Genomic DNA, 144,179 nt, shown 5'->3' on the forward strand with positions numbered 1-144,179 from the left:
TAACTACATGGAAGAAGAAGAAATCTACACTACATGTTTCATAACCATGCATATCTACAGCTTATGAGGATACTACGAAAGCTTGCACTATTGCATTCTTTTCAAAATTCCAAATATTATTAACATGATAGTTTATCACATATTGATTGTTCCGGAAGAAAATTATGCAATACAACTCGCCCCAGTTATTAATACAGACACCTAATCCCATATGCTAGTGTTCTTATCCCTGTAATAGTACAAAGGTCAAGTACTTAGAAACAAAATCATTTTGCTTTGATATATTCTATGAATCATTTTGCTTTGATTTATTCAACTGGAAAGAGACCATATGGATAGGTTAAAATAGAACGAAAGCACATTCTTAAATGCAAAAGACACAATAAGAAGTGATTGCCCATGGATTTTTTCTTTATTATTATATAATTAAATATTCATTAAAGAGCAAAGGTGCAACCCATGCAAAAAATACACCAACAATTATTAATGATAATTACAACAATCAAGCATCTTAAGTAAATTAGAAATGGAAAATTGTCCTGAAGTTGATATCCACTCATATAAGGATCTAAGAAATGGAAAAATGCTTGGAATTTTGAAGGACAAAACCTTATCTATATTTGATGAATCCACTTTATGTTGTATGTCTATATTTTGTTATTCCAGGTTAAACTTAGTTAACAAGCTTTTGTGTCCCTTAAAATTCCTAAATGGTAAGTCTATCCAAGATCACATCTAATCTCCAAACATACCTTCAGAAGTTCACCCAGTGCATCGGTTCATTTTGGTTATCAAGACAACCATACAATTTTTCTCATAATTCCTCTTTTTCTCTCAAAATCAAATCTTCTATGAATCAGCTACATAAACCACATACGAATTGTACTTATACCTTTGACCCATTTTCAACCAAATAATTCTCCACTGTATAACTGATCTCTTAATGAATTATCACCTTGACACTATCATCTAAAAATATGTTACAAACATCCATAGACAGTAAACTATCTCATTTTGATTCCGACATGAAATTTCTAATCATTTCTTACCAATAGGCATCTACCATCTCTTATTTTCCAACAAGAAACTAGAAGAAACAATATCATTATGGATAAAAATTAACCACAATCAAAGGTAATAAATATAGTCACCATATAGGAGCCATCCAATCCCAACCCTGAACGTATTGCATGGCAACATTGTTTCCAATCTACCATGAAAACAAATTATTATTACATTGCATGTCTTCCAAGCATATCAAAATTTAGGTTTTTACTCCACCATTCCACTTGCATAGGATCCAAAATCATATATGTAATTCTAAAATAAAATAATATATAAATTGAATAGGTTTTGGATTTAGCTATAAACCTCATGGTCACCACCTTAACCCCCCTTAGGAGGAAATTTCCCACAATGATCTTGTGAGTGAACGAGAATATCAGTGACAGTGAGAGAATGTCTTTGAAACATCCCGTTTTTGGCATGACCGTTTTGTGCCCATTTAAACATACTTCTGCAAGATAATTGATTCCACGAAAATTCAGATCCATGTGCTGATTTCTTGACTGCAAAAGAATAAGCAATTTGATACTAAGAAGTAGAAAGGCTTAGGAACTGCTAGCTTCAAGACAAGTTTGATAAATTCCAACTCAATTTGAAATGTCGAAACATAGATAACAATTTCTAGAATTTGTTATTATTAAAATTATGATTAAGTGATTAAACTCATCATTTCCTAATAGTTTAAGCTTTTGAAATAATTAGTAATTTAACATGGTATCAAAGCAGGAGATCTCGAGTTCGATCCCTGTCTTCAATATACCTCTTATTTAAAATGTTAAATTCTCACTTGTTGGGCTCCCACTTATTAAGGGGAAGTTTAGGCCTACAAGTGAGGGGAAGTGTTAGAATTATGATTAAGTGATTAAACTCACTATTTCCTGATAGCTTAAGATTTTAGGACAATAAGTAATTTAACAGTTATTTTTTAATTTCTATTACTATTTTTTTTTCTTGGTAAGTTACTCACGCACCCAAGGGGAATTGAACCCCCATCCTCACCAACCAACCATACTTACATGGGTGTTGGAGGTGCCATTTGGCCCAAAGACCATTGGCAATTTCCAGAAAAATCAAAATTATCAAACCATCTTTTGGTTAAAATCTGACCCTGACTGATTTAAAAAATACAACTTTCATTTTCTTCTTCCGCCCCAAAAGTCCCCAAACAGCTAACATAAACCATGAGTATATACAGATACAACACTTGCCAAAACTTTGTTTCTATGAAAGATAGTGAATGTTAGAAGCTCAACCAACTTTTAAATCACCAACCAGCTAATAATCCAACCATCCAATTACATAGACATTATTAGACTGAACACAGAATATTAGAAATATTTGAGTGGTATCAAACCAATGGCTCTCCCTTCCCATCTTGATCCAAGTAATAGAGAATGAACCTCTTATCTGGAGCATATCCTTCAGCTGTCATGTGTCTAAACAACTCAGCCAAAACCCCATATATGTTTCCAGATTGTGCATGCATTTTGTCACCAACAACAAAGCTTTGGACTTTCTTTTCAATCTCAATCCAACTCATACCTATTTCCTTTGACACCCCCATCTCCCTCATTCTCTTAATAGTCCTTGCTCTCTCTTTCCATCTCCCTTCAGAAGAATATATATTGGACAATAAAACATATGGTGCTGGGCTTTCAGGTGCTGCCAAAAACAACTGATCTGCAGCATACTTTCCCATCTCTGAATTGCCATGAATGCTACAAGCACCAAGCAATGCTTGCCAAACCTCTATACCAGGATTCTCAGGTAATCTGGCAATAAACTGTTTTGCTTCAGTAAGAAGTCCAGCCCGACCCAACAAGTCAATAACAGAAGCATAGTGTTCTGATCTTGGACTCAACCCATGATCTTTAGCCATGGATTCCAGCAACTCCATTCCCCTTTCAACTAAGCCAACATGGCTGCAAGCATGGAGCAAAGACAGAAATGTAACATCCGTTGGCTGTATGCCTTCCAACCTCATCTCATCATACATTTCTAGTGCCTTGGAGCCATCCCCATGACGAGCAAAAGCTGCAATTAAAGAGTTCCATGAGACTGAGTTCCTTTGAGACATCCGATGGAAGACTTTGATTGAATCCTCCAAATCCCCGCACTTGGAGTACATGTTTATAAGTCCATTGATGACAAAAGTATTATCACTGAAGTTCTTCTTGATAACTACAGCGTGAATTTGTGTACCAAGACCCAAAGAAGCATCAACTCCAAATGCCCCAAGGACAGCAGAAACCATGTCTGGGTCAACCTCAATACCTGACTTAATAATTTTAACAAATATCTGAATAGCTTCTTCCTCAAATCCATTCTGTGCAAAACCCACAAGGATAACAGTCATGGAAACCTCATCAAGTTCTTCCGCAGACTCGAAGATTTTCCATGCATCTTCTACGCTTCCACACTTTGAATACATGTCCATTAGTGCACTCTCAATGCACAAATCTGATTGAATTCCCAATTTCCAAAGGAGCCCATGAATTTGACGCCCTTCACTTGATGCCTGCAAACCTGAACATGCAATGAGTGAGCTCAAATATGTCAATAAATTTGGATCCACTGATCCACACCGCATCTTTACAAAAAGTTTCAAACTCTCCTCGTAGCACTCATTCTGTGCAAGGCCCGAGATCACAGCCGTCCAAGTAATAACATTCCTTTCAAGCATTTCATCAAAAACCTGCATTCCTGAACAAATACACCCACATTTAAAGTATGATGTTATCAAAGCATTTCCCACCGTTAGTTCCTGCTCATTCCCATTTAAAATTACTAAAGCATGTATCATTTTACTCACATAACAAAACTCTGGTCCCTCACAAGCTGATAAAATTGTAGTCAAAGTAGCTTTATCAAATTGATATAAGCCGGAATCACGCATTCGTTTAAATAACCCAAAACCTATATCAAACTCCCCATTCCTTAAAAAGCCAGACATAACCGTATTCCACGAAACAGTATCTTTCACAGGCATATGATCAAACAGCTTAACTGCATTTGACAGTTCACCGCATTTTGAGTACATGAACAGAAGAGAATTCCAAACAACAAGTGCACTTCGAGTACTAACCCGGTTCTCAAGGTCTAAGAATTCAGATTTTTTTACGATGGAGGCATGGATGGAAGAACCCAAACGGAGAAGACATTCTTTTCCACAAATGGATAAGAGGAGGCTTAAGTCTGCATGGTTGAGGACAAATTTGGAGGATTCTGAAAGTGGGTTTTGGTGGGTTTGGGTTTTGAATGGAGAGAGGAGATTGGAAACCCAAGAGGGAAGTTGGGAGCTGAGATTGTGGAAGATCCATCTGGATTTCATCCATGAAAATGGGACAGTAACACTGACTGTTTTTGTGTAATAGGGCCAACGGTCATAAACGTTTGGCTTAAAATTAGTGCCCGCCTGAAAGAGAACCTATCAAAGAATCTGTCATCAACCGTCGCTTTGGCCGAGTGGTTAAGGCGTGTGCCTGCTAAGTACATGGGGTTTCCCCGCGAGAGTTCGAATCTCTCAGGCGACGAAATATATTTTTGCTGCGGGCTTGACTCAACTGGTAAGACTGCATCAAAAAATGATGGGCCTAAATTAACTCTTATTTTTGTTAATCCAAAAAAAAAATCTGTATAAAAGGGTCATATTTGGGCTTCACAAGAATGGGTTCAGGACTTAAGGTTCCTTTTTTTTTTTTTTTACTTATTATATTTTTGGGTAAACTATGTCCTTATCTTATACACCATATTTTAATTTGGTCTCTAGTATTTCAATTGTGTCAATTTTATCCTTAACTTTTCAGTATCGTATCAATTTAATTTCTGCCATTATTTTTTAGATGAAAATTGATGATGCGTCTAATGACCAAAATAAAAAATTAGCTTTCGTTAACGTGACAATAAACTAAAATTTTATTTTGGCCATTTGCCATGTCATCAATTTTCATTTGAGATATAATGACAGAGATTAAATTGACACGACACTGAAAAGTTAATAATCAAATTGACACAGTTGAAAGGTTAGGGACCAAATTGAAATATGGTGTAAATGATAGAGATCAAATATGTAGTTTACCCTTTATTTTTTTCATTTTTTTAATTGGCCTCTCTTTCAAAACCTAAAACCCCCCATCCTCTCCAATTTTCTAGCCAGCCTAGCCCAACTAGCAACTATCCAATCCAAAAACTTAACAAAAATAATAAAAGCCTTCACAATGATAATTGTATTTTAACAAAAAAAGCTATTTTACCACCAAAAAACTATGTGTTATTTGAGAAGTTACAACTAAATTTTTTGCAACTACAGTAAACTAAGCTTTAACTCGAGCACCCTGCCCAGGGGCTGACGTAACTTAGCTAACCCCTATTTTTGTTAACAAAAACAAAAAAAAAAAAACAAAAAATTTGTGTAAAAGGGTCATATTTGGGCTTCACAAGAATGGGTTCTGGTCCAATTTTTTTTTCTTATTTTATTTTTGGGTAAACTGCATCCCTATCCTATACATCATATTTTAATATGGTCTCTAATATTTCAATTGTGTTAATTTTGTCTCTAACTTTTTAGTATCGTGTCAGTTTAGTCTTTGCCATTATTTTTTGGATGAAAATTGATAATGCGTCTAATGGCCAAAATAAAAAATTAGCTTTCGTTAATATGACAATATACTAAAATTTTATTTTGGCAATTTGTCATGTCATCAATTTTCATCTAAGATATAATGACAGAAACTAAATTGACATGGCACTGAATGGTTAATAACCAAATGGACACAATTGAAAGGTTAGGAACCAAATTGAAATATAGTGTAAATGATAGAAATCAAATATGTAGTTTACCCTATATTTTTTCATTTTTTTAGTTGGCCTCTCTTTCAAAACCTAAGACCCCCCTCCTCTCCAATTTTCTAGCCAACCTAGCCCAACTAGTAACTATCCAACCCAAAAACTTAACAAAAATATTAAAAGCCTTCACAATGATGATTGTATTTTAGCAAAAAAGTTATTTTATCACCAAAAAATTATGTGTTATTTGAGAAGTTAAAACTAATTTTTTTGCAACTATACTAAACTAGGCTTTATCTCCAGCACCCTACCCAGGGGCTGACGTAACCTAGTTAACCCCTATTTTTGTTAACCAAAAAAAAAAAAAACAAAAAACAAAAAATTGATGTAAAATGGTCATATTTTGGCTTCACAAGGATGGGTTCTGGTCCAATTTTTTTTTAATTATTATATTTTTGGGTAAACTACGTCCCTACCTTATATACCATATTTTAATTTGGTCTCTAAGTTTTCAATTGTGTTAATTTTGTCCATAACTTTTCAGTGTCATGTTAATTTAGTCTCTACCATTATTTTTTGGATGAAAATTAATGATGCAGCTAATGGCCAAAATAAAAAATTAGCTTTCGTTAATGTGACAATAATCTAAAATTTTATTTTGGTCATTTGCCATGTCATCAATTTTCATCTAAAATATAGTGACAGAGACTAAATTGACATGGTACTGAAAGGTTAATAACCAAATTGACACAATTGAAAGGTTGGGATCAAATATGTAGTTTACCCTATATTTTTTCATTTTTTTAGTTGGCCCCTCTTTCAAAACCTAAGACCCCCCTCCTCTCCAATTTTCTAGCTAGCCTAGCCCAATTAGCAACTATCCAACCCAAAAATTTAACAAAAATATTAAAAGCCTTCACAATGATGATTGTATTTTAGCAAAAAAAAAACTATTTTACCACCAAAAAACTATGTGTTATTTGAGAAGTTAAAACTAAATTTATTGCAACTACACTAAACTGGGCTTCAACTCGAGCAGTGAGCACCCTTCCCAGGGGCTGGCGTAACCTAGCTAACCCTTATTTTTGTTAACCAAAAAAAAATCTGTGTAAAATGGTCATATTTGGGCTTCACAAGAATGGGTTCTGGTCCTTTTTTTTTTTTTTTTTTTTTTACTTATTATATTTTTGGGTAAATTACGTCCCTATCCTATACACCATATTTTAATTTGATCTCTAACATTTCAATTGTGTCAATTTTGTCCATAACTTTTCAGTATCGTGTCAATTTAGTCTCTGCCATTATTTTTTGGATGAAAATTGATGACGCGTCTAACGGCCAAAATAAAATAAAAAAAATTAGTTTTCGTTAATGTGACAATACACTAAAATTTTATTTTGGCCATTTGCTATGTCATCAATTTTCATCTAAGATGTAATGACAAAAACTAAATTGACACGGCACTGAAAGGTTAATAATCAAATTGACACAATTGAAAGGTTAGGGACCAAATTGAAATATGGTGTAAATGATAGGGATCAAATATGTAGTTTACCCTATGTTTTTTTTCATTTTTTTAGTTGGCCTCTCTTTCAAAACCTAAGACCCCCCTCCTCTTCAACTTTCTAGCCAGCCTAGCCCAACTAGCAACTATCCAAACCCAAGAACTTAACAAAAATAATAAAAGCCTTCACAATGATGATTGTATTTTACCAAAAAAGCTATTTTACTACCAAAAAATTAAGTGTTATTTGAGAAGTCAAAACTTAATTTTTTGCAACTATAGTAAACCGGTATAAATACCAATTGACTGTAGCAAGTTGTTAAAAATAAAATAAAATATTTTATTGAGATTATCTTTCTTCCTTCAATTAAAAAACATATAAAATAGAATATTTGGTGTTTGGTGTATTGTAATGTGAGGTTGCAAAATAGATAAAATAGTTTTTTGAAGTGCTAAAAGCTAAATTTTTTAACACCACTACTATGAATGCTCTAACTTAAAAAAACAAAAAATAAAAAATAAATAAAAATAATCTTAGCCAGCCTAGTATTAAAAAACAACATTATTATTATTATTATTTTATCTTTGTTGGTAGATGATTGCATTTTAATGTATTAAGCAATAATTTTGTTTATTTATAATTTGTTAATACTATATGAATGCTTATTTGGAGTATTTTTTATTTTTATTTTGTTGCTTATACTCTGATCCCCTCTAACTTGAAATCTTGGATCTGTCCCTGCTAACATGGGCCAAGTTATCCATGAACCTATTTTTTATTTTGAGAATGTTCATCTTTTTTTTTTTTTTCTAGGGCAATATGTTAATAATGCTTTTCTGACACATCAATTTTAAACAGGTGGGAATGTTCATCAATTTTAACACATCAGTTTTTTGTTAATAATTTCTCTTATCAATGAGCTCTTTTATTGAAGTATTACACAAAAGATTAGCACACTTGTTCGCCTTGCAGTAAATGTACTTACTTGTTACCTGCCATGATTTTCCCAGCATGTAACAGTCCTAATCTTGTACATTGTAAAAAGATTGTTAAAGTTTGCTTCAATTTGGTTTTAGGGCCATTTTTTTAACACATTTTTTTAAAACATTGTAACAGTCCCTCGATTCATCTTCTTCTTCACCTTTTTTTTTTTTTGCTATCAACCCAATCGCATCTCTCTTACCCACTTATTCTCTTCCTTGTCAAATGTCCATCATACTTACCACAACAATTAACTTTACAGGAAACCTCAAATGCTTCTCTATTATAAAGGTTAAGATCTTCTTAGTTTCAAATGCAAGCCCAAGGGCTCTATTGGTTGGTACAAAGTTAGGCTTTTGTAAAGGGATTTCATCAACAACCTTGCCTTGATTATTCTAACACGTTCAACCTTGTGGTTCAGTTGTTCACATTGTGCTATCCATTTTCTATCTCAAATAGTTGGGTCATCAAACAACTTGATGTTAATATTGCTTTTCTGTATAGACATTTGATAAAATCAGTTTACATGACTCTAAACTCCTAGCTTCATTGATACTGACACTTATTGAATCTTTTGCATAAACTGCTTACTAATCGTTTTTTGAGAAATTTATTGAGACTAATACCCAATTGATATGCTTAACTAAAATCAGTCATTTTGAGTGTCTTTTAATTGCTAATGTGGCACTTGATAGTAATACTAGTGATATTGTATCATTCAGCTACTAACTCTATTGTTTAGTACACTAATCCATTATGTGTTTCTTAATTCGTAGGATGGTGATGGTGATTCTGCAGTGGATATCCAATCTCTCGGTGCTCAACACTTATCATTTGATGATACGCAGTAGGAAATACTTTGGGCACCTATTTTGGAGTAGTTACTATGATATTTTGATATTTATAATAAAGTTTCAAACTTTGATACATATGTACACATCATAGTTGGAAACTTTATTAAAACATTCTAGACAATTATAATGTATTCGTTTGTGCAAGACATTCTATATAGTTAGAGTGTATTCTTTTGTGTAGGACATTGTACATAGTTGTTTAAAATGTATTATTTTGTTCATAACATTCTAAACACTGGATGTAATATTTTGTGTATAAAATTCTAGACATTTGGGATGTAATTATTGATATGGTGTAATTAAATATATATATTTAGTTTCTTGGTTTAATGTGGTATGGTATTTGCTATTGAAAAATATGAATTATAGTTCATTACAATTGCTATAAAATAGGTATTGGAAAATATGTTTTTTTAGGTACATTACAGGTGCTAAATTTTTTTTTAAAAAAAAGGACCTATACCAGCGCTTTTGAAAGCGTTGGCATAAGTCCTTTTAAATTATATTGATTCAAGACCTATGCCAGCACTTTTGAAAGCACTGGCATAAGCCTTTTTAAATTATATTGATTCAAGACCTATACCAGCGCTGGTATAGGCCTTTTAAATTATATTGATTCAAGACCTATACCAGTGCTTTCAAAAGTACCGGTATAGGCCTTTTAAATTTTATTCATTCAAGACCTATGCCAGCGCTTTGAAAGCACTAGCATAGATAGTAGAAAGCCCTGGCATAGGTAATACCTATTCCAGCGCTTTCAAAAGTGCTAGTATAGGTTATATTCACATTTTCGTAAAGGCTGTCCCGAAACAAGTAAAAACGCTGGAACAGGGTCTAAAAAACGCCGAGACCTCCCGGCGCTTTTGAAAAGCACTGGTACAAGTTCGGCGACCCTATACCGACATTCAAACCACGGCGATTTGAAGCACCGGGAAAAAAAACGTCGGGATAGGAATTTTGACCCTATCCCAGCGCTTTCTGGGGCTATCCCAGTAGTTTTCAAAACGTTGGGATAGCCCCGTTTTTTTATAGTGCTAACACACTATCTTTATAATCTTGAGCAAACCTAAGAGCGTAGTTTAATTGCATATTTAGCTTCCTACTCCATCATCAGTTATGTGCTTCCAAATATGAGGCTGGCCTCTTTGTTTCTATATGATCGAGAAGATAGTATCTCATGCGCCTGACACAAACTATTTTTCCATGATCGAGATAGTGTTCACATTTTTATATTAGTGTATGTAGATGACATTATTGTGACCAACAGAAATTCTTATCATTTCTCACCCAATATCTCTACATTGCAATCGAAATTTGCCCTCAAGTATATTGGTGCATTACGCTACCTTTTGGGTGTTGAGGTCACTTGTTCTTTTGTGGCATTCACTTGTAACAATAGCAATATGTCTTTGACATTATTAAGTGTATTGGCATGACAAATTGTAAGCTTGTATTTTGTTCTTTGTTGCTAGCAAGCACTTATAGCATATTAGGTCAACTTTTTTCATTATCCCACTCTTTATTATCAAATTGTGGGTTCCCTCCAATATCTTTCAATGACTTGCCCTAACACTGCCTTTGTCATAAACAAGGCTTGTTAGTTCATGCATGCACCCACATATGATCACTGGACTGCTGTTAAGCGAATTCTCATACATCTTAAACCAGTGGCGGAGCTAAGACTTTAACCTTGGTGGGCCAACTAAAGAATAAATTGTATCTTTTTATTTTTATATATTATAACATATTATGTACATAATTAGTGTGAACTATTACTAGAAACACAATTTAATATACAATACAAGTTAAATAGTTTTTGTAGGGGTAAGGGCCCAAGATCGCATATTGGGCCTTGACCTTTATCCGAAGGGATAAATAGGTCCGAAGAGAAGCTATTAATGATGAGACATTCTCAGACCAAGTCCCATAAGTGGAGAGCAAATGAATGGCTGTCTGAGGAGTACATACTCCTCGGACTTAGTGAATATGGTTCAAAATATATAACCCAGCAATTAAAGTGACCTACCGAGTAGGTTCAGTGGTAGAGATGTGCTTCATGGGCATGAGAGTAGGAAAAGAACCTAAAAATATCTAAGAGAAGGCTAACACCACCACATTAAATGCACAACAGCTATTTTACTGGCCGCATTTATGTGGAGAAGACCTCTGAACAGTGCTACCTTGGCTACTGAAACTCACAGAGAGCTAGGGAAGGTGGCCGATGGAACAAGTACTCAAGTAGGGGTTCAAATAATCAACAAGTGAAGGATGAAGATGACACAAAAGAAGATATATAAGATAGAAGACTCTTCATGGAGAAGAGATCGGAAAACAGAAAGAGAGAACACTGTAACAATCTAAACTGTCTTAGTATCCAACTGTGATCAATATACAATAATTATGGCTTCCTCGGATTGAAAGTCCATTAATATCAACATCTCTTATTTGTGCTTGATTGTCATTTAGTCTAATACTAGCCGTTGTCCAATTCACTAGGACCTAGTTCTTTGACCCATTCTCTACAAATTCATTGTATTGGGCTCATTGGACCAAAACTCCATACATTTTGGGCTTGAGCCCCAAACCGTGACCCTACAGTTTTTAATTTGCCCATAGATTTAGATTTTTAAATTAAATTATAACTTATTAGGTATAATAATTATGATAAAAAATTACTAATAGGTTAAAGATTATTTAAAAATTAGACAATCAATCAAACATTACATTATTTAATTTATGTGATAGATTATATGGTTTTACAAAATTAATAATAGTCTATTATATTTATATGTTATGTAAAATTAGGGTGTAGTTTCGTGCATATGCACGAGTACAATTAAAAATAATTGCAATTATATAGTTCAAATTATACATTTTTTTTTAGAAGTTCAAATTATACATGATATTTGTGGGGGCCGTTTTTGTTGTGGAGTGGGAAACTCTTGTACTCCCACTTCACTTTTTTATGTGCGTCCCACATCGAAGAAATCTCCTTCCCCACTCTGCCTTATAAGTGTGAGTTGAAGAGAAAGGAGTACCATCAGTTATTAATTAACTGATGGTACATTACTCCTTCAACTTCACAGCTTATAAGGTAGCAAGTGGGGGGAGTTGTCTTCGATGTGGGATACTGCTCCAAAAATTGCAAAAGGCCAAAGGCCAAAAAGCATGTCATAGAGTACGTACCCACAATATTAACTACATTTTTTTTAAACCATACATTTCTAAAATATATAATGGTTTCTCATATTATATATATATATATATATAGATATAGATATAATTTAGAATTTAATTGATTTTAAACTCTTCAATTTTTGCACTTAATAATTCACTTGTCACAAAAATTAAAACCTTAGATGGACATATGGTGGAAAATTAGACTCCAATTGAAATCCAATTTTGAATCTAATTGGACTTGGATTCTTCGATTTTTACATTCAATAATTTACTTGGCACAAAATTAAAAATTAAATGGGACACATGGCGCAAAATTGAGAATCCAATTAAAGTCCAATTGAATTTTCTCTAAGCTTTGTGGACTCTTCGATTTTTACACTCAATAATTTATATGGCACAAAATTAAAAATTAAAAATTAAATTGGACGTGTGGCGCAAAATTGAGAATCCAATTAAAATCTAATTGGATTTTTTCTGAACTTTGGCTATTAATATATATATATATAGACTAACATGTAACCCATGCAAATTTATTGATGCATTTAAAATTAAACACAATTTTTATTATAAAATATAAATAATTAGTCAAATTATTAAAAAAATAGCACGTAGCACATGCATACGTATGGATACATTGAAAATTAAACACAATTTTTATTATAAAATATAAATAATTAGTCAAATTATTAAAAAAAAATAGCATATAACACATGCATACGTATGGATATATTTAAAATTAAACACAATTTTTCATAATTAAAATATAAATAATTAGTCAAATTATTATTTTTAAGTAAACGTAATTAGTCACGTATCAAAATTCTTATCTAAGTTTCATACTACTTATGATAATTTTTTTTTTTCTAATTTTTAATAAGATAAAACGTGTGGTGATCTTTGTTGTATGATGATTTTAATTGAGTATATGTGATTGGGTTTTTTTTTTTAATTTTATAGTTCATTAATATTAGAGTCTCAGTATTTTGCACTCATTAACTCACTTGGCACAAAGATTAAAAAAATTTAAGTGGACACATGACACAAACTTAAGTGAATAATTATAATGTGGTCCCCACATAAATTTAGATACATGACGCAAAATTTGATTCTAATTTCAAATTCTAATTAAACTTTTTCTGAGTTTTACCTATTAATATATATATATATATATAGATACAAATTTATGTTAAAATTAAATTAAGGAATATAAGAAGAAGAGTTCTTGGGAGTAGAGAAAAAAAGTAGGAGTAATGCTACATACACAAACTATTTCACAACATTTTTACAAACTGCTGATATGGTTTTAGCATTTTCTAATAATTATTTGTAAAATAAAAACGTGATATTAATGGTGGACTCAAATTAGAACTAGTAAAAATTTTCCACATCAATAGCTCATAAAAATGTTGTAATATACTTTGCATCTATAGCATTACTCAAAAAGTAATGGTTAACAACTTAGTGTCTATTTGAGAACAGTTTATTTAGTTGAAATTGAAAAATTTTCGCTAAAAGTACCGTAGATAAAGCTAACAGCTAACTGAAATAGTACAGTGAGATCCAAGAATAGTATCAAAAAGTGTAATAAGACTTATGAATAGTAGCAAAAATAAACTTAATAGTAGTTGTAGGGTCACGTCCCGCAACGAACCGCAGTAGTGTTGTGTTCGCGCATGAATGGGCCCATACAATATCATTTGTAGAGAGTGGGTTCGAAAGGCTAGGCCTTGGTTACCCAGCGGTGGGTTTTGGTGGTGTTCATATGTGATTAAAGTGTCTTCACCCTTGGAGTCTTTCTCCTGGAGGCGGACTGGAAGCCCTTCCTCTTTGGCCAGTCTTCCCCGCCCCCCTTCTAGATTACTTATTTTTTCTTTTATACTAGCCTGCATTCACTTTCCTTCGTCCACGTGTAGGGTCAACCTTTCCAACACTGATGCTTGTCCTGTCAGTCCAAGACAAAAATCGTAGGAAGTGGTTGATAAAGTTAAAGCATACGGCTCTGTTAGGTGCAAAGTTAGGTATGGGGCAGGTAGTAAGGGCAGCCTTTCCTAGATATTTTAGATTTTCTTTCAAGTTTGTCCCTATACCGTTTTTGCCCTTCTTCTTGGTGGAGCTTTGGGTCAGCCGAGGATTGCACTGTCCTCGGCTGCTTCTCTGGGCCAATTTGTGCTTCACGTTATTGAGTTTGGATTGTAACCCTCTTCGGCTTGGGCCTTAAGGCTCCCCATGAATAAATGGGCTTGGCCCATAAATTGCTGGGCCCCACAATAGCCCCTCAAAACCCTGTTGTCCGACTTCCTGGTTGGAGAGGGGGGTTTTGATAATACCGAGCCTTTATTATGGCTCATTTAATTCAGCCCTTGACTGACGCTGGCGACTCTTCACCTGCCCAGGGAATGTACTGGTTTACAAGATGTTCCCCTTGATTTGCGCACGATGCGTTTATGCCGTTTGGTTATCTGAAGCGCGTCATTAATATCTTCCCTTTACGAGACCTCCCAGGTTCAACGGTTTTTGATGGCGTGGGGGAATGAAACAGGCGTATTCATGTTTGCAGATTTCCTTGGAGATCTGAATTCATTAAGTACTCTTTTCTTCGTCCCCTATATAAAGAGAAGAAACAAGAGTTGTTTCTCCCACAGATGAATCCCTTTACTCCCCCCAAAATTTGAAACCCTTAGATTCCTTCCAGAGTTTACTTTTATTCCCCGGTTACACCTTAACCTGAAATACACTCACCGTAGTAATAAGCAATGAAAAAACTATTCCCTTCCCAGAAACACCATGTTCCAACGAAGCTCGAAATGGCTCGGTTAGGGCAAGGATGGCGAAGACTCAAGATTTGTCTCGCCTTTCTTTTAGCCAAAATCCGAAGCAGGGACTCGTCACGTCACATTTTTGGCGTGACTGAGCTGAGGACACACATCATCAGTACTACCCGTTCTCTCATGAGCATATCTAATATGGCACCAGTGTGTTAGGAGTCAGGACTAGGGCAGGGACTAAGTGCCCCTACTTCTTCCTCTCTTCGTTCACTGGCGCCTTCTTTTGCCTCTCTTTCTTCCTTCTCACATTTTTCTCAGGTATTTCGCGAGATGCCAAGCAGGAGGTTGTCCTCGGCAACGGCTATTTCTCGGCGTGGGCCATTGTCCCTGGGCCCCCATGTAGAACGGGCCTGGGCCGCGAATTCACTAGGCCCACAACTTATAGGGTATTTCTGTAGTTTTTGGTCACGCGGTACTTTTTGGCGTCCCAGTGTTCAAGGTGCACCTTCCCAAGACTCCTTTAATCCCATGGTTGCAGGTGGCGTTGGAGATTGAGCCAGAGCCATCTTGTCTGTAGCGTTCCTTGGGACGCTGCGTGAATTAAATGCCACCACCTTATCTCTTTAAATAAATAGGAGAGAAAGTTGCTTTACCTACGCACCAATTCTTCAGTTTCCTCCCAAATCACAACTTCCATATCCAGTCCTATCCCCCCTTAGCATAACATGTTTGAGGCGAGGGTTGGGGAGAAGAAACTCTCTCCGCCACAGAGGCGCCATGTCCTCCTGAGACTCAGAATAGTGAGGTACGGGCAAAGGAAGCATAAATTCAAAAGAATACTCCACTTCGACAGAGGGGAAAGGGTGTTTCTCCCTCTTCTAGTCAAAATCCGAAGCAGGTTCTGTTCATACCAGAATTTTGGTGTGTCAGAAGAAAGATTCTCCGCCATCATCGTCTTTGCCCTGTCGCAGGCAAATTTTTGGTGAAGGCTTCTCAACTTCCGGCTCCCTGCACCTTTCCTTCAGCGGTGTGAGGCTCAAGTTGGGTTTCTTTTACTGCCTGAGTTATGGGCATGTAAAAGCATTGAGGAAGAACAAGGTTTTGGAGCAGTAGCCAACCTCTCCTTTGATCCACTTCCTCGGCTTTATCTTATTCTCTTGTATCTTTCTTTCTTTTTAGTTATGTGGTTAGCTTTAGAAGCCAACCTCTCATCTGTACTGCCTCTTCTGCTTTGTCTTATTCTCTTGTATCTTCCTTTCCAATTATGTAGTGAGCTCTGACATAAGCTGATTCCAGCTTTTCATTGTACGCTGTACTGTTTCTTTGTTTTAGTAAAAATGGAAATTTACTTACTTGTTTTGAATACTGTTCTTTTGGCAACACCACTTTGTGAATGGGTGTGCTCCATGTATTTGCTTCTTCTCGGCGATATTTAAAGCAAGAACCCTTGAAACACAATCCAACTAATTCTAATTCGCCGACACTACCAGGCATAATAATAACAATTCATAGTAAGTTGAACTTAGGAAACTAACCGAGATAATGGTTGAACGTTCTGTAATAAGTGCGAGAATACTGTTTGAGAACGACAAATTCTAAATAATTCATCCGAGGGGGTGACCGAGCATTGAATGACTTTGCTTATGCTTTTGGAAACATGTTGCTCCATTCCGTACTAGTCCCTTTGGTGTTGAGGATCCGAGGGCAAACTAGAGAATCCATGCAATTCAGGAATTAACCCAATTGTTAATGGAGAGTTTTCCTCGGGGAGATTCTAAGGTCCACGTAACGTAGTTTTTCCTTTTAAGTAGTTGGTTTCCCCAGAGGCTTGGGTCCGAGGACCATACAAGGCCTTGGTTCTGTCCAAAACTTGTATTTTCTTTGTAAGTAGTTGGTTTCCCCAGAGGCTTGGGTCCGAGGACCATACAAGGCCTTGGTTCTGTCCAAAACTTGTATTTTCTTTGTAAGTAGTTGGTTTCCCCAGAGGCTTGGGTCCGAGGACCATACAAGGCTTTGGTTCTGCCCAAAACTTGTATTCTCCTTGTAAGTAGTTGGTTTCCCCAGAGGCTTGGGTCCGAGGACCATACAAGACCTTGGTTCTGTCCAAAACTTGTATTCTCTTTGTAAGTAGTTGGTTTCCCCAGAGGTTTGGGTCCGAGGACCATACAAGGCCTTGGTTCTGTCCAAAATTTGTATTCTCTTTGTAAGTAGTTGGTTTCCCCAGAGGTTTGGGTCCGAGGACCATACAAGGCCTTGGTTCTGTCCAAAACTTGTATTCTCTTTGTAAGTAGTTGGTTTCCCAGAGGCTTGGGTCCGAGGACCATACAAGGCCTTGGTTCTGCCCAAAACTTGTATTCTCCTTGTAAGTAGTTGGTTTCCCCAGAGGCTTGGGTCCGAGGACCATACAAGGCCTTGGTTCTGTCCAAAACTTGTATTCTCTTTGTAAGTAGTTGGTTTCCCCAGAGGCTTGGGTCCGAGGACCATACAAGGCCTTGGTTCTGTCCAAAATTTGTATTCTCTTTGTAAGTAGTTGGTTTCCCCAGAGGCTTGGGTCCGATGACCATACAAGGCCTTGGTTCTGTCCAAAACTTGTATTCTCTTTTCAAGTAGTTGGTTTCCCCAGAGGCATGGGTCCGAAGACCATACAAGGCCTTGGTTCTGTCCAAAACTTGTATTCTGTTTCTTAATTTATCTACTTCCTAAAGGTTAGCTCCTCGAACAAGGTGGGGGAAACTAGCTTGATGTTTAAAGCCCCTAGACTTGCCATGCCACTGGCATTACGAGGCGTAGCCCCTAGTAGGAAATTGTGTCGGAATAACAACAATGTGTCGCCGGTCGTAAAGGCATCGTCGTAGACCCTTGTTCGACAGAAACTCAACTCCACCGCCGCTTGAGCTAAGGCGCAAGCCTTTCCCACAGACGGTGCCAATTGTAGGGTCACGTCCCGCAACGAACCGCAGTAGTGTTGTGTTCGCGCATGAATGGGCCCATACAATATCATTTGTAGAGAGTGGGTTCGAAAGGCTAGGCCTTGGTTACCCAGCGGTGGGTTTTGGTGGTGTTCATATGTGATTAAAGTGTCTTCACCCTTGGAGTCTTTCTCCTGGAGGCGGATTGGAAGCCCTTCTTTTTTGGCCAGTCTTCCCCGCCCCCCTTCTAGATTACTTATTTTTTCTTTTATACTAGCCTGCATTCACTTTCCTTCGTCCACGTGTAGGGTCAACCTTTCCAACACTGATGCTTGTCCCGTCAGTCCAAGACAAAAATCTTAGGGAGTGGTTGATAAAGCTAAAGCATACGGCTCTGTTAGGTGCAGAGCTAGGTATGAGGCAGGTAGTAAGGGCAGCCTTTCCTAGATATTTTAGATTTTCTTTCAAGTTTGTCCCTATACCGTTTTTGCCCTTCTTCTTGGTGGAGCTTTGGGTCAGCCGAGGACTGCACTGTCCTCGGCTGCTTCTCCGGGCCAATTTGTGCTTCACGTTATTGAGTTTGGATTGTAACCCTCTTCGGCTTGGGCCTTAAGGCTCCCCATGAATAAATGGGCTCGGCCCATAAATTGCTGGGCCCCACAGTAGCAAAAATAGCTAAATAGTAATAAAATCTGCATTTTTCAACTAAAGTCAAATGCAACCTTGATATTAATGAATGATGCAAAGAGTAAGGCTTTTAGCCATACACATGTTCTTCTTGGAATTTATGCAATGAGTAAAATAATTTTGGACTTACAATATGAATTTTGTAAAGCACTAACCTTCAAAAACAACTGAAGTAAAGGAAAAAAAAAAAGAAAAAAAGAAAAGTAAATCAAATAGAGAAAATCTGAGAAGATATGGAAGAGAGAGAGAGAGATGCAAAGAAAATAGTCAATGACTCAGCCATGGGCACCATGTGGATTACCTATAAGTTCAGTTTGAAATGTTCAAGTGTGAGTTTGGGAAGTGCATTTTGCGCATTTCCCAATAGGTGTTTTTTTTAGCGGGTCCTGTGCACTGTTCATAGGACCCGCAAGTACTTTTTTTTAGCAAAAATAACTTTAAAACTAGGTCCCACGACATTATTCTCACATTTAAAAATTATTTTATTACAATATTTTCAGTTTTCAGTAATAAGCAGTATTTAAATAGACCCTTATTGGTGTGTAACTTGTTGAGGATGAAGAAGAACAGAAACGCAACTTCTCCATCATCAATGGCAAAGTAAGTAAGAGAAGGTCTTTTTTTTTTTTTTTAAAGTTTTTTTTTAATAAAAAAAAATTAACAAGGAAAGAGCAAAATGTTGAAATGTTTTCTAAGATTTTTTTTTTCAAATTAAAAATTTGAGGTAATTGTTAAAATAATTATATGATTGTCATAAGTTGATGAATATCCAATTAATCTTGGCTGTTTCAACTCCAAGTTGTCTCAAATGTGGATTGGGTTGGTTATGTTGATGACCATCGCTTAACTACTAGTTATTACATTTTCTTAGGTTATAATTTCATTTCATAGTTCTCCAAGAAACAATGCAACATTGCTCACTCTTCAAAAAAAAAAAAAAAATTGATACGAGATAAAAATTCTATTCTATTATAATCTAAGTGTATATATGTGTGAAATCTCCTTCAATTGAATTCATATATAAAACCTTATTTGAAACTAATGTTGAGATTACTTAACTTCGATCATTTCTCCACAAACTTGGTGTCACTCTTCTTTCTACTCTTATTATTTGGTGTGATACTATTGGCACCACTCATCTTGTTGCAAGCTCGGTGTTTCATGGGTCTTTTTTTTTTTTTTTTTGCAATTTAACACCAAAATGCTAACAATTTCGTTAGTTAGCATCGTTTCTAAACTATTTAGGAAACTAATATCTCGAGTCTCTTAGACTCGAGTTGATTGTAGCAACTTAAGTTCCATGTGCTGGCAGAGCTGAGGTGGATTAAAATCCACGTGGAAATTGAGTATTAGACACTCGATTTCTTGTATTGCACAATAATAATAATAATAATAATTTGAGTAAAACGAAACATTTGCCTAAGGAATAGGAAGAAGAAAACCTCTGCACAAATCTGATTCATGCAATACAAAGAAGAAGAAAAATGAAGGAATTAAAGGAAAATGAAACCTTTGCTTAGAGCCTTCGCTTTTGCCTTTATCGCCGCCACCATCACCTAGGTTCAGTTCGAGCCAAAGGGTTTGGGTTAGGGAGATTTGGGTGTGTGGGGATTTGGGTTAGGGAGGTCGGAGCTGAGGGTTTTTGGTTAGGGAAATTTGGGTTCGTGGGGTTGTTGCCTTCTTCTTTGTTGATTTGCCTTTCTTCTTCTTCTTTGTTGTTGATCTCTCTTCATTGTTTCTTTAGGGGTTGATCTATCTGCCTTTCTTCTTCTTCATTGTTGCTCTTTGTTGTTTCTTTAGGGAACTCGAGTTTCATGTGGAAAAATTTTCCACCTCAGCACTACCAGTACATAAAACTCGAGTATCCGAGACTCGAGTTGCTACAGTAAAATCAAGTCTATGAGACTAAAGATATTAGTTTCCTAAATAGTTTGAAAACAATGCTAACTAATAAAATTGTTAGTATTTTGTTGTTAAATTGAAAAAAAAAAATGTGTTTCATGCCCACGCTAAACATATAGGAATTCACTTTCATGTTGTTCACCAAAGGGGTCACAAATTGTGCTTTAGATGTTAAATTTATTTCAACCAAAGACCAATGATCTAACATCATGACCAAAATTATTATCTTCTACGCAGTTCATTTTTCTTTGTGACAAGTTAAAATATTCAACCTTAATGATCTTGCTCTTTACCCAATAGTGATTGAAAAAAATTATTTATTTACAATCCTCCTCAAAATTCAATTAAATTAGCTGAATAATTAGAACTAATTTAATTCACAAAATTTCACAATATCTTCCGTTAAATATCTAAATTTGTAAACTACAAAAAAAAAAAAAAAAACATTTATTACGTGGATATATATATAATTTTTTTTTCTCAATCAAATAGGGTAGATTTTTTCCGATTATGTTTTGAGTTATGTTAATCCAATTTGGATTAGGAGAATTCTAATTAAAATTGTGAGAACTAGTTGGAGTTGGAAGAGGAGTAAAGAGTGATGAAAGTAGAAGTAGTAGCAGGCTTTGCACGTGCCAAAACGCGCATGTCGGTGCGAAGCAAATACGAGTCCGACCCTTCATCCCTTCTCTTTCTTTTTTCTTCTGTAGCAAAATCCAAATACTATAAATTAAACCCATCCAAAGTCCAAAAACCCCTCACGCTCTCTCTCTAGCTCTCACTCTCTCTCTTTTTTATTAAAAAAGAAAAGAAAAATTGTTTCTGTCAATTAGGGTTTGACAAAATTGTGGTGGATTCGAGTTTTGGTCATCGAAACCAACGGTTGTGATTTTGTGTTCTTTGATTCGAAGAAGAAGAAGAGAAAGATGCCTCGTACATCAAAACGAAAAGCGGCCCCACCAAGTTCAGCATCCGTCAAATCTTCTGACTCCCTTTCTGTTCGTCCCGGTACTGAATCCCAACCCCCCAAATTTTTTCTCTCTGTTTGTTTCCCGAGAAAAAAAAAAAAAACCCATATAAAAATTTCAGCTTTAACTAATTTACTCATTATAAAAAAGAAAAAGAAAAAGAAAAAGGAACTAATTCAAGATGATTTCTTTAAATCCGTTAAATTTTACGTTGCTGGGTGTAAGCTGGTTTTGCTGTTTGGTTTTTCTTTTTTTGAAATTTAATTTATTGAAAGTAAATTATAGTCAATGGTATTGTAATGTAAATGTGATCAACTTTATTTGTTATCCTTTTAAAGTTTGTGTAAAAGAAAATTGATGGATTTGGTTGAAAAGTGTGGTTGAATTTATGATATATTGTTGAGAGATTCTGGGTTTGACAAAATTGTGGCTGATTGATTTTGGTGTGTTGAATTGAGAAGTAGAGAAGAAGCCTCGCACATCAAAACGAAAAGCGGCCGCACCAAGCTCAGAATCCGTCAAATCTTCTTCTGTTCGTTCCGGTACTCAATCCAATTCCCCCCCCCCCCCAAAATTCTCTTCTTGATTTTCCCCTCCTCCTGTTTGTTTCCCTAGAAAACGCAGGAAGATAATACCCATAAAAAAAAACATAGACATTAATGTGTATTTGGGGGGACTAATTTATGTATTATGAAAAGAAAAAAAAAAGTATTGACTAATTTTAGATGTTGGAGAAATCCTTGGCTGAGTTAAACTTACTTACCCAAATAAAAAATAAAAATTAAATAACTTGTAGTCAATTTGGTAAGTGGTTGGGTAGTATAATGTAAATAGATCAACTTCTATTGTTTTCCTTTTAAAATTTGTCTTCTTTTTTCTTTTTTTTGTTCCCATGAGATTATAATGTTGCCCTCTTGTTCTTGATATATATATGTAAGCATAAAAAAAGAACTGATATTAATCAAAATAAGTCAAAAGGGGACCAAAACCAAACTCCTTTTGCTGAATCAAAGCACTGGCACTCGTGACATGAGTGCACTGCACTACTGTCCTCACCTCCTGTAAATTACCTAACCTCTCACTTTATGCACAATTGTTGCTCTAGGCCAACCAAAATTTGCCACATGTACTTGCTGATCCTACTTGTTTTCCACACATGCATGAAAGAATTTACTTGTAGGATACTATTATGATCTTTTCCCTTTTTAAAGTTTTTATCAATTTTATGAAATTACTGTCTTACCCTTCATCTGTATTTGCCAAAGGGGTTTGGCTTGATACTCTAGTGGAGATGATATGTGGCTCTACGCTTAGGACATTCACATTAGCTCGTGTTAAAACTTTTATCTATTTTAGCGTAAGAACCTATTTTTTTATATTTTACCTAACCACTTTTCAAAACACCCACATCAAATTATCTATTCTAAGTTCTATTTCATTAAAATATCAATTTTCTTGATTTTTTTGATTGTTTTGCTTTCTTTACACATCATAACCACCATCCACTCTCTTCCTTCATCCTTGGGAAAATGGGAAACACAAAGAAAGAATAAAAGACTAAAATGCACAACAACAATGCTTGTGTATATTTGCATAAGTACTGCAGTTGTGGGTGTTTTTTTGGGTTGATTGGGCAAAATTTGGCCTTTATGCTATTTTACAACATCGGATGCAAATGCTCTTAGTATGTCTAATGGAATTCATCAAAGTGTCATTATGGAACACGTCAACTTATCAAAAAATAGGGGTCATGGAACATTTGGTTTTTTGTTGATCATGTTGGGGTAGAATGGGGGCCAAACACTTATATTTTGATATATATATATATATTCAATAATTTGATAATTAACCTTGTGACTATTCTATATTGACATCATCAATGTCATTAATTTATTAAAGGACTAACCTATGCTTCTAGATGATACTTGAATTATGAGTAGTGTTCATATTGATTACTGTCCTTGCATTATTTATGTAAATGTAAATAATACACCCTTGAACTGACTCATAGGTGAGGGGGAGCGTTAGAATAGTGGTTAAGTGATAAAACACACATTTCTTATCAGCTAAGTTTTTGGGAATAGTGGTACTTTATGAATGTGCATCTCTCTTTTAATCAAAATATAGTGCAAAAGCCTATGTTTTCAGATGCTTTATCGTTTGTTGGTATAAGCTTTGACTAATGAATATTTTTTAAGCAAAGTCTGCGTATCATTAAGAAAAATGAAGCAAATAATTTTGTTAAATGTTTCTAGTGGTTACTTGATAGATATTTGATTGTGAAGTGTATGGTTTTACTATCATTTGATTGAGCTCTTCATGTTTTATCTACATTATTAAGTATACTGTTCTTACTATCATTCTGTATCATGTTATTAATCCTCAGGTAAAGCTGGAGCAGTTAAAGCTGTAACAAAGGAGGTGGATCGGATAGATCAACTATTTGATTCATATGCAAATAAGGATTTAGGCTTGATTGAGTAAGTGATATATACAAATTTGTGTTTGTTGTCAGGCTACTGATATCTTCAGAGCTGATAATTTTAATGTAGTGATTTTATATTGGTATCCAACATGTTTGAGCAGTAACGTGATTTTCCCATTGTGTGGTTGTTAGTTGTTCAGCTTGTGGCTTGCACTGCATCCTGATACCATAACTGATCTTGTTTCATTTGTGGCCTTTATTGTGGGATCATGTCATCTAACTTCTGCTCATGCAACAATGTCAGCTCCCAGAAGGGTTTCTCTTACTATTTAAGTACCTGTAGACTGCAGGATGCTTGCTCTCATTATGAAATTTGAATTGCACACTTTAGATACTACATGATTGTAACTGGTAATGAGCTCCAATCAACTAATTGGAGTGACCAAAACTGGATATGGATTATGGATTCAACTTACTATTTACATAATTGAGTAAAAGAGTTTCTTGACATTCCCAAGGCAACTTTCTGTGTATCAAAAATTTCCTTTGTCCAGACTTTAATCTAATAGTCCATCATTGTTCATGAATTTTAACCACTAGGCTATGGATGCTTGACTTGTTACTATGTCTACTTTTAAGAATTATTCGTTTATATTGTATATCTACAATTAAGTGTGATATTGCTTTACATATAAAGAAATTATACATTTACATTAACACCATGGGCATGTGCTCTATTTGTGGATATCTTTGGAATGGGTGAGCTCTAGTCCATTAGGTTTGTCAACCCAGGTCAAAGATATCCTTACTGACCCCTCAAAACATCTTTTTTCATTCTTATTTATCATTTTATGGTTTCAAGCCCATCTGTGCCATGATTTTCTAAAGAAAATTGATTGCATTAAGGAAAACTCTGCTAATTTTAACCCAATTTCCTTTGTACTCAAGCATAATTATGTACTCAAACAAATGATTGAGAGGTCTGTTTTTGAGTGGATGACTATTTTGGCCAGTATCCAATCACCTTTTTTTATAAAAAAAATTCCTAGACCCTCTGAATTTGAGATTGTATTTTTTTGAGAAGTAGGCCAATGCGCATATTGCGTATCTGACATATCTCCTCTTTTATATAAAATTATTTGACTTATAAAAAAATTCCTTGATTTCCTGGCCAGCATGAATTGCTAAAGTTGATGTGACTGTAATTGATCAAATGTGCATCATTAAATGATTACTGATTTCCTTGTGCTGTTATATATGCTTGAACAGTCCAGAAGGAGTTGAAACACTTTGTTCTGGCATGGGAGTGCAGCATACTGATGTTAGGATATTGATGCTCGCTTGGTATGTTGTTTTTCGTGTACATGTTATTCTGTCCATACTTCATTCTGATTTATATCTTATGTTTATTATAAATTTGTCTTGTTTTCATTTAACAGGAAAATGAAAGCTAAAAAGCAGGGTTATTTTTCTAAGGTAAGCCTGAGAATTGCTGTGGCTATTAACTACTAGAACATATTGCCATTGGGCTTACATGTCTTCTTATATCCTGGTTGTCAACTCTTTGATGTGCATACTTCATATAAGGAATGTATAACTTTTCTGATGGGTAATGAAAGAATCCACACACGTGCACTTTTGTACCCACATACGTATAATATATGAGACATCCCAAGACTTTCTAGTAAAGGAGAAAGATAATGAAAACTGACCACCAAAGTTATGAAAAAGAGCCTTTTAACTGAAAAGAAAACACCCCCCAAACTTCATATATCACTCGTTCACAAACATCTCCTCCCTATGAAAACTTAAATTTTTATAAAACAGATGAGTTCTAGATTTTTGCAACAAATCAAGCATGCTTAAATCTCTCCCTTTAAAACTCTAAAGATGGTCTTCTAAGTTTTGAGATGCCCTAGTGAAAGGAGTGAATATTCAAAACTGTCATACCAATGTATGTGGTAAAAACCTATATGCCAACATTGAGGAAGATCACCCAGCGACATTGGGATCACCCATGACAGTCCAATCTGAGGGGAAAGAGTAAAGACGGGATAGAATGCAACCTAGCAATCATGGGCTACAAAGGACATAACTGAGAAGCACATCTTTGGACTTGGGAACAGTCGACTTTATCTTCTTATGTCCCACAGAGAGACTAGTAAGCAACTCCCAAGTGATCCAGGCTTGGTGAAAGCGCCTGTAAGAGCTTTAACGTGTTGCTTGTATTGTTCAAGCTTCTCTGGAATCTGGGGCTTACAAGCAATTATAAACCTGCCTTCTTCAGGCTAATGGTGGATATTAAACATGGATGACATTCTGTCCTGGACATGGTCTCATCGCACTATAACAGCGGTGTTATGGCTTATAATAGATGAGAGGAATCAGTTTGATCCCTTGTTTAAACCCCCCAAGTAGGGGTGGGTGCTAGCAGGCCATTGGTTGTTACTTATATTATCTTTAATACAACCTAAAATCGAGTTAACCATGACCTTGAAATATATATATCCCCTTTACTATTCTTTTAATCAATTGTTACAGCTTCTTGAATTTCCTTTGGTAATATTTTTTGATTTGTTCATCGAAATGTTATGATCAATATCCTCCATTTATTAGGATGAGTGGCGAACTGGACTAAAAGCTCTAAAGGTTGACAACCTTGAAAAATTAAAGAAAGCACTCCCAACCCTGGAGACCGAGGTACTTATGCTTTAAAGTCACATGGAATATTTAGTTCAGAAAGTAAACTGTTTGCTAATAAAAGACAGAAATGGAGGTTGGAACTGATCTTGATTTTTATGTGTAAAATAGGTGATGACGCCACCCAACTTTGAGGATTTCTATGCTTATGCATTTAAATACTGCCTAACTGGTGAGCTTGGCAGGCATCTGCCTTTTTTGAACATTTCATTGCACTCTGTTTTTCAAGACAATGTTCTTTTATCCTCTCTCTCTCTCTCTCTCACACACACACACACACACATATTTTTTTAGCCAATCTGACATTGATGAAATTTTCAGAAGAGATGCAAAAGTGTGTAGACGTTGAGACCATTTGTGAATTGCTGAATCTTGTTCTGGGTTCCCAATTCTGTGCCCAGGTTGATTCAATAACTGAGTATCTAAAGGTATTTTTCTTGTCTACGTGAATGTAGATTTTTTATGTTTTGTTATTTCGACATTTACCCCATGGTATGTTTTGTGACCCATGGAAGTGTTTTCTGGCAGTTCCAGAGTGATTACAGGGTGCTAACCATGGATCAGTGGGTTAACTTCTATCGTTTTTGCCATGAGGTAAGCAATTGTTTTTGCCATCATTCTGTCATCTTTTTTCTTGCACTGATCTCTGGGGAGTTGAATCACATAAAAAAGGAAGTAAATATAAATTTATGTTATAGTTAGTTTTTTTTTTTTTTTTTTTTTCTTTTTCAATACAATTATATCATCCTGATCAATGAAAATAAAGCGAAGAAGTGACATGTTCTTTTACTGTTTATGTCCAATACTGCTATAGAACAAGGAACACCGTGCAATGCTGTAAATGTCTTGTATTTGGATAGTTGTAATGTCATGTTTGAGTGGTTGCCTTTCCAAGATTATTTTTCAAATTATCATATTCTTGGGATTCATTTGGGGTAGTAGTAGGCATAATTATTTATTCTGTCTGTAAGAAATGCGTGACTATAACTTGATGCGGTAATTGATGGCAAGATATGATTAGCCCTTTTTATGCAGGTTCTTTCAATTAAATTACTCTTAAAAGTTTAAATCCTTCTCTTTATTGTTGGCAGATAAGTTTTCCTGATCTTCACAACTATGATTCCGACCAAGCTTGGCCTCTGATCCTTGATAGTTTTGTTGAATGGTTGAGAGAAAAGCGAAAGTAATTTCAGCACCTTTGGCCATCAGAAATCAATTCAGATAAATGGTAATCATATTTATATTTTCTCTTTCTTTTCGAAAATCAGTTGACATCTGACCAATTGGCTTTCAAACTAGAAGAATGAGGATTTATGGCTTTATATTAATATATACTTGGATCTGCAGGACTTTGCAAACTTTGAAGTAGGGATCATATCTAACAAACTATTTATACTGACAACATTGCTGAAGTTCGTTTCTCATTCAAAGCTGCAATTTTGTGATCTGGAGGTGCTTCAGGCATTCTTATTTTATTCTTGAGCATTGCAGTACTGTTTTTGTAACATCAAAATTTTTACTTAGGTTTCCCCTAGCCCCCGTTGACTGGTCAATAATAATTTTTTTAATTAGACATGAGTTATCAATGAATGCAGCATTTATTTATATTGGATTTTAAAAATGAATGCAGAAGATTTTTTTTTTTTTTTTTTGGAGAGATGAATGCAGAAGATTAATTCAACTAAAAATGGTTAACCTGCATTACTATCAAGATGCAGATGATTAATAATCCACATGATCATTTGCAGAATAACTAGACTCTAATTACAATTGACATACTTCTTTCGTAAATAGGTCAATTGTTAATCTTGTCATTTAGTATTTTACCAAAAGTACAAAAATGAGGTACAATATCTTAGATGCTGTTCTCTAAGTTTCCCTCTTAAGATTTGGTAATGTGGCTATTTAATTAAAAAATATACTTCATTCCATGAGAAAAAATCCAGATGGCAAAATCTTAAAAGAGAAACCTAAGGAATAACATCTAAGTACTGTACCTAGGTCTCACCCTTACCAAAATAAAGAATACCCTGTTTATGAAGCTAAAGGTTGCGTGTATTACACGTTGCAAGTTACAAGCTAAATGACTATAAGACTCTTCCACTTTCTATTGGCGATGCCACTCTCTTTCATTTGACACTTGAATTGATGCTGCTTTTTTTCAATTATCACTTAAATTGATGTCACTTTCTTTCAATTGTCACTTGAATTAGTTTGATGATAAAATGGGGTGAGCCACACAGGGTCTGTATCTTCGGTGCTATTCTTTAAGTTCTCCTCTTAAAATTCGGTCATGTAACTATTTAATTTAAAAATATACTTTAATCCCATGAGAAAAAATCTACATGGTAAAATTTTAAAAGAGAAATCTAAGGAATAACACCTAAGTACTGTACTTAATAGCCTTTTTGGATTGAGGGGGAAAGGAGGAGGAGTAGAGGGGAGTAGACTGAAAAAATGCTAATTTTAGGCTAAATTTACTCTACTCTACTCTACTTCCCCTCCCTTCCTCTCAATTCAAATGGACCATAAGTCTCACCCTTACCAAAATAAAGAATACCTTGTTTATAAAGCTGAAGATCGCGTGTATTGCAAGTTGCAAGCTACAAGCTAAATGACTATAAGATTCCTCCACTTTTTATAGGCGATGCCACTTTCTTTCAATTGTCACTTGAATTGATGCCACTTTCTTTCAACTGTCACTTGAATTAGTTTGATGATAAAATGGGGTGAGCCACAGGATTTGTTTGGGATTCATTTATTTTGTCGAAATTGAAATTTTTTTACTGAAAATACTATAGATAAAAGTAAAAATTAGTTAAAATAGTATAATAGGACTCATGAATAGTACCAAAAAGTGCATTGAGACTCATAAATAGTAGCAAAAATAAGCTGAATAATAAAATAAGTTGACTTTTTAATTTGGAGCCAAACGTACACGGAATTGAAATGACAAAATCCTATTGAAAATAAGAACCCATCTAATACTCATCAAATTATTCAAAAAAATAAAAATAAAAAATAAAAAACTAACACTCATCAAACAGTAGAGACATAGTAAATTTATGCGACCCAAACCTTATCAATGTAAATCCAAGAGAGCACTGTATATTGACGCAGCCAGAGCTTTCACACCTACCAGTATCATTAAGGTTATAATATATACTCCAATATATGATGCAATTGGCAAGGACCGAGACAAACCTTACTCTCCAGCCAAAGTCAACTTCGCCTTCACCATCGCCTATATCATGTTGAAACTTCCTGAAAGTACTTCACCATCTCCATCTACACCTCCTCGAGGTATCAAAGGTGGTTATTGGCCTTCGTGGCGAGCCGAAAAGTTTCCTCCCTCAGCAATCTCTACATCCTACTTCACTCACCTCTTTTATGCTTTTGTTGTGCCTGATGCCAATAGTTACCAATTTTTGATCACTCAGACTGATGACAAATGGATGAAAAACTTCACGGCCACCCTCCACGCCAAAACTCCTCGAGCAAACGCCTTCATATCCATTGGAGGTGGCACTGCAAGCCCACACACTTTCTCCAATATGGCAAGCAATCCAGATAGTCGTGCAGCCTTTATCAACTCCTCAGTCAGTGTGGCTAGGAAGTATGGCTTTGATGGGCTTGACCTCGATTGGGAATTTCCACATACTCCACAAGATATGTCAAATCTCTCATTACTCTTTAAAGAGTGGCATGAAGCTATTGAAAATGAGTCTTCTATCTCTGGAAAACCTCAGCTGTTTTTAAGTGCAGCAGTTTATTTTGCATCCAATTTTTTCCTATCCAACATAGCTAGAGCTTACCCTGTCGAAGCCATAAACAAATATGTTGATTTTGTTAGTCCCATGTGCTATGATTATCATGGAAGCTGGGACACTTCAGTCACTGCTGAACATGCTTTGCTTTATGACAAGGCCAGCAATATTAGCACTAGCTATGGCATTTCATCTTGGATCAAGGCTGGGATTCCGCCAAAGAAATTAGTCATGGGCCTGCCACTTTATGGAAGAACTTGGCAATTGAAAAGTCCAAGCGAGAATGGAATTGGAGCTCCTGCAGTTGGAACTGGGCCTGGCAATAATGGTGTTATGAAATTTATTGACATAGTGGAGTTCAATGTGACAAATGCTGAAGGTGTGGTGTTTGATGAGCAGACTGTATCGATGTACTCATATGCTGGAACCGATTGGATTGGGTACGATGGGCCAGCATCGATTGAGAAGAAGGTTGAATTTGCAAAGGCTCAAGGTCTTGGTGGGTATTTCTTCTGGGCCCTTGGGTATGACAAGGACTTCACACTTTCTAAAACAGGTAGATTTTTTTTTTTTTTACACCAATAAACACAAAATTTACAACCATTTCTACCACAGTTGAGGTGACTTTACGGTTAGTACTTAATTAAATACTAATAAAAGTGGTTTTAATGAAAGTGATTTTTTTTTTTTTAAATCACAATTTGCCATATCAATAATAGATGTGAAAAAGACTCTAAATTTTTTGTGTAAGTATATTTTATATTTTATTTTGTTGTGCTTGTGCGTTTACCAATTTGGAATGCCAATGACTATCATTTTAGCATTTTATTTGGACAAAAAAAAGCAGGAAAAATAAAAAATCTTTTACCCACCATCATATTTCATCAACAGGAATAGTTAAATTTCCATAGAATTGGAAATTCACTAATATATGAAGACTGAGGAGTATGATCCTCTTAATTAACTAGGATTCAAATACGTAGGCTGGTGGATTATTAATTTGTTAGCTATAATACTTTTAAAATGATTTTAGCCTTTAAGGAGCTAACTTTTACATGAGTTTTAGTTGCTACACTAATTCCATTGTGTTTGATATATGGCAGCTTCAGACACATGGGATGAAGAAATCTAATTTGTATGAATTGCTCTATGATCTTCATCTAATTTGTACGAATTGCTCTATGATGTATATGTACGTGCGTCACAAATAATTTGCAGTTGTATTATATACGTTTGTAAGACAGCTTTTTATTATTTATAAATAATGTTTCATATTTAGCTTCTTTGAGTGAAATGATAATTTTTATCCTTTCTAGAGCATATACAGATTTTGCACACCATAAGAGAGAAATTCACAAAATTATCTTTTTTTTTTTTTTTTTTTTTTTGAGGAAAAGGTAAGAAAGTTTTTTTTTAACTAAGAGAAAGGTCCGACTGGAATACATCAACCAAGTCATTGGGTAGTTCTTCTACCCACACATCAAAATCAGTAGTTATAACCGCTCTTCTAGCGAGGGCGTGGGCAAGCTTATTACCCCCCCTCTGTACATGCTTAAAGACTGATCTATGTAAATTAGAGCAAAGGCCCCGAATTTCCTCAATTACATGTCCAAAAAGAGTCAAATTTGCACCCGGATTGTTGATGGCCTGGATAATCCGCAAGGTGTCACCTTCAAATTCTACCTGGAAGAGGCTTAACTCTTGGGCAAACAGGGCTGCACGGCTGCACGCCAAAGCTTCAGCAAGGTGCACCGAGTGAGGTAGTTTGATCTTCTGGCTTAGTGCTACAATAATCTGTCCCAAATGGTCACGGATTGCCACCCCAATACCTGCTGACCCAGAACCATCAAAAACTGCAGCATCGAAGTTTGCTTTGAAGAAACCAGCCTGCGGAGGGCACCACTGCACCAGAACCGATCGTCTAGGAGGTGGCTGGGGTTCATGGATCTCAAAAAACTCCAGCACCAGCTCCTTTGCTCGCTTACAAATTTCATGAAAAGGCCATGTAGGTTGTTTCTCCCTCAATTTATTCTGTCTTTGCCATAAGCTCCAAGCCACCGTTGAAAACCAAGCCACATGAAAGACTGAACCTCTCTCAAGCACCGCTTCAAACAGGTCCATAAAGCTTCTAAAATGCTTCTTATAATACTCAGAAAAACCAACCTCAGATTTCCACACTGATTTAGCATGATCACATAGCCATAGTGCATGCAGATTTGTCTCTTGATACTCCTCACAGAGAGAACAAGACTCATCCAAGGGAATCTGGCGCTTGTGCAGATTTTCTTTAGTGGGCAAAGAGTCTTTTACTGCCCTCCACATGAAGTGTCTTATCTTATTTGGAGCCCGGATTCGCCATACACCTTTCCAAACCTTTGCCGAGTTGTCTGTAGAGGAAGAAGCTTGGACACTTGCCGTAACCTCCGAAACCAGCATTTTATAAGCACTTCTAACAGAGTAATCCCCATTTGAGGTGAGAGGCCAGACATAAGTATCGATTTGACAAAAGGGGCTAACATGAATCCTACTGATTTCCTCAGCTTCCCAAGGATAAAAGACAGTATTCAGCAGCTCCACATCCCAAGATTTTGAGTTTGGCAGAAAAAGGTCACTTACCCAGGTTACAGGCAAATTACTTCTCGATGATACAATCTTGCTAGTACTCAGATTTGGCACCCACCTTTGTTCCCAAATATTAATTGATCTTCCATCCCCTATCCGCCATACAGCCCCTTTCAAAATGACATCTCTGGCTTGGAGGATACTACGCCAGGCATAAGAGCATCTAGATGGAATGGCCGCATCAAAAATGGTCCCACCAGGAAAAAATTTAGCTTCAAACACCCTATAAGCTAAAGAATCCTTATGGTGAAACAATCTCCAAACCTGCTTAGCCAAAAGGGCATTATTGAACAATTGCAAGTCTCTAAACCCCATTCCTCCGACTGATTTTGAAGTGCATAGGGTACTCCATTTCACCCAATGGATTTTCCTAGCATCACCTTGCCCCCACCAAAATTTTCGGATCATGGCCTCAATATCCTTACATAAGCATCTTGGGAGCTTGAAAACATTCATGGAATAGGCCGGTATCGATTGAATGACTGCTTTGATCATTATTTCCTTGCCAGCTTGAGATAAGAGTTTTTCTTTCCAGCCTTGCATTCGTTTCCAAATGCGTTCCTTGATGTCTGTGAAGCATGCTTTCTTATTTCTCCCAACAAAGGAGGGGAGTCCTAGGTACTTCTCATAATGATGAATTGCTGGCACTCCAAGGGCTTGTTGTATGGCAGCCCATGCTGAGTCATCTGTGTTGTGGCTGAAAAATAAGGTGGTTTTATCCTTATTGATCATTTGACCCGACGCCACCTCATAAGTAGCCAGCAGCTCTTTAATCTTCTCACATTCTTCTAGAGTGGATCTACAGAATAATAAGCAGTCGTCTGCAAAGAAGAGATGTGTGAGCTTTGGACCACGTCTACAAATGGAAAAACCATGAATCTCCCCTGCATTTGCTGCTTGTTCAAGAATGGCATTTAGACCCTCAGCACAAAACAGAAATAGGAAGGGGGAAAGAGGATCCCCTTGTCTAATGCCCCTCGATGGGTGGATCATACCCTTAGGCTCACCATTCACTAGGATGGAGTAGGAGACTGTGGTGACACATTCCATGATCAGCGCAATCCAGGAAGTTGTGAAACCCATTTTAGTCATGATCTTCTCCAGAAAAGTCCATTCCACTCGATCGTATGCTTTGCTCATGTCGAGCTTAAGGGCCATAAAACTCTTTTTCCCAAGGCGACTAGTTGTCATGTGGTGTAAGGACTCAAAGGCTATCAACACATTATCTGTAATCATCCTGTTAGCAATAAAAGCACTTTGTGTTTCCGATATAATATTGTTCAGTAGAGGTTTAAGCCTATTAGCTATCACCTTACTAATTATCTTGTATATCACATTACACAGACTTATGGGTTGATATTCAGTTACTTTCTCAGGATTTTTAACCTTGGGAATTAAAGTAATAAAGGTGTGGTTGATGGATTTCAGAATAGAACCAGAATTTAAACTAGATAAGACTGCCTAAGTTATATCCATACCTATGTCCGGCCAATAGGTTTGGAAGAAAAGCGGCGGCATCCCATCTGGTCCAGGAGCTTTTAGGGGGACCATGTCCTTTATTGCAATTTCCACCTCCTCTGCTGTGTAAGTCTTGACCAGCTTCTCATTCATCTCCTCTGTCACCACTGCTTTAACCCCTTCCAGCACACGGTCTAAATGTTGTGGGTTTGAAGAGGTGAACAACTGAGTGTAATACTCTGTTAACAACTTGGAGACAACTCCCTCATCTCCCTGCCAAATCCCGGACTCATCCTTCAATCCCTTAATAAAATTCCTCCTTTTCCGTTGAGTTGCTGAACCATGGAAGAATTTCGTATTTCGATCACCACTTTGAATCCATTTAACATGTGCTCTCTGCCGCCACATTTGTTCCTCACGATCCAGTAAAAGATTCAATTCTGTTTTCAGCCGCCCCACCTCTTGAGGATTACCTCCGGTAAGAACATCTTCCTCTGCTTTCCATAGCAACTCCTTTGTGTTCTTTATCTCCTTTTTTGCATTCCCGAAATGGGATTTGCTCCACTTCTTAAGGCTCTTTTTGCACTTCTTTATTTTCCTTACAGCTTGATACATTGGCGAACCATCATGGTTTGAAGCCCACGCTCGAGCCACTGTATGGCCACACTTCGGATCAGTAAGCCAAATTGATTCGAACCTAAAGGGCTTTCGGCTCCACCGCTTCCTTTCTCCATCAGCATCAAGGCTCAGCAAGATGGGTCGATGATCAGAGGTGAAGCAGGATAAGTGTTTTACTCTGCCTGTAGGGAATTTGGCTAGCCAATCATAATTAGCGAAGCCCCGATCCAGCCACTCCCAAATCCATTCCCCTCCCCTTTTCCCATGCCAGGTGAATGCCGGACCTGAAAATCCCAAATCCACAAATTCACAAACATCCATAGCCTCACGGAAAGCCTGCATCAAGTTATGAGATCGTGGAGCGCCTCCTTTCTTCTCCCCAACTTGAAGTAACTCATTGAAATCGCCGATGCAGCACCACGGCAACCTCGGCTTTGAACTGAGCAACCTTAACATACTCCAACCTTCACATCGTCGACTAGTGTTGGGCTCACCATAGAACTCGGTCAACCTCCATGCCTCCTCTGTACCCCTGTTAACAATCGCATCTATGTGATAGTTTGAGAAACTATCCACCCAAATTGAAATCTCTGATCTCCACAACAGTGCCAAACCGCCTCCCCTATCTCTACTAGGGACAACGAACAAACCATCGAACTCCAACTCATACTTGATCTTCTTCATCTGTTCCAGATTAGACCACGTTTCAGATAAGAAGACGACCTTGGGACCTTGTGCTTGTACGATGTCGACAAGCTCTTGAACTGCTCGGCGGTTCCCAAGCCCCCGGCAGTTCCAGGCTAACGAACTCATTGAGCCCGGCGGGGCTAGTCTCCAGCCTCCGTCGATCTCTTTGTAATACCCACATCATACTTCTTCTTCCTCCCACCACTCTCTGCCTCATTCTCAAAAGCTACCTCAGCTCTTCTCTTTAAAGTCCCGTAGGATTTTTTTCCATTTGGGTCATCCAGTGGTTTCACCCAATTTGATTGACCCACAAAGGGATTTTGGGTCTCAAACTGGGCCTATTTATGCTCGTGACTAATCTGAGAACCTGCTTGAAAGGATGGGCCATCAGAGCATAAAGCAAGGCCCACTTGAGAAGTGTTGTATTGACCCAAGCCCCTGTTTGAAAGGCTTTTCAACCCTTCATTCTCCACGTCATCAAATTTTTTCAAATCTGCATCAATGTCCTCTAATTGCGCCTGAAATATATCCCCATAATTGATGATTCCCCGCTCCCTGTCCGTTACTGCATTCATGGAAAAATTTTCCGAAATTAATGAAGGTGCATTAACGTTGTCTTGGATTGGAGCATTTACCATAGAAGTTTGCCCCCGGTCAACTCTCCTCTCTGTCGGACCGTCATGGTGTGGTTGTTGCCGGTGGACCACTAGGATATGCTTTGGTATGGGACCCCTCTCCGATTCCATTTCCTTATCCTTCTCCCTGTTAGTTGACTCCTCCTCTACTCCTTCCCCTCTTCCAATTCCGGTCTCCTCAACGTCGTATCCCTCCACCCGAATCATCGTCTTACGAAAAGGATTAGGTGTGGTCGCTCATATCCAAGAACCGAACTGCTGGTCACCTTCTTTAAGCTTTCCTCTGCTTTTAGTCCATAGAGAACACTCCTTGTCACTGTGGGTAAGCCGTCCACACCAGTAACAAATGTTAGGTAGCCGTTCATATTTAAACCTTACCCAACCATCTTTTCCCCCGGCCAGAGATATCTTCCTTCCTCTACATAGTGGTTGAAGGATATTGATGTTGATCCTTAACCGGATGAAGTTAAAACCTCCTTGACTATCTTCATCAGATTCCGTCTCTTCAATGGTGCCCACCACTGATCCGATATCCTTGGCTATCCTGCGTGACATGCTACCCACCGGTAGGTCATGAATTTGAACCCAAAAGCTCGTGCGATCAAACACAGGAGAGCTGATGGATTCGCTTTTCTCCATCACTCGCAGGCCGATGAGATATTTGTCAAAAGACCAAGGTTCGCCCTGCAAAACCTTAACCACATCGGACTCATCTTCGAAAGTGAAGAGAACCAAATGATTACCCATGTCTCTCACTTCAAAGCTTTTTCTAGTCTTCCATACCATCTTGAAAGTTCTCGCTATGGCCTCCATACTTAAAGTTCGTTTTGTAAAGAACTTTGCAGCCAAAAAGAATTCCCCTGCCTCCTTTTCTTCAACCACTTCATACCTATCGCCTTCAGATTCCGTAAGGGAAAACTTTTCCCACAAAGCAGTGATACCTTCCATTGACGCCATCAAAATTCTACTCCTATCACTCGTTAACAGTGCAACTAAACGAATGAAGGAAAACAGCCCAACTCTAGAGTAGGCACCTCTTCTACTGACTATTAGGGTTTAGAGAGAAACCCTAGGCCAGAGAAACTCTTTATGAATTATGATTTTAATTCACAAAATTATCTAAGATTGCTACGTTGTGGAATCCTATATTAATTGTATCCAAGAGATTATTTTTGTTTGGAGCGTTATAGCAAACTTAATTGAGTGGAGGCAAATATCATCTTCAAGATAGAGAATTTATTTGTGTTTCTTCATTGATTTCCCCTAAAATCCCCAAATATAATCTTGTTATAATAAACAACCTCTCTCTCTCACACATGCACACAATCACACATGCCTATTCATGCATGTAATTTTCTTTCTTTTATTTATAAGGTAATAAAAAATATATCTAAAATCAAGCCTAGCCTTACGTGAATACTTGATCTCTCCAGCAGACGATTGAAATTTTCTAAGAGTTCACAATACAATAGATAAGGAAGCTCCAAAGGCTGACAATCTTGACAAATTAAAGAAAGCTCTCCCAGCCCTAAAGATAGATAAATACTTATGCTCTATTGAAGTCACATGGAATAGTTATTTCAGATTTGTAATTGTTTGCTAGCTAGTAAAAGGCAGAAAATGGAGGCTGGTACTGATCTTATTTGAAAAATAGGTGATGATGCCTTTTTTTTAGAACATTTCAATCATATGGATTTTTTTTCTTTAAATTTATTTTTTATTTTTTATTTTTATACAAGATAGAAATACTCTAACCTAATCTAAGTGTATATGTGTGTGAAACTCCCTCATGGAGACTTGAACCTTGACCCTTGCCCTCTACATCTCAAAAGTACTTATACTTGTAGAGTGATCATCGCATCAAGGTGCGTGGCGGTCAATCATATGGATTTAAATAGGTGATTCTGTGCTTATGCATTTAAATACTACCAAACAAGCGAGCTTGATAGGCATTTGCCTCTTTTAGTACATTTCATTCACATGGAAATTATTAAGTATATTTGGAGTTCAAGGAAATGATACTTCCTCCTCTCATATGAATGATGAATTCATATGAATCCCAACACCAGTATAATAAGTGAGACATACTTAGATGCTTCGAGACAAGATGACGCGGTGATCCATTCTCTCACATTCATTACGCATACATTTCAAGTTTCTCCTAATGGTGGCGGCTTTAGGAAATTTTTCTAGGGTAATCATTAAGAAAATTAAATTATATAAAATATGATAAAAAGAGAACCTGAATATATCAATATCACAAAAAATAATAATAACAAATAAATACACACACATACAAATACATGATATTTTACAATTTTCTTATACAATTTCCATGGTATCAACATTTTTTGTGTGCATAATTTGAGCTTTTTTTTTTCTTTGCATAACAAGTAGAATAACATGCACTTCTTTTCCTTTAGGTACCTAATTATTTTGAAAAAAAAGGAGAGTAGAGAGGAAGTGTATATGATTCTTGAGTGAAATGTTTTTAATGGAGAACAAAGTATGCATGTATATTCTTCTAAAAAAAAGTACGCATGTATATGACTTTTGAGTGAAATATTTTTAATGCACTCTTGATGCACACAAATTAAAAAGAAAATGTTAAAAAAATTTGCAATTTTTACTACATGAAACTTACAAACTAATGTGTCAATGAATATGATTGGTGAATTTCAACCACCTCATAACTGAATTTTGAATTGCACTTTAATTTGTAAGACCAATGTAGTAAAACTTATAGTTCCTATGAAATTAAAAATAAATTATTTGGAATTAAATAGTGAATGTACATATAAATAATACTCTCTTTATTCCACTTTGTTTGTCCTCTATTTTATTTTAAGATGTTCCAAAATATTGTTTTGTTTCTAAAAATAAAAGTCATTAATTTACTAATGTTCTTATTATATCCCTACTTTATTTTCAAAACTATTTAAAAAGGAAACTAATAAATATTTAAAAAATCAATCTAATTGAGGCATCTTTTTAGTTGTCTCATTAAAAATAACTATTTTTTTTTTAAAAAGCTAATAAATTTATTTAATAGTAGTTTTGTAAACTTATACATTTTTATAAAGTAAACATAACAATAAATGATGATCTCTTAAAAAGTTTGACTTTTTAAACAAAATAAAAAAATTGCGACGGAGGGAGTAATTAATAGATGATGGTGTAGTAGGGACTTTTAGCAATAGACGAATGAAGTAATTCTTATATACTCTCAAAGTACAGAGAATGATATTTTCTTTTCTTACATTTATGGTGGGATTTATTTATTAAATTAATGATAGGATTCACCATAAATAAAAAAAAAAAAAAAAAAAAAAAAAAAAAAAAAAAAAAAAAAACCATTTTTCTGTGTTATGAAAATACCTAAAAATTTTTCTAGTTAAAAAATAAAAAATAAAAATAAAAATCCATTAAAGAAGTGAGTTCCCACTTCCTAATTGAGATATCCTGTATTTTTTTTTTCCTCTTTGTCAAATCACACTCCCAAAACGAGGTCGTTTCACATATCTTTGAATTCCACGACAGCCAAAACTTGCTGCGGCAATCAAACACATTCCCATTCCCAAACTTGCTGATGCTCCTCACTCACCCAGCCCTCTTTGGTTCATCCTCTTCGGCCAGCTTCTTCTCGATCGCAAGAGGCGAATGAAGAATAATAGTATTATTATTATTGTGTTGGGGGTTTTCGTCGCCCTCGTGGCCGCTCTTCTCTTCAGATTGAAATTGTTCACCGTCGAAGAAGAAGAAGAAGATTTGAGATTGTTCACTGTCGAAGAATTGGCGTTATACAATGGCACTCATCCAGATTTACCCATACTTTTAGGAATTCTCGGGTACCTACTCTCTCTCTCTCTCTCTTCCTTTTGCTTCTTTCTTTCTATTAATTTTTAATTTTAATTTTTATTGTTCTTTCAGATCTGTGTTTGATGTGACTAAAGGAAAATCTCATTATGGCACTGGAGGGGGTTACAATCATTTTGCTGGAAGGTAAGCATTATTATTATTATTTCAATTTCAAAAATATGGTGTTGATCGGAAGAGCATTCATCGCCGATTGATGTTGATCGGTCAGGTGACGAGAGAGAGAGAGATTTGAGTCAACAACGAGAGGAGAGAGAGAAAAAAAGAAGAAGATTTTATTAGTAGTAGCGAGGAATAGTGTCTCGCTGGTTGTAGCCAGGTGAAATTGAATGTTAAATTTCTTTGTTAGTTTGTTGAGACTAATGCATGAGCTTTTTGTGGGTTTTTAGCTTTATTTTTAAGCGCACGCTAGTTTGTTGAGAGTGATGCGAATGCTTATATAACTAGTTGGAATTAAATTTAGCTCTAAGGAAGTGTTTGGTAGAGTAGTTTGAGTAATGTTGTTTGTAGTTTTTTGAAATATGTGTAGGTGAAAAAGTGTATAATGTTGTTTAAAATATGAAAATGTGAGTTTGAGTTTGTCTACCAAACAGACCCTTATCTCAAAAAGCTACTTTATCTATTTTATCATACCACTTAGCAATACACTTTACATCCCAATAAAATATTAAAAATTCATTTCCCTACATCCCATCCCAGCCAACCCAAAATCCTACACCCAGTAGCACCGGTTACCCTGCATTCCATCTTTGAACCAATGCAGAAAATACGCAGCCACAACAACTGCCAACAACCACCGGAAAAATCCGCCAAGCCCAAATATCAAAACTAATCCCATCGAACATCTAACAACACCTAACAACCACCACAAAAGCTTATCCCAAATTGACCACATCAGCAAAATACTCAATAACAACCTCCATAATCGCCACCATTATGCCGATTCAAACCCAAAACCTACCACAATGACCCATGACCACCACAACGACCACCGCCAACCCATGACAACAACAACAATCCACAATTGATGAAGGCGATGCCATAGAGAGATGAAGCTCTGACGATCTGCCGTTGATGATCGGAGGAGCTCAAGCTTAGGGTTAATGAGTTTGGGGGTTTTGTCTCAGAGAGAGAGAGAGAGAGAGAGAGCCAAGTAGCAATTGAGCTATGGTAATTGCTATTGCTAATTTTTTTTTTTAAGTTTAGCACATGGGATGTGGGGTGTTTTTAGTGTTTGAGATGATAAAATAGCATTTTAGCTATTTTAGCACCTCCAATGTGAATGCTCTTATGGAATATTTTCAACATTTTTTCGCACTATTATACTATGATAATTTTATCTAGGAAGTTTTTCATGCATAAGCTTATGTATAGTTTGTCACCCTTTGTGAATCTATGGCAACACTCATGTTTTGAAACTTTTTTTTATATAAGTAATAAGATTTATTGATATCAAAAAGGGACACCCTAGTACACATGAAGTGTACAAGGGTCAGCAAATCAAGTGCAAAAATTACATAAATCAAGAAAAGAAGAAATGATTGGTTTTGCAAAGCTGACAACCAATCCAATAAGGTTCTAAAGAAAAATAACATGAGGTCTGGCATAGATCTCTCATTATCTTTAGAGCACTTGCTATTTCTTTCCCTACGAAGACACCACATTAAACTGTGGGGAACAGTTAGCTATACATGTCCATTTTGATGATGACCAAACTGACCTTGCCAACAAGCTAGGAGCCCAACAACAAACTTTGGCATAACCCAACTTACTCCAAATAAACCCAAAACCATAGACCACAGATTCGTAGCAACCAGAAAATGAAGGAAAAGATGGTCAATTGATTCATAGATTCATAGCACCTGCTATTCACGTATTGAAACTTTGCTGCCTAAGACTTCTCATTTCTAGCCTATGAAGCATGCATACTCTAAAACCCTTGGTCAGACATGTTAGAGACACTCTTGCACGCTTGTCATCAGTGTGTTGGGAGGAATTGTATTTTAATTGTGAAATTTTAAATTCCTTTGGTTTTAAATATGTTTTTAAAGATTTTGATAGTTATTTTTTTCCTGAAAAGTTAAAATAACAAATAAAATATGCCTATAAATAAATAAAATGTCTCTAAAGATATATATTAATTAATTGCCGCATCTCTACCATGTTGTGTCCTAAACTTTCAAGAATTATCGTGTCACTATGCCCTGTGCTGTGTCTGTGTTCATGCTTCTTAGTTTCCAGCACAGCCCTTATTGACTTATATTTACTTATTTATGACTGTCATTGTTCTTTCTTTTAATATATGTTTAAGAACTGTAAACTGACATCTTTTGCCTTCTTATTGAATTTCAGAGATGCTTCTCGTGCATTTGTTTCAGGAAACTTCACAGGTAGCAACTGTCATTTATATTTTCTATTCATGTCCTATTGATTATTTCAACCAAAGTTCTATGTTCATACTCCATTGGGATATCTCTAAGGCTGATCAAAATTTTTATTCATGGTCATCCTCTAATTTTTTACAAGGAAACCTTCTTTTAGCTTTCTACTTTAAATTCAAGATCACTTTGGTAATCACTTACCCCCCAATTGCATCAGTTTCATTTTTAACTGAATCTGAGTGTGACTCTTGCCTCCATGCACTGGTTTTTTATTTCAGTCAAGTGCCTCCCTAAAGGCACCTTGCCTCAATACTTTGAGGCACCTTAGTGGTGCCTTGCACTGCTTTGATAGCCTAGGCGCTCGCTCGGATTGCCTTTAACCACCTTGGTTCTTTAAGCCGTCATTTCCAAAGGAGAGTTGAAATCTTGCTATAAATGGGTTGGAATGAGATGTATGGATAGTTGGATACATAGTGAGCATTGCGAAGAATAGGTTGAAGACCCCTAATCTAAGGCCAAGGTGAAATTCTTATAGATCATTGCTTTTTGACATCCAAAGTAGAAACTCAAATGCCTGAATTTGAGTGCTTTGGCTAAAATCTGGAAATACTATTTTTTATTTTTATTTTTTTGATAAGTAAAATCTAGAAACACACAATAATATTTTCCAAGCATCAATAATCTGTTATGATCCTAATGTCCTACATAGATTAAGTGTAAGCTTAACTATGTGTTTATAAGCTCTTGGGTACTCTCCCATTATAAGCCGATTTTCAAGGGTGAGTTCTACTTATGGGTTTGTAACATTTGGTATCAGAGCCAAGTAGCCAACCACCACGTTGAGTAATTGGTCGTAGCTTATTGAGTATGGGATCAAATCAATTATGGCTTTGAAGTTGGGTCTTGGAGGGGGCGACTTAGAGGCTAGACTAAAATAACTGATAGGTGAGTGGAGCCTCAAAAAAGAGAAAGGGCTACCATCAGTTTAGTGTCGATAGAATGAGTCGTCGTTGACGTCAGCTGCAGAGCGTGGTGGTATGTTATGATCTTAGTGTCCCACATGGATTAAGTATTTAAGTGTAAGCTTAACCATGTGTTTCCACTTTCCACCCACTCATTTCCATCAAGTCTACAACCCAAAAATTGTTCAACATTGGAGGATGCACTTGCTATACAAATAGCCTTTGAATATCAAAGGGTTAATGAAGTGGAAAAGATAGATCAAAGGGAGCTTCTTGTGATTTCGAATAAGCCTAGTCTAATTTCACACATTGAATTTGTCATTCCCAATGAGTTCAAGGATGTAAAAAAAACAAGGCTCTTCCTTTCAAAAAAATGATTAAAGAATTTGCAAGCATCCATGTTTCGAATTCTTATCTGACAACTCTTTAAGATTCGAGGTTGAGTTTTCTCCAATTGGGGAAGAAGAATATGGTGTAGTGTAGACAAGCATCTATTCCCATGTTTTGGAATATTGAGGACAATATTCATATTGAAGGGGAAGGGAATGTTATGACCTAGGTGCTAGATAAATTATTTGAATTTAGTTTAGTGATAGAATAAGACTTCCTAGATGGATTAGTATTATTACTTATTTGTAGTCAATTTAATTCCTATGTTTTAGGATATGATTAGTTCCAATGTTTTAGGATTTGTTAATGAGATTATCTCGTCCTTGGCTATTTATATTCGTTGAATGCATCAACGAGAATTAAGCAGAAAATTAACCAAAAATGTCTATTTCCTCTTTCAAGTTCAAGAGATTAGTCATCTCGAATTGATTTACTATCTTTTATATTCAGTAAATTATCTTGGTTTACAACATAATCTTAGAGCAGGAATTGGTTGGAGGTGGAGTTGGGGTTGAATTGTTTTTGCAATCATCATTGATGGGTTCTTCAAGGCACCAAGACTTTGTGCACTCTCTCTCTCTCTCATAATTTTGTAATTTGTAAAGCTTTTTTGGTTGTCATGCGCTTGAATCATTGGTCAGTTTCTGTTATTAATTTGCATTAGAGGCTAACAAAAGGGATTCTTTGTAAAGTTCACGGGTTCAATTGGTTAGTTCTAGGAGTGTTCTTGCAACCTGGTTCATGGGTATGTGTGCATTTTAGTCATTTTAAAAATGATGATAAATTATGATATCAAATAACCAAAATTCAAAAGATAACCATTGCAGTCTAATATATATATTGTAAAACTATTACGGCTCCAAATTTATTATGATGTATGTAAGCTTGTTTTTTTCCCCCTTTGTTTCTTTATACAGGAGATGGGCTCACAGACTCATTGCAGGGGTTATCTAGCAGTGAGGTAATTGATTTATTTGCTTTTTTATTTTTTGACAGTGGTCTGGGTCTGGGTCTGGGGCTGTGGTAATTCAATTTTCCGGCCTTTGCAAACAAGGCTGGAAATTTTTCAAGTTTGCATCTGAGATAACTGAACATGGGATTAGCCTCCTTACACTATATAAAAAAACTAGAGAGAGAGAGAGAGAGACAGACAGACAGACAACAGACTTACCAATTTGGCAGAGCAAATCTAAAATCTTTTCAATTTGGTGAGGCAGAGACGCAGAGCAAATCTGAAAAAAAAAAAAAAAAAAAAACCTTGAGATTTAATATAATTTGTGATATGCATGCACAAGATTATTCAACAAAAAAGAAAAAAAAAGAAAAAGAGAAAAGAAAATTGACTATGAGTGAACATACCAAGCAGAGAAGCGAAAAGAGTGAGAGTAAGCAGAGAAGCGAAGAGCATGAGAGAGTGAGCAGAAAAGCAAAGAATGTGAGAGAGTGAGAAGCAAAGAGTGAGCAGAGAATCAAAGTGAGAGAGAGAGAGAGAGAGAGAGAGTAGCGGCGAAAATGAGGGGATGGAAAGACGAAAGAGAGATAAAGAGGAATTAGGGTTTGAAAAAAAAAAAAAAAAACTAAAAAATGACGTCGTCTGGGTTTTAAAACCAAAATGACACCGTTTTGAACATACCCAAAGGGTGCAGTTTTGGCTTTTTGAACAAGCCGGCCTATAAGCTGTTCAACTGCAACAGTTACGGTTTTTTCCAGTTGGATTGTTGGTTCCTGGTTATTCCTGCTTTTTGCTTAAATTTCGGTTTTTAAAAGGAACTGGACTGGACTAGTGGGGGTTTAAGGCAGACTTGTCACCTCTCCCAGATCATGCACTAGGTAGTAAGTACAACCTTTTATTTTTTTGTAGAGGTTTTAAAGACTGGTTTAGACAAAATAAACTATTTGGCTTTCTTTGTTTTGGGCTTAGATGTTCATCAATACTAGTAACTTATAGGTAGATAAGAACCTCTGCAATAACACAGTTCCAAGAGAACTCTCAGAATTTATTTCGTTCACTAACTTTAAACTGATTTCAAATGAGAACCTGATCTGCTATTTGTACAATCTGCACTACACTAACAGCCATTAGATTGGTTCTAATCAAGATTAAATCTGATTGGTTAATGCTTATCCAATCAGCAAACAAATACAAGTGGATCTAATTGACTGCTGGTACAATAACTGCTTCAAGTTGGCTGTTTGGTTACTTGTCTAACTGATTTGAATTTATCTAACTAACTGTCACAGCAGAAAACTCCAGCCTTCCATTCTCCCTCCAGTTACAACTAACTAACTTGCCTTACAACTTAGTTAACCATCTGATCTTGACCCTGGTTGGCTGCTGGAACTGTTAGACCACACTAGAGTAGGCTGCTGCACAGCCGAACTCAGCTACTCAAGGATTGGCTGACTGTTGTTGCCTTATAACAAGGCTGCTAATGGAAACAACTAATTTGATGCTTCTGCATCACTCCACCTTGTGAGATTCTTACATTCTTCATTCTCTCTCTCTCTCTCTCTATTTTTATGAGTAAATCTTTACCAATAAAAGAGAGGAATCTCTCTAACTGTACTTAGTGAGGTTGTTAAAACAGATTCCTATCACTGCTTTCAAAATAGTACTATTTTCTTAAGATAAATAAGTGTGAAATAAAAAATAAAAAAAATAGAGTGAGCAAACAAGGGAACCCTTTTTTTTTTCTCCGACTGTATGGGATCTGTTGCAATTAATTTTGTTCCATGCCCCATAACCAATTTCAATGCAGCTTTAACAAGTTCCACATATAATTGAATTATATTACATTTGTAGGTGAAGAGTGTTGTTGAATGGCGGGATTTCTATTTCAGAAGCTACACGTGAGTTACATTGATCAGTTGTCTTTTTCATTCTAGTAAGTTCAAATTTGGAAATTCTCCATCATGTTATAACTCTTCCCTCATATAAAAAAAATCTTCCTACAGTGAATTTTGCTTTTTGTTAGTGGCCTGCATCTGAAACTTCAGGAAACCTCTCTAATTAAAGATTTATCATGCAGCTCTGAAACATTTTCTTTACATTTTATTAATGAATGTGATTAATGATATATATAAATCTTCGAACACCCAACTTTCACCTTTTCAAAAAGTGTCATACCTTGGTCATGTTATTGTAAAATTTTGGAAAATGGATTTTCAAGATGACCTCCTAAAATTGTGGAAACCATGTTACTTTCTCTCCATTGATACACATCACTGGAGCGTGTTTGTTGTGTGCAAGCCTGTCATGTGCTTCATCCTAAGTGAGATATTATTATGGCTCAAAGAAAATTTGAATGAATAAGAAATGGATTACACTTGTGGTTAGTTCAAGATCCAAAATTCATATAAAGGGTTATTGGAGAAGCTCTTTTTATATTTTTTTTTAGGGGAAATTACACTTTACCACCCTAAACTATCCATTAGATTACACTTTGCACCCTAAACTATCTGACTGCACACTTTGCACCCTAAACTATCACACTTATCACGCTTTACACCCCGATGTTATTTTTACTGTTATATTTAATAGAATCTTATTGCATGTGACAAGCACATGCTTCTTACTTAGATGGAACAAAATTAAAAGACTGAAACACCCTTCCTCAAAATTAATTAAAACAAAACCTAAATTTTTCCACATCTCCCTCTATCTCACGTGGGGCCATCCTCTTCGTTTGCACTGTTTCTAAAATAAATAAAAAAAAAACACGCAGCTTCATGCAGCTTTAGAGTTTCTCTTGTATCTTCCTTGGCCATTGACAAAGTTCAAATCTTCTATTAAAGGTTAGCAAAATCAAAATGCACGGATGTGATTTTGAGAAACACAAAGTCTCAAATTCACGGATGTAATTCTTGACTGATTTTTTTTTTTCTTTTTATCATTCTTTTTATCGTTCTCTTCTTGACTGATTTTGAGAAACACAAAGTCCTCGTACCTGCTTTAGCATAAGTCTCCCCCACAAGGGCCACCACCACCAAATAAATAATATAAAAAAACATAATAATAATAAAATAAAATGTAATATCTGATCACAACGCAGAAATGCTTTGAATTCCACAAATTGCAAATCAAATATCTGCAAATATCTGAGAATTTACCACTTGTCACAAATTGCTAAATTGTATGATACAATACCATGGCCTTAATAAGTGTACAAATAACATGCAAATCATTGCTGGAAAGCAAAATATTTTTGAACTCACAGGGTACCTGGTACTAAACCACCATGATAAAGTGCTTTGAGTTCCACATGATGATGACACAAAATAAAGTGCTTTTTTAATAGCTTTATTCTTTTTTTTTTTGAGGAAACAACTTTACTCATTGTTCACATATGACAATGACACAAAAAATAATCCAAATGTATGGATTACGTAGAACATAAAATTGTTAATGCCTAGTAAAAATCATTGTTCACAAATTAACAATGACAAAAAAAAAAAAAAAAAAAAAACCCAAATGTAAGGATTACATGTTGTTAATGCCTAATACAAAAAGTTTGCACAACCCAACACAAACTAATTATATTTGCTCAAACCCAAGGTTTTTCTTCTTCTTAGCCTGTCCTTTGAATGGCTTTTTCCAAAGTTGGCACCACCACACGCTCACTATTAGCACCACCACCATATATTGTTAATGGTGCCGTTGAAGTTCTTACACCGGTGGAACTTGCAACAACAGCCTTTGAACCTCCAGCCCTTGAATTTACAGCACTTACAGCAATAGTCTTTAAACCTTTAGCCCTTGAATCTACAGCACTTGCAGCAGTAGCCCTTGCACCTCCAGCTGCTTGCTTCTTGTTTGTTGTAGGTGTCTTCTTAGCATTGGTAGACATCGTACCCTACATTATAACACACAAAAAATATATAAATATCAAGAATTAACGATGGAAAACATAAAATAGAGCACACAAAACTAACCTTGTCTTTTTTGGATGGACATGTTCTGCTATTATGTCCCACCTTCTTACACTCAGAGCACTTGATGATTGTACCAGCCTTGCTTAGCTTATATGGGTTTTTGGGTTCTGAAGGATGCCTCTTTCTCTTTATCTTGGGTCTACCACGTTGTATCTTATCCTTGGGTGGTTCCAAAGGATCTATTGATGTCCTTCTCCACTGTTCCATGCTAGCCACAGGGTAAATTATTGGTTCATATGCCTTCATGTATGTCTCAATTGTGTAATAAGGATGCACATAATCTTCAGGTACACTTCCATCAAATAGTATGGCAGATATGGCATGTTGACATGGGATGCCAGTAAGATCCCACTTCCTACAACCACATGTCCTCTTGCTCAAGTTCACAACAAACCTTTGATGTTTGCACTCAACCTCAAATAAACCATTTCCAGCATATATTGACACACAATCAGAAGACTTCAAACTTTCATTGTCCAACTTCGCTTGAATTTTGGGACATATTTTCCCTGTCAATTTAGACATCCCTTCCCTCTTCAATTGGAACCTCCTCATCAGCTTTCTCCTAATCTTTTCAATCATGGTTACTATAGGCTTGTCCCTAGCATCTAAAATGTATGAGTTGAAACTCTCTGATAGATTATTCACAAGCAGGTCACTCTTTGAATGGTCTGTGAAATATGACCTAGACCACATGGATGGATCTACATTATCCAAATACTCATAAGCTTTTGGGCACAATCTCTTAAGCTCACCCATTTGTTCAAGAAACTCATGCTCTGTATATGCTGTAGCTGCAGCCCACAACTTGTCCTTAAGTGCTTTCCCTTTGTGGCCTTTATCTCTATAATTGGCATACAAATGCCTCACACATGACCTATGATCTGCCATAGGACATACCACGTCAAAGCTTTGGATCAAGCCCTACATACAAAAGACAAATACTTTAATAAAAATAATAAAATATATAAAGGTCAAATTTAATAAATGAAAATAATTAAAATTGCCCATGCCTTTTGTCTATCTGAAATAAATGCCCATCCATGTTGTTCAACTAGGCCAAGATCCTTCAATAAGCAACCAAGGAACCAAGACCAACTGTCCTTGCTCTCAGTTTCTACAATAGCCATAGCAATGGGGTACATGTTATCATTGGCATCTCTTCCCACAGCACTTAAGGTTTGTCCTTTTTGGTTGCCCTTCAAGAAACATCCATCTAGCCCAATTAAGGGTCTACATCCAGCCTTGAACCCTTCCTTTGTAGCTTGGAGACAAATGTATAACCTTTGAAATGTACCTGCCACATCAAGAGTAGGCCTATCCACCAACATCAATGTAGTGGTACCCACATTTGTAGCCTTTAATGTCTCACAATAGTCCCAAATTCTATTATATTGTTCATTATCGTCACCATCAATTAATTTTTCAGCACTTTTCCTTGCTCTATACACCTGCATCCTACCCACATCAACATGAAACTTATCCTTGATCTCTTTCTGCAATCCAGCAGTAGGGCAGTTTAAATCATATCTAAACACCTCTTAGAAATCCACCTTGATGTACATGCTGAATTTTTGTATGCCCTAGTGCAAGTGTGAGTGGGGTTCAATGTCTTAATTTGGAAGGTCATTTCATCTGTTACTTGAGAACCATAAACCCTATATTTGCATCCTTCAGCTTTACATCTCACAATCACCTTGTCTTTATTGTTCTTCACAAAACGTAAATCTTTGCCTTTAATCAAGTTGGCCTCTCTGACAGCTTCTCTAAAAGTGGCAACGTCACCAAACTGCAAACCTTTCACAAGTTCTGGACAGGCCATATCAATTTCATTAAATTCAAGATTTTTGTTGGTGTTACAGTTATCCTCTTCAGATGTGGGCTTAGGAGAAATCAGCTCATCACTTTTGGCAATATCAGAACCACAATCCTTACCCATTTGCTCTCCATGTGTCAAATACAATTCCTTCTTGGGGTCATTTTCCTTCCCAATTGGCTCAAATATGTCTTCATCACCACTTAGTACCTCACTCCAAAAACGATCTTTATAAGCTCTACTGTTTTCTACATCAAACTCCTCTTCTTCACTCTCATTCAAGCTTTCATATTCATCTTCAGCTATATTTTCATGCCAATCCACATCAAGGTCACCATCGGCATCATACCCTAGGGGGACAACATCATCACACACCTTCTCCTTCCCCTTCCTATTGCTACCAGTAGACTTATTTTTCCCACCCTTAATTTGCAATTTTGGTCTATTAAAACCAGTAGCATTAGCAACACACTTCTCTTTTCCCTTCCTTTTGCTACCACCAATAATATCACTTTCAGGTAGGTTATGAGTAAATGGTATGCAATCACTGTCGATCTCTTGACTAACAGTGTATAATACCACATTTTCTACACCTTTATGACAGTCAACCATCTTCAACACATCTGGATCTGTTTTTATCTGCACAAGCCCTTCATCCAAATTCATGCCAACTTGTTTGTAATAAACTAAATCCCCCCTTTTATATCCATATGACTTCAAAACACTCTCAACCTCAATAAAGGACATACAGTCCCTATCATATCCCTTACCATGAATTGTTATGTCAGCACCAACATAAATTAACCCATTCAAATTCTTGAGCCTTCCCCCGTGGTGAATCTCAAATATTAAATCACATTCTTCCATGTTTTGGCTGTATTTTTTTCTGCATTAAAATATTCTAGTCAAAAACATGCTTTCAATATTACGAGTGGGACAAAAATTATTTTATACAATGTGGGGACCAATTGAAGACACCACCTAAGTCAATACAAACACATAATAATATTCTATAACAGTAAAAAAAAAAAAAAAAAAAAAAAAAAAAAAAAAAAAAAAAACCCACACGCACATACCCATCCATAATTAAAAAAAATTCAAAAAGCTACCAAATAGTAAAAAACCACACGCACACACCCATCCACAAATCTGCTTAGACAGATGCTCAATCATATGAAACTTAACACAAAACATATATATATATATATATATATCATCCAAACCCAAAACAACATCACACATAAAATAAATCACCGATTTAAAGAGGTAGTTAGGAAGCGAAATTGAAATTTTAGAACAATAATCTCATAAACTGAATGCATTTAGATTTTGCTAACCTGTGATAGAAGATTTAAACTTTGCCAATGGCCAAGGAAGAAACTCTGAGATTTTGTGTTCTTTTAGAGAGAGGGAGAGTGCAGATGAAGCAGCGGGAAACCAAACGAATAAGAAAAAAATTAGGTTTTGTTTTAATTAATCTTGAGAAGGGTGTTTCAGTCTTTTAATTTTGTTTCACCTAAGTAAGAAGCATGTGCTTGTCACATGCAACAAGATTCTGTTAAATATAATAGAAAAATAACACCGGGGTGCAAAGCGTGATAAGTGTGATAGTTTAGGGTGCAAAGTGTGCAGTCAGATAGTTTAGGGTGCAAAGTGTAATCTAGTGGATAGTTTAGGGTGGTAAAGTGTAATTTTCCCTTTTTTTAATAATGATAATCAAGTGGATTTTATTAAGCAACAAGCTGGAAAACCAGCCACGACAGTTAAATGCTACAACAGGGCAAACAACTCCCAACAACTAGACAAACAATATCTAAACCACACAGCCAAGATTGACTACCCAAAGATGCAGATCAGGGACAAAATCCCAGCAACTAACAAACCAAAATACAAGTGCTTATAAAGGAAATAAAAATAAAATATAAAGGATTACATTTGAATAACACGTTACATAAGTGAGCATCTTAAATAAACAAAATTTGTTGCTCCCAAATTGAAAACTCAAAACTATCAGAACTTTAGAGCTTATAAAGGAAAACAAAGCCAAAAGTCCACCATAACATAACCCGTCAAGCTATAAGTATACATTGCATAGAGTATCTTAACTTGAAACAAAGACCTAAAGAGAAACTGAAACAAGTAGATATTCTGGGGACTATAACAAAAAGATGGCCTAATAATTCTTTTTTTAAAACAAGTATTTGGCAAAATAGCATGTTTAAAAGTTGTTCTGGGAAAGAGCTATTTTTGAATCTCATCTGTTGGAGAGAAGAGTTTAATGATTGAACTCGACTCTTCAAGAGACGAATTTCATGTTTTCAGTGGAAGTTGTCTCTTCAAGACACAGACGAGCTTCACTCAAAGCATGGAACTCGTATCTTACAAATACGAGATTTAAAAAGCCTATGTCCCCAAATACTTTTAGTCAATCCTTACTCCTAATTAATAAATAAATTTTAATATATGTATTACAAAGCACAAATGGCCCAAACAGACCTTTTATACTGATGAGGCTCTAATATCATTTTGGACCCATGGATATCTGGAAAAAGGCTACATTGCATAGAAGCAAAGAGAAACATGGAAAATTACTATAAAGTTTCTAATATTTACTTTTGGATTTTGACTTATGCCTAATTTATCCTTTCAAAGTCATTTTGCTAAATTAACTAGACACCTAATTTGCTGATGTTGACATAAATTTGATGCTGTTTTTTGTACTCACTGTCAGTTCCTATAATTGTTGCTGCGGACATCTGGTGACAAAACTTAATATGGCTCTCTTTTTCTTAAACTAATACGTCTTCATATTCCAGTTTTGAGTTTGACATGCTTCCATGGATCTCTTAAAAGAAAAAAATTTCAATGAACAAGCATATAATGCTTTCAGTGTTGACATGAAAATTTCAATGAACAAGCATAATGCTTTTAGTGTTACTCCTGATTGTCAGATTTGTTGGCAAGCTAGTAGGTCGTTACTATGATAGCCAAGGAAATTCCACAAAATATTTGAAAGGAGTTGAAGTGAAGGCTGCAAGAGGTGCACAGCTTTTGGAGAAACAAAAGAAAGAAGAAGCTAAACAACCCAGTTGCAATTCAAGGTGGAGCCAGGGAGATGGTGGAGAGGTATCTTTTCATTACTTGAAAACCATGTGTTAGTGCTATTCCCGCTGTTGGGATCTCCATCCCAGTTTCCATAACTTACTAGGGATTCAACTTCATGTGGTAGAAGCTTGTTTAAAGAAATGTCTGCCTGCGCATGAGTGCATGGCAGGTAGTGGACTTAGCATCCACCTTGTTACACACAAAGCTGTAGTTAAGGAAACTTGAGCACATAATAGAGAATGAGAATTGAATCAAATCTTTTATAATGATTAAACAGGCATTTTAATGTTCATGGAGCAATATCATACGTGTTGATTGTTTTGGTCAGGTTTGGTGTGATGTTGGCGTCCCAAGGTTGGTTCAGAGGCCTTTGGAAATTGCTTTGACTGGGAAGATGAGTAAGCGCTGTGCTTGTTTTGAAGAAGAGCAACTGGGCCAGCCAGGGTTGGAAGTCTATGACGGATGTGACTTCCTTGGCAAGAGTTGCCGAGTTTAATTAGATTGTACAAGTCATGTTTGTCGAACAAGTTTGTTTTATATAAAATTTTTTTTTTTTTTGATAATCTTGTTTTATATAATTTTTTAAGGAAAAAAAAAAATTGAAAAGAGTCTTGTTCTATTATTCGTTGTTCTTTACAAAAGAATGATACTCTACATATAATAAGAATGGAGTATAAGAAGATAACCAAAAAGGAATAACTTGTTAATGCCTAGGTGTCCTAAAGTACAATAATTCTTAAAGACTTATCCGACTTATTATCTTTGTTTGCTACATGGACAAAGTTAAGAAGAAAACTAAATAAGAATATGGATTTAAATGTCCGGACAATGGTACATGTGTCTATATACAACTGTTTCTTTACTGTTTGCATTGCATGTGCAAATCTTACCCCTTCATCTGGTTGATGAGTTTATGATATTTATGTTTATGGCAAAGTGATCAAAGTGATAGGGCTCTAATTTTCATCCATCTAACGTAGCACTTCGATGTCATCAGCCATAAGAGATAAATCGTATGGCCATGTTTTCTAGAAAATCTTATGTTGGCATGTTCTGCTGTCGGCATGAAGGCAATTGATACTAGTCTTTCCTTCTACTATTTGTCACCGTGAATTTTTTAAAGGTTTGTACCTTTAATTCTTTTGATCTATGACAAATGAACTAAACTTTGTGCTGCATAATTTGTTTCATCAACATAAGCAAATTCATATGAATTTATCAATTTGTCTTCAGTAATTTCTTCTTCCTTTGTTGATTTTAAGTACCAAATTTGATATGGTTGGAGAAATTTCTTTTTAGCTCTCCTTCCTACAATGTAGATTAAGTTACGTCTTGTGTAACTTTAAATAGTATTACACTACTTAATTATTAATAATTTTATATGAGATTAGTATTTTGAGAATTTCACTGTTAGATTACGGGTCCGTTTGGATACAATTTATTTTGCTGAAAACTGAAAACACTGTAACAAAATAATTTTTAAATGTGTGAATAGTGCTGTGGGACCTATTTTTAATATATTTTTTTTCTGAATAAAGTGGTTGTGGGTCCTGTGAACAGTATATGAACAGTGCTAGTTGTCCCCTAAAGCTGAAACATGTAAAAAAAAAAAAAAAAAAAAAGAAGAAGAAGAAGAAAACGCAAAACGCAAAACGTGAAACGCGCAAAACGTGAATCCAAACACATACTACATGTTTTTTTTTTTTGTTCTTAACATGCATGCTAAATTTCATAAGGATAGGGTGTTATTTATAATGTGATTTATAAACTTATTTTTCTATGCATAATTTTATAATACAAAAAACTTTGAATTTAAAAATTTATAAATAAAATGGTTAGTGATCTCAAATTATCTTTTGAAATTTTGCAAGCATTGAGATTATAAGAAGAAAATGTAACCTAACGGTTGGTTTGTCAAATTTCATATTCAATAAAAAAAAATAATGAGTGAAGTAACATTGCTTTAAATTACCTCAAGTGTAACTTAATCCTATCTCCATATATATATAAAAGCTAAATTAAAAAAAAAATTAACAAAATTATTAAATAAATTGTAATAATACATTATAAAATAAGTAAATGATTTTAATAAAAAAAAAATTGCTTTAAGTTCTAATTGTTTAGAGTTTGAAATTTAACTTATTGTTTTGCTTCTTTATAGAAAACTTCATTTGACATAATATCTTGCATGCAAATTTAAAAGTAAAGAACAATAAGTATCATGAATTTATTAAATTAAAATATAAGCGAAAGTTGCATATTGGGAAAAAAAGTATAAAAAAAAAAAAAATACAAAAACGTGGGGTGTGTCGTGCGGGATTTAATTATAGTGCTGACTTTAATGCTTAAAAAGATAATATTGAAAAGCCATGACTTAATATATAAATATGAAAATTTTAATAATAGAGTATTAGTTGGAGTAGAATTTAAATTTCTAAAACTTAAATGATAAAGTTTTATCTAAATTGAATTATTGTTAAATCTTATCCCTTAGTCAAGTGTCTTGTAGCTTAATATCCTAATAAAAAATTAATTTAATACTGGATGCAACTTGAGGAAAAAAACAAAAACAAAAAGTTGAGTTGTGTGGGATTTAAATTTAGAAAATTTTGATTATAGACTTTTAGTTTTATTTAAATTAAATAGTTGTTAGATGATATCCCTTAATTTAAAGAAATATATCATAACAAATAATATAAAATTAATTTACTAATTAGTTGTTCATAAAATGTTGATAATAGATTTTTAGTTGGAGTAGAAATCAAAATGTTTTTTTTTCTAAGAACAAAAACATGTGTTGTTGTCTGGGATTTAAGTTTAGATTTTTAGTTTGAATAGAATTTAAATTTGTTGAAATTTAAATGATAAAGTTTTATCTAAATTAAACAATTGTTAAATATTATCCCTTAATTTGATGAAATATATCATAACAAATAATATAAAATTAATTTACTAATTATTTTTTCTTAAAATATTGATTATAGACTTTTAAATGGAGTAAAAGTCAAAACGTGGGTTTTTTTTTTTTTTTTTTTTTTTTTTTTTTTAAGAAAAAAAAAAGTGGGTTGATGTTCGGGATTTAAGTTTAATTTTTATAATAGATTTTTAGTTTGAATAAAATTTAAATGTGTTGAAATTTAAATGGTAAAGTTTTACCTAAAATTAAACTATTGTTAAATAGTATCCCTTAATTTGAAAAAATATGTCATAACAAATAATATAAAATTCATTTGCTAATTAGTGAGAATAGCCACTTAGCGCAGCCACTTGCGCGAGATAATTATTTTATGGTGGTTTTATTAATTTTTTTTTTTTACAATTTAAACTAATTTAATAAAGAGTGATGTATTTCGTAATCATATTTTTATTTATTGTAGGAAAAATTATAAATGTAATATAGGAACAATCATAAATTATAAATATAAATTTTGTCGTACCAAAATGAATAAAATACAATTTTTCTCAAAAATTCAAAAGGCTAGTTAACAAAAATATTCATTTTTTAATAAAATTTATTTATAACATTTTGTGGATCATTAAACAGAATATAAAATTTGAAAATTATTCTTTTAGTTTTAAACAAATTTTCTCAAACCTTATTTTTTTTTGCCTACAATTTAAAACTCCAAAAAATGTAACTAAGAAAATCAATAATACTTAACAATGATTAATTAGACCAATTAATAAAAAAATTTGTTGTAATTTCATCCACCCAAAACATATTATCAAATAAACAATTATTAGCAAAATCTAAGACTTAAATTTCTATATATGCATTGTTATAAAATAATAATAAAAATAAAATTGCAAAAGTTAAAATTTGTCATCCATCTAATTATTTTCGTTTGATTAAGTTTTGTTTTTTTCTAAATAAATGACATTGTAATGTACTTATAGTAGAACTATTAAGAGTACTTTGTCCACCGCAAAGGATTAAAGAATAAACAAAAATTAGTAAAGTCTCATAGTTTAACATCTAAATTGAACACTATAAAAAATCATGCTATGTAATAGAAGAAATATCAATTTACAATAAATACCAAATTATCCAAATCATGCTATGTAATAGAATAATATTATATTTTTATATGCTATTGTGGGGCCCAATAATTTATGGGTCAGGTCCATTTGCTCGTGGGAAGTCCAAGGGCCCAAGCCAAAGACAGCTACGGCCCAAGCTCAATAACATAAAGCCCAAATGGCCCAGAGATGTTGCCGAGGACAGTTCGGTCCTCGGCAGACCCAAAATTCCACCCAAAAAGAGGGGCAAAAACGGTATAGGACCAGACTGGAAAGGAGATCTAAAATATCTCGGGAAAGCTGCCCTCATTACCCTTCCCAGATAAGACTCTACATCCAGCAGAGCCGGATTCTTCGGCTTTATCAACCATTCCCAACAATTCTGGGATTAGACTGACGGGACAAATATCAGTCTCGTAAAAGTTGACCCTACACGTGGACGAAAGATAGCAAACGTAGGCTAGTATAAAAGAGAAAGTAAGTAATCTGGATAAGGGGGGGAACATTGGTCGAAAAACCAAGGACTCCCATCCTACCTCGAGGAGAAAGACTCCATGGGCGTAAACCACTTAAAGAAGTGTGTATACCACCAAAAAATCACCGCCGGACAACCGGAGGAAGACCTTAATGATCCTCGGACTAAGTCCGAGGAGTCCAACACCTCCGGATGTAATGCTAGAGGGCTTAAATGTTCAAATCCAACTCTTATTTTTTACATGAATTCCTCTAAAAACAGGACCAGACCATCGCCCTGTGATCAAAGGCAAGCCTTTCAAGCCCACTCTCTACAAATCATATTATGAGGGATCTTTCATGTATGAGCCCAACATCATTATTGGGCCGTTAAAGAAATCGTGTCCCTACAGCTATATTTAATTCTTTATAACGCAATAGGATAACATTTAACAATTAAAGAGAACAAAAAAAAAAAAAAAAAAATTAAAACAAAACTAAATCGCATTAACCCAAAGTAGAGTTTTAAAGAATATAAAAAATTATCAACCTAAAGCTGATATGCAGGAAAAATAAAAAAATCCACCAAAAATTTGAGAGAGAGAACTTTTTGTTGTGAAAGAAAACTATGCATAGAATGGAAGAGATTGTGACAAATTTATAATAAAAGAGTGTGAATAAGAAAAGACATAAATGAAGGAAGATGAAGGGAAAGAGGAAGAATAATATTAATTTAGAGGGTAGTGGGGAGATGAAAAGGTAAGGAAGGGAGAAAGGTTGGAAATGTAGTGTGGAGATGAGAAGGTAAGGGAGGGAGAAAAACTAGAGAAGTGTAAATATTAAAAAAATAAATGTTAAAAACAATTATAGGAAAATTGGAAAAAAAAAATATATATATATATATATATAATGACGTAGACGCTGATGTGGCTCAACTAAAGTGTAGTAACAATAAATGTTACGTTTCAACTTTTAGATATATATAAATACAAATTATTATTATTATTATTATATATTTTTTTAAGAATACTAATTATTTTTAACGCGCATAAAAGGATCTTAAAGATTCTGTTTCTTTAAGGGTGTTTCTTTTCTATTTCTTTTCTTTTCCTTTTGAAGAACATCTTGCATTTTACTCCCTAGTCCCTTCATGATTGACGGACAAAGTTGTATCCAACCATAGTATATATACACCACCAGTATGAAGTTTACGAGGCAATTCAATTCCAGGACTCTATTCCTTTGTCCAAAATTTTGAGTATTATATTACAAACCGTCTTTTTTTTTTTTTTTTTCCTTTTTCTAATAATTTTCACGAAATAGAGGAGTGCCAGGGATGATGGAAAAAGCAACAGTTATGGAAACCTCTAATGGTAGCTTATCTCAAAAAACATACAGTTCAAGAGACGAGGATTTATCTGTGTGCTCTTATAATAGACCAGATGAAGCCGTTAATAGTGGCGACCATGCAGTTGATGGGTGCACAATAGTTGACGAAATTGGCATTTTCGATGCCCGTAAGTACTTCAATGAATCAAGTAACATAGAGGCTGAGAAAGTAAGCTACAATAGTAGAGTTTCCCCTGTGAAAAATGTCAATGCTATGAATCTGGAACGTAATTCGGAGCGATTTGATCTCTCTGCCGCTCCCAGCAGATTCTCTTCAGCTTCATCCTCTGTGGATGGCTATATTAATGCCAGAAACTACATGGCTCGTGCTGCGGCAACTCCAACAGCTTCATCCGAAGCTAGTTGGAACAGCAAGACTGGTCTCTTGTCCAATCCTCCCTGTGCAATTCCAGTTTCCATGCGCAATGCTCAGAAAAAAACTAGTTGTAGATGGCTTTTCTGCAGAAAATGCCCTTGTACAGGGAAAAAATCTGTTCAAGTCCAAGAAAAAGCCCATCTGCCAGCACCAACACCATCATCATCGCACAAACATTGTCACAGTAGTAGTACAAGTGCTATGAATCCCAAAAGGCAGACCCCCCATAAAACCAGGTCAGATAATATGTGGGTCAACACACCTAGTTTTTTTCCTTTACAAATGCAGGGGCAGCATAGTGTAGTAAGAGCCTCGGGAAAGCCCTTTATTAATACCGATCATAGTGCTAATAACTTCACCTTTCCCATACTAAATCCATCGTCATCATCATCGTCGTCACTAAAAGCAAGACTACCAGCTCGTCATGAATCATCATCTATCTCTACTATTCAGACAATTAGTAAGAGTTTTACATTGGCAACCAGTCCCAACAAATCATCAATTATGATAGATGATGAAGAAGTGGCAAGCGACGCAAGCTCCGACCTGTTTGAGATAGAGAGCTTCTCAACAACAAAAACAACGAAGCACAGAGATTCTCAAGACGAGATCGTCAATGCCAAGGGGTCTAATAATTACTTTTTGTATAGTACTAGGCGTGAGGAGCCAAATGAAATTGCAGTTGCACCTACAGATGTAGAGTGGTATGAGGCAAGTGAGGCTAGCATTGATTGGAGTGTTACAACAGCTGAAGGGATGTCAGTTGCCGCATCAGAATTAGCGGATGATGACACAACCATCATCAGGTGCAATCAAAAGAGCAGCAAACAAAGATCATCATCATCATCATCATCTAATATGAATGGGTTGTCGTTGAGTTCGAGTTGTCAATGCGAGAAGGCAGTGAGCGTGGGACCAAAACCAGTGAAGTGCTTGTCTTCTACTAGTAATAGTAATCGAAGGACACAGCAACAGCAAGGATGGTCTGCCTCTACCAGTAAAGTCTACATTTGAGGCATGTTAGTCTTGCAAATAAGGATGGTCTGTCTCTTCCTTTTGCAACATAAGAGAGACATTCAGATCCATCCCTAATTACACCAATATTCTCTCTCTCTCTCTCTCTCTCTCTCTCTCTCTCTCTCTCTCTCTCTCTCTCTCTCTCTCTCTCTCTCTCTCTCTCTCTGCGATTTGTGTGTCGTTATTACATTTCAATAATAGCGTGATCTGATTTTTTTATATTATCATTTCTTATCTTGTATGTCTGTTCTAATCATGTGCAGTTCTACTTCAGTAAGAAGCACTACTATCAAATCATGAATAATGGATTATTATATCATATCCTTCTCGTCTTTGCATTCTTTAAAAACAAGCACTTGTGCTGCCTTGGCTTGTTCGGTTCAGCTACCCCTTTACCTCCAAAGAAAATTTGCGACATTTTTTTTTTTTTTTTTGAAAGCAAATTTGCGACATTTTAAAGCTTTACTTTTATTTATTTATTTTTATATATATAACTAGTTGCAGATCTACACAATGTGTGAAAATAAATAATTATTTTATAATTGAGGTATAATGTATAAATTGTTCTTTAAATTTTGTGGAAGATAATTTGTTCTCTCTTTAAATTAAACAATTTCTAAAATTATTTTTCATCCATCCATTTTTACAAATATATCATTTTAATATTTGGTATGTTTGATTGATATTATTCTTCTTTTAAGTGATTCATATTTTTCTAAATTATGTTATGGTACGTTTATATATATATATATAGCCTCGTTTTTTGAACTCGACAATAGGCCCTATCCAAAAAAACACAGCTAAAACCACTTATAAATACGGCTATAGGTTAGCTATAATTGCGTTTTTTGTAAACGTGGCTAAAAATACGTGGTTATAGCCTGAGTTTTTTGTAGTTATATATATTTTAAGTTTCAAATATATTATTCAAATTTCTCATTCTTTTTAAAGGAGAGATTATCATGATAATAAAAACTTATCACAAAATTACACCTAATATTACTAAAATAGTTTACAGGCACATTCAAATACATAGCAAGATTGTATTTGGATATAAATTCAAATTCTAACTTTCAAAATAACTAAGTATTATGTCAAACAAAAAACAAACAAAAGCTATGAGAGAGAGAGAGAAGGCTTGTGATGGAGAACTCAAAACACACTACCAAATCGTATTTCAGAAACATCTGACCAATTTTTCCTTGATGCCCTCTCAATTTCGGCTTTCGTCTTTTCCTCTTCTCGACCCTATTTTTGGGATGCTGTTTGGAGGTCTTTGAGAGCTTGGATTTCTTCAAACTTGGTGTCCCTGGAAAGATATTGATGTCTAGTTTCCATAGGTTCTGACCTCATATGATTAGAAGCTACGGTCATCGAGATATCGCGTTTGAAAGTGAAGAGACAGAATGTAGGAAATTTAGTAGCACTATTTTTGAAAATTTCATTTCTCCCAATCCAAGGCAAATATTGTCGAGCCTTTTTTATGGAAGGTAGATAACTCATCATAATTTAATTTAGTCTAAGTGGATTGCACCAGTTATGGCTAGATTAGTACAACTTATTGTGTGAAAACGCCTCAAAAACAGCTTTTGACCTGAAAATAATACATTTATATAGGGTTTTGGTATTTTCTTGATATTTTATTTGTTTCAAATCCGATTTTGACCCAAGAGCTGTCATTTCAAAGAGAATTTAATGATCTTTAAGATGGTTTACAATTTACCTCAATCGAACGGTCGAATAAAAAAGTCAGCATTTTGACCACTCTCGGTTAGGTTTTGGTCAGAGTTAACAAACTTTGCCAAAAATGGCAAGTTTGGGATTTTGAAATCTTGGATGGTTTGTTGCAATGTCCAATCAAGAAAAACACAATTTTTCAATATATTTTCCTATTTTCTTAGTTTTAGAAACACATTTTTTGCTTTTAGGACTTAAACCAACATTTTGGCATGCTTGTCAAGACCGGACAAAATATGATATAAACAATGCTCATGAATCAACGAGAGTTTCTTGTATTAAACTTCAATTAATCACTTGTTTAGTAAATATCCAATCCAAATTTTCCTTTGGTTTGTATTTGCAGAACTAGTTCTAATCAAAGCCACAGGTATTGCATAGAATCAAGTTTGTTCAACAGTCATAACATTAAGGCAGAACCTAACAAACTCGTATCAGTGAATCACATAAAATAAAAGTGTTTTTAATAGTGCAATTGATCGACTAGAGATTTTTGAAAACCAGTAATAAATAATTTCTTTAAAACTATCTTTAAATAGTATCTCCAATCAACATTCACATGGTTCTAAAACTTAATAATGTGTCAGAAAAGTCTTTTTTCTGCATCCATCTTGAATGTTGTATGAAAATCATTGTATACTTTTGAAAAATATTAAAATTGTTTTGGCAATGCTGAAAGTATTGTAGTTAAACTAGTACTTTTTAGTATTTTCAACATAGACATTTAGGGTTTAAATTCTTCATCCCATCATTGTACCTATTAAATTATCAAAAACATAATGATTCAACAAAACCTTACCAAGAATGAGTTCACTTTCAATTAGCTTTTTGTATTGATGTGAATAATTTATAGGTTCATCTAATGTGTGATAAAGAATAGAGCACAATGTTCAATTGAACTAATACTTTTTTTATTTTTTATTTTTTATTTTTTTATGTTTTCAACAGAGACATTTAGTGTTTAAATCTCTTATCCCCGTCATTGTAACTATTAAATTATCAATACAAAGAATGATTCAACAACACCTCACCATGAATGAGTTCACTTTCCAATTAGCTTTTTGTACTGATGTGAATAATTTATAGGGTCATCTAATGTGTGATGAAGAATAGAGTATAACGTTTAGTTAAACTAGTGTTTTCAACAAAGACATCTATGGGTCCCTCATCCCCATCATTGTAAATTTGTACCTATTAAATTATCAACAGTAAGAATGATTCAACAACACCTCACCAAGAATGAGTTCACTTTCCAATTGGCTTTTTGTATTGATGTGAATAATTTATAGGGTCATCTAATGTGTGACAAAGAATAGAGTACAACGTTCATTCTAGCGGGTCAAAAATGAGATGACATAAATAATAGATAATTTTCATGTTTTAATACGTTGGAGTTCCTCTAATAGAAAACTTCAATTTAAAAATGAACATTGAATCATTTCAAACACAGTAAAATGAACATTGTACTCTTTTCTTCATCACACATTGGATGACCCTATGATTCATTGGTAAGGACCAAATGCATATCTCTAAATAAAATTCTTGGGACCAATTCAAATAAATTTGGAACTCATTTGAAAAATAATCACACACATTTCATGAAAAAACCAAATAATTTCCTGAAGGCATGTGTCACCAGACAACTCAAAGTTGATTATTGCCAAATTGGGAATAAGCTAATCACTAACCCAAGGAAAATTAGGTAAATACCTCATAAGAATCCATTATGCATTTCAAGGGTAAAAAATGCAGGTTTTGTGAAATAATGCACATTTTCTATGAAGTAAACATCAATTGGATAATTGTTATATTTCCACAAATGAACTAATTCCTTGTAATTTAATAATTTACTTTAAAATCTCGTCTCATATCATCATGTAAATTGTGGATTCTTGTTGATCCATGGAAAAGCGAACTTTTTGTATGATCTTAAAATGCTTACAGAAAAGTTCCCTTGAGCAAGAATAAGTTCACTCAAGTGAAAAGGTAGTTTGCTCAAGCAAAATCATGAGTTGAGAAATGAAGTGTGTGTTTAGCATAGATTATCTTTGCCAACTTATTTTATTATTCAGCTTATTTTTGATACTATTCATAGGTCTCACTGCACTTTTTAATACTATTTATGGGTTTTACTGAACTATTTTAATTAATTTTTACCGTTATTTACAGTATTTTTAGCAAAAAAATTTCAGTTTCAACAAAGTAAGAGAATTCTAAACGGACATGAAGTTATTTGTAGAATTTTGTGAAAAGAGAAAAAAGAGAGGGAAAGTGAACCTTTTATGCCCCTAGTGACTAGCAATGGTCAAAAATTCCTTTTCGTAAGTGAGTAGGGGTGTTCATCAAGGAGTTTGGAGAAGGGTTTTTTGTTCATGCTGAATTCGTCGTTCTCCAAAAAAATGCAAGCTGCCGCCACGTCTTTGGAACGGTTTTCCAGCAACATCAGTGGCGATTTCCATCGGCACGAAAGTCGGTTACCATTGGATTCTATCACATGAGAGAGAGAGAGAGAGAGAGATGAAAATCTAAGATCTAAATATCCCACAGATCAAAACAGCAAACCCACAAGCCACAACAAATCTTAGAGTTGAGACTCACCTTCAATCAATTGGAGTTTGAGGAGGAAAGAGGAAGGATGATCTCATATCTAGTTTGAAGTCTTGAAGATTTAGGTACACATTTAAATAAATTCAAAAGATTTTCTAGATTTACTATTTCTGGAATCTTCGCTTATTTGTATCCTAAAGACTATTTGCAAGTAACTCCTTAACAAACTTATTCAACTATGTTTATCAAAAAAAAAAAAAAAATTATTCAACTATGGGTAAATATTGTCTTAAAGAAAATAATTATTTCATGTCTCCTAAGTGTCCATTTAGGAATAGCTAATTTAGCTTTTTGCTTAAAACTTTTTATTGAAAATGAGCTAAAATATGCTTGTACCTTGAAAATTTTGAGAAAATGCGAGAAAAAATGAAGTATTAAAAATTTGTAAATAAAAGCTAAAAGCTGAGCTGATACTGAACTCAACACACACTTCTTTATTTCAATTTCTTGTTACATTGTTTCCCCTAAATTTCCCAATAGTAGTCACATATAAAGGCATCATAACTTTGAAGTCAACTCAATTGCAAGATAATCATTCTCAATAAGAAAACAATTCAAATAGAGTTGCACGGTACCCGCCTTGTAAAATCTACTGTACAACCAGGATAAGATACCATAAAAGGTAAAATTTAGGTATATTTCCTTAGGTGCAATACCTTAAACTCCTCAATCTCCAATTAAATTCAACCATGTGGTTGCATTGGCTAATAAGCATGTAAACATCAAAATTTTATGATGTATTCACAATCGTCCGATTGTTTATGATAAAATATTTGTGATCAAATTAATCTCCAGTTGATGATATAGACGATCAGCGAATGAAATCAAGCCACGTGACAACATCAAATGAAGAAAGCCATATGACAGCGTCAGAAGAAAATACCTATATGGAAAGTTCTTATTAAATGAAATACCAAATTAAATTCATAATTAACTCTCAATAAATGTTGAGAGAAAATTCCAAATCAAATGCTATTGAGTTGCCTGTAAATAGAGGCTTCTTATATGAGAAAATGGGGGACAAAAACTTAGAGAGAAAAACTCTATTGAGTCATTGACACTTTGCCAAAATAGAGAGTCATTCCTAAGTCCAAAAGAGCACCCTTACTCCCTCAAAAACCAAGCTCATTCCTACTTTTTAAAATCAAAGTAGAGATTTTCTTTCAATTTAAATTGAGATCAAACCAACGTCCCTCACATCAAATCAAGTACGTTCAACTACTCATTCAACTTGGAGAAATTAAGGCACGATTCAAGATCAAGCTTCACAACCTTTCGGATCGTAAAGTTTCTTAGAGATCGAATTAGAGGAGTTTATTGCATTCTTTCATTTGTAAAGAGTCACACAGAGAATTGTACTCACACATATACAAATCAATATAAATTGATAATTTGTTAGACCATTTCATAATCGTGTGATTTATCTTTTACGAAAATTGTGTGTACAAAGCAATATGGTTGCATTTATTTGGAGAACCTAAGATAGTGCACCTAAAGAATTGTAGATAAGTTTTTTCCTTAGAGAGAGAGAGAGAGAGAGAGAGGAATATACAAAAGATATGTAGAATTGACACACAGCACAAGGAAAATGAATCTATAACTTTCTTTCAACAAAACTGCTCAGTTCCACAACACAGATTTACACAGCTGAGCAACAATTGCAAATTAACCAATACATCTTTATAACCCCTAGTCACCACCCTAATCTCTCTGGAAATTTACCCATCTACTATCAAATTAACTCCTTTCCACTATTTTCTTTTATTGCCCAGAATAAGTTAAATAACACAACCTTTTCCATGTACCTTGATCATGGAAGAAAAAATACAGACAGAATCCAAAACAGCAAATTAAATTGGCAAAACCATCCCCACGCATGGGCGTAGATTTTGTTGTAGAAATTGGGGAGGGAAGGATGTATATATCATTAAAATTTCCCCTGATAGATATTTAAAACCTTTGACAGATGGAAGCCAGTCAAAGAATGGAGTCAAAGCTTTCAATGGGATCAGATTCTTCAAGCATGGAAGCTGCCTGGAAGCAATCTGCAGCATCAGCTTTTCGTCCATCATCCTTGTGAACCATCCCCAAGTAATACCAAGCCATACGGTTGGTTGGATCTATCCTTAATGCATCTGACAGTAAGCTTCTTGCCACAGGCAATGCCTTCAAGCCTCTCTTTGACAACAGAGCACTAATTAAGATCTTGCATGGAACATGACAAGGTTCTAGTAGAAGGGCATTATTATAAGCAGCAAAAGCTTCTTGGAATTGTCCACGACCTTCAAATATTACACCTGGGAGAAATTACAAAAGGAAATGACAATTTTTACATAGACAATTTCTAAACCGGATTAGGTAATGGCACAACATTCTTCTCATATATTCCAGCATGTAACAAGCTTTTCAACTAATTATTTCCACTGAAAATTGATTATGATGATAAATATTTTTACTTTTATAAGGAATTTCAATAATTAAATGAAAGCTCAATAAGAAGAGCTTCCTAAGGATAACAGTCAGAGATTCAAATGATCCATAAACTCAACTAAAGAGTTACAAACCACCCCCATCCATGTATAGCACCAATTAATTAGAACTTATTCCTTTTAATAAGGTTATCTATATTTGGAATTTTATCCAACGTTTGCAATTTATAACAACATGATTTTCTTCAATACTTTGCTATTCCAAATGCACTTCCATTGGAAGTGCCTTTTAGCATCTCCCAAAAATTCATAATACAAATGCACACTAAATTGACCATTGCTAATAAGTCTCCATCTCATACAGTCAGCACCACCCTCAAAAGAAATATAAGAATATGATAACTAAATGAGGTAATATAGCCCCCTCAGCTCCAAATCATGAAAATTATGAATCAATCTGAGATTCCAATAGTGATTACTATCCTCTGCTCTAGAACACAACAAGGAAAACACTGATGCATCTACCCGCCACAATCAGATAACAACAGCAACCACACTTCACTAAAATGACCATTACTAATAAGTCTACATAACATAGAATAAGCACCACCATCAAAAGAAATATGAGAATATAATAACTACATGAGGCAGTCCAGCCTCTTCAGCTCCCAATCATGAAAATTATGAATCAATCTGAGATTCCAGTAGAGATTTCTGCCTTCTCCCCTAGAACTCAACATGGAAAACACAGAAGCATCTATTCACCACAATCAGATAATTATAATAATAACAGTAATGATAATCATTATTATCATTACCAATGAGCTCTATCTCAAACCGCAGTTCTTCTTGCCATAAGAAGGATGGCGAGTAAGGTTGAGATCAACTACCCTCTTAGGTAACACCCATTTAATCCCAAAAGCTCTAAGGACTACACTCCACAAAGCATATGCAACATCACCATGGATCATATAAAGATCTACTGTCTTCCCATTACACCAACCAATAAAAAAGAAACCACCCTTGACAGTATTATCATTTTTTTTTTTTTAATATAAGAACCCTGGCAATATTATCATAGGTTGGAATCTTCCCCCAAGCTGCTATAGTAACAAAGAATAAACCCTCTTCGGTGCCTTTACATGCCAAATACTCTTTCAAGGGAAAGCATTAGCATCGGTGCCTCAAATAGCCTAATAATAAGAGCAAACATCAAACTATCACTCCCTTTCAATCTCCATCTCTCCTTAGTACAACCCTCCCTCCTCAAATTCACTTACTCCAATTCCCAATATCCAATTCCTAATTATGAAAACCTCCCTGGAAGAACCCCTCCCCATCCAACTGCCTATCCATTACTGAATGAACAGAGGCATTTTTATCAACTGAGTAGGCATAAAAATCAGGGCACATCCTTTAGAGAATGATTCCCACACCATGTATAATACCAAAGCCTTGCTTGTGTGTCGTCCCCCACATCAAAATTCACATATTGAAGAAAACTGTCCCACCTAGCCCTAATACTTCTTAATAAGCTACACCCATAAGTCCCTATAACCGATTTTGAAGTCTATTTTCCCTATTCCTCCCAGTACTTCATAGCTATTACCCGACACCATAAAGACGTGCCTCATTCTCAAAGCCTCATACTTCATAGCTACCACCTGTTGCCGAAAATTTGCGCCTTCATTCCTAAAGCCATAACCATTTTCTTAATAAGACTTGTTTAAACTTCCTAATACTCAAACCACCTACACAATGGGAGAACAAATGGTGTCCCATGCACCAAAGAGAATTTGAACTTCTCATCCAAGGCACCCCACAAAAAACATCTCTATAATCTCTTCAGCCAATTATTAACAATGATAGAGCGAATAGTAAATAAAGAGAGAGAGAATATGTTGGTAAACTCAAAAGCGCACTTTTCAACAGTGTTAGCCTGCCTCCCTTTGACAAATATAACTTCTTCCAAACAGCCTACATTCCATCTTCTCCAAAACAAATTGTGCCTTAAATATTTAGGTCTCACCAACAAAACTCAAGGTAAGTTAAGTCTAGCAAAGCTTTTTTGACACCTAGAAATTGATCGGACCACACCAGTTGTTTATATATCAAATTACATAAAGAATTTAATCATGCAAAGTCTAAGAACTGATTCCAGAATTCTAAATGCAGAATTTGAAAGGACAATTAGACTACATTAATCTTAGATTGATGACCGATCAATGTGATATGTCAAAATTTCATGAGATAATGGATAATATATCTAGATTTATACACCTTGTAAAGAGTGTGTCGAATTATTTTCAAAGTTAGGCACAAGAAACAAGGAACTTGTGCTTAAAAATTAAAATTAAAATCATTTAAAGAACTACATGGTAAAAGTATATGTTATCAAAAGTGCTAATTGGTTAACCAGTAAGGTCTCTCGGCATCCTTGCTTGGTAAGCCTCTCAACATCCTACCAGAAACTTGGATCAAATTCTTCCTTCACTATGGATTGCAAGGGTTTTGGGAAGGATGAGGGCTACCTTAATGCTGCATAACTCTTAGACCAACCATGCCCAAGTATGTTTGAAAATATCATCATCTAAGTACATTAGATATGTGCCAAGATATTTTTATGAGTTAGGATGGTGCTGGTTCCAGACCAGTCTCAACTGGAGTTTATCATTACAAGAAGACAAGACCTGCAAGATTTCTACCTGCATTAACACTTCATGTTCAAGCTAATCTGAAGCAGCTAAAAGCATAATAAAGGCACAACCTATTTTATATTAAGAGAGATTTTTTTTTTGGATTGCTCATGGTCAAGGCAATCCCAAAAGTTACCAAATGCAAATGTAAAATCCATTAACCTGCAAAACAAGAAACAAGCAAGTAGAGAGCTGTTGGAGTGGACAAGATGCTAAGACTTATTAGAGCACCCATTTGCTCTACTATTGTCAAACACCTTGGAGTAGGAGGATTTAACCAGCTTCCTCAGAGAGGCACCATCTTTCTAAAGGAGGAACTCCCTAACATTCAATTATAGAACCTTCCCATCTCATTTAGCCCTTTTTTATTTCTTATTTCTTTTTCTCCTTTATTGCACAGCAAAGAGTTTGAACAATCTCACAGAATTTACTTGTAGGAAGGATGGGTTCAAGCACCATCTGTAAAATGACAGTAGTTCCTCTTCCTCAACAGCGATGAGGAAGCCAAACTATATATTTAGTCCATTGTCTTTCTAAAGAAAGAACAGAGATAAAATAAACTTACCATGCTGGTGAAAAGACAGACAATTATAGACAATAAGGAACATTTCTCAATGCATAATTACTTATAGTAGGTAGGAACAAAAGCAAATCAACAAAAAATGTTGGCTAAAATACTATTTACACCCTCTATGTTTGAGGTTTATTCTCAATCAATCCCTTAATTATGAAAACTTACAATTGACACTCAAATTGTAACAATATCAATGTGCTCCTTCATCAACAATAGAATCTTGCTGTAAACCCACACAAAAATGACATTGTTTTGGACAGTAAAATAGAATAATGTCATTTTTACGCAAAAAATGTGGCAAACCATAACAGATGGGCACACTGACATCGTTGATTCGTTGTAATAGTTAAGGGTGTAAATTGCAAGGTTTTTTTTTTTTTTTTGAAGGTAAAACAATAGCAACTTGAGAGACATAACAGAAAAATTGATAGTAAACGAAAGTAAATCCCTCCATCCCAAAATAGACAGTGCGTTGCAAAGGGCACACATTTTAATCAAATAAAAGAAACATAACAGTCTTACTGAATGCCTTAGGACCTTAGGTGGGCCAAGAAATGTGAGTTCAAATTTAAGGGTAATATTGGAACTTAAATGGATTAATGTTTTGGGACAGTCCAAAAAGGAGAGCATCCCACTAAGGGACTAAAAATTAAAAATGTATGCTTGAGAGACAAGAAAGGGCTGTGTTCTGTTCATGTTCCAAACAAAGTTGTTTGTTCAAGGTTCTTTATGAATATTGCTATATTCATCTTATGTCCTGTAAGATCTACCAGATTTTGATTCTACCTCAAAGATTAGAGGTCAGCCCTTGCAAGCAGCTGGCTTAGTTTAGAGTGCAGGGCAGTTCTTATTGGTAGAAAATCAAAAGCATGTAATAAATATCTTTGAACTGTCATGTAATGTCAATTTCCAAGGAGTTTAGAAATAAGTCACAAAAATTAATTTGTTAGTCACTAAAGTTTCATTTCTTACCTTCTGTGTGCAGTGCTTCTACAGAGTACTGTTTTAGCTCTCTAGCCTTTCCCAAGCATATCTCTGCATCCTTCCAATGTGAAAGACTAGAGTATAACTTTGCCAGACCATGCCAAATTTCAAATTCATTGACTTTATCATCCACAGCCTATCATATAAGAAAAGGCATAAGATCAATTATTGAACAAAAATTCATCAATCCATATTGTTTTTGCACTGTGTAGTGTTTTCTTTTCATCAAGAAACAAAACAAAACCAATTAAGTTTTAAGGAATTATAAATTGGAAGACAGTTTGTGAGCCAATCAGATGTGGTTTATAAGAAATAGAAGCCTTGTGGGTTTTAACAATGCATCATTAGGGAAGTGGCTGTGGCGATATGCCACTAACCAAACTCCTTATGGAGAAATGTAGTAGCTTCAAAGTATGGGCGTCTTGTGGGTGATTAGACTTTTGCTGTGATTAAGGAACCGTATGGTTTGTCCCTCTGGAAGCATATTTAGAAGGGTAGGGGAGTTTCTCACAATATGTCAAATTTGGGGTGGGTAATGGTCTCCGAGTTTGATTTTGGCTTGATCTATGGTGTGGGGATACAATTTTGAAGGGTGGCTTCCCAATGTACCATATAGCCTGAGATAAAGTTGCTCTAATATGAATTGGCATGATGGGGTTCTTAACTAGGATGTTTCGGTTGCTAGATCTATCAATGATTGGAAGGTGGGGAGTTTGTGGTCGTTTATTGCTTTCTTTATTCCATTAAAGTAAATCAGGATGGGGAGGAATGGTTGATTTGGACCCCCTGCTAGAGTGGTATGTTTGCGGTAAAGTCTTACTATCGGGTTCTTCCAATTACTTTCCATGGAAAAGCATTTGGAAGGCTAAAATTTCCTCTAAGGTAGCTTTTTTCTCATGGACAACAGCTTGGGGACACATACTTACTATGGAACTAAAATTGCATCTTTCACCTACCATGCTTGATTGGCTAGCTGCCCTTAGTGGCCATTCTTTTTCTTCTTTAGAGGAATTTCTTGATTTACATAATTTTGATTGACTCTTTGTTGAATCCTTAGTACACTGCCTTTGTACTTGGAATTCTTTTTCATTTCCTTTTTATTTTCAATAAAGCATAATTAAAAGGTTGTATCTAGTGCACAAAGCTTCCACTTCAATAAAGCATTTTTACATATAAAAAATAAATAAATAAATAAAAGACTTACAAATTGCAACAAAATAACAATTTCCACAAAGGAGAGAAGTTAGTACATATTAAATTAGAAAGTAGTAGCTACTTACTTCAAATTGTTGTATGGAGAAACTCATTAAAAAATTGTAAATCTTGCCTCCATCCTATAATCACTAACTTATTGATTTATTCATCAATTTCATATATAGTAGCTTTCTCATGCATCATTTACACTTTTTGTAAGGTAAAGCTACCTTCCCTTTCATAAGGATAACAAGATTCAGATATCCTGATTGAATAAGGGGAATAATTGTAAGATTTCTTCCTTCAAAATCCATTGCATCTGGTTAAATTTCTAATATTTGAACTATAATTATGTCCCTGTAAGTAAAATCTTTAAATATTGATAAGATATGCTAAAGCTCCTACGGAGACATTACATAATTACAAGATCACAAAATAATTCCACATCTGCACCACTTATGCCAATAGATTAGGAGTGACACATTTATCCGAAATTATTATTGGAAAAGTAAAAAACTCTTCTTCAATTGAAATAAAGCATGCAAAGTAGATTAAGAATCAAACCTGAATTCTAGGAGGCCCAAATGATTTCCTTTGGGCTTGAACCAATGCAAGGAGGTAACGATAAGTTTCAATAGCATCCATGTGTAATGACTGGGAGAATTTTAGTTTTGCCTTCAGCCTGAGAAGTGGTCCTTGGTCCCATTTTGCAGTCTCGTCTAAAGCAGCATCAGTAACCACCTCAGCCTCTGAGAATCGCTGTTGAGCAGACAAAACCAGGGCAAGAAATCTCCAACCTTTTAATATGGATCCCCCTGTTTCATCAATGAACTGCTTTGCACATCGTAAAGCAGCAGTCAAATTTCGGTGCTCTGCATACTGAACACCCAACTCAAAAATTAAGTCAGTATTATTAGGCTCCAAAGGAATAGCCCCCTCTAATGACTTCAATGCTTCAGACTGAAGATGAGACCTCTCAAAGTCAGAGGATGAAACTTTAGTTTGTTTTCCCAAACAAAGACCCAAAGTTCGAAGACCCACACCCTTTAAATGCTCATCAATCCCCTGAGCCTGATTAATTGCTCTCCGTGCATACCCCACTCCCTCAGCAGCAAGATGGGAATCCTCACTGCATATCTTGGCAGCCAATAACAGTGCGATTATGTCATCTGGTCGTTCATGTTTATGTAAAGATTTCCTCAATAGATTCAATGCAGCTTTGTTTTGTCCAGCTCCACTGTAGCATAGAGCTAAAGAATTCCAACGGTCAACTCGATGATATACCCCAGGCATGATCTCTTCAAGTTGCTTAGCTAAAACAGGTGTTTGGCTGCATACAGATAGTGCGAACGTTAGGTGATCCATTACAGATGGATCCCATTGGGTCTTACCAAGGATAAATTTCCTCATAAGAATCATCAAAAGTAGAATTGCCTCTTCTAGATTATTTTTAGGTACATATGAACCATCAATCTGGACAGCTAAACTGGGTGGACCAGCCTCCACTCCACCATACAGCAAAAGCACTGCATAGCCTTTCTGAATTCTAGCACAGCAATCATTATCAAGGTTCCATTGACTAAGAAGGGCACGTCTGTAAGCAGCAATTGCTTCATGATAGAAACCAGCCTGCTTCCAGAGATCTGGAAGGAGCTCTACAGCTTGGGTGACTATCTCTTGCAATTTATTGTCAACTTGAACATCAAGTATGCCCTGATAGAATATCTTTTCCACAGCATCAAGCACGCTTTTACATTCATGAGCAGCCTCTGCAAACCCCCAATTAAGACAACAAAAGTTACACTTCCATGTGTGCTCTTATAATTCAAAGTTGCTAAAAAAAAGAGAGCAAAAGTTAATTAGTTAAACTTACCACTTACTCTCCCCAGCTTTTGAAGAGACTTGGCTTTTAAGTATATGGCTTCAAGAACCAGGCTTGCAGCATGCTGTGAGACTGCGTGCACTGATTCAGTGCGAAAGCGACCCCTCCTGGAAGACGGTTTTTCAGCAAGGGAAGGCTGCAATCTCTGTATAGCAGCTTGCAGATCAATGCCCTCAAACACACGAAGAGCTCCTTCTACATTACCTCTTTGATACTCTAACTTTCCAAGAAGGGATCTTGCTTCCTGTAAATTAAACCATGGAGGCATCTCAAATACATTACATTTGAGCCAGAGCTCTCATTGACCTTACATGCCCTCTACTATCTATATCAAAATTCGAACAGACAAAATGAACCCATTTCTTTAAAAGTGGATTCATGGTCCTACAAAGGTTTAAAAAGCATTTTTATGAACGAAGAAATCAAAATGGGATCTAAAAAACGAACTACATTTGAAAATGAAAATGGAAAAAAAATAAAAAAATAAAAAAAGAACCTCGAAATTGAGTGATAAGCCTTCCCGTAATGAAGCCTCAGCCTCTTGAATATTTCCTTGATCGAGCTTGGCTTCAACTTCTGTTGTTTTCATGCTAACCCCATTAGCGCTAACTTCTCGAACCCATTCCGAATCCGATTCCACATCCGAGTGATCTCCCCACAACTCCATTTTTGACTTATTACTACCCTTTCTTCCTTCAAATTCATACCATCATCCCTGAACAACAAGCATTCAATTCTTTTTTTCTTTTTCTTTCTTTCAGAGGAGATCTTTACCTTTTGGTTGAAAATTCAGAGAGAGAGAGAGAGAGAGAGATGGGATCTGAAACGTGAATCTAATAATGTATATTCGGTCGTTTTTTGACACAAGAGAGAAACCCCAAAAAAAGGTTTGTTCCATTTTTTTGTTTTAAATTTTTATATATTTATGCGGATGCGGGTCATCACTTACTGCACTCTTCTGTCTTTACCGTTTCCTTTGGTTTCTTTGCCACCTCGGCCATCCTTAAAAGAAACAAACACACGCACAATAATTATGGAAAGAAATTCTGACCATTGTGTTCAAACTTGAAACTTAATATAGTTTTTTTTTTATTAGAGAGAGAGAAAACTTAATATAGTTTTATTATGCACCAATCACGTTATGTCGTATTCATTAGACTTTTATATAAACTTATTGAATGTTTAGCCAAAAAAAAAATATTTATATATATATATTTATTGAATTACTTCTCTTTTTATTTTTTTATTCCTTTACAATAAGTTTAGGGACATCAAATTTCTATAGGTTCACAACTGTTAATATATCTTATTATAATTGGAATATAACAAAAGTAACGTAAATAATGGTCCCATATAAAAGTGATATTATACTATTAACACAACTTCAACTCAGCATTCATGTGATGTTTCTAAATCTAATAACAAACACCGATAACCACCATCATGACTCACCGTAAAAACACTTAAACTCGCTGATTGAAAACAAATCAGCTACTGTGTTATTTAGATAGTGACCGTAAGTAATTTGCAATTTAGGCTTTATATTTTGGGACTTGTTTGTTTTTTAGTTTCGGATTTGCATTTCTAATTAATTGTTGCATTGATAGTAATTTTTTCAGAAATTATTTGTAACTATCACTACGCTCTCTTGGCGTGATGGTCACTCCATAAGTACAAGCATTTGTGGGGTGTGGGGAGTAAGAGCCAGGATTTAAGTCTCCAAAAGAGAGTTTCATACACATATACACTTAAATTAGGGTAGAGTAAAATTTTTATTTTTTATCAACAAAAGGAAATTACTCGTAACTCTCTAATTGCAATGAAGGAGGAAAAAGAGACATTATGAACCTAAAAATCCATACAAGATACGGAAGAACTATGATCATATAAGGTGTGGGAAATGAGAAAAAGTTGGGCACAATGTTAGAACATGTCTTGACGATGAGAGAAACAAAGGAAAGCAAACAAGAAGGCAAAAGAAGTAGGTTATGTTGTTTAAGCAGACAAGAAAACAAATCCATAGAAGGTTTGAATTTGATCAGTTTTTGTTTAAGGGACTAACACTATCATTCTTTGTAGGCATCACAACAGAACAATAAGACTTTTGAAATAAATAGCAGCATGCCATCTGTTGGGGCTGTAGTTGTTGCTAGAGCTAGCTTGGTAATTATGAACTCATCTACATTTGATGACGTACTTGCTTATATGTTTGACCATGTTGGACTACGTGTTTGACTATGTTGGGCAACTTGTTGGTGCTACACAAAACAGTCAAACTCAGGTTAGTTAGCTCACAAATTATATTTATTATTAGTATAGTGACATAATAATTATTGTTCTAAATATACATCTATTCATAAAGTATTATAGATGGTGAAGTAATAATTATTTGCTAGTGTGTTTCGAGGTAGCAAACTGCAGTAAATGTTTACATAGGTAGATTAATTGTGGATATGAAGTACTGCTGATTTGTTTGTTGTAGGGAAAGAGAGTTCCAAGCTTCACAAGGAAGATGACTGGGAGATCTGAGTAGGGGAGGGCATTTTTTTGTTGGTGATGAGCATGGCAATGTGGTCCATCCCAGAGGGAAGAGAAGGCCACCGAAACGTGTGAAAGCTTTTGCGGAAGCAATATAAAACAAAAATCATATTTTCATTTAAAGATCGTTGTACCACACAACCATGGATTCTAAATAGAACAAAATTGCGTACCTCTCTTAGCAACCCAAGCGTGTTGCCTCCCAAGGTATTCACGTCTCTCTCTCTATTTCTTTTGAGTTTTCAGAAGACTGCAGTATCACACAGTAGTTCTCATGGCCAACCACTAAATATGATATTATAAAATCTTATTTTATAGTAGACTTCTAAAACCCTAGAGAGAGATTGGACGTGGGATCCTTAGGGATCCTAATCTTCAGCCGTAGGATTTTTTATCAATAACTTTTTGAACGTTATTAACTTATCTTAAAACTCTTTCCAAAATTATTTCTTAATTTTCTCAATCATATCAAGAAAATATCTGAACTTCTACATATTGCAATAATGTCCATCAACACATTGCAATTGACCCCTGAAGATTAGAGAATTACAAATGAGGTCCCATTTCATACAATTTTATATCTATGTCCTTCCACCATACTATATTCCCACAAGCCACTAGGACTGGATAAATATTATTGTCATGTCCCTAGCTTATGTGACCCTTAATTTCTTGATTTCATAATTTCTATTGGACTCCAAAATATTTATAAAATCTCTTTAAATAAATATATATATATATATATATATATACATACAATATTATATATATGAAAAAACATTTTTGAAAAATGTCACCGGCCGGTTTTGTTTTGAGTCCAACTTCAATATGAAAATCAACTGAATATACTATCTTCTTTAGAGACTGGTGGATTCATTGTTGAGCATTTATATATTTTACTCATTACATACATAACCCAACGTGTCTGTATATAGCCTTTAAAATTGGCATCACCAGTTGACATTATCAAAGTTATGTGCATAATAAATAAATATACACAAACCCCTCATGTTTGAGGACAATAGAAAAATTGCGATAGAACAACCTTTTAAATAACAATGATCACTCCATAAGTTGTTCTTGATCGGATCCAATTCAGTGTATGTACTTGTTACATTACACCCACTTGTTTGCTTAAAGTCACTACTTCAATGATGGAGTAAATCATCCTATCATATAGCAGCACAACAAGTGTAGGCTTCAATGGTAATATTCAATTAATATTCACAGTCTAGAACAATTTAATAATATATGAAAAATCATTACTCCCTGTCTTTGGTTCCTTAACCATTAACATGATTTTTCCTACAGATGTGACATCACATGCCACATTTAAACAATGAAATATACCTATAAAAATTATGAATGTGAAAATAGAATTTTATCATCAAATAAAAATGCACAGTATTGTTTTTGAGGGCACATAATTCTAACAATGTGGACCTGTTAGTCAGCCTCTTTACGAGAAGATTTTTAGAAGCATGGCAGTCCCACCAAACACACACTGATCAAAGAAGCATGACATAGAAAAACTGACATTGGAGTGTCCCAAGTTCCAACAACCATACTAAGCTTGGCTCAGATGTGCTTCTTGAAGACCAGAAGTGCAGCCTATCATTTTTGAACTTTTATCATTAACAAAAGAAGTCAAATAGCATTTAATTGAGGTTTTCCTAGGGTATAAGGTATGTTTGGTAACTATTTTTTACTCTTATTCTCTATTTTCAAAAATAATTTTCTATTTTTGAAACTAAAAAACTTGTTTAGCAACCTAAAATGAACAGAAAACAAAAACTGTTCTCAAAACTCAATTTGTGAAGGAAATTAAAAACATGCAAAAGACTGTTTTCAGTTTCTACTTTTCAAAATTCAATGAAAACATGCATTTGTTTAATGAATTTGTCTCATTTAATGAGTTAGCATTAGAGTTCAAATCCTAGTAACAACATATTTTAGTATTTTCTATTTTTTTTTCCTTCAAAAAACTTTTTTTTTTTTTTTTAATTTCAACTAACAAAACATGTCTTTTATTTCAAAAATACAAGAAAATTGTTTTTTTTTTATTCCCAAAAATAAGTTTTTGAAAATATAAAACAAAAACTATTACCAAACATAACTTTAGCTTTTATGTTTTAGTTTTCCTACATAGAAAAGTTATTTAAAATGTCAAATGACATTTATTTGGGGTTTTTCTAGAGGGGTCATAAAAGTGATGTCAAAATTTTCCTAAAATGGATTATTAGCCAATGCCTTAAGGGCACTCATTAGCATTTTCCTTTTTTTAATATGAAAATACACTCTGTCTTTGTTTAATTTAGCCAAAAGGCTTATATAGAGCTTAGAATAACTCTCTAAGCACGGGAAAATGAAAATAACATTTAAAAGATTACATTTTCAAGACCTTGACTCATAGGAACTATAACAAAATAAATGACTTGTCTACCTAGGAAAACTAAAACATAAAAACTAACCATTCCCTAGGAAAACCCCAATTAAATGCTAATTGACTTGTAAATGACTTGTTTGCATAGCGAACTAAAACATAAAAAGCTAACTATAAAATGTGCTTCAAAAGATGGATTTATTCTTTTAGACTCTTATCCCTTTGGTGGATTCCTTGGGTGGCAAGTTCTGGTTCTATATCTCTTTGGGTAGTGTTTCTGTATCCCATTGGGTGGTGAACTATATATCCCTTTTATTTATTAAGTGTTTGGTTCAACTCATTGCATCATACTCCCTCCGTCCCACTTTGTTTGTCCTCTATTCCATTTTGGGATGTTCCAAAATATTGTCATGTTTCTAAAAATAAAAGTCAATAATTTACTAATGTTCCTATTATACCCCTATTTTATTAATAATTCAAATTCTTGATAACTTTATTTAAGGGTAGTTTTGAAAACTTATACATTTTTAAAAAGTAGACAAGACAATAAATGATGTTCCCTTAAAAAGTTTGACTTTTCAAACAGGACAAACAAAGTGGGACGGAGGGAGTATTATATTCCAGCCATCCTTCACCCCCTTATCAGATCAATTTGGTTTTTCCTTTAAAATTCTGGTATCACAAATTTTGTAGTCTTTTTTTTGGATACCACTAATTATGTCATTTCTTAGAATGCACAAATAGAACTAAGTGTTTATTTTGTTTAGCTTTTGCACTTGTTGCAAGAAACAAGATTTTATTGTCGTGATAATTATTGATCTCATATAATCTTGAAATGTTGCGAGCATAGAGATTAGAAGAAGAAAATGTAATGCAAATGTGTATTTGTAAAAATTCACACTCAATAAAAAACTTGAAATTTAAAGATTTTATTGATGTGATTTTTTTTTCTTAAATGTGTGACAAAAAGCTAAAATTTAGTTTATTTAAAAAAAAAAAATTAGAGTTGGATTATTTACCTGAAGTAAAAAAAGAAAGTTTGTTTAAAGCAAAATCCAAACACATAATTAATATTAAAAAAAAAAGTCAAAATAATTTTGATATAAAAAATAGGCTAAAGTGCAAACTACACCCTTAGTATCCGTTTGGATACGGATGAAAATCCAACGTTTTGCTTTTCGCACTTTTTTTTTTTTTTTTTGGGTTGAGAAGAGCGCCATAAGTGGGATTATGCACAGTTCAATGGGTCCCGGCACTGTTCATGGGACCCACAAACATCTTTTTTCAACAAAACTTTTATTAAAAATGGGTCTCATGGTACTATTTACACATTTAAAAATTATTTTGTTACAGTATTTTTAGTTTTCAGTTTTCATCAAAATAAGCGGTATCCAAACACACCTTTAATGTTTAGGAATCTTTAAATTTTACACCCTAAAGTTTTAGAATTTTGATTTTACTTCATAAAGATGTATCTTGTTTGTATCATTAGCCCCTCCATTTATATTTTTCCATTAAGTGCCATATATCATGCTACTCATGTTTAGTTTGTCCAATAAAATAATGTTATATAGAATAATGAAAATGACGTGAATAATGGACACAACCAATACTTATAATAAATTTCACAATAAATTTAGTTTTTACTTATAATATAATTCACAATAAATCTCATTATTGTTAAAATAATTAATGGTGATACTATAAACCCACCAAATTTACTCTATTAACCTCTCAATCTATAAATTCACAAACTATGAAAATTATTGCCAAAAAGTTGCATCGGTATTCGGTAGCATTATTTAATCGTTAAACTTAGCTAATTGTAGCACCTTTATGCAAAAAAATAGTGTTGTGTGGCTTTTTTTTTTTTTTTTTTCACGTATCCACTTAAGGACAACAGGTAAAACTTGATGAATTGGAATTTTTTTTTTGCATTTAGCTTCATTTTTATAATATTTTAGTTAGGTGTCTAGTTTGCAACTGTCTAAAACTTGAGTTCCAAGATAGAACTCGAGTTTTTGAGACTCAAGTTGCCAGTGGTGGCAATTGATGTGGAAAAAAATTCACATGAAACTCGAGTTCCGTCATTTACTTCCCCAACGCCTATTCTTCTTCTTTTCTTTCTCTTCTCTCCTCCAGCTCATGCTTCTTCTTCTTCTTCTTCCTCTGTTCTTCTTTCCTCTAGCCTGTGCTTCTTCTTCTTCTTCCCTTGTTGTTCTCTCCTCCAACTTGTATTTCTTCTTCTTCTTCCCCTATTCTGCTTATTCAGATCTATGTTCTCTAGAGAGGTCTTCGGATCTGGTACTTCTTCCTTCATTTCTGGTTCTTCAGCTTCATCTTCATCGTCATCTTTGTTCTGCTTCTTCTATGGAACTCGAGTCTTGTGACAAAAACATCTCCATGTTAGTAATTAGAACTCGAGTCTTTAAGGCTCGATTTCTTCCTTGAACTCAAGCCTCAAACACTCGAGATGTTATTCTCCTCAATTCTTTCCAATTCTTACTAACTAATGACATAGTGTGGCAAACTCATGCTACTTTGCAAATTAACCCTAATGAATTGTTTTAGAAATTTTTTCCTTCCCTTCAATGGCTACACCACAATAACTACAACCAGAGATATTGTGAGGGAGGAAAGTCTTGGTGTTCAATAGTAGTGTTTATTCTCTTTCATAGTTTCACTATATATTTTTTATTTATTTCTTTTCTTCATTTTCTCTTAGATGCCCTCTTTCATTGTATTTTTTCTTTTTTTCTTTCGTTCCCCCAACAGGCAGAGCCCGGCAAAATTTGATCTATAGCACAATTTTAGAAAAAATTTAAAACGAAGTTATTTAGTTATGTAACACATTTTTGGAACTCGAATTTATTAAACTCAAGTTCCAGCCCAAACTCGAGTTTCAAAAATGTGCTATATAACTAAATAATTTCGTTTGGGTGCTATTTTTCTAAATTTTTTCTAAAAATGTGCTATTTGGCAAATTTTGCCTACAAAGCCCACTGAAATCAAAGAGAACTCAAGCATGAAATGGGGATGGAGGAAATTTGCCATATAACTTGTTTTTTTTTTAAACATATTCGTTAGTAAACACGTTTTTAAAACTTATTAGCAAAGTAGCATCTCGAGTCTAAAGAGGCTTGAGTTCAATGGGAGAGACTCAAGTTCGTAGATGACGTGGATAAATGATATACGTGGAACTAGAGACTTGAGTTCCATAGAGCAATACTAAGAAAGCATAATAGAACCTCTGTTCTAGAGAAAGAAGACGCTGGATAAATGATCTGGAGAAAGAAGAAGATGACGACGTTGGAGAAAGAAGAAGACGTTGGGGGTTCTTTGAATCTGATATGAGTAGGAGTATTGAAGATCTAGAAGAAGATCCAATTAGGCATTTGTTCTTGTGTGGGTATTTTTTGATTTTTGGGTCTTGGTGTGGGTGTTTGAGAAATGAGATTTTTAGGTATGAGAATTTATGAATCCATAGGTTGTTTTTGATTTGGGTATGGAGAAAGAAGGAAGAACATGGGTATGCGACTGAAGAACAGTTTCAGCCAAAGAACAAGAAAGGAACTCGAGTGTCTAAAACTTGAGTTTCACGTGGATTTTAAGTCCACCTCAACTCTGCCAACACATAGAACTTGAGTCTCTCAAGCTCGAGTTGCTACAATGAACTTACTAAGAGACTCAAGATGTTAGTTTGCTAATATGTTTTGAAAACTTGCTAACTAACAAATTGTTTATAAAATGGAGTAAAATGGCAAATTTCCTCATTGGGGATGGCTTCAAGGAACACCCGATCATAAACTACGCTTGACCGACGCAACCATTTCAAGGCCTTGTTGTCGTTGGCAACAAATAGCTGTTCAACTTTGAACAGTTCCAAATGTCGAGATTCACAACTATTTAAAACCCATATCATTTTTTTTTTTTTTTTTTAAATTGAAGTCATAATTTTTTTTTATATATAAATTGTATGTTCTGGTTTTGTCCTTAAGAAGGCACTGAAATTTGTATGAGCTAGTGAAGGGTAGTTTGGACTTTTTCAAAAATATAAATTGTCATATGCCTTTCCGAACCCGAAGAAAAGCGCGCCCGGAGAATGAGGCAGAGCTCAGACTCAAGAGTGTCTAAATAGATAAGATTTTTTTTTTTTCCTCTCTCAAACTCAATGCCTCAAACCTTATTTCTCAAGCCCTTCATTTCTTCAGTTCCTCTTACTAATTGCAGGTTTTCTCTCTCTTTCTCTCTTCGTCTAATACTTGAATTTGATAAACCCCAATAAAGAATAAACCCCCCTTATTCCTGTTTTCAGCAACTCTTTTTATTTTTCCATAAGGGTCTTTGTTTCTGGGTGTCACTGGTTTTTATCAAAATAGTGAGCAGTATTTTAATGTGATTGTGATGGTTGTCTTTATTGTAAACTGGATTTTGAATTTTTTTCAATATTCATTTCCCAATATACTATGTAGTTGCAATGAATGAGAATATTGTTATGCAGTTTTGAGTGAATATGTAATAATTCATTTGTTGCTGTTGTGTTATGTTGCAGTAATAAATCAATTGTAGTAAATAATGTGAGCAATGTTAGGATACGAGGGAGAGTGGGTGTTGTTGTTTGTATGGGAATGTTGGCACCCAGGAAGAGGAAGAAGAAGAAGGAAGGTTTCGAGGTATTCCGAGATGCAGCTGACGAAGCTGATCAGAAGAGTTGGAGGAGACTGATGACTGAAATTCAGGAGACGGGTTCTGCGGTTGCGGTGCTCAAACAACTGAATGTTAGTAACCAGGGCATTTCAAGAGACAAGGTCCTTGGGACCTTGCTCAGATTTAAGCAACTAAACAAATGGAAACTTGTCATTGAGGTATCTATCTACTATCTATAAATGTTGAAGATTTCTATTTACATAATCATAGAACTTTTCATGGTTCGATAGTGTGCATACATCCACAGAAACAAGCAAACGGATCATTCCACTATATGAAAAAAAAAAAAAAATTAAAAGATTACAACATAGTTATACTGTTGTCTGCCCAATAGTGTAAATTAAATTTCCCAATATACGGTTACCATACCATGAGGTCCTCAAACTAGAGACTGGTGTTATTTTCTCATTCAGAATATGAGCTACTATCTCTAACATACACACACATTCATTTTTGTGCTTTGGAATAAAATGAATATACTATTCCTAAACTCATTACTTTGGTGGTCAATATATGCTTTTGATCTACTATTTTGATGTTACATACTAGTCTTCTTTTGTGTTGTAGATCCTTGAATGGCTCAGGGCTCAAAGCTGGTGGGTGTTTAGTGAACTGGATTTCCTCATGCTTCTAACAGCTTATGGAAAGCAAGGGGACTTCAACAGGGCCGAGAGAGTTTTTAGCTTGATGAATAAGAAGGGCTATGCACCAAGTGTCATATCCCACACTGCTCTTATGGAAGCATATGGAAGAGGAGGCCGATACAATAATGCTGAAGCAATATTTCGAAGGATGTTGTCTTCAGGCCCTCAACCTTCAGCCTTAACATATCAAATAATACTTAAGATATTTGTTGAGGTAATTTTTTTTTAAGCCCTATAACTTGATGCCAAAGTCTGTTGTTGAGCTTCTAGCTTGCCATCAAGGTCGGTTTGGTCATCATTGAAATGGTCATATAAGGATGGTTGTTCCCCATTGTTTGATGTGGTGTCTTTGGAGGGAAAGAAATAGCAAGTGCTTTGAAGATAATGAGAGAACTATGCCAGATCTCATGTTATTCTTTTTTAGAACCTTATTGGACTAGTTGTCAGATTTGAGAAACCAATCTTTATTTTCAATTCTTGATTTACTTGATTTATGTAATTTTTGGAATTGATTGTATACCCCTATATACTCCTTGTGTACTTGGGTGTCTTTTTTTATATATCAATAAATCTTTATTACTTATCATAAAAAAAAAAAAAAAAAAATTGGTACTCATAGAATTAGAACTTTAGGTTTAACTTGAAAAAATTTGAGAACAATAAATTTTGAAAATCTATTAATGAAAAAGACCATCTGAACTATGCCTGAATTGCAGGGTCCTTTATGGCTGGCTCACAGCCTTCAACAAAATTTGATCTATTGAAGTTATGATCTAAAATCGTCACTACAGGCATTTTTGAGTCTTGACATAAACTGCTCAACAATAACAAAAACAACCAAGCCTTAGTCCCTCAATATTTGGGGTTGACTATGGATTCTCAACAAACTAATCAAACTAATGAACACTCCAAAATGGTAGAAACTTTTTAAAATAGATAAATTGAACACCTAGACACGTTGCATCCCCAACTTCATGTGTATCATAATATATTTATGATACCATACACAGAGATGGGTTAAGTTTTCTTCTTCTTCTTTTATTTATTTTTTTTTGTGTAAGTTTTTTTTATATAGTGGGAGTGACTCTCTAACCTAAGATGTAATTCATAATTTAAATTATCTTGCAATTTCATGAGTGACCGGAGCTACTGCAGGGAGGTAAGTTCAAGGAAGCTGAAGACGTTTTCGAGACCCTTTTGGATGAGGAAAAATCACCTTTAAAGCCAGACCAAAAGATGTTTCACATGATGATCTATATGCATAAGAAGGCAAGGAATTATGAGAAAGCTCGAAAAGTATTTGCACTCATGGCTGAGAGAGGAGTTCAACAATCAACAGTTACTTATAATAGCTTAATGTCATTTGAGACTAATTACAAGGAAGTTTCAAAGATGTATGACCAGGTAAAATTAAGAAATTTCTGATTTATCTTTCATGTAACCAGAGTATAATATGCACTGACAGTCACTAGCAAAAAATTATTGTGATTATAGACAATAAGCATGCAGCATTAGTACTCTAATATGCTGTTTCTAGACATTCTACAATTTCCATTATTATTCCTAGGAATTTGAAACTTCAAATGTATCTTTCATTATGAAATTCCCTCTTGATATAGAGATATTTTGTAATTAATTTTAAGAAATCACCAGCTAATATGTGTTTTAGCTGGTGAGCTATCTAAGAATAAGCTATATATCCATGTTTTACTTAATATGTTAAAAAAAATGTCCTTAAAATTCTTATGTTTTAGCAATGCTGATTTCCTTAACATGTTTAAAAAGAGTCCCTAAAATTCTTATGATTTAGCAATGTTGATGGATTTTTTTTTTAAACAAAATTTTTATTATATTTTTTGATAAGTGAAAAATTTTATTGAAGAAGGAAAATAGGCTGACACATGGGATTTGTGCAGTCCAATTTCAAAGAATACAAATTATAAAGATAGAGAAATACAAAAATGAACAAGACATCAAAGGAATGTTGATGGATGTCCTTAAGGACAGAAGGATGAGCAGTCTCATTTATCTAGGATTGAGGTGGGTTTATATTAGTTGATACTGTTTCTTAAACTTTTGGAGGTATTAAATATGAATGCTAGCTAATAGGCTTGAAACAGTGTTGGGGATGAGGTCTTGAGTGGCATGTTGGCGAGATCTGTGGAGGGAGGTTTCATAGTTGAGTTCCAAGTGGAGGGAGGAAATAGAGAAGCTCTAACTGTTTCACATCTTATGCTTGCTAATGACACTTTCTTGTTTTGTGATGTTTTAGCTTCTAATGTCTGGTAAATCCGTGCTATGATTTTATGTTTTGAAGCAATTATGGGCTTGGTGATTAACTTGCTTCAAAACATAGATTGGCCACACTATTGGATTGTAAAGTGGGATCTTTACTGTATGAACTATTTGGCTATGTAGCTGGGTTCATCATATAAAACTAGTGCAGTTTGGAACATGGTTGTTGAAAGGACAGAGAAAAGGCTAGTTCAATGCAAAAATTTCTACCTATTGAAGGCGATCCTTATGATCTTACTTGAGTACATTATCTATCCTTCCAATTTGTTTTCTTTCTTTGTTTACTATTCCTACGCATCAACGAAATTTTTGGTGGGGTGGGAGAGATGGGGAATTCAAATTCCATTTGGTGAATTGGAGTGTGGTGTGCTCTCCCATAAAAACTGGTGGTTTGGGAGTGAGGAACCTTCAGTCAGGCTTTGTTGTTAGATGTGGTTATGGAGGTTGGGAGAGGAGAGCCATCAGTTTTGGAGACATGTCATAGGGGCAAAATATGGGGTATTATGGGGTGATTGGACTTCCGAAGTGGTTAGAAGACCCAAAGGGGGCGTTAGTCTTTGGAAAGGCATAATACCTGGATGGGATAAATTTGCTGCCAATATTTGTTTCAAAATTGGGGATGGCAGGAGGGTCAAATTTGGGCATGATAGGTGGTATGGAGGAAGGGCTCTAAAGGATTCTATCCTGAGTCAAATGTTCATTGGTGGGTAAAAAACTTTGGGATAAGGTTCATACTTAAATTGTAGAGGTCAAATGCTTAAATTTTTGTGAATAATTGTTTTTAACATGGTACCAATACAAGCAGTTCTCTTTATATCTGCCATTTAAGTCTATAATTCCACATGTTGTGCCTTATTTTTGAGGGAAAGTCTGTGCCTACATATGAGGGGAAGTGTTAGAAGAATAATTGAATGATTAGATTTCCCACTTTCTATCAGCGTAATCCATTGGGATAAGTGGTAATTTAACAGTTTCTTTTTGAGGTTGGATTTTATGGACTACCTGTGGAAGATGAAGGCAAATTCCTTGAAAATAGGAGATATAGTAAATTTGACTATTTAGGTTGATCCCAATCAATTCAAGATAATCTATTGGGGCAACTTTGGGGTGAGACGTGAACAGATTGATTTATGACCATTTAGTGCTGACTTTGATCAAGAGATACGTAGATTTGGGAAAAAGTTAAATATCTACATTAAGCAGGTTCTCCATGTGAAATCATGGAGTAGCAGTGTATGGCCTTTTGTCGAGTTGCAAAAAAGCTAGATTCTCCATGTGCAGTCATAACAATTTAACAGAACGTAAGAATGGTAATAACCCCCATAATGTCTAAGTGACACTACTAAAAAATTGATTAACTGGAATTCTGGTAGTGAGATTGTTCCTCAGGTCAAGCCTTCCCAACCAATGGGGCATATATACAACCTTCTTGTAGATTTATTGGGTTTGATATACTGCCTTCTATTACAATTAACTAGTGAAGCTTTTTCCAGAAACAAAACCCAACATCTTGATCTTTTGCACCCATCTCAAAGGTGCACTGAGATACCAGCCTATCATTGTCCAAAATTACTCAATCACTGGGTTCCATAGTACCCCAGAATCCTCTTCATCGATCCATATCTTCTTTATTCATTTTCAGAGTAGGAGAGTTCAGGCTTCTCCAAAACTGATAATCAGAAATCAGTTAATAGTCTTACTGCATCAAACTATTGCAACCTAATTGTAAACATCTTTTTCTCAAATCCATCATTGCATTTCTTAAAGTATGTCTGTCAGTTCCCTGATACTTTTAGTCAGCATGTAGACAACATGTTCTCCATTGAAGTTCTCAAATATGGCATAAACCTGTAAGGAGATCCTTTCAGTTTTTCTGATTTTAAATGAGGTGGGTGGTGTTTTCCTTCTTGATGGACACAATTAATATGACAAACCAATATGGGAAAAATGGGTTTGACGTCTGTTTTTCTGGTTTCTTATGAAATGTCTTTGTTTAAATTAAATAATTCACAAGGTTTTGGATAAGACTTGAGGGTGTGCAAGCCTGTTTGTGTTGACATTTTTAAGGTAACCTTCTGTCATTGAATAGCATTAGTAATGTATTTACGCTAGTGACATGGAAACATAATAAGTTAATTCATAATAATTGTACTTCATCACAAAAAAGGATACTTGATAGTTCTATGTAAATAGATCCTTTTAGTAAAGAGAGCTGGTTTTTCAATGATCATCAAGTTGATTTTTGTGTGGAAATTGTGGGCCAAGTGATTGACTTCATGCACCTAGCTGATTGTAATATCTCTTGATGACCCTGTAAATACCAAAGAGAAATTCTGGAATATGCCCTGATGCTTTGTGAGGGTAGTTTTTATCTATTTATTTATTTTTAAATACCTCTTAATCTCTTGTTAATATTACATTCATCAGATTTTTGAAGTATATTCATGATTTTTAGATGCAAAGATCTGGTCTTCAACCTGATGTTGTCAGCTATGCCCTACTTATTAATGCTTATGGGAAAGCAAGAAGGGAGGACGAAGCACTAGCTGTTTTTGAGGAGATGCTTGATGCTGGTGTCAGGTGTGTAGGCACATTCTTAACTTTTCTTCTTTTATAGGGAGCTATAGGTCTTGAAAGTTAAATATGAAAAAAAATGGGTTGTATCAGTTGAACTGATTTAACCTGAAGCTCACTCAACCTGGTAAAGCTAAATTAGTTGGTGGGCTTCTTTGCACACATTTTTCTGTCTGAATTTGAAAGAATAAATTTGGCTCATCGTCTTTGTTTATTTTTCTCTTCTGGTGCTTTGGAGAGTTCAAGATCCAACTCTCCCAAACGAGGTCAATAAAACATCATGATTGAATTATGAACTCCAGTATACCAACCTATAACTATATTGAAACTTTAAGAAGAATTAGATGATGTCTCGCGCGATGCGCGGATACTTTATAATTTCATTTGAAATCATTTTTATGTATATTAAGACCTACATATAATATTTATATTTGTTCACAATATTGTTATATACTTTGAAACTTGATTTTCTTAATTCATATTTTATTAAAAAAAATTGTATAATACTATAACACAATAACAAATTATAATATTTATTGTTAAAAGAAAACTTTATTTTTTAAATAGATTAAATGATTTTGAAATCTATAAATACAAGTTTAAAGCATAAAATACTTTTTTATCCTAAAATTACATAAATTTAAGCAACCTCCCAAACACTTCCTCAACCACTCTATTCTCACAACCAAATATGAAGACCCCAATCTCAAACACTCAATCCATTATCTCAATGAAATTAAGGAAATAATTTGTAAGCAACATAAAGAGAATATGATTAAACAAAGAGAAATTGGATTAAAAACACATCTATTTATCAAAATTTAATTGCCTTTAGTTGGACTTCTATATCCTTTAAAAAAAATGAAAAACACTTTGAAATCACCATTAATTTTTACTTTTATCACTATGGCTTATACCACACAAAATAGCAGTAAAAAAAATTACAAAGAAACCTACAAATTATGAGTTAAAAAAAAAAAAAAAAAAAAAAAAAAAAAAAAAAAAAAAAAAGCCAACTTCATAAATAATCAATTAGAAGGGTTTTTTTTTTTTTTTTTTTTTTTTTTTTTTTCTTCTTCTTCTTCCTTGAGTTCTAAAACAAAATACATTTATGACTTTCCCAAACCAAAATTGCAAACACCCAAAGACTCAAAGCAAATCACAATCTTCACAAAATCCGCAGCATTTGACTTCAACATCAAATTGTAAATTGAATTAAAAACGCAAGCCCCCTTCCTTGGTCATAGCCTACTCATATGGACTAGGGTCAAATGATACGAAAATATTGGAGTTATGTAGATGTTGTTGAAAAGTTGAAGGTAAATGACATCGTTTTTTGTCTAGGTGTATTTGAGATGAGATGTCATGAGGGCTATGGGCATATAAAGGAGTAGAAGTGAAAATGGGGAATGAAAATGCAAAGAGTTTTGCGTGTGTGAGAGAGAGGAAAAGTCTTGAAATATTGAACTAAACGAAACAAATAGTAGTCTTGAAACATTGAATTAAAGGAAACAAAAATTATTCTTGAAACATTGAACTAAAGGAAATAAAGAGTCTTCTATTTTTAAATTTGTTCTTATCTCTAATGTGGCTTAAAAGTGTTTCAATTATCTTTAAAGAGTACACCATATGACAGAACCTCATACTCTCCCGCATGAGGTTTTTGCTTTTATGAAGGTAATTTGTTTTTCCTAAAAATTAAACAATTTCTAAAATGACTTTTCTTCTTTCTATCTCTACCAATATATCATTCTATTATTTTTGGTGTAGTGTTTGATTGATATTATTCCTTTATGAGAGGTCCATACTTTTTGAAATTATGTTATAGTGTGCTATGTTTTTCCATTTTTTTTCTCTACAGCTAAACTTTTTAAGTTTTAAATAAATTACTCAAATTCCTCGTTATTTTAAAGGAGGTTATCATGATAATCAAAACTCATAGCAAAATTACTTTTTAATATTACTCAAATAATTGATAGACACATTCAAATCCAAAGCTGATATTGTGTTTTGATATAAATTTAAATTCTTACTTCTTACTTCCAAAATAGCTAAAGTAACTCAAACAAAAATCAAACCAAAGTTATAAGAGGGAGAGAGACTACTTGTGCTGGGGAACTTAAAAATACAACACCTAAAGGTGTTAACCTAAAATAGAGTTATAAAAAAACACAATGTTTTATCAATATAAAATAGATCTATAAGAAATAATAAAAAATTGAGAGAGAGAATAATCATTTTTTCAAGCGAGAATGTGAGAGATAATAACAAATTTATAGAAAATTAGATGAGAAGAAAAAAAGTTAAAAGATATAGTAATAAACACCACTTATAAAAAAAAAAAAGTAATAAACACCAAATTATCATAGTCCTGCTATGTAATAAAATAAGACTATATTCGTATACACTATCTTTATAATGTAATAAGATAACATTTATGAAATCAAATAAAAGAAAAAAGATAACAATTTAAAAACACAAAACTAAATTAGATTAACCCAAAGTAGAACTCTAAAGAACACAAAAGTTAATCAACCTAAAATAGAGATGCAAGATTAAAAAATCCACCAAAAAATGGGGAAAAAAATTGAGATATATATATATATATGTATATATTTGTGGGAATTGGGAAAGTTATGTATAGAATGTGAGATAATTGCAAATTTGTAGTAAAATGATGAGAATAAAAAGAGGCAAAAATAAAAGAAGATAAAGGGATAGAGGAAGGATGATATTAAAGTAGATAGTAGTGGGGAGATGAAAAGGTAAAAGGGAGGGAAAAGTTTGGAAAAAGTGTAACAATAATTTGGGGATTAATAAGAAGAAAAAGAGTTAAAAATATGAGAGAGAGAGAGAGAGAGAGTTGAAAATAGGTGGATGGTGTGGCTGCTGATGTGGCTCAACAAGAGCGTACTAACAATAAATGTTACACTTCAACTTTTAAACACATAGATTGAGTTAGGAGTTATTCGCCTTGTTTTTTGTCGGTTATTTTTTCAGGCAGAATTCTGAACTTTTAGTTTCTGGGTTGGTTTTTGTTATGCTGATTGCTTCACCAAGACAAGCTGATGGCAACTGACTAGCCAATGGCTAACTACTATTTGTTTATTAGAGATTTCTATTGGTTTTGAAGATTACAACACCTGTCATTTTGTCTTTTCTCCAGACCAACCCACAAAGCTTATAACATCTTGCTTGATGCATTTGCGATCTCCGGGATGGTGGAGCAAGCTCGCACTGTGTTTAAGAGTATGAAAAGGGACAGGTAATGTGATTACTCTACACTTTCTATCCCTAAATCACCATATGCACTTTATACAAGTTCGAATTTATTCATAGCAAAATGTTTTGAGGCTTCTTTTTGTTGATTTCTCAAAGACAGAAGCTCTTTCCGTTGTGCTCAATAATGTTAATAAGAATATAACCTACTCCTGCATGAACTCTTTTCAGAAGCTGACCTGTTTCAGATATTAGACAATGATTTTGACTAGTTATTTAATTGTATCTCTCTTTCTTTTTGTGAAGCTTAAATTGGTCCGGTTAATGAAGTACATAGGTTGGTATCATTGAGCTATATTCTGGAAGGACCTAGAAGTTGTTGGGTCCATGTCCTCCATGAGGTCATCCATGTCTTGTCATTGCTAACTCAGTGTCAAGTCTTAAAACTTCTAGTGCCAATTTCTTTTTCAGAGATATTTTATATTAGGAATTGCCTAAGTATATCATTGCTAGCAAGTGATCACTCAGTGTTGTTACACTGCTATGCATGTCCATCCATGCCTCTCTCTCTAGATTGCCTGTGTTGTTTCCATCCAGGTGCTGTTGGTCCTGAGTCTGTTCGTTGGTGCAGTGTTGTTTCCATCCAGATGTCTGTTTGACCTTGTGAGGGCTTTCTGTTTTGTTTTTTTTTTTTGGGGGGGGGGGGGGGTGTTGGTCTTTTCTGTGTTTCTTTTCTTTTTTCCTTAAAAAAAGGAAAATAAAAAATCAACTTCTACTATCCGTCTCTCTTTCTTTGTAGCATAAATTTCTCCTCAGACAGTGTTCATGGTGCATCCACCTATCCTTCTGCTTAATTCCTTCCCCCTCTCTCCCTTGGTATTTTGTTTTCTGTCTTGTATGGTAAACTGGTTCGCTTTATACATTCTCTTTTGAGCATGAGGATTCTTTGTAGATGTTCATTTGAAACTTTTATTAGTCAGATAAAAATCCAGTCACCCTATATAGATTTGCTAAGTATAGAACCTCAAAAAACAGGTTCGCTGTAATCCTTTCAAGTGTCTGACAGAGCAAAGGATCATGAAGTACTTTTGTTACGACTATTATTCAATGTCAAGAATGGGAGAGTATTAATTCAATGACCAAATGCATGCCCTTCTAGATGGAAAATAATGTATAGGAGTCATGGATATTGACAAGGGTGCTTAACAGAGTGATAGCTGCCCATGTACATTTGCTGTCTTAATGACAGGGGTGCACTACTCTTTATCATTGTTTGCTTTTGCAGATTTACCCCAGATCTTTGCTCTTATACGACTATGTTATCGGCTTATGTGAATGCTTCTGATATGGAGGGTGCTGAAAATTTCTTCAGAAGACTAAAACAAGATGGATTTGAACCCAATGTTGTCACTTATGGGGCATTGATCAAAGGGTATGCAAAAATAAATAACCTTGAGAAGATGATGGAGAAATATGAAGAAATGCAGGCATGTGGTGTCAAAGCAAATCAAACAGTCTTGACCACAATTATGGATGCATATGGCAAGAACAGGGATTTCGGCAGTGCTGTTGTTTGGTACAAGGAAATGGAGTCTTGTGGGTTTCCTCCTGATCAGAAAGCAAAGAATGTTCTGTTGTCTTTGGCTAAAACAGTAGAAGAACAAGAGGAAGCTAATCAAATTGCAGGAAATTTGGATCAATCTAGCAATGAACATAGACTAAACAGGGTTCCCAGGTTTGTTGATGGGGATTCTGATGATGAACATGATGAGGAAGAAGGGGCCACTTCTTGTGATGAAAGACAAGATGAACTGATACTTTTGAATAGTGATCATGGAAGAAACTTAGGAGGCCTACTGTAAATTTAATATTTTTGTATTTTGTGTTACAGTTGTATTAGTCAGCCTTGAAAATTAATTTATCAGGTCAGTTAAGAGTAGCTATGTGGGACAAATTCATTCCATTGTACCTTAATGGGATTTGGAGATATTTCTGCCTCTCCACGATACACAAAATCTCAGTTTTGATGGTCGAGTATGATATCTTTGAAAATACTCTACTTAGTTTAGTTGCACATTTTTTAGTAGTCCCCATCTGGAGTAATTTGGTATTGTGCAGTTAAATTTTCTTCTAATGGACATTTATGAATTTTTACATTTAGTAACTAGGTGAGATCAAAACTATTTTAACTTTCATCGTACCAATAGATGGGTCTTTAAAGAAGCATACTCTTTGCTAAGAGCATTGTAACTCAACTTGCACCTACTGGTGTTGTTTTCAAGATTCAAATTTTCCTCTTCCCATTGTAACTTTTGAAAAAAAAGTAAAGCATATTTTCTTTTAAGTCATTTTTTCTTTAAAATGGTTGACCCATTAACATTGTGGAAGTATGAATGTATTACCTTCTAGAAGCTGGTGATTGAACTGATGCAAGTTCAGCACTGTTTCATTTATGAATTTATGATTGTTAGAAGAAGTGTTCTCGTTGTTAAGTGCAGAACTGTTGAACGCTTTCCTTTTGGAGAGCCATTGTATTTGACGCTTTCTTCTGGAGTGGGAGAGCACTGTGTTTGAATATGAACTGTCGATTAAGCCATTCATTTGTGGTTGTCTGCTGTAAAACCGTTTTTATTTTTTATTTTTTTTTATAGCTTTTTGAGAATGGGATTGTTTGAAAACAGGTACCTAAAAAATAGTAAAATACACAGGACAATGATACATGTAAGACTATATGATGTAATTAATATAAATGGTAGGGGTTCAAGTTACACTTAGTGTAACTTTAAGGAATGACACATCACTCAATATTTTTTAGTTGAATGTGAATTTTGACAAATTCATCATTAGATTACATTATCTTTGTATATTTTCTATGCTTGCAAAATTTCAAAGTAATCAAGGATTAATAGATATGTCATCGATCAATTGTTTAAATTCAATTTTTTTTTTTTTTTTTTTTTTGTAGTTTAAAATATTGCATAAAAGATGACTTTCTAGATCAAATGGTATATAATATTCGATTGACATGAAAATTAGCATATATATTAAGAAAATATAAAACATATAATCTAATAGTGAAAATTTTAAAATATGAATTCAATAATAAATTATTGGTGGTGTAACAATGTTTAGAGTTACACTAGGTGTAATTTTAATCCAATTCTGAATCCAACTCGTAATATATATATATATATTTATATTACTACTTAAAAACACTTTTAAAAAAAGAGGGAGATTTGATCAATATAAAATTGCAAGGAATTAAAATTAAACTAAAAACTGAAAAGAAGATTGCAAGAACTAAAAAGTAATTTTATTTTCCTTTTGAATAGAATCTAAAAAATAAATAAATTGAAAGAAAGAAACTTGCATTAATTGAAGAACTTTTCCCCTTAAAAAAAAGGGGGAAGGATCCCCATAAGGACGAGTCGAGCAGTGTCATTAACCTAAAAAACTTTCTCCTTGATGAAAAATGAAAATATATTAATACAATGAATTGTAAAAACTCGTTAATGAAAAAGCAAGACTTTGAATTCAAATTAGACTACACCTTGCCTTAAAAATTTATGAAATGCATAAAGGTGGGGTCCTCACAATGAGACCATATGTATAATTAATGCAACAAATATTGTTTTCCACATCTACTCTTATCAGTTATCGTCCCTCTACTGCTCAATCAATTTGTTAGCCAAATGTTTGTAAAAAAAAAAAAAAAATTTGTTAGCCAAATGAATGACTCCTGGAACGAACCTCACCAATGTCAAACTCAATTAGATACAAATGTTTGATATTTGTGTATGATAATTGGGTTAAACCACAAGTTTGGATCTGATTAGTTTTAAAGTTGATTTAAAAAAAGAAAAGAAAAAAGGGTTTTGATTGCATGCTTGGGAATCCGATCTTCAAGTACTGCCAATGTACATCTATGGAAATCAACTTATCCGGGCTGGAATTTCTGGTGATATTACGGCTGGGTATGATCGGAGATGTAGGGTGGTTTCACAGAGTCCCTGACAGTAAAATCATTCATGCATATACTAATATCTCAAATCAAACAAAAAGTTCCACACATACATGCTTATGGTGCACACTATTGAATTTGACTCCCAGCAAGAGTAAATCAACAATCAAAAAGAAAAACAAAAATAGGCTTTCTCAAAGATTTGCTTCCGAGTGCTCTCACATTTTAAATCCACCTTTCACTAAAAGGTGGACAATGATGTCCACTTTCTCATGGCTAATTTGTCCACTTTTTCTTAAAAGTGGTTTACATTGTCTACTTTTAGTAAGAACCCAATTACAAAGGCAGAGTAGGTTTGGTCTGCTTAGCCCACGAGGGATATCAATTCAAATGTGGGTTAAATAGGTGATGATGCCGTTTTTAGAACATTTCAATTAGTTGGATTTATATAGGTGATTCTATGCTTATGCATTTAAATTCTGCAAAACAGGTGAGCTTGATAGGCTTTCGCCTCATTTAGAACATTTCATTCACATGGAAATTAGTAAGTATAATTGGAGTTCAACGTGAATCCCACCAAGGGTATAATAATTAATAAGTGAGACTTATTTAGATGTTTCAGAACACGGTGACGTGGTGATATATAATTTCACATTCATAGTGGATCCTATTAATTAATAAATTCGTGGTAGAGTTTACTATGAATGAAAGAACTGGAAATTTTTTGTCACACACGCTACGCATACATTTCAAGTTCTTACATGGCTCCTAATGATGTAGAAATAACTCAGATTTCATAGAAAACCAATACTGAGACAAACTTACACACATACATAAAAGAACTGTAATTTATTTGTCACACACATACATATTTCACTTACCTCCAATAAATGATGAAGAAATCACTCGAACATAAAACCAATACTCTTACAAACTTACCCGCATACATAAAAGAACTGCAATTTATTTGTCACACACGTGCAGTTCATATTTCTCCTAACGATGGAGAAATAACTCAAATTGCAAAGAGAACAATTACTCTTACAGACATACACTCTTACATAAAAACATTTAGCGCGTATTCGCGCCATCCTCTGCATTTGAAGCTGCCAAACATAAAAACACAGCCTTGAGTTAGTGTAACAGCAAAAATGATGATAAAGTTCCATCTAAAGGCAAAGTTCATTCCAAAAGTATTATAGATAGCAGCAAGCCAACAATCCACAAGACCAGCCTATATAGTTCAAATCTGTGTTGATAAAAAGAAAAAGAAAAAAAGAAAGATAGTATTCATGTTTTTGTAATATTCCAACTTATGACAATGGGATTTTAAGTTAAGTAATAATATTTATAATATATAAAAACTTATTATACAAAATCGACTACTAGTATTTTTGGTGATGCAAAATGCATTATTATTATTATTATTATTTTATTAATGAATTAATTAAATTTTGCATTTCCAATGCTCTCATAACCACTAGTCCACAACACATTGGACCTAAAATATATTATATAATATATGATATCTTTTTAGCTAGGTTTTTTACTTATTTGTATTATTGATCCGGACTAAAATGTTAGCATTATCCTTCAAATCAATAATAACAGGGCTCATGCAAAGTTTAATAGGTGTTGACTTTTTATGTTTATTTTCAAACTACAATGTTAGAACCAAAGAGTCCTATAAATTAATAAGTAGCATATTTTCGAACACGTCTAGGGTTTCACATTACTAATCACACATACATATATGCATTTTTATTTTTTTTTTGCTTAAAAAAAGATTTTTAAGTAAACTATATACGTTATCTCAAACACAGACTCTCCCCATTGCAATGAGTAATGATGGAGCTATTTGGCTTCGTGTTGTGTACATGTATAATGGGTTCTACGAAATGAGTAATGGTAGGATCATAATTTTTGTCATAATTTGCTCATGTGTCCAGTTGTGAGTGGTAGAGTAAAAATAATAGATTCATATGAGTTCACAACTTCTCTATTTACAACTTACCAAGTGAGCGAATTATGATAAAACCGTAAAAGTAGTGGCAAAAATTGTATTTCTAGCATTTCCCTAACCAAACATTCCTGCTTCAAAAAGCTTCTTGTCACAGTCAAACATAAGCGCCCATAAGAAATACCCACCAAGTGTTTTAGCGTTGGCAAACTCAATCTTCTTCCGAATCGATGTCAGTCCATCGTACCCAACCCAAAAGGTTCCAGAATATGAGTACTCCGATACAGTGACCTCATCATTAACTGGTTGTAAGTTGCAGTTCACTATGTCATGATAGGGCGCCATAACATCCTCATTTGCAGGATCTCCAACAGCATGTTGATTTGGATCTTGCAATGTCCAAGTTCTTCCATAAAGTGGTAGCCCCTTGACTAATTTACTTGGGTGAAGCCCAGCTTTGATCCAGGACTTAATGCCAAAGCTAGAGCTGTTTTCACTTGTTTCATAGAGACAAGCATGTGCAGCAGTGACTGCAGTGTCCCGGCTTGAGTGATAATCATAGCACCTCAGACCAACAAAATCAACACAATCTCTTATGGCTTCGATACGGTAAACTATTTCACTATGGTCTTTGACAAAGCTGGGTTTAAAAAAAACCGCTGCACTTAGAAATAGTCCATTTTTATTAGCAGACTCAGAAATGATAGCTGCACGCCACTCTCGAAAGAGCAACGCGAGGTTTTCCATGTCTAGTGTAGTTTTTGGATATTCCCAATCAAGGTCCAGCCCAACAAAGCCATATTCTCTAGCCACCTGAATGGAGGACTGGATAAAGGATTGACGACCCGCGAGGGTGCTTGCCATGCTGGAGAAAATGTCAGGCAAAGGGTTTGGGATTTCAGAATCAGGACGGCCACCAATGGATAGGAGTGGCTTTATTCCCTTGTTCCGGAGGACTTCAGTGAATATTGGCTTTATAATTATGTAATTTTCGGGATCAACCCCAACAGAAGCATAGAAGACGTGAGTGAAGCAGGAGGATGGGATGTCTATGGGATGGTACTGATTAGCTTGCTTTGAAAGCCACTAACCACCTTTGATTCCATTCATAGATGATTTAGTGTCGGTAGGTAGCTTGGACATATATTGGATGGTATAGGCAATGCAGAAGGTGAAGCTGATATCTAGCTCTGGCTGATAAGTATTTGTGTTGTGGTGCAATCGAAATACTTGTAGTCAGGCAGAGAGATTGAAAGGCATTTCTTATTCAGCTTATTTTTGCTACTATTTATGAATCTCACTACACTTTTTGGTACTATTCATGAGCCTTACTGTACTATTTCAACTAACTTTTACCTTTATCTGTAGTACTTTCAGTAATAAATTTTCAGTTTTAGCAAAATAAACGATATCCAAACAAACCCTTAGTATGTGTGTACACAAAGAAAATTTTCAATTTACCCCAAAATATGTAATCTTGGCCCCCTCCCTCCAAAAAAGTTATAAATTGGCCCATGAAATCCAAAGTATATGTTCTATTCTATCCCTTTTGCCCAGTTGCCTGAAGAATAATTATAGTAACCTCTAAATAATAATAAAAAAAAATAAAGCACAAATTTGGTTTAAAGAAACCCAATTGCCCAAAAAATAATATGAATTAGAACCCAATTGCTCCAAAAGTAACATGAATTACCTACAGACAAACTAATATTGACAACAAAAGTAAAGCACAAATCTAGCACTATATCAAATCGTATGATTTTCACTTCACTCGGTATGACCTGTGAAGTGTTTAATGTTATTTTTTTTTAAAGTTACTTTTTAAAAAGTTTTTAATTGTGTTTGTTGTAATAATAATATTAATTTTTTTTATTAAAAATATTATATAATGAGTTTGATGTAATAAATTATTTGGTAGTGTTACTTGTAGGGACACGATTCTCAAGCGGCCCAGCAATGACGTTGGGCTCGCACGTGAAGGATCCCTCACAATAAGATTTGTAGAGAGTGGGCTTGAAAGGCTAGCGTTTGGCCACAGGGCGTTAGGGAAACTCAGATAAGAAAAGGCTTCAGCCTGGATATCCAAGCCCTACAACTTCGTAACTTGAGGGATTGGACTCCTCGGATCATGTCCGAGGAGCACTAATGTCTTTCTCCGGTTACCCGGCGGTGGGTTTTTCGTGGTGGTGTACATATATTGTCCGGTCATTCTCATCCCTGGAGTTTTTCCCAGGAAGTGAGATGGGGATCCCATTCTGATTAGTTTATCTTCTCTTTTATACTAGCCTACGTTCGATGTCCCTCGTCCACGTGTAGGGTCAACTTTTTTTTAAGACTGCTATTTGTCCCGTCAGTCTAATCCCGGAATTGTTGGGGATGGTTAATAAAGCCTAAGAATCAGGTTCTGTTAGGTGTAGAGTCTTATCAGTGAAGGGTAATAAGGGTAACTTACCTAAGATATTTTAGATCTTCTTACCAATTTTCCTTTACCTCTTTTTACCCCTCTTCTTAAGGGAGCTTTGGGTCGGCCGAGGACTAAACCGTCCTCGGCTGCGTCTCTGGCCATCTTTGCCCTTATATATTTTTTAAGCTTTGGGCCATAACTTTTTTCGGCTTAGGCTTGTGGACTCTCCATGAGCAAGTGGGCCTGGCCCATAAATTATTGGGCCCCACAATAGCCCCTCAAAACCCTGCTGTCCAACATCTTGGTTGGAAAGGTGGGTTTTGATAATGCCGAGCCTTTGCTGTGGCTCATTTATTTCAGCCCTTGATTGACGCTGGCGGCTCTTCACCTCCCCAGGGAATGTGCCGGTCTTCAAGACGTTTCCCTCAATTTACGCACGACGCATTTATGCCGTTTGGTTATCCGAAGCATGCCTTTAATATCTTCCTTTTACGAGACCTCCCAAATCTAACGGTTATTGACAGCGTGGGGAAACGAAACGGATGTGTATTTGTTTGCAGACTTCCCTGGAGATCTGAATGTATTATGACCCCTTTTCCTCGTCCCCTATATAAAGGGAGAGGACAAAAGCTAATTTTATCATACTTGAATCCCTCATATTCCTCCCAGAGTTCACTTCTTCCCTCTGGTTATACCTTATCCGATAATACGTTCAGCACAGTTGTCAGCCATGAATAAACCCTTCTATTCCAAAAAACACCATGTCTTAATAAAGCTTGAGATGGCTCGGTCAGGGCAAGGATGGCGGAGACTCAAGATTTGTCTCCCTTTCCTTTTAGCCAAAATCCGAAGCAGGGACTCGTCACATCTTACTTTCGGTGTGACTGAGTCAAAAACATCCCTTATCAACATCCCTTATTACCACCACCCGCTCTCTCATGAGCATATCTAACATGGCGCTAGCGTGTTAGGAGTCAGGACTGGGGCAGGGACTAAATGCCCCTGCTTCTTCCTCTCTTCGTTCACTGGCGCCGCCCTTTACCTCTCTTTCTTCCTTCTCACCTTTTCCCTCTTCTTCTCCTCCTTCCTACTCATGTCCTCCATCTTCTTCATTCATCTCCTCCATCCTCTTCTTCCTTTGCGCTCCTTGATGACAAGAGCTTGCTGAAGTGCTTCCATGTGTTCCAATTCTTCTTCCTTCTCCTTCATCTTTTTCTAAAGAAGGTTCTTCTCTTGATATGAACAGTACTGAGGCAGAGATTGGAGAGACTTTGAAGGCGAGTTTAAAAGACATCTGACTGTTTACTTATCTGTATTACGGATGCTATTGTTGCTTTGGCAATTCATTTTTGTATAGGCTTGTTTAAGCCCTTTTTTGTACGTTGTAATAATTTTTCATATTAATAAAAGCTACTGTTACTTTACTTCGCATGTTCTGTTTTTATGTTTTTACAAGTTTACAAGCGCTGCTCGGCACAATAATATAACATTTGAATCAATGACAACTAAGGCTAAAATATTTGCTAATAAAAAGATGTCATCATAACTTTAATAAAATTATTCGACATAGCAATGCCGACCAGTGAGGGACGAAGCTCACCTTACAATTAGCCGAGATAAGGATTAAGTGCTCGATACGGTATAGGAAGTAACTATCCGAGGACTTGTCACCCGCCAAATGAACAGTTTCCTTAAGCTAATGAACATTGGGTCATTTCGCCATCTTCTTAACACACTGGCCTTAACCTTTTGCAGTATTTGAGCCGAGAACCTTCCCCATCCGAGTAGTTGGTTTCCCCATAGGCTTGAGTCCAAGGACCATGCAAGTTCTAGGCTCTGTCCAAAACTTATTTATTTATTTATTTTTATTTATTTATTTTTTTTTTGTGTACTTGGTTTCCCCATAGGCTTGAGTCCGAGGACCATGCAATGCCCTGGTTCTGTCCAAGACTTATTTATTTTATTTTTTATTTATTTATATTTTATTATTATTTTTTTTGTGTACTTGGTTTCCCTATAGGCTTGAGTCCGAGGACCATGCAATGCCTTGGTTCTATCCAAAACTTTTTCCAGTACTTGGTTTCCCCATAGCCTTGAGTCCGAGGACCATGCAAGGCCTTGGTTCTGTCCAAAACTTTTTGGGTTCAATTTTTCCCTTTCATCAGGTATTTCACGAGGCGCCGAGCAGGAGGTTATCCTCGGCAACGGCTATTCCTTGGCGTGGGCCGTAATCCTTGGGCCCTCATGCAGAACGGGCATGGGTCGCGAATTCACTAGGCCCACGAATTAAGAGGTATTTCTGCAGCCTTTGGCCACGCGGTACTTTCTGACGTCCCAATGTTCGAGGTGCGCCTTTACAAGGCTCCTTTAATCTTGTGGTTGCAGTTGACTTTGGAAGTTGAGCCAGAACTATTTTGTCTGTAGCGTCCCTTGGGATGCTGCATGAATTAACTGTCACCACCTTATTCCCTTAAATAGATGGGAAAGGCAGTTGTTTTATCTACACACAACTTCTTCAGCTTCCTCCCTTAGCATAACATGTTTGAGGCAAGGGTTGGGAAGAAGGAACTCTCCCTGCCACAGAAGCGCCGTGTCCTCCTGAGACTCAAAACAGTGAGGTATGGGCATCGGAAGCATAAGTTCAAGAGAATACTCCATTTCGACCGAGGGGAAAGGGTGTCTCTCCCTCTTTTAGTCAAAATCCGAAGCAGGTTCTGTTCATGCCAGAATTTTGGTGTGTCAGAAGAAAGATTCTCCGCCATCAGCGCCTCTGCCTTGTGGCAGGCAAATATTTAGAGAAAGCCCCTCAACTTCCGGCTCCCTGCACCTTTCTTTCAGCGGTGTCAGGCTCAAGTTGGGTTTCTTTTGCTGCCTGAAAATGGGTATGTAAAAGCATTGAGGAAGAACGAGGTCTTGGAGCAGTAGCCAACCTCTCCTCTGACCCACCTCATCGGCTTTCTCTTATTCTCTTGTATCTTTCTTTTTGGTTATGTGGTTAGCTTTAGTAGCCAACCCCTCGTCTGTACTGCTCCTCGGCTTTGTTTTATTTTCTGCATCTTCCTATTCAATTACGTAGTGAGCTCTGACATAAGCTGATTCCAGCTTTTCATTGTACGCTGTACTATTTCTTTGTTTTAGTAAAAATAGAAATTTATTTACATGTTTTGAGTACTGATCTTTTGGCAACACTACTTTGTGAATGGGTGTGCTCCATGGGTGTGTTTCTTCAAGAATATTTAGAGCAAGATACCTTGAAACATAATCTAACTAACTCTAATTTACCAATACTACCAGGCATTATATTGATAATTCATAGTAAATCAAATTTAGGAAACTAACCGGGGTAACAGTTGAATATTCTGTGATAAGCGCGTGAATACCGTCCAAGACTGATAATCTCTAAATAATCCATGCGAGTAGTCGACTGGGAAGTAGGGAATTTCGATTGCGCTTTTGTGTACTTGGTTTCCCCATAGGCTTGAGTCCGAGGACCATGCAAGTCCTAGGTTCTGTCCAAAACTTATGGTTTTTCTTTTACGTACTTGGTTTCCCCATAGGCTTGAGTCCGAGGACCATGCAAGGCCTTGGTTCTGTCCAAAACTTGTAAGATATCTTTTTTGTACTTGGTTTCCCCATAGGCTTGGGTCCGAGGACCATACAAGGCCTTGGTTCTGTCCAAAACTTGTAAGATTTCTTTTTTGTACTTGGTTTCCCCATAGGCTTGGGTCCGAGGACCATACAAGGCCTTGGTTCTGTCCAAAACTTGTAACATTTCTTTTTTGTACTTGGCTTCCCCATAGGCTTGGGTCCGAGGACCATACAAGGCCTTGGTTCTGTCCAAAACTTGTAAGATTTCTTTTTTGTACTTGGTTTCCCCATAGGCTTGGGTCCGAGGACCGTACAAGGCCTTGGTTCTGTCCAAAACTTGTAAGATTTCTTTTTTGTACTTGGTTTCCCCATAGGCTTGGGTCCGAGGACCATACAAGGCCTTGGTTCTGTCCAAAACTTGTAAGATTTCTTTTTTGTACTTGGTTTCCCCATAGGCTTGGGTCCGAGGACCATACAAGGCCTTGGTTCTGTCCAAAACTTGTAAGATATCTTTTTTGTACTTGGTTTCCCCATAGGCTTGGGTCCGAGGACCATACAAGGCCTTGGTTCTGTCCAAAACTTGTAAGATTTCTTTTTTGTACTTGGCTTCCCCATAGGCTTGGGTCCGAGGACCATACAAGACCTTGGTTCTGTCCAAAACTTGTAAGATTTCTTTTTTGTATTTGGTTTCCCCATAGGCTTGGGTCCGAGTCCAAAACTTGTAAGATTCCTTTTTTGTACTTGGTTTCCCCATAGGCTTGGGTCCGAGGACCATACAAGGCCTTGGTTCTGTCCAAAACTTGTAAGATTTCTTTTTTGTACTTGGCTTCCCCATAGGCTTGGGTCCGAGGACCATACAAGGCCTTGGTTCTGTCCAAAACTTGTAAGATTTCTTTTTTGTACTTGGCTTCCCCATAGGCTTGGGTCCAAGGACCATACAAGGCCTTGGTTCTGTCCAAAACTTGTAAGATTTCTTTTTAAGTAATTTTTTCTCTACACTTATTTATTTTTCGAAGGTTAACCCCTAGGCCAGGGAGGGGAGAGTTGGCTTGAGGCCGGAAGCCCCTAGAGCTGCCCGCGCCGTTAGCAGTGCAAGGCGTAGCCCCTAGCAGAAGCTTGTGTCAGAGCAACAACTGCACGTCGCCGGAGATGGGAAAAACTCACGAATCTCTGCTTGTTAGAGAGTTGACTCATGCGCCACCCGTGCCAACGCGCAAGCCTCCCCACAGACGGCGCCAATTGTAGGGACACGATTCTCAAGCGGCCCAGCAATGACGTTGGGCTCACACGTGAAGGATCCCTCACAATAAGATTTGTAGAGAGTGGGCTTGAAAGGCTAGCGTTTGGCCACAGGGCGTTAGGGAAACTCAGATAAGAAAAGGCTTCAGCCTGGATATCCAAGCCCTACAACTTCGTAACTTGAGGGATTGGACTCCTCGGATCATGTCCGAGGAGCACTAATGTCTTTCTCCGGTTACCCGGCGGTGGGTTTTTCGTGGTGGTGCACATATATTGTCCGGTCATTCTCATCCTTGGAGTTTTTCCCAAGAAGTGAGATGGGGATCCCATTCTGATTAGTTTATCTTCTCTTTTATACTAGCCTACGTTCGATGTCCCTCGTCCACGTGTAGGGTCAACTTTTTTTTAAGACTGTTATTTGTCCCGTCAGTTTAATCCCGGAATTGTTAGGGATGGTTAATAAAGTCTAAGAATCAGGTTCTGTTAGGTGTAGAGTCTTATCAGTGAAGGGTAATAAGGGTAACTTACCTAAGATATTTTAGATCTTCTTACCAATTTTCCTTTACCTCTTTTTACCCCTCTTCTTAAGGGAGCTTTGGGTCGGCCGAGGACTAAACCGTCCTCGGCTGCGTCTCTGGCCATCTTTGCCCTTATATATTTTTTAAGCTTTGGGCCATAACTTTTTTCGGCTTGGGCCTGTGGACTCTCCATGAGCAAGTGGGCCTGGCCCATAAATTATTGGGCCCCACATTACTTTTTAAGAAATGAGAGAAATTTGTCAATTTTATGTCAAAATATTATTTAAATGGTTAGGTAGATGTAGAGTAAATTCTTTATAATTAATTATTGTTGCCTTTAAATGGTTTCAATTGTTATTTTGGATAGTTTTTAATTATTAAATTCAAGATTTTTCCATTTAAATATATGTTGGTGATTAATTAAGCCTTAAAGCTCAATATATATATATATATATATATATTTGCATTTTATAATAACTTAGTTTCACATAATATGCATTCATTATATAAGTTAAAAGTAAAATATTCATTTATTTTTATTATCTATTCTATTATTTAATTTTAAGTAAATTAAAAAAAATTATTTACATATAAATTTTGATTAAGTTGTGTATCACATGGGCATAATGCTAATTTCATTGTAAAACCCAAGTCTTGTACCACTTAATTTGTTTTTTTGTTTTGTTTTGTTTTGTATTTTCCAATTAAATAGCCGTCCCACTATAAATGAGAAAGTATAACCTTTAAAAAATTTTGAAAAAGAAAAAAAAGTTCAAAATGCTAATTTTCTTTTAATTTCAAATTTGAGTTAAATTCTAAATCATATTATATCATATCATATACAATATAATAAAAGTTGAGTTTAAAAGCCATAGTTATACCAAGTGGCTGCACCAAATTACAAGTTTTTTTAGATAATAACAATATAAGAACAATAAGTTAATTGTACTTATCAACTTTTCTTCTATTGCTTCAATTCTTTGGATATACTAAAGTATAATAGTTTATAGCGAATTATTATTGTAGGGATGATAGGCCCAGTTGTGTGTATTGGGTCGGGGGTCTGGTTCGAGGACGCCTAGTAGTTTGAGGATGGGTAAACATTGTTATGGAGGTCGGCATTATTGAATAAAGAAAGGGGTCTAGTTACGATGTTCCAAGAAGGTGGTCTGAGGAGGGATATCACCTCGGTTGAGTGAAGCAGAGGTCAGAAGGTGCGGTTTGCCATCCCGAAACAACGTTCCAAGAGATTCTATTGATAAGGATATACATCATGAAATCACAGGACAAAGAAAAGCTATGAAAGCACGAGACAAAGAAAAGTTATGAAATATCTAAAGGAAAGTTGCTACTATCACATTGAATACTCTGTAGCTAACTCTTTGACCGCATTAATGAGAAAGTGATACCTGAACAGTAATTTTTAGCCTTACAGCTACTCCCAAAGAGTTCAGGAAGGTGCTGATAGGATAAAGATCAATACCAGCAATCTAATCTACAAGTGAAGGGTATAGATGAAAGAAGGAATATAGTATAAAATAGAAAGAAGACCCTGAGAAAAAGGGATAGGAGAATTAAGAGAAAAATACTATAGCAACAAGAACTGTGCTTGTAATCAAATTTAAGAAATATATACAAGAACTGATCTCCTCGGATTGTGCTGAGGATGATTTTCTTTAAATAAAACCAATCTATCTTTACGTTATTGTCATCTAGATCCATTATAATTGTTACTAACTCATTAGAGCCTAGTTTTCTAACCCACTCTCTACAAATTCATTGTATTGGGCTCTTTGAGCCTAGATCCTTTTACCTTTTGGCCTTAGGAACCAAATTGTGTCCTTACAATTATTATTATTATTATGCTTTGTCCTAATTCTATCTTATTTGATTTTTAGAGAAAATCACATTTTATCCCCCTAAACTATGCCCATATTACACTTAACCCCCTTAAACTATGTGGATGCACACTTAACCCCTCTAAACTATATTATTCCCTGCATATTTTGCACCCCACCATTAGTTAGCTGTTAATTTGGACGGAATTTAAAGTAATGTGACCTGCACTCGACATTTGCAATGATAAAAAAGACCAAATTAAGATCAAGGATATGTGATACACATTTAAAGAAAAAATAAATTGAATACACTGTTGTTTGATTGTAAATTGTAATAAAATGAAATTAAAATTTGACAGTAGAATAAAATATGAGCACCAAACACATGCAAGAACATACATATATGCATTGAGTTTAATTTTGTTACAACAAACAACCACTCTCTTACACGTTTGCACACATGCCTATTGATGCATATTATATCTTCTAAAATTATACACGATTACACTCGAATAGATGGTTTTACTATAAAACACGTAGAATATGGTACTTGATCTCCAACAGATAGTTGAAATCTCCTGATCAGAGCTCACATCAGGGAAGATAAGGAAACATTCATTCACATTAATCTTGGATCCATGCCCTCGATGCTGCATATTAACAAGTTATAACCAAATATTAATTAATTTAATGAAAAGTATTTAAAATTCCATTTGAAAAGTTCATAGTATGTCGTGTTATAACTAAATTGCTCTTCCACTCTATCAGAAAAAGACAAAGAATAAAGTTAAAATTTTAGAGTACATTAAATTCGAGTAATTATTATTAAAAGAAACATATATATATATATATATATATATATAAAACTTTTCCACAACTTGTTTAATGTGGTGAGTAAAAGAAGCACATTAGATTAATAGTGTGAAAAAAAAATAAGTTATTTATTTATTTTTTTGAGAAGAAAAAAGAAGTTTAGTATGTGAATAGCAGGTATTTTTTTTTTTCTTAAATGAGAATGTATAGTGACACCAAATTGTCACGGATTATTTCACCAAAGTTTTTGTGAGTGATAGTGAGATAAGTTTATAAGAAAACCCGTAATATTTTTATGAAAGGATAAAAGTTTTGGTCAAGTGCTCATGTGTATTGTATTTATCAAGATTATGATACTTTTGATCACGTATCATAATCTTTGACAGATTCAATGCATGAGCACTAACCCAAAATTTACTCTCCGAAAATTTTGGTATTTGGAACAAAATATATTGAATGAGGTTACCTTGTGCTGTGACTTTCCATTCAGTATCATAGCTGATGGCCCAAAAGAAATACCCACGAAGCCCAAGTGCCTGAGCAAACCCAACCTTCACTGTTGTAGACAGAGCATCATCATACCCAACCCACAATGACCCAACATAAGAATAAGTAGATACAGTATTCACGTCATATGCTATAGTGGCATCATTCTTCTTATTAAACTCCACCACCTCAGAGTAAAGAAGCACACCATCATCTCCTGGGCCCACACCAACTGCTGGTGCTCCTACTCCATGCAATTTGGGGTCTTTGAGCTTCCATGATTTTCCATAGAGTGGCAAGCCCATGACTATCTTGTTTCCAGGTACTCCAGCCCTGATCCAAGACTTAAGCCCATAGATTGAGCTCAAATTAGTGTTTGGGTCAAACAATGCAGCATGGGCCCCAGTTGCAGAAGTGTCCCATGACCCATGATACTCATAACACATCACATTGACCCAATCCATGTAGTTCTTAATCGCAGCCGCCGGGTAGGAGCGGCGGTCACCGTATACAAGGAAGTCCGCCGAGTAGTATACGGCGGCGGTGAGCAGTAGAGGGGGCCTATGTGTGATCCTAGCCTCTTTTTCGATTGCATAGCGCCACTCTTTTAGTAATTGGGCAAAATAATTCATTTCCTTCGGGCTTTCAGGGAATTCCCAGTCCAAGTCAAATCCATCAAACCCATATTTACGTGCAACATCAATAGTAGCATTTATGAAGATTTGACGTGTCAACGCTTTGGATGCCATGCGACCAAAACGGTCTGGATCAACACCTCCTCCACCAATGGAGTAAAGAGCCTTCACAGATGGGTTTTTGAGATGAAGGGTGGTGGCGAAATTTGAGAGGTTCTTAGCTTCTGAACTTGATATGTTGAACTTGAAGGTAACGTTGCTAGGCACAAGAAAAGCATAGATGATGTGAGTGAAATATGATGTGTTTATAGCTGAAGGTGGGAGATTATCTAATGCCCATGAAGGGTAATAACCAGCTTTGACCACTGGATGTGATGCTATGACACATCCAGTGGAGATGAACAAAGAGAATACAATAGAAAGAAAGTACACAAAGTTGAAGCTTGCCATAGTTTGAAATTGAATGATCCTCTCAAGTGGAGTTATCATTAAGAGAGTTCAAGATAGTTTATATAGGGAACATAAAGCTGTGAAACAGCAAGGGGATTGGACTTTTTTTGTAGAAGGTTCTAAGCTTTGATTTTTTTTTTTTTTTTTTAATTTTTTTTTTTTGGGTAAACTTTGAATGGCTATGTTCATCTTTGACTCTACCAAAGTAGATAAGTATAAGGTCACGACAGGATATGGATTCTAGTATCCAAATAAAAGTAATAATTACAATGATTTTGTCATGCAGTGGTTAATATCAAGAGCGACCACAGATAATTCCATAATTTTTTTGATAATTCCATAATTTTTTTATTATAATTTTAATGTAGCAGATTATGAGTAGTTAACTATCATTTACACGTTTCTAAAAAAAAAAAAACTATCATTTACACATAAAATCAACTATTTTTTTTTTCCACCGATGACACTACCACGTTATAATTGTGATAAAAAGTTGTAAAAAATTTTGTATTCGTAGACTTTTTCTAATATCAAATTATCAATGCAAAAATGTTAGGCACACTATTTTGACAAGTGCATTAATAAGACTGTGCGTTTGAATACCGCTTATTTTCCTGAAAACTGAAAACAATAAAAAAAAATAATAATAAAGTTATTGTTCAAGCTGAAAATTCTGAGCATTTGCCTTAATGCACTGTTCATGTCCCATGAACAGTGCAAGAGGCGCTGGTTCAAAGAAAAAAAAAAAAAAAAAGGAGGAAAACACAGACGCTAGCATTTTCATCCGTATCCAAACCAACACCAGTTTTCTTGTGACTGCTTCAGACTAGTAGAGCTGGAGGTTAGGTAAAGGATTAATTTCTCTAGAAATTAAGTCGTCTTTTGCGACTGCTTCAGACTAGTTTTCTAGAAATAAAGGCATATTTGATAATGTTTTTCGAGTAATATTGTTTAAGTGTTGTAAAAATACGTGTGAATGAAAAAGTATTGTGAAAATATGTGTTGTGTTGTTTGAACAACGAAAATTATTGTTTAAACAACACAACTAAATAGCCCGACGTGACTCCATTTTTGATTTGTTAACTTTCTACTAGTACAAAATGAGTGAGTTGTAGCAAGCTAGCAATATAACTCTATAAAATTGATGGTAAATTTGAATTGGATTGGACAAATCTCATCAGCAACTTCAAAGAATAGATTAGATTTGATTTTGTCATCCCTTAATTTCTTGCAACTAAATTCTTAGTGTGTGTTTGTTTAGCAACTAAATTTTGTGTTATTGTTGCGTCTGCATTTTTTGGCTGGTCCCATGGCACTGTTCATGGATCAGCCAAAGCACAAAAATGCGTGAACAGTATTTTGCCTTTTAATTAATATTTTGTTGTAGTGTTTTTAGTAATAAGTTTTCAGTTTTCAGCAAATAAGCGGTATCCAAACAGTCCTTTAATATAATATTAACTCTCACTAAGCATGAGGTGGGAAAAACAAGAGAGAGAGAGAGAATCTAAATTATATATATATATATACTATGAACAAATGGTTTGGTTATTATTAACATAGTGATTATAATATATGAATGACTGAAGTGTATGGTGTCTAAATGTTTCTTGGTGGTTTTTTTGGTTGTCCTGCATTGTTGTATACTTGTATTCATATGTATTCTTAGAGCATTCTCATCAAGAATTCTAAAATTTTTAGCATTTAACACTTCAAAAATCTACTTTATTTATTATACCATCCCACTTTAAGATACATCAAACATCAAAACTTCTATATTTTTTACTATTTTATTTAAATAATATAAACTACTCATTAAAATAATAATAAAACAACTCCACACAAACCACCAGCCAACCCTCTCAGCCAACTTGAGAATAAAAAACTATTTCTTTTTTACAATTCAGGCTACAGTGAGCTTGTATTAATACAAGCTCACTGTAGCAGTATGCCAAAACTTTTACAATTTGAAAGCTTTGATGGAGTTGCTTTTTTGGTGTTTTGATGCTAAAATTTTGCATATACTCCTTTTAGCATCCTTAACCCCCCGGATATAATTAAAAAAAAAAAATGAAGTCATTGTCTGATATTTTATATTTTGTCTTATGGGATTTCGGATATTCCAATATCCTCCTAGACAAATAATGGAATGCTAATCAATCAGGTTTTGCATTGGCTAGGTTGGGCCCTCCAAAAGGATAAATTATCAGTTTTTTTGATCACATACAATGATTCTAACTTTAAAAATAAACATAGTATTATGTAAAGAGAAACTCATATAGGATATGAGTCCGACTTGACATTTTTTAAATGTTTTGACAACTTTTTCTATTTCTTATAAAAGTAATATCAAAACTTTATTAAAATAGTTTGTTAACAATTTCCCTTAGTGCACTCATTAAGAAAACTCTTCTAATAATATATAGCTATATTAATTTAGTATGACTATTGGTTTAGACTTGGTTTAGTTCAAGTGCATTCAGTGTACTGGACCCGGTCAGATGGTGATACATGTCTAAAAGTGAATACATGTGGTAATTTCAACGGGTCCAGTACTATTCGACATTGGATCTAAGCCTGACCCTATTGGTTTAGTTAATTTTTGAATTTTCAAGAAAGTACCACAAACAATTAATGATATTTATTTCTATAGGTTTGGCTTACTTCCAATACTTTTTAAAAAAGAACTTCCTTTTGTTTTAATGAAAGATTATCACATCACCCACTAACTAAATAAAAGGTGGGGATTAAAACCCATTACCACTTGCCATTGTATATTTAAAACAAAAGAATTTATCTAATTAAAAGAATATTGAAGGTAAGCGAAACTTCTATGCTATACTATCTATAACAGGATTTCCCTCTTTAGACTTAACTTTTATGTGGTTCAGAAATACCTCTAAACCCTACATTCAAGTGGACAAAACTTGAGGATAATGCGGTAAAAATATATCTTCAACTCCACTTAAAATGCCTACAAAATAGGAAACTCTACTACTAATCCATGTTTTTAAAACAAACTTATCCAAAATTTAAAAAAAAAAATAAAAATTTCAATCAACTTTTTATATTTCCTTCAAGACCAGGTTCCAACATTTTTTATTTATTTATTTTACTTTATCAAGACTTATTGATTTCTTTTATTTATTATTTGGGTTGTATCATAATCTAAAAATTGAGATGAATGGAAAATTATGGCACTAAAAAAAAAAAAAGCCTCATCACACACACGAAGTGCATGTGATGAATCTAATATATATATATATATATATATATAGGGGAAATATAACAATGGTTTCAAGAAATGACAGTTGGCTAATTGTTTAGTAGAAATTAAATTAATTTTATCTGCATATAATTGTCTTGATCTGGCTGTGCTTGGAGATGAGTGTTTCTACATTCACATGTTGGTTTGTTTATCCACTTTTCCTATTTGTTTTCTCTTACAAGTTTCTGGGGACACTTCCGGTTCAAAGTTGCTAGTCGTTATTAATTCCAGTCCTTATTATTGATCCCAAATTTGTCATTTAAAATTACACCAGAATTCTAGAAATAAAATAAAGTTGACTTGTGCATCATCTAGATGTAACAAAAGTTTTGTCATAATTGGTTTTTGTGGTCAGCGCTCGACAATTTCAAATTGGATTTTGGTGGATTCTGCTAGCTGCGCATTTAGTCAAAAACCGAGGTTAGATATTGTGAATGGTCAATTATATGTAGTTTCAAACATGAATGTGGTAATTACCTTAAAAGAAAAAGATGATACAGTAGCCAACATGTGATGATTAGCTTTATTATATTAAGAAGAAGAAAATTTTAAATCCACCTTTCACTAAAAGGTGGACAATGTTGTCCACTTTCTCATGGCTAATTTGTCCACTTTTTCTTAAAAGTGGTTAACGTTGTCTACTTTTAGTAAGAACCCAATTACAAAGGCAGAATAGGTTTGGTCTGCTTAGCCCACGAGTGATATCAATTCAAATGTGGTGTTAAATAGGTGATGATGCCGTTTTTAGGACATTTCAATCAGTTGGATTTAAATAGGTGATTCTACGCTTATGCATTTAAATACTGCAAAACAGGTGAACTTGATAGGCATTAGTCTCTTTTAGAACATTTCATTCACATGGAAATTAGTAGGTATAATTGGAGTTCAGTGACGTGATACTTCCTTCTCTCATATGCATAGTAAATCCCATCGAGGGTATAATAAGTGAGACCTATTTAGATGTTCCGGAGCATGGTGACATGGTGATACATAATTTCACATTCATAGTGAATCTCATTAATTAATAAATTCATGGTGGAGTTTACTATGAATGAAAGAATCTGAAATTATTTGTCACACACACTACTATGCATACATTACAAGTTCTTGGTTCCTAATGATGTAGAAATAACTCAGATTTCATAGAAAACCAATCCTGAGACAAACTTACACACATACATAAAAGAACTGTAATTTATTTGTCACACACGTACATATTTCACTTTCCTCCAATAAATGATGAAGATAGAAATCACTCGAACATAAAACCAATACTCTTACAAACTTACCCACATACATAAAAGAACTGCAATTTATTTATCACACACGTGCAGTTCATATTTCTCCTAACGATGGAGAAATAACTCAAATTACAAAGAGAACCATTACTCTTACAGACATACACTCTTACATAAAAACATTTTGCGCGTACTCGCGCCATCCTCTGCATTTGAAGCTGCCAAACATAAAAACACAGCCTTGAGTTAGTGTAACTGCAAAAGTCATGTTAAAGTTCTATCTAAAGGCAAAATTCATTCCAAAAGTATTATAGATAGCAACAAGCCAACAATCCACACGACCAGCCTATATAGTTCAAATCAGCTGCGTTGATTAAAAAAAAAAAAAATAGTATTCATGTTTTTGTAATATTCCAACTTTATGACAATGGGATTTTAAGTTAAGTAATAATATTTATAATATATAAAAACTTATTATACAAAATCGACTTCTTTAATTTTTGGTGATGCAAAATGTATTATTATTATTTAATTAATTAATTAATTAATTAAATTTTGCATTTCCAATGCTCTCATAACCACTAGTCCACAACATATTGGACCTAAAATTTATTATATAATATATGATATCTTTTTAGGTTTTTTTTACTTATTTTGTATTATTGATCCGGACTAAAATGTTAGCATTATCCTTCAAATCAATAATAACAGAGCTTATGCAAAGTTTAATAGGTGTTGACTTTTTATGTTTACTTTCAAACTACAATGTTAGAACCAAAGAGTCCTGTAGATTAATAAGTAGCACATTTTCGAACACGTCTAGGGTTACACATTACTAATCACACATACATATATGCTGTGGGGGCCATTTATCTAGAAGGTGATATTAAAACTGTATGAATTGGGCCTACGGCCCAATCCGAGGATATCAACCTGTCCGAGGATGGTTAAATAAGGTTATAATTGGAATGGTATAAGAAGAAGAAATAAAGATTGTATGTGACAGTCCAAAATATGTCTGAGGATAAAATTCATCTCGGAAACGAATATCCGAGGTCAGTAAGAATGTCCTATCATCCCAAGCATCCTTCAAGGTTGCATCATAACTAAGAGTTAGGCAGTGGATAAGGGATGAGCAAAGGGTGGCAACAAATATCTTCAAAAGCTGCTACCTCTACATTAAATGCCTCCCAACTAACTCTTTGACCGCATTAATGTAGAGGTGATACTTGAACAGTGATCAAGCAGCCTTACAGCTACTAGTTGATGGTTCTGGGAGGTGTTGGATGGGACAAGAAGGAGCTCCTAGAATCTAATCTACACATGTATGGTAGGGATGACACCAAGATTGTAATATATAGCACGGGAAGGTGACCTAAAAGGGGGATCGAAAAAAAATCAAGAAATCTTGGCAATAACATTGTGGATTCTTGTAACTCTGTTCATCAACAAGATATTATAACATAAGCTCCTCAAGCTGTGCCGATGACAGATTTTCTCACTTTACTTATGCTTAACAATCTTAATTTAGCAATTTTTATTGTCTATCTTCTGGAGTAGAACTAGTTCTTTCACCCACGCTCTATAAATTCATTGTTTGGGCTTGTTGGGCTTAAACCCAATCCTACTGGGTCCAACTCAAATTCGGTCCTTATAATTGGCGCCGTCTGTGGGAAGATCTTGATCTATTCTGAAGGAGATTCGGGTATAACGTTCAAGATGGAAGAAGCAGGTCCACACCAGGCAGCGACAGGACCACACCAGGTAGATGCTAATCTCCACCAAGCAGAGTTAAGGGGTCCTCAACATAGCAATCCACGTAGGAGCCTCGAACGGAGAGGAGATCGTGAGGGAAGTGTGCATACGGCTCATACTAGTAAAAGCCAGTCTCGAGGGAAAAGTCGTATTTCCTATGCAAAGAATGATAGGCACATGCAACGTGAAATCGATGAATTGAAGAGGGAATTGCGCCACGCACGGCGAAGACATTCGTCGCCTAACTCCGAGCTGTCCTCTGAGGAGACAGATGGTGTTAGTTATAGATGGAGATCCAGAACTCCGCCTAGCGAGACTTTCTCCTACGACAAGGAGTATCACCATAAATGTAGATATAAGAGCCCTCCTCGTAGAGGCCTAGGGAACAATGCCATGAACAAGGCATTGAGTCAAGTTTCTAAGTCACCCTTCACGCGAAATATAGAAGGTGCGAGTCTTCCTCGGCGATTCCATCAGCCTACGTTCACTATTTATAATGGTCGAACAGATCCAGTGTAACATGTCAGTCATTTCAATTAAAGGATGGCTGTTCATTCAAAAAATGAGGCTTTGATGTGCAAGGTCTTTCCATCTAGCTTGGGCTCAGTGGCGATGAGGTGGTTCAATGGTTTAAGGCCGAATTCTATTGATTCCTTTAAGAAACTCACCCGGGCCTTTGGTGCTCGCTTTATCACTTATAGCAGGGTTCCTCGGCTTTTGGGATCCTTGTTATCTATGTCCATGCGGGAGGGGGAAACTCTGAAGGCCTACTCAGATAGGTATTGGGAGATGTTTGATGAAATAGACAGAGACTATGACGATGTGGCCATTAGTGCTTTCAAGGCTGGCCTCCCAGCCAAGCATGACCTGAGGAAGTCTCTGACTGGTAAGCCTGTTACCAGTGTGCGCCAACTTATGGATCGTATTGATAAGTACAGAATGGTAGAGGAAGACCAAATACAGGGCAAAGGAATGGCTAAGGTGATCCCTCAGGAGATGAGGGATTCCAGGTCGGACCGTTACAATAATAACCAACCTCGGAAAGATTTTGTTGAACAGACAGGATCTGCCAACACCCAGGTGGTTAATGCCGTGTTTCCAGAACCAGTACAACAGGTTTTGAAAAAGATTAAAAATGAACCATTCTTTAAATGGCCGAATAAAATGGCAGGAGATCCTATGAGGCACAACCAAAACCTTTATTGCCAATATCATCAGGATCATGGACACACTATTGAGGATTGCAGAAACTTATGGGACCATCTGGACCAACTAGTCCGGGAAGGGAAGTTGAAACAACTCTTGCATCATTCCAGTGGTCGGGGAAGCCAAACGGGCTCGGAACTTCGGAGAGATGCTTCTTCAAGACACCCTCTTTGCACAATAAATGTCATTTTTGCTGCCCCGGGGAGGATCGGATCTTGTCCTTCCAGAGTAATGTCGGTATCTCGTTACCCAGCTGAGGAATTCAGTTCAATGCCTAAGAGAGTCAAGATGGGCATCCCACTGGTGCTAGGTTTTTCAGATGAGGCCAAACTTGGAACCATACAGCCCTATGATGATGCTTTAGTGGTTACACTCAGGATTGGTGGGTATGATGTGAAAAGAGTGATGATCGACCAAGGCAGCGGAGCTGAGATAATGCATCCCGACCTATATAAGGGGCTAAATCTGAAACTTGAAAACTTGACAGCCTACAATTCTCCTTTGGTGAGTTTTGAAGGTAAAGTGGTCGTTTCGAAAGGTCAGATCAGACTACCTGTGCAGACCAGTCCGGATGTGGTGGAAGTGAACTTCATTGTCGTGGATGCTTTCTCTCCTTACACGGCCATTATGGGCAGACCCTAGCTTCATACCTTGGAGGCCGTCTCCTCTACTCTTCACTAGAAGATGAAGTACCCATTCGGAGGCCAAGTTTTGGAGATAGTAGGAAATCAGTTTACAGCTAGACAATGCCTGGTAGTGGCCATCCAACATCGGCCTGAGGCTAAAATCTCGGCCACTGCTGATAACGGCTTATAGCAATCAGAAACTCCAGCGTTGCCCATCAATGTACCAGCTGACGAGGCGAAATATGAAGATCTAGAGAAGGTAGTTGTTAGCGATGATCCGGAGAAGTTCTTTCAGGTTAGAGCTCAACTGCCTATGCAGGAGAGGGAGCAGTTGGTTGAATTCCTTAGGAAAAATGTTGATGTGTTCGCATGGAGCGCGTATGAAGCCCCGGGTGTAGATCCAAGTTTCATTTGTCATCATCTGAATGTTAATCCTTCTATTACCCTAAAGATACAGCCACATCGGCGTCCGTCAAAAGAGCACGCCGAGGTTGTCAGAAATGAAGTAACCAAGCTCAAACAAGCAGGGGCTATCAAGGAAGTTTTCTATCCTCAATGGTTAGCTAACATGGTGGTGGTGAAAAAGAAAACTGGGAACTGGTGTGTGTGTGTGGATTTCACGGATCTCAATAAGGCCTGTCCCAAAGATTCTTTCCCTATGCCTCGGATAGATCGGTTGGTGGATGCGACGGTAGGTCATCCTTGGATGAGTTTTTTGGACGCCTTCCAAGGATATCACCAAATACCATTAGCGTTGGACGATTAGGAAAAGATAGCTTTTGTCACTCCCATTGGAAACTATCACTACAAAGTGATGCCCTTTGGTTTGAAAAATGCAGGATCTACTTATCAGCGGATGATGACTAAAATGTTCGAACCACAGTTGGGCAGGAGCATTGAAGTCTATATTGATGATATGGTTGTAAAGAGCAGGGAGGTGCCTGAGCATCTTGGAGATCTTGCGAACATTTTTGGAATTCTGAGAAAGCACAAGTTACGCCTGAATGCTTCTAAGTGTTCGTTTGGGGTAGGCTTGGGAAAGTTCTTCGGCTACATGGTGGCTCATAGGGGAATTGAGGTAAACCCAGATCAGATTAAGGCCATCAACAGCTTGCAAGCACCTCGGAATCCCAAGGAGGTCCAGAAACTGATCGGGATGACTGCTGCTTTGAATCGATTTATTTCCAGGTCAGTAGATAGGTGCAGACCCTTTTTCCTTTTGCTACATAAATGGAAAGGATTTGAATGGACCGAGGAGTGTGCTGTAGCATTTCAACAACTTAAAGAGTACCTATCTCGGCCACCCATCATGTCCAGTCCTGAGGTGGACGAGGTTCTGTTTGCTTACTTGGCAGTAGCCTCTCATGCGGTAAGCTTTGTTTTGATACAAGTAGACGGTGGCATCCAAAGACCAGTCTATTATGTAAGTAAGTTGCTTCATGAAGCCGAGGTTCGGTATTTATCACTGGAGAAGGTCATTTTGGCAGTAGTGCATGCTACACGGAAACTCCCCCACTATTTTCAGGCGCATACCGTGGTTGTTCTAACTCAATTACCGCTCAAATCAATACTTCGGAGTGCAGATTATACTGGGAGGATTGCTAAATGGGGCACGATTTTAGGGGCTTTTGATATCAGGTACATGCCTCGTACCTCTGTAAAAGGCCAAGTCCTCGTTGATCTAGTAGCCGAGTTTGCTAAATTTCCTAAAGAAATAGATGCGATGCAGCATGGCATGGATGAAAAATCAGTTGGCTTAATCTTCGCCCAATACCCCTCACCCTGGAAAGTATATATGGATGGAGCAGCAAACCAGCGGGGATCAGGAGTGGGGCTAGTTCTGGTATCCCTTGAAAAGATCACCATTGAAAAGTCCTTGAGGTTGGGATTCTCGGATACAAACAACAAAGCGGAATATGAAGCTTTGTTGATGGGAATGGCGATGGTCCAGAAAATGGGTGGAAAGACAGTGGAAATGTTCTCAGATTCAAGACTGGTCGTAGGCAAGTTAAAAGGGGAATTGGAAGCTCAGGATACAAGAATGCAAGAATATTTGGGTCAAGTTAGGCGTATACAAATGAAATTTGAATTCTTTGACTTATCGCATATCCCCAGAAGTGGAAATACCCATGCAGACTCTTTGGCTACCCTTGCCACTTCCTCGACATAGGATTTGCCCTGAGTGATACTTGTCGAAGACTTATGCACCCCTACCCCAACAAATAAAGACTTGCTCTAGGTCCATCAAGTCAAGTTAGGGCCGAGTTGGATGGATCCTATATTGCTATTCCTTAAAAGGGATATATTGCCTGAAGAAAAGTCAGAAGCTGAGAAAATACGAAGGAAAGCTCCTCGGTTTTGGTTGTCCGAGGATAAAAAATTGTATAAATGTTCTTTTTCGGGACCATATTTGCTTTGTGTACATCCCGAGGCATCAGAATCACTCCTAGAAGAACTGCATGAAGGAATCTACGGAAGTCACACAGGAGGAAGATCCTTATCTCACCAGGCCATTACTCAAGGATACTAGTGGCCAAGCATGCAAAAGGAAGCACAAGAATATGTTAGAAAATGTGATCAGTGTCAGAGATTCGTGCCAAACATTCACCAGCCTGAAGGAGTTCTTAATCCTCTTTCCAGCCTTTGGTCTTTTGCTCAATGGGGTTTGGATATTGTAGGTCCTTTCCCTAAAGCAATAGGAAATAAAAATTATTTGCTGGTTGGCATAGATTATTTTACCAAGTGGGTCGAAACTGAACCTTTGGCTAATATCAGAGACGTGGATGTCAAAAGGTTTATCTGGAAGAATATCGTTACTCGATTTGGGGTTCCCCATACCCTCATCTCGGATAATGGCCTTCAATTTGATAGTAAAGGTTATGGTGAATGGACTTAAAAAGAGGTTGGACGATGCAAAGGGAAAATAGGTGGAGGAATTACCACATGTCCTTTGGACGTATCGAACAATGCCTCGACGGTCAACAAGAGAGACCCCTTTCTCAATGACATATGGAGTCGAGGCTGTAATCCCTTTGGAAATAGGTTTCCCGACGTTGAGAACAAATGCATTTACCCTGGACGGTAATGATAGGTTGTTGGAAAAAAGTCTGGACTTGATCGAAGAGTGAAGGGAGAATGCAATGGTTCAACTGGCCTATTACCAGTATAAGCTTAAGCAAGGTTACGATACTAATGTAAAGCTGAGGCCGTTGGCCATAAGAGATTTGGTATTGATGAAAGTTTTGGGAACCACCAAGAATCCAGCCTGGGGAAAATTGGGGCCTAATTGGGAAGGACCGTATCGAATAACTTCGGTGGTAGGAATAGGTGCATACTATTCGGAGGATCTAGATGAAAAAACTGTACTCCATCCTTGGAATGTAAACAATCTAAAGAGGTATTATTATTAATAAAAATAGTCCTATTTAGTTTCTCTTTAATTTATTCCAATCATGTATTATGTGTTTCTCCATCTATTGAAGTATTAAACAGAAACTAAGTTATGTCAGGTTCCTCGGACCACAAACTTAGTTGAAATTAATACCCTTTGACATCTATTGAAGTATTAAATAGAAACTAAGTTATGTCAGGTTCCTTGGACCACAAATTTAGTGGAAATTAATACCCTTTGATATCTATTGAAGTATTAAACAGAAACTAAGTTATGTTAGGTTCCTCAGACCACAAACTTAGTGGAAATTAATACCCTTTGACATCTATTGAAGTATTAAACAGAAACTAAGTTATGTTAGGTTCCTTGGACCACAAACTTAGTTGAAATTAATACCCTTTGACATCTATTGAAGTATTAAACAGAAACTAAGTTATGTCAGATTCCTCAGACTACAAATTTAGTGGAAATTAATACCCCTTGAACTGAGTTACGACCAAATTTATAAGCCAAAGTAAAGCCCATGAGCATCACTTAAGGCATTTTAAGGTACTCTGGACTTGGCTATTATTTAAACGTTTGGATATTTTCTCAGAGTTGGAAACTTATTAGAATTGATAGATTAAAAGTATGTCTTGATAGTACTGTGGATTTAATAGTCATAATCTACTCGGATTCTCAGCTAAAATATATAAAATTGTGTTTTCCCTCGTGTCAGCAACTTTGCTCTTTAATGGCATATGGTTATGTATGAACAAAGAACAGTCAAAATGAAAATTGTATAAATAAAAGATAAAATAATAATAACCCATGTAAATTTGGAAAGGTAAAGTGTACATCTCATTAAAACTTGTCTTAAAAAAAGAAAAAAGAAAAAAAAAAAAGGGAATTTCATTACACTAATTGTAACTACCCTATAAAAATAAAGAGTTATGGTTTTAACTTTATCTGGAGCTTGTTCTTGGAGGCTTTGTCAGCTGCTTCAGGAGGAACTACTTTTTCTTTTTCCTTGGAGACTTCTCCAGCATGTATGGTAATTGAAGCTAAAACCTGCTCGAAACTTTGGGAAGCCGCCCCATCCTGAGGAACCTCTGCGGCCTTATCTGAGGATGTATCTTTAGGAGCTTCAGATTCTTTGGACTGCCCCTGCTGATTGGGAGGAAGAGGATCTTGAAGCTGGGCTTCCTCGGCGGGGTCAACAACTATAGAGGCCGCCTCACCTTGAGTGGAAGCAAGATCTAAGGTTCGTATAGCTGGAGGGAAGTATATGTTTTCTGGTTTTCTTAGCTCAGAGGAAGCCTCAACCCCGGCTTGGTTGAGAGCTTCCTCCCAAGTCTGAGCACAATAGGCTCGACAGACGGTAGGGACCTCTGCCCGGAGGGTATCCTCGGTCTCGGCTACGCCGACTTCGTAACCATGCTGTTCAGCCTCTTCCCTAGCTTGCTCGGCCTCTATTTTTGCCTTTTCCGCCTCAGCTTTTATTTTTTCAGCCTGATCTTTGAGCCTCTGGGCTTCTTCCAATTGCTTCCTAAGGGTTGCCATTTGTTCCCTGGAAGCAGCCAACTGGTCATTGGCCTCACGCAGATGCTTCCTCTGATCCTCGGCCTGTCTTTGTGCGCTCTCCAGAGCCAAGTCAGCACTCTTACGAGCATGTTCCTCATCAGCTAGCTTTTTCCTCAAGTCTACATTGCTTTGATCAGCAATGTTGAGCGATTGCACAGCTGATACCCGCCTTTTTTCTCTCGTTGTCTAGTTGCTGGTAGTACGAGTTAGTTATCTCCTCAAGCCTGAAAGTGGCTTGGACAGCCTAAAATTATAATAATAATAATAATAATAATAATAATAATAATAATAATAATAATAATAATAATAATAATAATAAGTAAAAAAAAAGGGGTTAGCATCATTCCATGCCCAAATATCTCTTGACATTGAGGAAAACCTCGTTCTTCCTGATATTCCGCAGCTCGACCATATCATTTGGAAGTAACAGAGCCTCCTCCAAGGCCGAGGCAACATGACACCCAATATCTCCGTTGAAATCCCTGAGTGATGCATCATCTCTCAAGGGTTCACCGCTGAGCATGGGTGCTGGAAGCTAAGCCTGAGGCTGATTATCCGCCCTTTCCACACCTTGTTGTGACGTATGGCTAACTTTTTGCTGCTTTGCAGCTCGTTGAGCCTCGTCTTCACGAGTAGGACGAGATCTCCCGGTCTCCACCACATATTTACCTTTATGCTCTCTCTTCCTCTTCGTATCAGCAGGTTCAGGTCTGGAAGGTAGAGATGGTTAAAGAGGAGGGAGAGGAGATCTGGGAGGAGGAGGAGGAAGTTTGGGCTGAGTGGATTTCCCCAATGCACCTCTTTCGGGTTGATCTTCTATTAATTCCATCAAACTCCTCTGGGATTTCCTCTGGATACCCATTTCGTCTGATATACTCTCGGGGGATAAAGGCTGGTTGAACACTTCGAATTCGTCCGAGGAGTCTAATACGTCTACGATCCTTTTTGAATCTTCTTTTTCTTCTTTTTCTTTTTCCTCGTCTTTAAGAATGAGTTGGGATGAGGATGCTCCAATTGAAGGGGTGGCAACAAAGAGTGGTTGAGTACGGGGAGTACCTTCAAGAATTGGAATGCCTTCTAGAACAACGAACCCTTGGTAGGCAACACTGATACGGTGGAGCCGAGGATCATTGGCTTTTATCACGTACTTAGGGGCTTGGAAGGCAAGAGAAATGGGTGTATACTCGAGAATCAAGTGTGCCGCTCGTAGTTGACCGTCGGCCTCGTTTACGTACACCTCGGCCCATAAAATCCTATCTAAGCTCTCTTTGTTAACTAAACTGAGCTGGGGTTTAGTAGAATTCTTATCTGTAAAATCATTAAAATAGAAGAAAATTTTGTCAGAAGTAGGGGTATTGGGAAGTAAAAATATATATATATACAAACCAAGACACATAAATCTATGGCTACACCCCCACCTGGTTTTCCCTCCTTAATCGGACAGGGTAGACCATCGTGCCATTCCCCAGAAAAGATTAAGAAGTCCTCTTTTAAGTTTTTGTTTGATGTAGGGAGGCATTAGATTAACCTTACTGTGGGATACCTCAACTTAAGGTAATATCCCTGTCTCGTTAGATGGTGCAAGTTGTATACCCAATTCACATCGTGGTGGGTCAAATTTAGGTTCATTCTCTCGTTTAGAGCTTCTATACTCCCCAATACCCTAAACATATTTGGGGCGCACTGTGCGGGAGATAGTCTAAAAAACCTGAGGTAGTTCCTAGTGATGGTACCCATGGGAATGGTCATCCCTCTCTCTATGAAGGCGATCATGGGAATGACCACCTCTCCTGTTTTCCTAGCATCTACTCATTCCCCCTGGGTAGCGTACCTCATGCCTATTGTTGGTGGGATCCTATACTTAGCACTAAAACTTTCCATACCCTCCTCGGACTCAACTAAACGTTTGAACTTACCCATTTTTCTAAGAGGTTTTGAAGAAAAATTAACAAGTTCGAAACGAAAACTAAGAGGATTCAAGGAAACTTACAGGTTTAAAAAGAAGGTCCTCGGACAAATTTTTAGTATTTGTAGACGCACAGGGAGATGAGAGATAGTGATAGGTTCAGTGTATGAGCTCTAGGATTATGTAATTGTTAAAAGTAGGAAAAGGAATTGATTTGGAAAGCTATTTATAGTGGCGTAGAAATTACAAGCGGGAAACTTCCCGCTCGTAAACCTAGAAAAATCCCTCACTGTTGGATCTACATCTTGCTGTTGAACGTGGGGGACAAGGGAATCACCAAAATTTAATGATGGCACGCTCTAGACGCCGAAGCGTCAGAAGCGTGCCTAGAGCAGGTAAAAAGGCATATGGGAGTTCGGGAGAGCGTAACCATAAACGGGATGGGTTGAGGATATCAAAATCCTCCTTTCCTCCCAAGGATCCGGAAAGCAAGATTTTGAGGGGCTATTATGGGGGCCAACTATCTAGAAGGTGATATTAAAACTGTATGAATTGGGCCTACGGCCCAATTCGAGGATGTCAACCTGTCAGAGGATGGTTAAATAAGGTTATAATTGGAATGGTATAAGAAGAAGAAATAAAGATTGTATGTGACAGTCCAAAATATGTCTGAGGATAAAATTCATCTCGGAAACGGATATCCGAGGTCAGTAAGAATGTCCTATCATCCCAGACATCCTTCAAGGTTACATCATAACTAAGAGTCGGGCAGTGGATAAGGGATGAGCAAAGGGTGGCAACAAATATCTTCAAAAGCTGCTACCTCCATATTAAATGCCTCCCAACCAACTCTCTAGCCGCATTAATGTGGAGGTGATACCTGAACAGTGATCAAGCAGCTTTACAGCTACTAGTTGATGGTTCTGGGAGGTGTTGGATGGGACAAGAAGGAGCTCTTAGAATCCAATCTACACGTGTATGGTAGGGATGACACCAAGATTGTAATATATAGCACGGGAAGGTGACCTAAAAGGGGGATCGAAAAAAAATCAAGAAATCTTGGCAATAACATTGTGGATTCTTGTAACTCTGTTCATCAACAAGATACTATAACATAAGCTCCTCAGGTTGTGCCGATGACAGATTTTCTCACTTTACTTATGCTTAACAATTTTAATTCAGCAATTTTTATTGTCTATCTTTTGAAGTAGAACTAGTTCTTTCACTCACGCTCTATAAATTCATTGTTTGGGCTTGTTGGATTTAAACTCAATCCTATACTGAGTCCAACCCAAATTTGGTTCTTACATATGCATTTTTATTTATTTTTTGCTTAATTTTTTTTTTTTTAAAGTGGACTACGTACTTTATCTCAAAAGTACTCTCTCCATTGTAATGAGCAATGACTGAGCTATTTGGCTCCATGTTGTGCACGTGTATAATGGGTTTTATGAAACGAGTAATGATAGGACCACAATTTTTATCATAATTTGCTCACGTGTCAAGTTATGAGTAGTGGAGTAAAAGTAGTAAGTTCATATGGATTTACAACTTCTTTATTCATAACTTTCCACGTGAGCAAATTATGGTAAAAGTTGTAGTAAAAATTGTATTCTTAACATTTTCCTAACGAAAACATACCTGCTTCAGAAAGCTTCTTGTCACAGTCAAACATAAGTGCCCATAAGAAATACCCACCAAGTGTTTTAGCGTTGGCAAACTCAATCTTCTTCCGAATCGATGTCAGTCCATCGTACCCAACCCAAAAGGTTCCAGAATATGAGTACTCCGATACAGTGTCCTCATCATAAACTGGTTGTAAGTTGCAGTTCACTATGTCATGATAGGGCGCCATAACATCCTCAGTTGCAGGATCTCTAACACCATGCTGATTTGGATCTTGCAATGTCCAAGTTCTTCCATAAAGTGGTAGCCCCATGACTAATTTACTTGGGTGAAGCCCAGCTTTGATCCAGGACTTAATGCCAAAGCTAGAGCTGTTTTCACTTGTTTCATAGAGACAAGCATGTGCAGCAGTGACTGCAGTGTCCCGGCTTGAGTGATAATCATAGCACCTGAGACCAACAAAATCAACACAATCTCTTAAGGCTTCGATACGGTAAACTATTTCAATATGGTCTTTGACAAAGCTGGGTTTAAAATAAACCGCTGCACTTGGAAATAGTCCATTTCTATTAGCAGACTCAGAAATGATAGCTGCACGCCACTCTCGAAAGAGCAACGCGAGGTTTTCCATGTCTAGTGTAGTGTTTGGATATTCCCAATCAAGGTCCAGCCCAACAAAGCCATATTCTCTAGCCATACTGGATAAAGGATTGACGACCCGCGAGGGTACTTGCCATACTGGAGAAAATGTCAGGCAAAGGGTTTGGGATTTTAGAATTAGGACGGCCACCAATGGATAGGAATGGCTTTATTCCCTTGTTCCGGAGGACTTCATCCATTGTTTATCAGTGGAGTGATTATAATTCTGTAATTTTTGGGATCAAACCCAACAGAAGCATAGAAGACGTGAGTGAAGCAGGAGGATGGGATGTCTATGCGATGGTACTGATCAGCTTGCTTTGAAAGCCAATAACCACCTTTGATTCCATTCATAGATGATTTAGTGTCGGTAGGTAGCTTAGACATATATTGGATGGTATAGGCAATGCAGAAGGTGAAGCTGATATCCAGCTCTGGCTGATAAGTATTTGTGTTGTGGTGCAATCGAAATACTTATATTCAGGCAGAGAAATCGAAAGACATTTCTTAGATGTCATCATGTCATTTATTATTGAAAAAAGTGTATAGTTTTATCTCAGGATCATCCAGCGAATACCACATATGATAAAAGCAACTCAAAGAAGCCCGAATGAATGCAACAGATATGTAGGCTAAAAGCATTAGAAGAATTGTGGCAATTGGTGAAGGAAGGTGTGTATTTATTCATTGTGGCAATTCGTGAGAGCCGATTAGCCGTCTTTGTCATTGTTAGCATGTCTTCATCATTGTCACCAACATCTTATCATATTATTACTTATGTAGCTGTTCAAAATTTCAAATAGTAATTCTAGGATCACATTATTTATCACTTCTTTTTTTTTTGTTTTTCCACTACTATTTTGTGTGACTAATTACTTGTTAATTTTACATCAATTTACTATTTTTTTTAGTTATTTACAATCTGACACATTAAATTTGTAACAAAGTTATGACACAGTGCGATTAATTACTAGGATATATAAAAGAAGGAAAACATTTTATTAATATGTAAAATATATAATACTTTAATAATTTAATAAAACTCATGAATAAAAAAATAAATAGTGTTGGGGACATATTTTTATATAATTGGCATATCCTTTGACAAAACGCACTTTATTTGTATTTGGGTAAATCTAAGTAGGTTCAAGATGATCATTACAAGTGGTTAAATTGAAGATATAAAGACTACTCGAGAACTGCTCAAGAAAAGTGCAAATCTACAGGCCTCGATACCTCCTCGACAGAATCTCGATCTGTCGAGATTCATTAAAGCTCGACAGATGTCTCGATCAATCGAGCTTACGGGTTTTTAGATTATAGCCAGCAATGTTTTTATTTTGAAAGACTATTTGTTTATGGGTTTGTATAATCCTTATTGGACTAAGAAAACCCAAGGTTTGTGTAAACCTATTTGGAATAGGAGAGCCTATTAAGCTCCTATTTAAAGGAGGTGGGAAAAAGAAAAACCTAACCCTAGAGAGCTTCATAAGGTTTTCTTTTTAAAACCCCAGCCTCCTCCTACAGAAGAAAGAGTTTTTGCTACGTTTCTTGTATGCCTTTGGGTTCTGTAACCAAACAAAGTCTCTTGCACCAACATTGAAGATCTTATTGGTGTTTCTATGTGAAACTGCTGCAAATCAACTACAACAATCAAAGGGTTGCTGTGGAGTTAGTCAAGTACTAGGATTTGTGCAAAGGAGTTAGTCGCATACTGAGATCCGCGCAATTGGTTAGTCACGTACTTGGGAGCCGTGCATCGAAAGGGGAACTGTCGCTACAGAACAAGTCCAATTGGGTATTGGGGTAAGGGTTCAACTGTAGGTTGGTAAGGTACTTGGGATTCCTTTACTTGTAACCGCTTGTTGTGATAATAGTGGAGTTTTGGGAGTGGTGACCTGAAAATCACCCGGTGGGATTTTTGCCGTTAGGTTTTCCCCATTTGTAAACAAATCACCAAGTTATTTATTTTCTGCTACATAATTAATTCATTGGTGATTTGTTTGTGCTACCACGCGTTTGTATGATAAATTGATTAATTAATAACTTAACTAATTAATTAATTAATTTCTATCACAAGGGGTCATTTAGTTTGTGGCCTATCAAGTGGTATCAGAGCAGGCACACTCTGATTAGGGTTTAATCTTTGTTGTGTTGATCCATTGAACCCTGTTGTTATGGAAACTCTTGATTGTTTTGATTTGCATGATCTTATGTTGAATGATGATGATGATATTCAAGATGCCTATTGCAAGTTTTATAATTTTTGTATGAAATCTCTTGAATATTCTGCGAAATTAAAAGCTAAATTTAAAAAGGTCAAGCTTGAAAAAGATGATTTGATTGCAAAATTGGATGAAGCCAAAAATTTGAATGAGAATTTTAAAAATCAAATTTCATCTCAGGTGGACAAAATTAAAAGTGTGGAAGAGCAACTAGTTGAATCTAAAATTGAAGTTGAAAAATTAACTAGTGCCAAACTTGTTGAGCCTAACTCAAAAGAAAAGGATTTTTATATTCCTCCATTTAAAAGGAATAATGAAGAGTTGAAGGCTAATATTGCTAGGATAGACAAAGGTAAAAATGATGATGTTAACACTGAAGTTTCTAAACCTATGTCTAAAACTCCTCCTAGGAAGAATGAAAATTCTGAATTTGTCCCCACTTGTCATCATTGTCATATTGTTGGTCATATTAGACCAAATTGTCCTAATTTGTCAACCTCTAAGGTTAGACCTCCTTCTAGGAAGTATAGTAGTTCGAAAACTATTCATGTTTGTCACCATTGTGATGCTTCTGGTCACACTCGTCCTAATTGTTTCAAGTTGTTTCGTCATAAGCAAGTGTCAAATAGGTCTCATCCTTTGTCTAAAGGCTCTGTACCTATTCTTGGTGAGTTATTAAGAGCTTTGAACTCTTTAACTCAATTTCAAGAGAATTCTAATTCCTCTATGTCCTATAGTAGTCATACTAGGACACGTGCCTTTTCATCTTCACGGCCAAAGACTCGTGCTGTGTGGGTGATAAAAGATCCTAAAACTTAATTGTCTTTTCTGTTTGTCCTCTACTTTAATTCTTTCTATCTAATGTAGGACTTTCTTTGCTTGATTTCTTATCTGCTTTTAGAATCATGCTTTCATGCATCTGCACCCTTCTATCATGCTTTTATGCATATGCATATTTCTTTCATGCTTTCATGTTGTTTGTTTAACATGTTGTTTGTTTGTTTGTTTTTAGTTTTGTTTATTTTGTTTTTGATATAAAAAATAAATAAAAAATTGAAAAATCAGAAAAATACAAAAACAGTGTGTGTTTTGTGTACATTGGTACTTGTGTACCTTGGATGGCCATTGAAACAAAGTCTTCTAAATTTTGTATCATTTGTAACTTAGATGAGCATCTCTATGCACAACTAAACAAGTAAGCTTTGTGGCTCTTGTTTATGATGAGTAAGATTAAGTTGTCTCTTGTACTTAACACTCGTATCACTCTTTTTGACGGGAAGGATTAAAAAATCCTAAGAGAAAGGCATTAATAACCATCTCACCACTGTTGCCCGCCAATCATAATATGACACCTGTATGCTTCGGCATAGCAAAAGTGCAGTGTCAATGACATTTATGTGCTTAGGCATAGCAAAATTGAAATGTCAAATATCATTGGGTATTTCTTTTCTCTCTCTAATATGTCCATGCATGATATGCTTAAAAGAAAAATATGCAAAGAAAAATCAAAAGAAAAAAGATAAAAAAAATGCTTTAAAAATGATTGCAAGCGTGTATTCTAGGAGATGTGAGAGTTATAGGATGTACCTTGAAGGTGATAATCCCCATCAAGCAGTTATGATTGTGTGTGATTTAAAGTGATTTTCTCATATCCTAAATCGTAATAACATGTATACACTTATACAATCTTGCGATGTTTTTCACACACAACACGCAATATTCTTTGTTATTCTTGATACATGTGCAGGTACAATGTGATTTGGTCATCACAAGGTTTTACATGTGTTAATGTATGCTCACTAAACTGTCTTGACTTGTTTTTGAAATATAAAATTGGTTTTAAAAGCTTGCTCGACACCTCCTCGATAGCTTGCTGTCTGTCGAGCTTCTTTAGCTTTTTCTTATCGCAATCCCAACAGCTTCTCGACACTTGGTGGATCGATTGAGAATGCTTCTGCCTCCTCGATAGCTTCTTGACACCTGCTGGATTGATCGAGATTCTGATTTGGTATCTGATGTTGTGTTCCTTGACACCTCTTCGATATCTGCATCTGTCAACGTCTATTATGCTCGACACCTGTCTCGCCACCTCTCGATCGATCGATCGAGATCCTCTTGCATGCATTATTTTTCACATGTTTTGCATATTTTTTATTATCTTTGTGTCCATAGCATCTTGTTTTTCTTTTTCTTGTAGGTCTGTGGTTCCTTGTTCTCCTTGTTCCCTTTATGTCAGTTTTTTGTTTGTCTCCGTCATGTCTTTTGGCTTTTTATGCCCTTTGACAATCCTGTCAAAAAGGGGGAGAAATTTGAGAATTGAATGTCATTCCTCAGGGGGAGTAATAAATTTAGGGGGAGAACTTCATGTTAAAGGGAAGAATGTTTTTGTTATAACTAACTTAAGGGGAGAGTTAGTTTGGTACAGATTGATATTGATATTTTTTGTGTTGTGTATCTTTTGGTTTTGTAACCATTTACATACATCATGTGTTGTTTCTATATTAGATGATGATGTATGTGTTTCACTCTTTATCTCACATGTGTTGTTTCTTTTCTCTCTTTATACACATGTTTCTTGTTTATTTAACTTGTCATTATTTTCCACATGGTACCTTGATGTGTTTTGTTTAGTGCCTTTCAGGAAAGACAAGTTAAAGCCAAGTCAAGATTCTGAACCTTCTTCTTGCAGCAACTTCCAAGGTTCAGATCTTTTAGACTAGACTTATTTATTCTGTAATCATGAGTAGAATGTATTCTAGGACATTCAATGTACTCTTGTGGTTTTGTCATGGATTGCCAAAGGGGGAGATTGTTGGGGACATATTTTTATGTAATTGGCATATCTTTTGACAAAACGCACTTTATTTGTATTTGGATAAATCTAAGTAGGTTCAAGATGATCATTACAAGTGGTTAAATTGAAGACATGAAGACTACTCAAGAACTGCTCAAGAAAAGTGCAAATCTACAGGCCTCGATACCTCCTCGACAAAATCTCAATCTGTTGAGATTCATTAAAGCTCAACAGATGTCTCGATTGATCGAGCTTACGGGTTTTCAAATTATAGCCAGTAATGTTTTTATTCTAAAAGGCTATTTGTTTATGGGTTTGTATAATCCTTATTGAACTAGGAAAACCCAAGGTTTGTGTAAACCTATTTGGAATAGGAGAGCCCATTAAGCTCCTATTTAAAGGAGGTGGGAAAAAGAAAAACCTAACCCTAGAGAGCTTCATAAGATTTTCTTTTTGAAACCCTAGCCTCCTTCTACAGAAGAAAGAGTTCTTATTGCGTTTCTTATACGTCTTTAGGTTCTGTAACCAAGCAAAGTCTCTTGCATCAACATTGAAGATCTTATTGGTGTTTCTATGTGAAGCTGCTACAAATCAACTACAACAATCAAAGGGTTGCTGTGGAGTTAGTCACGTACTGAGATTCGTGCAAAGGAGTAAGCCGCGTACTGGGATCCGCGCAATTGGTTAGTCATGTACTTGGGAGCAGTGCATCGAAAGGGTAACTGTCACTACAGAACAAGTCCAATTGGGTATTGAGGTAATGGTTCAAGTAAGGTACTTGGGATTCCTTTACTTGTAACTGCTTGTTATGATAATAGTGGATTTTCGGGAATGGTGACCTGAAAATCACCCGATAGGATTTTTGCCGTTAGGTTTTCCCCATTCGTAAACAAATCACCAAGTTATTTATTTTTCGCTGCATAATTAGTTCATTGGTGATTTGTTTGTGCTACCACGCGTTTGCATGATAAATTGATTAATTAATAACTTGACTAATTAATTAATTAATTTCTATCACAAGGGGTCATTCAGTTTGTGGCCTATCAAATAAAATCAAAATAAAAGAACAAAAATGAACTTAAGTTACATGAAGAGTGCACAGCTTGTAAGTCAAAGCTTTTTTATTATTATTATTATTATTATTATTATTAAAAAATAGAATGCTGACTGTTTACAAAAATAATTTAAAATAAATAATGAAACTTCTTTTAAATATCTTGAAAATTATGATAATTGGGTTTTAATTGTAGTGGTATTTTAAACTTTTTTTTTTTTTTTTTTTTTGGTTGAAAACTTTGGTAATAGAGTTGTACCTAAATAATGTTAATAACTTTTATTGTACGTCTAGTATGTCGAATGAAGTATTATATATATGTCATGCAACTGATAATAGTTATATTGAGTTATATAGTGCAAGCACGGTGTGTACAATCCAACTTTTATTCAAACAAAAAAATTATGGTTGATTTTTAAAATAATACAAAATAAATTATAAAATTTCGTGAAATTTTCTAACAACTCATGATTTTTAATTTTTAATTGGAGTATAGTTTTTTTTTTTTTTTTTTTGGGAACATTTTCAATAGATTTTCACTATGAGTAATTATGTTAAATATAATGTACTTGTAGTGCGTCATCTTACAAAATGAATTAATGCAATTTAAATTATTCATGGTTTTAATTATAAATTTTTTAAAAATAATGTTTTAATTTGAAATCACCAGAAACATGAAAATTAAGTAAAGTAACTTGTAATTCCATACATATGCATGGATACACTTAAAGATATACAATAAGATGCATAATATAATTCCTATATATATATATATAATTTAAATATTATTGATAGTCATTTTTATATTTTGTTAATTCTTTAAAAAAAAATTGTAAGGATATTATCAGGTATAAAATGTAAATTGTCCATATTTAAAATTAATATATATATATATATATTTATATATATATTGTGAAGCATTTTTTTTTTTTTTTTTTACATTTCATTTATTCTAGACTCTTTAGTTTTTGTACTTAATAATTCACTTGGATGAGTATTTATAATGTGGTCCCACATTTTATTCTAAAATTAGGAAATAAAACTTTTTAAGAATAAATAATTTAGGACACATGATGCAAGATTGGAACTCTAATTTGGATTTCTAATTTGAGTTTCTCTCCGCTTCGCTTATTATTATATATATAGCTTATCAAATCCTCTAATTAAGGGAGTCACTTGGCACAAAGAGAAAATAGTCAATTGATGCAACAATGAATTTTAGAACCCAACTTTTATTATATTGTCCCAGTCTTATGGCATGCCCTACATGCGTGCTCCAAGTTTTTTTTTTTTTTTTTCTTTCATCTCAATTAAGATTTTTATGTTTGTCTAGTGAGGTTTATCATTTATGCATTTGCTAATTACCGAAATAGAAGAGAATGTGATGAGCCCTAATATAAAAAAAAAAATTGACACCAAAATATATAGCATTGAAGTGATTATTTCATGTGTGTGTTCATTTTTTGGTGCTAGAGATATCGTCACATTTATGTCTAGCTAATTCGGTAGTTGACAAACGCATAAACCTCACTAGGCTAATTTACTTCATTTTATTGGGAAAGGATGAGATTTACTTCATTTTTTTTTTTTTGAGACAAAAAAATGGGGGTGTTTATGGTTATATTAAACCCCCGGGCAGAGCACACACGCTTAGGGATGTGATGCCCACCAACGGACTTCTGCTGGTAGCGGGAATCGAACCTGAGCGTGTTAGGCAGAGCGAACGAACCATACCCAACTGAGCCAAGCCCCCGTTGGCAGGTTTACTTTATTTTATTTTGATGTTTTATATATAAAGAGTATATGATAAAAGGGTTTGAAGGGAATTGGAAGGATAAGATTTCATTGGGGTATTTGTATGGTGAAAGACTCCATTTTTAGTGAAAGATTCCATTTATTTTTTTAAAATGATAATGTTTGCAAGAATGTGTGTAATAATAATTTCCCTTATATGAATGCTCTGGTTGTATAAGCCTAAGATTTCGGCGAATAGTACATATGACAATAAAAGGTGAACCTATATATTGAATAGAAAAAGGTTGAATCTTTTTTATTTTTTATTTTCCTCGATCGTATAAAGGAGATTGAATAGTATAAACTATAAAGAAGCCTGAATGAATGCAATAGATATTAGGTTAAAAGCATTATAGAAGTACTATATGCTGAGCGAAGGTGTGTGTTTCCCATTTGAATTAGAACGGGAGTAGCTATCAAATAAAATAAAAAAAGAACGGGAGTGAATCACGAGCTCTTAAGAATAAAAAAGAAAAGTCGCGTAACAAAGGATAAAAAGAAAAGAAAAAACAATCAGTATTTTTTTGGATTTATGATAGCTTCATGCAAATGGTTGTACAATTCTACCCATCAAATATACATATATTTTCTTCCAAACTTATATATCTTTCAAAATCTTCCAAAATCTCTTATACAATATATATAATTCTAGGAACACATTCAATTTCACACCTAATTTCACAATATTTTAATACTTGTGATTGTTAGTGCATGCCGTAGATACTTTCTACCCACTCCTATATACATGAGCCAATCACTTATTATCAATTCCTCAGAACGCATAAATAAGGAAGTTCAAATTGGGTATGAAAATGGGTGAGGCTCATAGTATTGTTTATTTAAAAATATTTCATCCCTCAAATAAGCAAGTTATCATAGACTATAGTATATCTCAATGATCGAAATATTTTCAAATGAAAAAAAAATACAAGTCTTAAACTTTTTTTTTCCTTTGCTTTTGTTATTTGCTTTTTTGCTTGGTGATAGTAGTAGGTTAGTTACTTATTTAGTAGATGGAAGCTACTCCTTTTGAAGTTTTTACAAAAATTATCGGTCTCTTTGAAAATGGTGTCCTAACCATATTGGTACATATTCGTTGTTACCATTTATTGACATAATTATCCGTTTGTGAATTTATTTAGTTGACATCTTTGCCAAACCTCTATATATCTTCCATTAGTTCGCATTAGTGACAGAGTCAGGATTTTAGTCCAGTCAGACAAAATTAAAAGTTATAATTGAAATATAATTAATTGAAAAAATGTTGATTATTGTAAGTAATAAATAACTAAACAAAATTTTGACTTTCACATAAAATACAACAAAATATAATTTAATTTTTAATGAACAATATCATTTCAAAGATATTAACAAATATAGGTACTATATATTCACCAACGGAATAACTTGAAAGAGTAATCCAAATATAAGAAATTTAAACTTATAACAAGTATTATTCCAGCGCATTGCACGGTTTTGACTATAATTTTTTAGAGAATTTTATTAAGAAATAATAAATTAATAATCACTTGAGTCTATAACATATAAATTGTATATAAAGTATAGTTGTGTCAAGCAATCACACAACATATTTATATTAAAAAAAAAAATCATAATTATCTTCTAACTTATCGATTGTCTTATAATGGCATTTGTAGTTACATCTGAATTGTGTTATGCACATGAAGAGCATAAATTGCATGGTATTTTCTTTTTTTTTTTAAATTTATTTAGAGTTATGTTTTGAGATACACTAATGACCTCTTTTATCTAAAGAGAATCTCCTATAAATGAGTGGAGAGTCATAAAAAAATATAACATTAAAGGAGTCCTATGGAAGAAAAGTGATATAGACAATTGTTAAAAAAAAAAAAATTATTAGTTCAAGCAAAGTTGCGGGCTCATATTGAGGGGTGGATTCATTTTCATGGTGTAGATTTAATATTATTTGCTTATAGCAATCTTGTGAAAGAATATGTTGTTGATATTCATAAGATGCTTTGTTTTATATATATATTTTTTTTTTCTCATGAATATTATTCAAATGTCTTGTGGGTCCTAACTATAGGTATGAATATTAATATTTGTAAAAACCAAAACAAAAATTAATTACAATGAAAAAAAATTACATGCTCATAATGTTAGACAATCTCTTCCACACGCGCATATAATATTACTAACAACAAAAAATAAAAATGAGCAATAGTAACATAAAATTTTACTATTTAAGAAAATTAATTTAATCTAATAAAAAGATGAAATCCTTGTTAGAATATAAAATTTGATAATTCTTAGATAATAAAAAGATAAAACGTGAATATTAAGGTTTATATAATGGATTTCACTCATATAAAATATATAAGAAAAAAAAAGCACACACAAAAACAAAGAAGAGAAATACATACCAATAATACTGTGGATGATAAGTTTGATAAAGCATTCTACTATAGATTTCACAAATGTTGAATTGCCTAAGTAATAAGAACAATTGTTTTTATCTAAAAAAGTTACTGTAATTTGGTGAAGTCACTTAACGTAATCACGGTTATACATAAACTTCAACGAGGGCAAGGGAAAATATAGTTTGATATGACTAAAAAGGTTACATGTTTTATTAAAACACTATGGAGAATTTGATATGAACAAATAAACTGTTGTTTTTATTAAAAAAAATTATTGCAATTTTGTAAATCTGCAATTTGAGGAAGCTGCACGGTTTCTAAGTCTTTACTACAATTTGGTGAAGCCACTAGGCATAACCACGACTTCTAAGCCCAACTTTTATAATATAGTGATATAAGATTTAAATGCTAGAGAGTAAATAAGAAAACAATCCAGTTTAGAAAGCATTGAAATTTGACAATATACCTTTAAATTTTAAAGAAATTCTATATTTGATTTATTTTAAAATTTTGTACAATGTTTAATTTTTTTTTTTCCTACCTCAAGTCCTTAATTATCTTTCACTTCCAAATGTTACATATAAGTGTATGAAAAACCTAAAAAAGAATATATATATATATACATTTGTGTGTTTGTGTGTGTGTGTGTGTGTGTGTGTGTGTGGGGGGGGGGGGGGGGGGGGTGGGGGGGAAGGCCCAAACAAGCCCACTTAATCGAAACCCAAAATAGGGCTTGGGGTCCATCGAGGCAACTTGTTGTGATACACGTGGAGGGAGTTGACCCTGGGCCTTATAACTGCAAGCGTAACCCTAAGGTCAAGATAACAAGTAAATGGACATCATGTCAAAGGAGTTTCAGGTGATCGACCTAGACACTGATGGGTGAAGAGGAAAGTAGGCACAGGACACTTACATGGCAGGGTCGGTAATCGAGGGTGGGCTGTGCCTATGGGGAAGTTTACTGCCGAGTACTCATTGGCGTCTGGAACAAGTTCTAAAGGAATCCTCTAAAGTCATGAGGATCCCTTGGGATTCTAAGAGACATGGGAATAAGTGTGAAGTGGGGAGGCAATGATGAGGACCCCACTAGCAAGAGGCTATAAAAGGGAAAGGGAGTCAAAGAGTAAGGGGTTGGAAAAAATTTCTAGGGAGGGAGGCATAGAGGGGAAAACACTGGAAACATATGGGGATTAAGGGAAAATTTGGTGAGGGTTGTGAAGGAAGGACAAAGGAGGTCAAACCAGGCGTAGCTCAGAGCCCAACTGGTAGGATTGTGTGGTAGCCCACTTATAAATTAATTGGGGGCCCAAACACCATCTTTCAGGCAATATTTGATGCTCACAATATATATATATATATTTATTTATATTTATATTTATAGAAGTTGGGTTTAGAAGTCGTAGTTGCACCAAATGACTTCATCAAATTACAAAAAAAAAATTCACTTTTTTAGATAAATACAAAAACTTAGTTGACGTTGCACATATATTAGACTTCATTCTCTCCATTTCGTCTCCTTAATTGTTATTTTCAATTTCTTCTCCAAATTTTTTTTTTTTTTTAATAGGAACTTCTCTGTAACTTTGAGTTTATGTGTTGATTTATATTTCTTTCTTTTCAATGCTTCATTTAAGTTACTTTTTATTTGGTCTTTATTATATCTATTTGTTTTCAATCTCTGTTTATTGCATAGCTTTAATATATATATATATATATATATATTTTTTTTTTTTTGTAATAGGATTTGAACCCATGTTCTTGAGGCAGCAAATGAACCAACTAGATTTGCTAAAGGTGAAAATGACGTACACATATGGCTGGAGGATGTCTCCCTAATAATTTGAAACCAAGTTCTTGAATTAACATTTTTTTTTGTATTTAATTTTCTTATTCTTTGTAAGGCATTGATTTTATTGCATGTGTTTTTTGATAAAGTTTATGATAACTATTTTGTTTTTTGGAGAGTTTAATACGGTATTTCACTGTGATTATCAATATGTATTTTAAGAGTTTTAATCGGTAACATATATTCTTCCATGAATATAAATTAAAGAGAAATTTTTGTGCAAAAAAAAAAAATAGTAAACTTGAAGAACCAAGTTGGTTGACTATTTGAAACCCAACTTGAAAAAGTAAAATTAGTAACTTTTTTGTTGGGTTAAGATAATTAAACATTTTTATTATTTTAAAAAAATAATTTCAAAATTATATATAAGAAAAAAAATATCTTATTCATGATATAAACATATTTAGCGTTATATATAAATATATATATATATAAAAGTAATATCTTATTAAAAGAGTGCAATAAATTAATATGTTTGTTTTTAGAATGCATAAGATGATTTATTTTTATTTTTTTCGTAACTTATTTTTTGCCAATATCATGAAACAAAATATGTAAGCTTTGCTTCAAACTTACGTTTTGAATTTGTCATTAATTGTTTTGCAAAATTTTTCATTATTTTTAATGTTTAGTAATTTAGATTGTTCTTCATTATTGAATTGAGATTTCCATTTAAATATGGTTTCAATTGTTGTTTTGGATAGTTTTTAATTAATAAATTCAAGGTTTTTCCATTTAAATATACATTGGTGATTAATTGAGCCTTAAAGCTCAATATATATATATATATATATTTGCATTTTATAATACCTTAGTTTCACACAATATACATTCATTATATAACTTAAAAGTAAAATATTCTGTATCCAAAAGAAAAAGAAAAAAAGAGAGTAAAATATTCATTTATTTTTATTATCTATTCTATTATTTAATTTTAAGTAAATTAAAAAAAAAATTATTTACATATGAATTTTGATTAAGTTGTGCATCGCACGGACATAATGCTAATTTCATTGTAAAACCTAAGTCTTGTACCACTTAATTTTTTGTTTTTTTTTTTTGGTATTTTCCAATTAAATAGCTGTCCCACTATAAATGAGAAAGTATAACCTTTAAAAAATTGTGAAAAAGAAACAAAAGTTCAAAATGCTAATTTTCTTTTAATTTCAAATTTGAGTTGAATTCTAAATCATATAATATCATATACTATATTATACTGTATAATAAAAGTTGAGTATAAAAGCCGTAGTTAGACTAAGTGGCTGCACCAAATTACAATAGTTTTTTAAGATAATAACAATATAAGAACAATAAGTTAATTGTTCTTCTATTGCTTCAATTCATTGGATATACTAAAGTATAATAGTTTATAGCGAATTATTATTATTATTTATTTTTATGCTTTGTCCCAATTCTTTCTTATTTGATTTTTAGGGAAAATTACACTTTATCCCCTTTAACTATACTTCATATTACACTTACCCTCTTAAACTATGCGGATACACGCTTAACCCCTCTAAACTATTATCCCTTGCATATTTTGCACCCCACTGTTAGTTAGCTGTTAATTTGGACGAAATTTAGAGCTATGTGACCTGCACGTGACATTTGCAATAATAAAAAAAGACCGAATTATGATCAAGGATATGTGATACAAATTTAAAGAAAAAATAAATTGAATACACTGTTTTTTGATTGTAAATTGTAATAAAATGAAATTAAAATTTGACAGTAGATATGCATTGAGTTTAATTTTGTCACAACAAACAACCTCTCTCTTACACGTTTGCACACATGCCTATTGATGCATATTATATCTTCTAAAATTATAACCGATTACACTCGAATAGATGGTTTTACTATAAAACACGTAGAATATGGTACTTGATCTCCAACAGATAGTTGAAATCTCCTGATCAGAGCTCACGTCAGGGAAGATAAGGAAACTTCATTCTCATTAATCTTGGATCCATGCCCTCGATGCTGCATATTAACAAGTTATAACCAAATATTAATTAATTTAATGAAAAGTATTTAAAATACCATTTGAAAAGTTCATAGTATGTCGTGTTATAACTAAATTGTTCTTCCACTCTATCAGAAAAAGACAAAGAATAAAGTTAAAAACTTAAGTACATTAAATTTGAGTAATTATTATTAAAAGAAATATATATATATATATAAAACTTTTCCACAACTTGTTTAATGTGGTAAGTAAAAGAAGCACATTAGATTAATAGTGTGGAAAAAAAATTAAGTTTTTCTATTTTTTTTTGGAGAAGAAAAAAGAAGTAATAAGTTTAGTGTGTGAATAGCAGGTATTTTTTTTCTTAAATGAGAATGAATGGTGACACCAAATTGTCACGAACTGTTTCACCAAATTTTTTATGAATTATAATGAGATAAGTTTGTGAAAGAACTCGTGACATTTTTGTGAAATAATAAATGTTTTGGTCAAGTGCTCATGTGCATTGCATTTATCAAGATTACGATACTTTTGACCACGTATCATAATTTTTGACGGATTCAATGCATGAGCACTAACCCAATATTTATTATTTACTCTCTTAAAATTTTGGTATTTGGAACAAAATATATTGAATGAGATTACCTTGTGCTGTGACTTTCCATTCAGTATCATAGCTGATGGCCCAGAAGAAATACCCACGAAGCCCAAGTGCCTGAGCAAACCCAACCTTCACTGTTGTAGACAGAGCATCATCATACCCAACCCACAATGACCCAACATAAGAATAAGTAGATACAGTATTCACATCATATGCTATAGTGGCATCATTCTTCTTATTAAACTCCACCACCTCAGAGTAAAGAAGCACACCATCATCTCCTGGGCCCACACCAACTGCTGGTGCTCCTACTCCATGCAATTTGGGGTCTTTGAGCTTCCATGACTTTCCATAGAGTGGCAAGCCCATGACTATCTTGTTTCCAGGTACTCCAGCCCTGATCCAAGACTTAAGCCCATAGATTGAGCTCAAATTAGTGTTTGGGTCAAACAATGCAGCATGGGCCCCAGTTGCAGAAGTGTTCCATGACCCATGATAGTCATAACACATCACATTGACCCAATCCATGTAGTTCTTAATCGCAGCCGCCGGGTAGGAGCGGCGGTCACCGTAGACAAGGAAGTCCGCCGAGTAGTACACAGCGGCGGTGAGCAGTAGAGGGGGCCTATGTGTGATCCTAGCCTCCTTTTCGATTGCATAGCGCCACTCTTTTAGTAATTGGGCAAAATAATTCATT

General features: G+C 35.2%; 11 protein-coding genes and 1 non-coding gene across 16 annotated transcripts in view; 6 read left to right on the top strand and 6 right to left on the bottom strand.

Annotated features, from left to right (window-relative positions):
• Nucleotides 1–2,229: 2,229 nt before the first annotated feature.
• Nucleotides 2,230–4,650, bottom strand: LOC126715549 (pentatricopeptide repeat-containing protein At3g05340). Its single transcript, XM_050416196.1, has one exon. The coding sequence runs from the start codon at nt 4,394–4,396 to the stop codon at nt 2,414–2,416; it is 1,983 nt and encodes a 660-aa protein (XP_050272153.1). The 5' UTR covers nt 4,397–4,650; the 3' UTR covers nt 2,230–2,413.
• TRNAS-GCU (transfer RNA serine (anticodon GCU)) lies at nt 4,517–4,598 on the top strand. The gene has a single exon. It is a non-coding gene; the product is annotated as a tRNA-Ser (tRNA).
• Nucleotides 4,651–21,350: 16,700 nt separating the features above from the next.
• Nucleotides 21,351–28,331, top strand: LOC126715550 (uncharacterized). 3 transcript variants are annotated; one of them, XM_050416198.1, is made up of 11 exons: nt 21,351–21,641; nt 22,066–22,143; nt 23,988–24,081; nt 25,296–25,370; nt 25,466–25,502; nt 26,643–26,726; nt 26,838–26,898; nt 27,048–27,154; nt 27,255–27,320; nt 27,818–27,954; nt 28,074–28,331. In XM_050416198.1, the coding sequence occupies exons 1-10, from the start codon at nt 21,560–21,562 to the stop codon at nt 27,911–27,913; spliced, it is 780 nt and encodes a 259-aa protein (XP_050272155.1). In that variant the 5' UTR covers nt 21,351–21,559; the 3' UTR covers nt 27,914–27,954; nt 28,074–28,331. The 3 variants fall into 3 exon arrangements, with proteins under 3 accessions (XP_050272155.1, XP_050272154.1, XP_050272156.1); XM_050416197.1 differs by having other exon boundaries at nt 21,352–21,641; nt 22,063–22,143; XM_050416199.1 differs by lacking the exon at nt 22,066–22,143 and having other exon boundaries at nt 21,353–21,641.
• A 1,535-nt stretch (nt 28,332–29,866) lies between these two features.
• LOC126715552 (class V chitinase CHIT5a-like) lies at nt 29,867–31,771 on the top strand. The gene is made up of 2 exons (XM_050416200.1): nt 29,867–31,049; nt 31,597–31,771. Exons 1-2 carry the CDS (start codon nt 29,978–29,980, stop codon nt 31,623–31,625), a joined length of 1,101 nt encoding a protein of 366 aa, XP_050272157.1. The 5' UTR covers nt 29,867–29,977; the 3' UTR covers nt 31,626–31,771.
• An 8,237-nt stretch (nt 31,772–40,008) lies between these two features.
• LOC126715554 (membrane-associated progesterone-binding protein 4) lies at nt 40,009–54,859 on the top strand. The gene is made up of 7 exons (XM_050416203.1): nt 40,009–40,361; nt 40,444–40,515; nt 42,742–42,779; nt 45,040–45,083; nt 46,926–46,972; nt 53,822–53,996; nt 54,304–54,859. Exons 1-7 carry the CDS (start codon nt 40,174–40,176, stop codon nt 54,469–54,471), a joined length of 732 nt encoding a protein of 243 aa, XP_050272160.1. The 5' UTR covers nt 40,009–40,173; the 3' UTR covers nt 54,472–54,859.
• Nucleotides 48,181–50,514, bottom strand: LOC126715553 (uncharacterized). Its single transcript, XM_050416201.1, has 3 exons — nt 50,068–50,514; nt 49,055–49,978; nt 48,181–48,975 (listed from the first exon to the last, which is right to left on the bottom strand). The coding sequence occupies exons 1-3, from the start codon at nt 50,509–50,511 to the stop codon at nt 48,691–48,693; spliced, it is 1,653 nt and encodes a 550-aa protein (XP_050272158.1). The 5' UTR covers nt 50,512–50,514; the 3' UTR covers nt 48,181–48,690.
• A 4,873-nt stretch (nt 54,860–59,732) lies between the features above and the next one.
• LOC126715555 (protein PHYTOCHROME KINASE SUBSTRATE 4) lies at nt 59,733–61,354 on the top strand. Its single transcript, XM_050416204.1, has one exon. The coding sequence runs from the start codon at nt 59,785–59,787 to the stop codon at nt 61,225–61,227; it is 1,443 nt and encodes a 480-aa protein (XP_050272161.1). The 5' UTR covers nt 59,733–59,784; the 3' UTR covers nt 61,228–61,354.
• Nucleotides 61,355–67,156: 5,802 nt separating this feature from the next.
• Nucleotides 67,157–76,271, bottom strand: LOC126715556 (protein NPG1). 2 transcript variants are annotated; one of them, XM_050416205.1, is made up of 5 exons: nt 75,830–76,263; nt 75,325–75,577; nt 74,016–75,220; nt 72,246–72,393; nt 67,157–67,871 (listed from the first exon to the last, which is right to left on the bottom strand). In XM_050416205.1, exons 1-5 carry the CDS (start codon nt 75,998–76,000, stop codon nt 67,552–67,554), a joined length of 2,097 nt encoding a protein of 698 aa, XP_050272162.1. In that variant the 5' UTR covers nt 76,001–76,263; the 3' UTR covers nt 67,157–67,551. The 2 variants fall into 2 exon arrangements, with proteins under 2 accessions (XP_050272162.1, XP_050272163.1); XM_050416206.1 differs by lacking the exon at nt 67,157–67,871 and adding an exon at nt 67,878–70,693 and having other exon boundaries at nt 75,830–76,271.
• Nucleotides 76,272–84,325: 8,054 nt separating this feature from the next.
• LOC126715557 (pentatricopeptide repeat-containing protein At3g59040) lies at nt 84,326–95,727 on the top strand. Of its 2 annotated transcripts, none has more exons than XM_050416207.1 (7): nt 84,326–84,484; nt 84,807–85,119; nt 85,529–85,819; nt 86,761–87,009; nt 90,356–90,480; nt 93,641–93,739; nt 94,979–95,727. In XM_050416207.1, exons 1-7 carry the CDS (start codon nt 84,426–84,428, stop codon nt 95,553–95,555), a joined length of 1,713 nt encoding a protein of 570 aa, XP_050272164.1. In that variant the 5' UTR covers nt 84,326–84,425; the 3' UTR covers nt 95,556–95,727. The 2 variants fall into 2 exon arrangements, with proteins under 2 accessions (XP_050272164.1, XP_050272165.1); XM_050416208.1 differs by having other exon boundaries at nt 84,330–84,484; nt 84,846–85,119.
• Nucleotides 95,728–99,731: 4,004 nt separating this feature from the next.
• LOC126704724 (class V chitinase CHIT5a-like) lies at nt 99,732–100,478 on the bottom strand. The gene has a single exon (XM_050403747.1). The coding sequence runs from the start codon at nt 100,476–100,478 to the stop codon at nt 99,732–99,734; it is 747 nt and encodes a 248-aa protein (XP_050259704.1).
• A 9,109-nt stretch (nt 100,479–109,587) lies between these two features.
• LOC126715559 (class V chitinase CHIT5b-like) lies at nt 109,588–111,639 on the bottom strand. Its single transcript, XM_050416211.1, has 2 exons — nt 110,481–111,639; nt 109,588–109,851 (listed from the first exon to the last, which is right to left on the bottom strand). The coding sequence occupies exons 1-2, from the start codon at nt 111,622–111,624 to the stop codon at nt 109,826–109,828; spliced, it is 1,170 nt and encodes a 389-aa protein (XP_050272168.1). The 5' UTR covers nt 111,625–111,639; the 3' UTR covers nt 109,588–109,825.
• A 30,989-nt stretch (nt 111,640–142,628) lies between these two features.
• The window catches only part of LOC126715558 (class V chitinase CHIT5b-like), a 2,059-nt gene continuing 508 nt past the window's right edge, over nt 142,629–144,179 (bottom strand). Inside the window, exons 1-2 of the mRNA XM_050416209.1 lie at nt 143,527–144,179; nt 142,629–142,898 (exon numbers count right to left, since the gene is read on the bottom strand). The exon at nt 143,527–144,179 is cut by the window's right edge and continues 508 nt beyond it. Coding sequence (XP_050272166.1) covers nt 142,873–142,898; nt 143,527–144,179 — 679 coding nt within the window. The 3' untranslated portion in view covers nt 142,629–142,872. The remainder of the gene's footprint in view (nt 142,899–143,526) is intronic.

The sequence above is a fragment of the Quercus robur genome, chromosome 2, assembly GCF_932294415.1.
Source record: "Quercus robur chromosome 2, dhQueRobu3.1, whole genome shotgun sequence".
NCBI lineage: Eukaryota > Viridiplantae > Streptophyta > Magnoliopsida > Fagales > Fagaceae > Quercus > Quercus robur.

What these genes read in the sequence shown, in the direction of transcription:
- LOC126715556 (XM_050416205.1), bottom strand. Translation starts at nt 76,000, where the DNA reads ATGGAGTTGTGGGGAGATCACTCGGATGTGGAATCGGATTCGGAATGG. An exon ending in GCTTATCACTCAATTTCGAG is followed by an intron (nt 75,578 to 75,829) that starts GTTCTTTTTTTA and finishes TTTAATTTACAG; the next exon opens with GAAGCAAGATCCCTTCTTGG. An exon ending in TTGGGCCTCCTAGAATTCAG is followed by an intron (nt 72,394 to 74,015) that starts GTTTGATTCTTA and finishes CTTATATGATAG; the next exon opens with GCTGTGGATGATAAAGTCAA.
- LOC126715554 (XM_050416203.1), top strand. Translation starts at nt 40,174, where the DNA reads ATGAAGAATAATAGTATTATTATTATTGTGTTGGGGGTTTTCGTCGCC. An exon ending in ATACTTTTAGGAATTCTCGG is followed by an intron (nt 40,362 to 40,443) that starts GTACCTACTCTC and finishes TTGTTCTTTCAG; the next exon opens with ATCTGTGTTTGATGTGACTA. An exon ending in TTCTATTTCAGAAGCTACAC is followed by an intron (nt 46,973 to 53,821) that starts GTGAGTTACATT and finishes CCTGATTGTCAG; the next exon opens with ATTTGTTGGCAAGCTAGTAG.
- LOC126704724 (XM_050403747.1), bottom strand. Translation starts at nt 100,478, where the DNA reads ATGGCAAGCACCCTCGCGGGTCGTCAATCCTTTATCCAGTCCTCCATT.
- LOC126715553 (XM_050416201.1), bottom strand. Translation starts at nt 50,511, where the DNA reads ATGCAGGTGTATAGAGCAAGGAAAAGTGCTGAAAAATTAATTGATGGT. An exon ending in TTATTTCAGATAGACAAAAG is followed by an intron (nt 49,979 to 50,067) that starts GCATGGGCAATT and finishes TTTTGTATGTAG; the next exon opens with GGCTTGATCCAAAGCTTTGA. An exon ending in GTCCATCCAAAAAAGACAAG is followed by an intron (nt 48,976 to 49,054) that starts GTTAGTTTTGTG and finishes GTTATAATGTAG; the next exon opens with GGTACGATGTCTACCAATGC.
- LOC126715559 (XM_050416211.1), bottom strand. Translation starts at nt 111,624, where the DNA reads ATGATAACTCCACTTGAGAGGATCATTCAATTTCAAACTATGGCAAGC. An exon ending in ATGGAAAGTCACAGCACAAG is followed by an intron (nt 109,852 to 110,480) that starts GTAACCTCATTC and finishes GTTAATATGCAG; the next exon opens with CATCGAGGGCATGGATCCAA.
- LOC126715552 (XM_050416200.1), top strand. Translation starts at nt 29,978, where the DNA reads ATGTTGAAACTTCCTGAAAGTACTTCACCATCTCCATCTACACCTCCT. An exon ending in CTTCACACTTTCTAAAACAG is followed by an intron (nt 31,050 to 31,596) that starts GTAGATTTTTTT and finishes GATATATGGCAG; the next exon opens with CTTCAGACACATGGGATGAA.
- LOC126715555 (XM_050416204.1), top strand. Translation starts at nt 59,785, where the DNA reads ATGATGGAAAAAGCAACAGTTATGGAAACCTCTAATGGTAGCTTATCT.
- LOC126715550 (XM_050416197.1), top strand. Translation starts at nt 21,560, where the DNA reads ATGCCTCGTACATCAAAACGAAAAGCGGCCCCACCAAGTTCAGCATCC. An exon ending in ATCTTCTTCTGTTCGTTCCG is followed by an intron (nt 22,144 to 23,987) that starts GTACTCAATCCA and finishes ATTAATCCTCAG; the next exon opens with GTAAAGCTGGAGCAGTTAAA. An exon ending in TCTATCGTTTTTGCCATGAG is followed by an intron (nt 27,321 to 27,817) that starts GTAAGCAATTGT and finishes TATTGTTGGCAG; the next exon opens with ATAAGTTTTCCTGATCTTCA.
- LOC126715549 (XM_050416196.1), bottom strand. Translation starts at nt 4,396, where the DNA reads ATGAAATCCAGATGGATCTTCCACAATCTCAGCTCCCAACTTCCCTCT.
- LOC126715557 (XM_050416207.1), top strand. Translation starts at nt 84,426, where the DNA reads ATGCCTCAAACCTTATTTCTCAAGCCCTTCATTTCTTCAGTTCCTCTT. An exon ending in ATGCTTGATGCTGGTGTCAG is followed by an intron (nt 90,481 to 93,640) that starts GTGTGTAGGCAC and finishes TCTTTTCTCCAG; the next exon opens with ACCAACCCACAAAGCTTATA. An exon ending in AAGAGTATGAAAAGGGACAG is followed by an intron (nt 93,740 to 94,978) that starts GTAATGTGATTA and finishes TTGCTTTTGCAG; the next exon opens with ATTTACCCCAGATCTTTGCT.